Genomic DNA, 144179 nt, shown 5'->3' with positions numbered 1-144179 from the left:
AGTGCTAGCTCTCTACCTCCCTGTAGATACCCCAGAGCCTACGGGACATAGATTGATACATTTAATCCTTATCCCAAATCCAAAATTACCCTTGCCATACCTGACATTGATTGAGTAAATAGATTAGCAAAGAAATACAGAAGAGAGACCTGAGAATCTTCTTGAACTTTGTTTAAAGGCACCCCGAAATTAGAGCTTCTTGGGAGCATTGGTTTCAAACCATTTCCTAAACCGAAATTTCATTCCACCTTCCTAAGACTGCAGCCTTTTACTAAGGCAGGATTATTGGGACTCTGAACTATCTAAGCAGAAGGTATGTGTCTGAGAATAACACCGAAATGAACAAATCTATAAAAGGTGGTACGATAACAGCAACAAAGACAGCATGATTCATATTGCAAATGACAGGAAGAAAAAGTAAACAAGGGGGCATTAACCTTAGAAAGTACAAAACACGATGACAATGGTGAGGCTTAATATGACAGAAATGGAAAGACAACCAACCCCTTTAAAAATAAAGCCCTTTTCAGATCAGGTTTTTTAAATCTAGCTGTATCATGTTTCCAGGAGACAAGCCTCATGTAAAGTGAATCAAAAGTGTTTAAGGAGAATAGAGAGGATGTTCTAAAATATATCAGAATTACGAACATAAGGACAGAAAACAGTAATATTAATTTTAGAGGAAAGCATTTTGGGCAGAGTATTATTTCATGGTAGATAATAAAATCTCTCTGAAAGATTATCACATTTATGAATGTCTATGAGGTAAAAAGCAAAGCACTGAAAGACAGAAAAAAAAATAGATATTATCAAAGAAAGTGAGATTCTGCTTTGTATTTTTAAACTATTTGCACTATAATCACCATTTATTTCTATTACATGACTTAGGTAGGGAGAAAAGTCTTTCAAGAGCTATTCCTGACCCCAAGAGAATATATCTGGTTTATATGCTGGCTGAGTTCATTATAACTAGATCAGTAAGAAAAATTAGACTCCCATGACAAATATAGCTTACAACATTGAGGAAACATGCAAATCTCTGCAACACTCTAACAGATGCCATTTCCTGTACTGAATATTTACAGTTTTAAGCTTGGTACTATTAAAACCAATCTCTGAATTTAAGAAAGTTCGTTCCCTTTCTTCGTTATCAGACTTAGACAAAAACCATTTTATGATAACAGGAATTCATAAAAGTATATATTTAACTTAACTTTATAATAACTGTTATGCAAATATTTTTATAACATGTTTTTTGAAAGAAATCTATTTAGATAAAAGTCCATGTTTTTCATTCTTAAGATAGTTGGAATCAACAGCTTTTTAACTCAGCAAGTGCCATTAAATTTATTACCTCAAATCTAAAGCAAGGCTGAGTCAAAGAATGTAGGGATTAAAAGTAATTAATTCTGTAGAAATATAAAGAATATTGACAAAATGAAAATTGAGCAAGAGAGTAACTATTCTCACTCTGATAAAGCAAAATACAAAAAAAAACCTCAGAATTTAAATAATGAAATGAATGTTAAATAGATACATATCAAAAAACATATGCTTTTTCAAAAATATATAGAACATATGTAAAAATGATAATATATCTGACCAAATGAAAATAAATTCCGAAGACAGAAATGGTACAAGTCAAGTTATATGACAAAAACATGGTGAAAAGGGGACATTAAATCTACAGTTTCTGTTTATGTCCTCTCAAAGAACAAAATTACAACAAATTTAGTTAAAGATCACTGATGGCTTTATTGCAATTCTGGAATCAGACAATATATTATTCCATAAAATAGAATAAATGTTCCAATGAGCCAAGCAGAAGAGATTGTTTTTATAGACAGAAAAAGGCTGAAGAAAACAGAAACAAAGAAAAAGTGGATTGGTCATTTCAAAGTTACTTTCCTTGTAAGGTGGATAGAGGCATACAGAACAATAGAAACATGATTATTTAACATCAAGGTTATTCAGGCTATCACTTTTGTGTAAGAATTTTTTTCTTGCACAGAAGAAAAAATTAAAGCAGAGGGAACCTCATTATCATACCTATTGAAGATTTAAATTGGCCTTTTTGGGAAATTGGCTGTTAGCACTTTCTCCTCACTTCGAAGGTCAGACCACAACCTAAGTGACGTGGTACTTAGCAGCAGTGACTCCATTTTGTTTCTAGTCTGGTTTTGGGGGGCCTAGTTCAGTAACCTACTTCAGAACAATAGCTTCTGATAATTTTTATTTAACGGTACAAAATGACAAAAAGAACACTACGTTTTAAAACAAGATGTACGAGATGTAGACAACACTGTAATTAGAGGTAAAATAGTAATTTTATATGTTTTTGTTAAGAATGAAAAGAAATGAAATAATTTTCTGATAAAGAGGTATAAAAAATAACTAATTGAACTAAAATAGCAGGTAGATGGAATCAGTCATGATAAAAGCAGACATTACTGAATTAAACAATAGAGAGAAACATGTTAAATAAAACTATGATCTACGTCTTTGATAAGAGCAATAAAATAAAACTCTAGAGAGACTTATCAAGGGAAATAGAGCACATATTTAAAAATTTGGAAGTAAAAAAGGGGGTTTAGTCAGAAATAAAGTGAATTTTATAAAGCTATAACAGAATATTTTGTCAGTTCTATGCTAATAACATTAATATTTTGAGATGATTCTATAGTACTTTTTTTTTTTTGGTGGCTGGCTGGCATGGGGATCTGAACCCTTGCCCTTGGTGTTACAAGGCTGTGCTCCAACCAGCTGAGCTAACCAGCCAGCCCCCAAATGTTATATTTAATTTTTTTATTTTTGCCAGCTGGCCAGTGTGGGGATCTGAACCGTTGACCTTGGTATTTTAAGGCCATGCTCTAACCAACTGAGCTAAGCAGCCAGCCCCTCCAGTGCCTTTTAAAAACTAAGATATATAATGAATGATGCTTATTAATAGATTTCCTAATACTGAGCATTTCCTACATTCCTGAAATATGTTAGGTTTTCTCTGGTAATATCTTATTTAATGTTCATAAGTGAGTCTGGCATATAGTTGTTCTTTACGACATGATTTTTAGGTTTTGATGTGGCTTTCACAAAAAATGCGAACACCCTTTACTTCTCTGGGCTATGATACAATTTATAGTCCCTCTTTTTTTGTTTATTTGTTTGGTTGGTTGTTTTGGCAGCTGGCCGGCTCTGGGATCCAAACCCCTGACTTTGGTATTATAACATCGTACTCTTACTGAGTGAGCTAACAGGACAGCCCCTGATACAATTTATATAGAAGTAAAATTGTTTATTTCTTGGCTATTTGAAAGAATTTTTCTAAGGAAAAAGTTGTGGGTCTGATGGATTTTGGGTGGGGAGCTGGTTAACATTCTTAGTTTTGTTGCTGCTTATTGTTTTATTTAAGATTTCTAAAATTGTGTTTATTTTGCTAGTTATTTATATTTTCCTAGAAAAATATCTATGCATTCAGATTTTCAAATTTAATTGCATAGAGTTTTGCAGGGTACAAAGTCTTTTCATTTCCTCTGTATTATATTTTCCACTCCTTATTTCTTCTTATTATTATTTATACATATTTATGGGGTACAGAGTTGACTATCAGTATTTGTGCACAGTATGTGATGATCAAATCAATATTATTAGCATGTTCATCATTACAAATCGTAATTACTTTTTGTGTCCCTTACCCAATTAATCCCTAACACCCCTTCCCCTCCCCCTTTCCCAACTCTAGTAACTATAAGTCTGTTCTCTCCTTCTGAAAATTCAACATTTTATTATGGTCTTTGTTTCTTAGCTCCCACTTATGAGTGAGGACATGTGGTATCTCTCGTTCTGTGCCTGGCTTATTTCACTTAACATAATTTTCTCCAAGCTTGTCCATGTTGCTGCAAATGGCAGAATTTCATTCTTTTTTATGGCTGAGTAGTATTCCATTGTGTATATATACCACATCTTCCTGATTATCCAGTCATCTGTTGCTATCCATATCTTGGCTGTTGTAAATAGAGCTGTGATGAACATGAGATGGTACATGCAGGTGTCCCTTTGACATGATGATTTCCATTCCTTTGGGTATGCACCCAGCAGTGGGATTGCTGGGTCATATGGTAGTTCTACATAGTTGTTTGAGAAACCTCCACACTGTCTTCTATAGTGGCTGTACTAATTTACAGTCCCACCAACAGGGTGGAAGCCACTCCTTATTTCTAATGTGTTTTTGAGCTTTCTCCCCTTTTTTCTGATTAGCCAACTCAGTAGTTTATCTAAAAAAGGGGGTTTCCAAAAAAGAGGGCTTAGCCAGAAATAGTGAAAATTTAGAAAGCTGTAAAAGAATATTTTGTCAACTCTAATCTAACAACATTAAAATTTTGAGATTATTTTATAGTGCCTTTTTAAAAACCATGATATATAGTGAAGGATGCTTATTAATATATTTCTTAATAATAAAACACACTTTTCTGTGTTTTCTAAAATTTGACACAAGCACCATGTTTCCTTTGTTTTGCAAACCCTTGACCAACCTCATCCCAAAGATTCAGCTCTTACATTCATTCATTCTTTCTTATTTGTTTCATTTTCTAATTCACTGATTTATTAGTATTTTCTTCCTTTTTATTTCTTAGCATTTAATTTGTGGTTTTTCTAACTTCTTTGATTGAATACTAAATTCGTTTGTTTTCTTTGTCCTTCTTTACTTATGCATTTGTTTAGAGCTATGTATTTTCCTCGTAGCAACCCAGCTTTAGTCATACGACAGAAGTTTTGATCTGTATTGACTTCAGTTCACCATTCAACGTATTGAGAAATTTTGGTTTAAAAATTTTGGGGGTCTCTCTCTTTCCCTCTCTTTCTCTCTATTTCTCTCTCTCTGGCTCTTTCTCCCCAAGCCCCCACCCCCACCCCCTTACCAGGGGAAAACCTTCTAATTTTTTTGCTAATTTCTAGTTTTCTTGTACTGTGGTAGGAAAATGGTCTGTACTGTTTCTACTTTTTGAATTTTATTAATATTTTCTTTTCTGCCTGATATATCATCCGCGGCTGTAAAAATTCCACAGACACAACAGATGTATCCTCTAAAAAACTGTAAAGTCAGCCTTATTTAATATACATCAGATCCCCTAACTTTATTTTTAATCTCCTTATCTACCCCGGACTGAGAGAGGTGAGCCACGGCTGTGTGTCAGTCCTTGCTATCTGCTGGCAGGTGATGCTCTGATCATTTGACTCTGTCCTCTATGGTGTTCTCCTGTCACTGAAGTTTTAGCCTAACTGTAGTGCGTGTGCCTTTGTCATCATAAAATGGACCCTTTGTCTTGGTTGCCTCATTTAACCTTGGATTGAGCTTTGTCTAATGTTAATATTGTGAACCCAGCTTTTTTTTTTTTTTTTTTTTTTTATAAATTGGTGGCTGGCAGGTATGGGGATCCAAACCCTTGACCTTGGCGTTGTAACACAGCTCTCTAACCACTGAGCTAACCCCAGCTTATTTTTTTAAACCTTTATCTGGTATGTCTTTGTTTATTTTTATTTTTATTTTTGTCGTTTTTTCGTGACCGGCACTCAGCCAGTGAGTGCACCGGTCATTCCTATATAGGATCCGAACCCGCGGCGGGAGCGTCGCCGCGCTCCCAGCGCAGCACTCTACCCAGTGCGCCACGGGCTCGGCCCTGTTTATACTCTTAATTTCAATCTTCCTGGGAAACTTCGTTTGGCATATTCTTTTGTTTTTAACCAATCGTCAGGTTTTGCTTTTTTGACCTAATCTAAAAGTCTTTCTCTTTAAATTGCTTCTTTAAAAAATACTTAAAAAACTCACATTTACTGAAATAAATATTATGTCTTCATTCTTTCCCTTTATATTTCCTGTTTTCTTTAATTTGACACAAACTCTATGTTTCTTTGCTTTGCCTTGCGTATTTCTGCTCATTTTTAGCTTTATACTTTTAGGTTGTCTTTATACGTTTAGATATTTTAAACCTCTATTTTCAAATCTGTCAACTTTGGAAACTATCTATTGACTTGCTAAAATAAAAGAAAACGGCTGGCCCGTTTCTCAGTAGGTTAGAGCGTGGTTAATAATACCAAGGTCAAGGGTTCGGATCCCGGACCTGCCAGCTGCTGCCCCCCCCCCAAAAAAAAACACCAAAACCACACACACACTCAAAACAAAACGGTGCACTTGCTGGATTTCCGTCTTGTCTAATTTTGCCTCGAGGGTAGGGTAGGGCAGGCAGCGAAGGAAAAGAGCTCAATAAGCCTCGGAACGACGGTGGCTGCTGGCTGCTGCTTTCTGCTTTCCGCAGTTGCGTTCACCGTCCCATCCCAGGGGCCGCGGCACCTGCGTTATTCCCTCACCCAACTTGCCCCCGCCGTTCCTGCCACCCTCCTCTTAGCCAGAAGTATCGGGGAAGAGCCCGGGCGCTGCACCTCCAGCTGCTGCACATGTGCTCAGTAGACCTTATCTGATTCACTTTCTTCATTGTCTTCTCTTCTGTACAATCCCTTTCGTGGCAGGCAGGCGATGGTGAGAGTGTTTGTTAAGATCCATCTACTACTTTCCTGCCATGTGGGAAAAACAGTGCAGGGACCTAGCTGTTTTTCAGATCTCTGGTAGGACAAGAGAGGGGCTGCTCCTCTAGGGCCAGGGAATCTTTGCCCCAGGCTGCTAGCTCAGCCCCTCAGATTGGGGGATATTGCTAAGATTTTCAGAATTTTTGCCCTTACCTTGGGGTCCAGGGTAGTAGCTGCCTGTTGACTGCTTGAAGCTTCTGTATTTGTTTTTCTTCCGTTGACACTTTAAAGCTGTAACGTGGGATCATAAACATTCCCTTCCTCCTCTAAATAAATACTCATGGTGGCTTTTTTTTTTTTAATCTGAATTTTGTCAATTTTCTGTTCATTTCACCATATTGGGGTAGGAAAAGTATGTCTTTTTGCTTGTCTCCACCTTTATATTCCAGAAACTTTCCTTATTCTCTATAGCATAATATCTGTAGTATAATTATCCCATAATTTATCTAACCATGCTCTTATTGGTGGAGCCATTCATTAATTAATGGAGCAAGTAATTAATGCGCAGCGTGGGAAGAAAGCAGAGAAATAACCATGTTTATACAGAACTGGTGGAATTTTTAATTGATACAGTCCCCGAAAGATATAATCTACCAAAGATCTTAAAAATATCTGTACTCTTTCATTCAGAAATTCCACATGTAGACATTTATCTTAAAATGATAATGATAGGAAAGCCTAATGATTTCTATGCAAGAATCACTATTCGTTCTTTATTTGGAAGAGCAGAAAGTTGGAAACAAGTACCAACAATAGAGGGCTGGTTGAGAAAATTATGGTACATTTATGCAGTGGAACCTACCAGGCCATTAGCAGTATGAGGGCGTGGTTAAGGGACCTTTGCCCTATGTTTTAGTCCGTTTTGTGTTGCTATAACAGAAATGCCTGAGACTGGGTAATTTATAAAGAAGAGAGGTTTATTTGGCTTATGATTCTGGAACAGCTGCATCTGGTGCAGGCCTCAGGCTGCTTCTACTCATGGTGGAAAATGGCAGCCAGTGGCAGGTACAAGCAGATCACACAGCGAGAGGAAGCAAGAGAGAAAGAGGAGGTGCCAGGGTCTTTTAAACAATTAGCTCTTGCAGGAACTAATAGAGTGAGATCTCATTCATTAATCTCCTCACCTAGGGAGCGCATTAATCCATTCATGAGGGATCCGCCCTCATGACTCAATCAGTTTCCAACACTGCCACATTGGAGATCAGATTTCCACATGAGTTCTGGGAGGAAAATACATCCAAACTCCATCACCCTATTTGCAGAGAGTCCACATATAGGCATGTTGCCAGTTGTGTTTTTCATTCTGCTTTCATTGGCTTTACAACATGTGGAAATGATTCGTAGATTTTAACAATAAAGTCACTCCTAGTCCTGGTTCTGGCAAAGGCAGTGATGAGCATGAGTGCGTGTGTGTGCGTGTGTGTGTGTGTGTGTGTGTGTGTGTGTCTGCGCACTCACACATACATGCTTACATAGGAGTATTTTAAAAAGTATGTAATATAGTGGAGAAAATAATTTTTACTCACATCACCTCCATGGAGAATACTAAATTTATTTGAAAGAAATTTCATGATGAACTACTTAGAAGAAGGTATGAGATCACACATGATCTGAGTATGGCCTTGTGAGAGACAAGGAGAAGAATCTTTTAGCTTACCTCAGAGGAATGAAAAGACAGTGGAGGGAGTGAGATGTATCGGGGATTCCCAAGACACCCTCAAATATGAGAATTTCTTAGGAAGACTCTCAGAACTCAGAAAAGCTGATATACTCACAGGTACAGTTTATAACAGTGAAAGGATACAGATTAAAATGGGCAAAGAAAAAAGGTGCATAGGGCAGAGATCAGGCACGGGCTTCCAGTTGTACCCTTCTAGTAGAGTCATACAGACAATGCTTAATTCTCCCAGCAACGATGTGTGACAGCACACAGAGATTACTGACAACCAGGGAAGCTCACCTGAGCCTTAGTGTCCATGGTTTTTATTGGGAATCAGTTACCCAGCCTCCTTTGTCAAGTTTCTCATTCTGCTCCTGGATTGTTTTCCATATATTATTTAATTTTCTATCTGTATTTTCTTGTGACTCCCTGAACAACCTTAAGAGGATTATTCTGAATTCTCTCTCAGACATTTCATAGACCTGCTATTCCCTCTAGGTCCATTGCTGGTGCTTGGTTTGTTTCCTTTGGTGTGTCATATTTCTCTGTTCTTTCTCAATCTTTGTGTCTTTACATTGATGCCTGGGCATTTGAGGAGACTGCTACCTCCTCTAGATTTTATGGGTGTTCTTTGTTGGTAGTAGACCTTTACTGGTTAATATTGCAGCTTTGTCTCTGATCTGTGGGGTTTGTTTGTTTTGTTTTGTTTTTCTTCAGTTTTGTGTTGGATTATTACCTGCCACCCACCACTTAAACTCTGCACTGCAACTAATTTGTTGTCCTTTGGTTAATTCCAAAATTAGGGAACTTCCTGTGGGGACCAGCACATGAATACTGCGGTTGAGCTAAATTGCTGCTTCATGGCTGACTCTCTGGGAAAGGCTTTTTGTGTGGATCAGGTTTTAACTGTTGGCCTTTTCATCATTTCCAGGTCTTGTAGAGTCAGATACACCTGGGCTATGTGGAAATTCTGGCCTGGGCTGAGTCATCCCAGCAAACAGTGCCCCCTGCAATCCTACTGCCTTGATGAGTCTCCACAGAGTGGGCCTGCCAATCAGACAGCAGACCAGCTGCCTGCTGTGCCCCAATGTTCCCCTAGTGGGCCAGCCTCCCCGACATTCCAAATACTTCCCATGGGGCAGGCCATGTACTTGTCCCTTGTGGTGATTCTTGCAGGCCTCTGGGTGGTTCCTATCTTTGATCAGTTGGCTGCAGCCCTCACTCCTCTGTGGGTACATGGGAACCCCATCAGCAGTCTTGCTGGCCTGGGGGCTGGTATGCTGTGTACGAAGGCCCTCTTCTCCCCTGCAGACTCCAAGCAACTTCATGCAAAGGGCACAGCTCGGCTTTTATCAGCCTCTGCACCGCATGCTGCAGCTTCTTCCCACCCCTCACCGGGCCAGCCTTGATACAACCAAGGCTTGAAATGGTCAGAGTGGTCCCTTTTTTCTCTCTCCTTGGCTTTTCCTGCCCTCATGAACTCTGTGGTTCTCTCCTCCTCTTCCCATGAGCTCCAGTGGTCCCTTGTTGGCAGTCTTTGCTTTTTAATAGGTTGTAAATTGATCAGTTGTGGGAGATAGTGATGCTGGGGAACATCTATTTTGCTATCTTAATGATGTCTCTCCCAAAGTAATGGTTTTCAACCCTTGTTGTACATTACAACCACCTGGAAAGAATTATTTATTTATTTATTTATTTATTTATTTATTTATTGGTGGCTGGCTGGTATAGGAATCTGAACCCTTGACCTTGCTGTTACCAGCACCACACTCTCCCAAGTGAGCTAACTGGCCAGCCCTGGAAAGAATTTTTTAAATGGCCCCACTCCAATGGAATCAGAGTCTCAGGGAATCAGGGCTGGGCATTAGTATTTTTTTTTTTTTTAGTTCCTTAGTTGAATCTAATGTGTAGCCAAGGTTGAGATTCAATGCTCAAAGGTGTTTTCGTCAGTCATAACGATGGTCCTGTTTACATATTACTTTAGAATAGAGTTTCTCAGCCTTGGCACTATGGACATTTGGGGTCAGATAGTTGTTTGTTGTGGGGAGCTGTCCTGTGCATTGTAGGATGCTTATTTAGCTGTATCCCTAGTCTCTACCCACTATAGGCCAGTAGCACCCCCTCCCCAGTTGTGACAATAAAAAAATATCTCCAGACATTACCAATGTCCCCTAGTAGGTTGACATCGCCTCTGGTTGAGAACTAGTGCCTTAAAAGAATTACTGAAGGTGCCACTTGCAGAAAATTTTCTTGCAAGGACAAATCTTCCCCTGCAACCTTTCTATCTGTGTTCTGCTAGTGTATCGATCAAATCTTTGTGAGGTGGTAGAGCAGGGCAGCTGACTGTGGTTTGCTTCGAGTGGAAAGTTGTGAGTGATTGTACTGAAAAATTAATACATACCAACATAAATTGGAAACCTTCTGAGTATTCCTGTGAAATGGTGTTTAAGAGCATAGCCAAAAAAAAGGCACAGTTGGGACAAATCCCAACTGCAACATTTACTCACTGGCTTATCTTGGTTTTTCAGTTAGCTTTTAGTAACCAAAGCCACTCCAAAACTTAATGGCTTAGAATAACACCTCTCTTTCTTCTCTTTATTGCTCATGGGTCTGTGGGTCAGCAGATGGTTTTTCTGGTCTTGTGTGGGCTTACTCACTTATTTGTGGTCAGCTGCAGGTGCAGAAGTGGCTCTGTTAATCTTGGCTGGGCTCTGTCACAGGCCTGGGCTCTCATCATGCAGAATGGCAATGATAAGGATTCCAAAAGAACGAGTGGAAAAGCATGAGGCTTCTTGAGGCCTAGGCTTGGAACTGGCCCATCATCCCATCCCCTGCATTCTTTTGGGCCAAACAGATCACAAGTCCAGTGGGTGGGAAAACAGATTCCTCTCTTAATGGGAGGAGCTGCAAAGTCACTTTGCAAAGTGACCGCGATGTGACAGACATGGAGGGATGGAGAGTTGTGGTCAGTCTACCACATTTGGGCAAGGTGTTGAACCTCATGAAGCCTCAGTTTTCTCATCTGTAAGATGGGGATAATGCCCCCTACCTCAGTCATGAAGATTCAGTGTGTAGTCAGTGCTTCCAAGTGACAGCTGCTATTCCTATTCCACTCTTTAATATATTTCAATGGTTGCATTTCACTCGGTGAGTGAAGTCAGAATTCCTAAGTGCAACTAAGAAAGCCTGAAGGTAGCATCATGCGTGCCCCCATTTTTGTCACTAATGCCGTGTCTTCCCCCTGGGATGCTCACCTGTCTCCTTGGCCACCTGGACAATTAGATGCAGATGAAATACAGTCTGCTCTAGGGCCTTCTTCTTCCCTGCCTCCCCTCCTCCTGAGAAGAGATCATTATTCCTTCTTAATGAAGATCACCAGTGATTCCGGAGATGACACGCATAGAGCATTAGGTATCACTGAATCCTACAGGGAGAAAGTCATTCCTGCTTCGGTTGTTTATCAGCCACTTCTGGTTACTCAAGAAAGTTTCATTCCAATGCTTATGTGTCTTTAACACCTCTCTACAACTTGCCAGCCTCCCTTTCTAACAGACAGAGCCCAAGTCTCAGAACTTCCAACAGGAAAAAATTCAATGACACGAGATTGCTTTCATCGTTTTTATTTTTATAGTTTCTTTCATGGCAGGTGATACTAGTTTCACATTTATCATGGCACTATCTAGTTTTCTTCAAAATCACATGTATTTGACCGATAAAAAAGAAATCATTTAAAAGAAGAAATAACTTAAGGAAATAACAACATGGGTGGTATGCAGGACAGAAATAGACAGGGGGTACCAGAGTGACAAGTTGGGAAAACTCCTGAAATAGATCAGCTGTACTCTAGCTCTTACAGGATTCCCTGGTTGAGTCATGACTTTGTCTAACACCAGATTCTACTACATGAGGAAAGTGACCGGGTCTGCCCAGCCTTCAATCCCAGCTCCGTGCAAAAGTGCTGGCAAATGTAAGCACTCCGTTACCAGTGTGGGAGAGGACCGAGCTGCCGATGATTCATGCTCCTGTACTCAGCTGAGTTGTGTTGTCTCCGTGGTGCTGGCAGGAGGACGAGGAGGAGTAACAGTAGCAGCTGTTGCAGTGGTAGTAAGAGTCGTAACAATAACAGTAGCAGTCCCAGTAGTAGGAGTAGCTGCTGTAGTAACAGTAGAAACTCATAGTAGTAATAGTAGCATCTGTTTATGGAGCCTCTAACGTGGGCCAAGCGTTGGGCTTGACTATGCATCTGCTCTAAAGACTCAATGACCCATTTTACAGATGAGGACATTGAGGCTTAATAAGGTAAAATAGTTTCCCCAAAGCCACTTAGGGAAGTAGAAGAGCTGGGAGTCAGGTCAGCGTGATCTCCAGGTTCGTGTTCTTCACCATGGGGACAGCCTCTCCCACAAGGGTCTCCAGAACTCAATGCTTTGCACATCTCCGAAGACAACGGGAATGCTGCTTCAGCAATTTATGTATAATTTAAGAGAATTCTGAAGCAGCTTGAATGTTTAAATTATGTCTTAGCAATGAAAAAAAAAAAATCTGCTTCTCTTCAGTCTATGTTCCCCAGAAATTCAGTAGACTATCTGAGAACTCTTGGGTCTGTTCTCCATCTCCAAACACCCCAGCCCCACTGTGCTATCCCCAGCCTCTGGTTTTTCTCATTTTCCTGAAGAAATGAGATTCAGATGGAAAAATACTGGCACAAGCTTGAGCGAGATTCTCTAATAAAGACACTGTGCATCACGCATGGGCTGCTACTGTTGCTATGGTGACAGCCACACTTTCTCCCAGACAGCTTGGATCTGAAGGGAGGGTGGACCCTAGGGGAACAAGTGGATTTCTCCAAACTGTCATTCCCTCTCACCTTTCCAGTTTCTCTCACCTCCCCCTCTCCCACCAGCCCCCACACTTCCTTCGATAGCGCTGACAGGGGGTACCAGCACCCCCCTCCCCGCCATCATAATTAGCATCTGGCTGTGAGCCCAGTCTCCTGCAGCACATTCCTCACCTTCCTTGCCAGCCAATCTCCTTTCCCCAGCATCCCTCCACCAGCACTGCCGCAGCTGCGGCACCAGCAAGGTCACCACCAACGCCAGCAATGACGAAGCACCCCTTTCCTCCATGGGTAGATGTGACACCAGTGAATGCCTGACTATCATCTGAGCCATTTGGGGTCATAAGATTGTGATTCTGAAAAAAGAGGTTGTCCCCTAAGAGGATGGGTACGGCTAAACTCCAGTTCTTGGAGGGGCTAAGAGACTCATTTGGCATAGGAGTCATCAGTTAGGTTCTCCAGGACAGAGAGAACATAGCAAGGTGGCCATAAGACATCACAGAAGGGTGAAGAAAGAATCAGAAAAGTGTGTGTCCATGCGTCCTGGAGCCTGGGGTACTGAAGACAGTGATGGCACTGATAAGAATGATTGAGGTCATAAGCACAGTGACAACAGCACCATTTATTGAGCATTTCACTGTGTGCCAGACACGATGATAAGCACATAACAGGCAACAGTGCGTGTAATCCTCACACTGACTATGCAGTGGTATGTGGTGGCCACGTGGTAGCTACTGCCACTACACCCATTTCACAGATGGGAATGTAAGGCCTGGAAAAGTTTAGTATCACACCCTGAGGAGACAATCACACAAATCCAAAATGTGGGACATCCTGCAAGACAACTGGCCTGCACCCTTCAAAAATATCAGTGTCACTTACAAAAAGGTAGAAATCTTTTCTAGAAAAAAAGAGTTAAGAGACAGGACCAAATGCAATTTCTGATCCTGGATTGGATCCTGACCAGAAAAATAAAAACAGCCATGAAGGACTTTTGAGGCATTTAGACTGCACAGGCTGAGTACTTAGGGGAGAAGTGTCATGATGCCTGTAACTTACTTATACATATACCCCCCACACACATATGTAGCAAATACAGCAAAATATTAACAACTGTTGAATCGAAATGGTTCATCACTGAGTCATCATGCACTATTTCTTCAACTTTTCTGTTTATATGGAAACTTTCATAATAAAAATCAAGGCTCAAGGTCACACAGCAATGACATTTCAGAAGTGAACTCAGATCTGGGCCATCTTGCTTCAAAGTTATGTTCTGGAACAGGGCTCCACAGAGGGAGAGGGCTTTGCTCACCTAGAGATGCAGGAGGGTCCCCTTTGCAAGTGGCCACATCCCAGGCAAAGATAAGGAAGCAGGTCTGGCAGAGTGTGAGAATCCCACCACTTAAAGCAGTGAACCAACCTTCCAACTGTTGATGCAGGGAATATTTTGGGGGAGACAACTATGCGACTGTCACCAGCAGAAGGAACACAGCTGTGCATGAACACAGAAAAGTCCTCGCCCCGTGGAGCTTACCACGTATCCACCTTAGCTACCGTTCTCAGCAGCAGAGCCTGTTATCAGATACCGCCTGAAACGCATTTCTGGGTGCAGCCTGGGAAGGGAGTTGCAATAATAGTCCATGATCGTTTTTGTTGCATTAAGAAAATATCGGCGATATCAGTAACAACATCAACCATCATGACATCGTCAGGGCCAACCCATGGCTCACTTGGGAGAGCATGGTGCTGACAACACCAAGTCAAGGGTTAAGATCTCCTTACCAGTCACCTTAAAAAAAAAAACAAACCGTGGTGACATTGTCAAGAGTATTTCTTAAAAGCACTATGTCCAAAAATTTCTTTCAAAACTAAATTTAACAAGCCTTAAAGGCTCTTGCTGAGACTGGTCATTTTCTCATTTTAAGAAAATAGGGCTGGCCGGTTAGCTCAACTAATTAGCACACAGCCTTCTTAAGACCGAGGTCTAAGGGTTCAGTTCCCCGCACCCACCAGCTGCAAAAGAAAGAAAAGAAAATTATTCCAACTTGGGTGGTAATTGGAAAGAAAGAAAATAAAATTATAAAAGACTTGAACTTAATAAATGTCTTTGTTGTTTTATCTGTGCTTTGCTCAAAATTTAGTACCACATTGCTAGCTTTGCTGGATAGTCTTAGTTTCTAATTGATTCTTAATATGCCAGGAGCTAAGCAGTGGTTCTAATCCTGGTTGCATTTTAGAATCACCCGGGAATTTTTGGCACCTGCTGATCCCCAAGCACAGTCATACCGGGGTCTCTGAATGAAATGAGATAGGGTCTAGTCTGAAATATGCTGTAAAAACAGGGTTAGTGACCTGTACCGATTGCCTTTCTGCCCTCTTCCTCCAAATATTGGTTGGTTGTTTTTTGGCAGCTGGCCCACATAAGGGGATCTGAACCCTTGACCTTGCGGTTACAACACCACACTCTAAGCAACTGCGACAACTGGCCAGCCCTCCACATATTGGCTGAAGCATCTGCTGAACTTTAACTACATTCTGGCAACACATAAGTAGATCAACAAATGAAATTATTAGATTATCAGTTAATAAAAAAACAAAACCATGGGACTTATAAAAATATTTAATAGCATGAGATGAATTACAGAGAAGAGCTCAGAAGAGAATGTTTCTCGTGAAACAAAGATTGGTTGCAAAGAAGGCAGTGTGTTCTAAAAAATGGTCTATGCTCAATGAAATAAAAGCGTAGCTAATAGGCCAAGAGTGAAAATAAAAAAGTGGATCCAAAGGAAAACACGTTAACTTTATAAAAATTCCATTGGAAGCAGGAAAAGCAGAAATAACACAGGAGAAAGTTGTATAAATGCAACAACGTTGGGAAAGGCAGAGGAAATAACTCAAGAAATGAAACAAATAATAGAAGAAAATGATTGTGGAGCTTCTGAGCTCAGTGCAGTTGGAAAGAACCGGCAGTGAAACTTGTTTTTCCCTGCTGAATAAACTAATGAATCTTTTTTTTATTTATTTACTAGATATGCTTTTTCTTTTTTTTTTTTAATTGACACATAATACTTGTACACATTTATGGGGTACAGTGTAATGTTTCCACACATGTATACATTGTGTAATAATCAAATCAGGGCATTTAGCATATCCATCACCTCATACATTTATCATTTATTTGTGGTGATAAATTCAAAATCCTCTCTTCTGCCTATTTCAAAACATGCAATACAGCATTGTGAACACCAGAACGTTTTCTCCCTGTCTAACTGTAACTTTGTACCCATTAACCAATCTCTCGCTATTCCCCACCCACCCACCCTTCCCAGCCTCTGGTAACCACTACTCTATTCTCTAACTCTACAAGATCAACTTCTTTAGATTCTACCTATGAGTGTGGTCTTGTGGTATTTGTCTTTCTATGCTGGCTTATTTCACTTAACATAATGTCCTCCAGGTTCATTTGTGTTGCCACAAGTGACAAGATTTTAGGTTTTTCTGGCTGAATAGTATTCCATTGTGTATGTATATCACAGTTTCTTTATCCGTTTGTCTGTTGATGGACACCTAGGTTGATTCCATACCTTGGCTATTGTGAATAGTGCTGCAATAAATATGGGAGTGCAGATACCTCTTTGACATACTGATTTTATTTCTTCAGGGCATATACCCAGCAGTGGGATTGCTGGATCATACTGTAGTTCTATCTGTAGTTGTTTGAGGAACCTCCATACTGTTTTCCATAATGGCTGTACTAATTTATAGTCCCACCAGCAGTGGATAAGAGTTTCCCCTTTCTTCAAATCCATGCCAACATTTTGTTATTTCTTGTCTTTTTGAAAATAGCCATTCTAATTGAGGCCTCATGGTGGTTTTGATTTGCATTTCCCTGATGATTAGTGATGTTGATCATTTTTTCATATACCTATTGGCCATTTGCATGTCTTCTTTTAAGAAATGACTTTTGCCCATTTTTAAATCAGATTATTTGGGGGTTTTTGCTATTGAGTTGTTTGAGTTCCTTATGTACTCTGGATATTAATCCCTTATCAGATGCATAGTTTGCAAATATTTTCTCTCATTCTGCAGACTGTCTCTTTATTCTATCGATTATTTACTTTGTTGTGCAGAAGATTTTTAGTTGATGTAACCCCATTGGCCTATTTTTGCTTTTGTTACCTGTGCTTTTGGGGTCTTATCCAAAAAATTCTTGGCCAGACCAATGTTATGAAACATTTTCCCTATGTTTTCTTCCAGTAGTTGTATTGTTTGAGGTCTTACATGTAGGTCTTTAATCCATTTTGAGTTGATTTTGGTATATGGTGAGAGATAGGGGTCTGGCTTCATTCTTCTGCATGTGGATATCCAGTTTTCCCAGAACCATTTATTGATGAGACTGTCCTTTCTGCAATGTGTGTTCTTGGCGCGTTTGTCAAAAATCAGTTGGCTGTAAGTGCGTGGATTTATTTCTGTGTTCTCTATTCTGTTCCATTGGTCTATGTGTCTATTTTTATGCCAGTTGACAGTGAATCTTAAAGCTGAAATTAATGATATAACACAGCAAACACAGCAATGGTTCATTCTTCAGAATCATTATCACAGGGGTGGGCGAGTACACAAACCGTCCTAGGGGGCACACAGTCATAGATGATAAAAGTCTGGTTGAGGAACCATCACATCAGACCTGAAAGCATCATGAACCCCCTTAATGACTAGAACAAAGAAGCTCAGCCCTATTATGAGTCTCTCTCAAGGACTAAAGACTGCAGGTTACAAATAATTTTTATTTACAACAACATGTTGCAAACTTACCTGTTTTCTTAAATGCAAGTCAATCTCTGGACATGTATTAATAAAATGAATAAAAGGGGGGATGGGAGTTGGGAGTTGGTTTAAAATAAAAACAAAACAGCTGTTTGGATATGGTTAGTCTACAGGCAAGTAAAGCAAAAATACCAGTGGCAAATTAGTTCAAAAAATCTTGAGTTCTGAGTACCTCTTTTCTAAATGCCTAATTCCCAATATAAGGCCAATTCAGGTCAAATGCTAACGTTTATAAATGGTCTACTTTTTAATTTCCGTCTTGCGATTCCAAAATAAAATAGTATTAAATGATTTGGAGGGCCCACAGAGGGTGAGTTACCAGTTTGCCAGGGTGGCATTAATAATCTGGGACTAACTGGAAAGGGACTTTGCAAGTAACAGAGCAACCTGGATTTTAGATGCACGTGGGACATACTTCCCTCTCCATTGCAACAGAGCTACACATAAAAGCAGGGAAATTCTTCAATGTATTGCAACAGAAGGTGAGGCCCTGTAAAGTGATCCTTTTAAGCATTATTTATGCTTTTCAACTCTCCCCTCCCCAACACGCACACATCAGTCCAAATCTGAACGATCCTATGGAGCGATCTTTTTTTAAAAGGATCACAAGGAAGATTTTGGAAAGGCTGCTAAAGTAACCATCTCATTCAAGCCACCCAAATTCTCCAACCAACACCCCCAATTTCATGTAGTTTTCTGATCCCAAGGGGGGGAAAATTTTTTTTAAACAGCACAAGGCCCATGGTGGACAGAGAGAATGCACTGGACTTGCAATAGTTTAGGAAAGTTATTTTGCATGAGAAAAGCTCTGATACTTCCTACTCAGCTAGTAAATTTCCTAAGATTTCAGATTGCTAAGGGACATGGATGCATTTTAGCTTTAAAAGAGGATATCTCATATCTTTGAGAGGATTCATTTTATATATGGAATAGTGAGTACCCACATGGGGTCTAGAAATTCACACCAACTCGCCCTTCGTGCTCCTGGAGACCTCTGCTTCTGTGCCTACCGGAGGGTGTGCAACTTCACAATCACAGGGTCCAGGAGGATGTGCCACCCGTGGCTTTTCTTCCCACTCTTTCTCCCACTTACCACAAGCAATTCTTTTCATCTCACCTGATGGAACTACTCCCAACCAATGCATTAGGTCTGAATGAAAAAGGAAAGCCTGGCAGTCTGTCAGACACTACAATAACTTCAAGGATGGACATTTAATTCAGATAATGCCTCAGAATTCTTCTATGTGCCAATAGGATAAAAAGAGTCAAGAATGATTTACCCCGCCTGTCTTCACCTCTGCATCACTCCTCAGCCTTCTCCTTGCCCCACTCCCCACCTCTGAAGCTGTTCTCAGTAGTGTCACCAGTGATCTCCTTTTTGCATCATAGATATTTCTTGACTTCTTGACCATGTTTGACATAGCTGATCACTCTTTTTCTTTCAGTTCTCTTCTCCTGAAGAATCCATTACATCCCCTCCTGTCTCTGACTGCTCTTTTATTTTTTCTCTTCTCTTTTTCTTTTTACCTTCTCTTTCCTTTTGCCCATCCTTTAGATGTTCCTATTCCTCAGGGTTCCACTAGTCTTTTTTTTTTAAGACTAGTCAAGTGCAGTAGTAAGAAGGGGAAAGAGTAGAACAAGGAGTTTGATCTGTAACTGACTGTGAACGATCAATTGAAACATCTCACTACCTTCGGACCAGGCTCCACTAGCCTTCTTTTCTCTGTACAGCACTGGTGTGGCTTTAAAGATCACCACCCTGCCACTGACTTCTCGTCATCTGTCTCCTGTTCAGGCATCACTCCTGAATTCCTCAACTTGTGTCCAGTTACCTCCTGAACATCGCCTGGTTGTCCCACAGATTCCTTAAATCCGACGTGTCCAACACTAGGCTTCTTATCCTTCCCTAAATCTAATCCCCCTCCAGTTTTCTTGCTGTCAGGGAAAGGCACCAGCATCCACCCATTACCCAAACTTAAAACACAGGAGTCATCCTGAGCTGCTCCACCGCTTTCATTACCACATACAATCCGTCACAGACCATGGTGAGTCCACCAGTAAAGCAGCTCGAGAGCCACGTGGCCACTCTCTTGTTCCTATGCGCATCTTCTCTCTAGCTGCCTTCTCTCTGCTGTGCTGTAAACTCCACCAGGGCTGAGCTTTGTCTGTTCTGTTCACCCTTTTACCCTAGTACCTACAATGATGGCTGAGCACAACATAGGTGCTCAGTGCACACTTGTTGAATTGATGAGCGACTCTTCCATCAGCACCCACCTCGATCTGCTTAGACTTCCTCTGTTTTCTCTCTTCCTGTTCATCATTCATGCAGTTGCTGGTTATCTTTCCCATGGTGGGTCTCCTCCAAGAGGGCCCCTGGTGATTCTTCTGATACTCATGCCCTCGTGTAATCCCCTCCCCTTGAGTGTGGGCTGGATGTAGTGAATCACTTCTACTGAATAAAGTATAGTAAAGTGATGGGATGTCACTTCCAAGAGGAGGGGACAAAAAGACTCTGGCTTCCATCTCGTGTACCCTCTCTTGCTTGCCCTCTCTGAAGACAGATAGCTACTATGTTGTGAGCTGTCCTAGGGATGGGCTCACATGGCGAGGAACTGACAAAGAACCACCAGCCAACAGCCAGCAAGGAGGTCTGCCAACAGCCATGTGGATTCTCCCCGACTTGAGTCACCAGATGAGACCATAGTCCTGGCCAATACCTTGATTACAGCCTTGTGAGAAACTGTGAGATAATAAATGTTGTGGTATTAAGCTGCTAGATTCTGGGGAAATTTGTTATAGATAACCAATATATGACCTAAGGCTCAGTTTCAAACTCCAAGCTCTAAACCCTCTAACAGCCTAAATTAACCATAGTATATCCACACCATGAAATACTACAGAGTGGTTAAGAGAGACTGTCAATCTTTAAATACTAATGTGAAATGACCTTTAAGACATTGGATTTTAAAAAGCAAGGTGCAGAAAAATATTTATTGTAGGATGTCATTCACCATAAAGAAAAGATATAATGTAACACATGATAGATTAAATATTTTCTATAGCTACCCATGAATGTATGTAAATGAATAGAAATAAGTTTGGAGGTAAACATATCAGATGATAACAGTGGTTTCCTTGGGGTGCTTTAGAAGGACTTAAACTTTGTCTACAGGTTTAGAAATTTTCACATAAAGAAAATATACACAACTTTTGTAATAAAAAGATAAATATTATTTTTAAAGGAAGGAGGTGGGCATAAAGGTTTTACTGCTCAAAATGGAAATTTTCTTTTATTTAGTAAAGTTCATTCCAATACAACTGAAACAATACAAGGCTGTATCAAATAGAAAGTAAGAGTCTGTAATAGTCCCATCTTCTTAATTAATCATTATTAACAGTGTGTTTTATATTCCTCCATACTTTTTTCTAAATCTAATAAATAACAATGGGATCTTATTTTACTTACTATTCTGCAAACTGATTTTTTTCTGTTAATGATATACATTTTCTTTCTTTTTTTTTTTTTTTTTTGGTAGCTGACTGGTATGAGGATTAGAACCCTTGACCCTGGTGTTGTAACACTGTGCTCTAACCAACTGAGCTAACTGGCCAGCCATATTAGTGAAATATTTTGGACATCTTTCTATAATTATACATTTGGAGCTACTTTTTTTTTGCATAGCTGCATATCGTTCCATCACATACACGTGTTGTTAGTTCAGCTGCTAAAACGTAAGCTCCAGGAGAACAGAACTTCATCAGGCTTGTTTACTGTTCTTCCTTGGAGGCTACAACAGTGCATGAAGCTTAATAGGTACTCGGAAAATACCAGCTGAGTGAATTAATTTAACTAGTCAACTATTGATAGACATCTGATTTGACTCCACAACAGTAGATTGCTATTTTCACATTAATGTGATTATTTCCTTGAGATGCATTCCTAATGATTAAATTACTAGGTCAAAAGGGATGCATGTTTAAAAATCTCAAAACAAGTTGCCAAATTCCTCTTCATCCAGCTTGTAGTATATTGCAATCCTACCCATCAGTATATAAAAGGACATATATGCCCAACACCCCCACCAGTGTAGGATAAAGTTCATCTCTGACATCAGTCATGATGGGGTACTCAACTACAAATACGGTGTAGAGAAATAGACAGCAGCTGTTTCATGAAACTGAGCAGAATGCACTGAGTCTATCAGGTATGCTTGGGAAATTAATTTAAATGAAGAGTGCATCAGTCAGGGTCCTAGCAGGAAAGACACGGCATGCTCAAATTAGGTCATTTAAGGACGATTTAATAGAGGGACTCCATGCAAAGGGAGGACAGGTTGACAGAAAATCACAAGGATCCACAGGGACTGATTACAATGGGCTCCGTTACCACCCCTAGGCCTAAGGAGTGGTAAATCACCACTAAGTCACCACTAAGGGGAATGGTGACTCCTGGATCCTGGAGACTGAGAAGCCTACGTAGAGAGGGGCACCTGGACAGGAGCTGGGACCTTAAGGCAGCCTGCATCCAGAGTCAGCACAGAGAAGCTGGAGAATAAACACCCAACCCCACTCTCCTCCCTCCCCCAATCACCTTCTGGAGCTCCCTATTGATCATAACCAATGGTAAGCCAGAAGGCAAGGGAGCCCCTTGAACAGTCCAGACACTCAGCCTCCCAAGGCACAGGGCATTGAGCACGCACTAAGTGTTCAATAAATGTGTCATTGAACTTAACCCTCACAATAATCCTTCAAGATATTCGCTTACATTCCAGTGGGAAACTGAGGCTGAGAGGATTAATTAACTTGCCTAAGGGCACATAGCTAGTTTTGGAGGCTCCAAAGCCCAGTGCTCTCGAGTGCTCTGGAGCATGGATCTGCAGACAAGGAGTTGACATGACTTGCACAAACACATTATCAAATATTGAAATCTCCCAACACAGTTCTGGTTGCAGGAAAAGACGCTCCTGCAGTTTTTATGACCTGCGAGGTGGTGGTAACTCAGGTAAGGCTCAGCGGAAGAGTCACAGTTCTCAGCATCTCCAATAACATCACCTACTAGCTGTGGGCAATTCCTTAGCTCTTACCTCTGTCCTCAGTTTCCTCGCCTGTAAAGTGAGGATAATCATAGTCTTTACCTCAAAAGGGTGGTTGTAAGGACTCAGTGAGTTAAAACCTGTGGAGTGCCCAGCACATATGTAGTCAAACGCTCTAGCACAGAGCTATAATAGCCCCTACGGCAAGTACATATGCACCGTATTAGGTATAAAGGTGTTATCACCTGTGTCAACGCTAACTCACAGGGAACTGCTGCTTCCTGGCCTTAGTTCTCCTTCAAAGGTCCTGATGTATAATCTTAATTAGATTCTGCACCCCAAAGCCAGGAGCATCTTGTCCAGGCCTCATTGACCTTCTGTACAGAGCCAGACAGTAAATATTCTCAGCTTTCTGGGCCATACATCTCTGCTGCAGCTCTTCAAAACTGCCATCATAGCACAGGAGCAGCCATAAACAACCTGTTAATAAATGGGTGTGTCCATGTGTCAATAAAACTTTATTCATAAGCACTGAGATTTGAATGATACATGTCACAACATAGTATTCATCTTTTGATTCATCTTCAATGATTTAAAAATGTAAAACCACTTTTGATTCAAGGGCCATACAAAAACAGGCAGTGGGCCCGTTTAGCCCTCAGTTTGTAGTTGGCCAACACCTAGTCTAGGCCCCTTCAGACACGGCAGACCCCCTAACAGTGCACATAAAATTTGGCTTTCTTCTGTACTCACTCTGAGTCAGGCCTGGGAGCAAACCGCACTGCTTCCAATTAGAGATTAATCTCCCTGGTCCCTATGTGATCCAGACTCTGGCACCTGCCTTCATGCTTCTGGGAACTTCAGTCCCTCTGGCCTTCTTCCACTTCTTCCAAGGGTCCAATTCCTTCCCAACTCAGGGCTTCCAGAGGAGCCATCCCTCTGCCCTGGAAGCACCTGCCTGTCCACAAGCTGCATGATTTGGGGATTGCTGTTGCCTTCTTTCCCATTGTACTTCTGGGAACCAACATAATGCCTAGCATACAGTAAGTGCTCAGTAAATGTCCATCAAATTTAACCCCACTACAATCTTTCAAGGTCGTGGCTTATAGACCAGTGGGGAAATGGAAGCTCAGAGAGATTAATTAATGTGCCCAAGGTCATACTGCATTTTATTTTTTAGGTGGAACCATGTGGGGTTTTTTGTTTGTTTTGGGGAGTTTTTGGTGGCTGGCCAGTACAGTGATATCAGTTTTACCAACACCACACTGTAATCAATGGAGCTCACCGGCCAGCCCCTCGTACTGCATTCTTAAGTGCACTGATCTGTTTCCCAAGTACTCTCAAAGTGCCGTAGATTCTGGTGCCACTATCAACCATTTGGTGACCTTGAGCAAGTGACTTCACCTCTGTGCCTCAGTTTCTTCTTCAGTAAAATTGTATAGTAAGAATTTCTTCCTGGGTCGTTGTGAGGATTGAATGAGTTAATGGATCTAAAGTTCATAGGAACATGCCTGGCATGCAGCAAGTGCAATATAAGCGTTAGTTTGGTCGTGTTGTCAGCGTTCAGCCCCCAGCTGTGACAGAATCAGAGGGGATCTTAGATCTGGACACAGAATGTCTTCTCCTTCAGCCCTGGGTTGACACTACCCCTGGGACTGCATGACTGGAGTTGCCACTCAAGCCATGGTGCTGAGGGCCCTTGGAGGAACGTTCCTAATGAAAACCAGGACCTCTCAGACTAGGACGTGAGGCTACCCTGGCTTCGTGGGGGTTAAGTCCAACCAGAACGTGTTTATTTTCCCCTGTGTCTGGAAGGGCCTCCCTGGTCTCCATGGCAACCCGACTTCCTGTCCTGGTTTTCCCTTGGATGAGATACCTACTGAATGCAGAGGCGTCTGGACTAAAGCGTGGGGTGGAGGCCAGTGTTGGGGCAGTTTCCTTCAAGTGCCTCCCCCACACAGGCTGAGTGGCCAGCCTGGCTGGGGCCCGTGTCACAAGAACCTTTGTTTACCAGTCTGGACATCCAACTTAGGGTGAAGTCGTGGAATCCTGCCTGGAATCCTCCTTACGCATCATTTTCTTTTCTTCTCCATTTTTGAGGGTTTTTTTTCCCTCCTGAGGCTGAGGAAACAGAGGGTCATGCACATCTCCAATTTGCTAAGAATATATCTAAACCCTGTTAATCACAGGCCATACCCCATGTCTGGGCACTTCACTAATAATTATTTATTTGTTCATTCATTCATTGGTCATTTGATTCATTCAGCAAACATTTGCATCGTAGATTAAACGCCAAAATGGTGCTGGAGCTGAAGAAACAAAGAGGAATAGATCCAGTCTTTTCTCTCAAGAAGCCTCTCTACTTGGTGAGTGGAGACAGGCGTGTAAATAACTAAACACTAGACAATATGATCGGCGCCTTGGCAGAGGCCTCCAGGGGTGGTGTGCGATCATGATGGCAAGCACAGTCTCTGCTATCTGCCTGTATTCAGATTCTGCTCCTAAACTCTGTGGCCTCAGGCAAATCCTACCCTGAGCCTCAGTCTTCTCATCTGTAAAGTGGGGATAATGATGGTATTCACGTGGGAGCATATACAGAGGGGTGGTTAGGAGTCTGCATTCTGGAGTGGGACTGACTGGTTCAGATCTCAGCTCAATCACTTACTAGCTCTGTGTCCTTGGGAAAGTTACTTATCCTCTCTGTTAAATGGAGACTGTCCTAGGGCCTACTTCACAGAGCTGTTTGAGGATTAAACAAGCAAATGTGTGCACTTAGAACAGAGATCTTCAACCTGTCTGTATCACTACCACTACCTCAAGGGACCCTGAGAGCTCACAGGAGGGAGACATTGGATCTCCCAGGAAAATTGAGAATTGGGGTGGGGTGGTTGGGCGGTGAGGGAGGCCTTACCAGAGGAGGTGATATCTAGATAATTAGCTATTTATATAACTATCTGTTCAATGTCTATATCTCTCCTACCTCCTTGATGTTGAGATCATTTCTGTCTCATTTCACTGTCTTATCTCCACCTCCTGGCACAGCCCATGGAGCTGGAGATCAATGAATGGATGAATGACCGAATGACTAAAAGACGAAGTCTAACCTCTGTCATGGCATTCAAGGTCTTTTACAATTTGACTAAGACTTAGTCTAATTTCTGGAAATTCTTTCTGAACCTACCACCCCAGGCTCTAGTTGTAACAAATCTTCGGAAGTCGTGGCTTAGTAATATTGTATTGTATATTTCAAGATAGCCGGAAAAGAATATCTTGAGTGTTATAACCTCAAAGAAATGATAAATGTTTAGGTGATAGATATGCTCACTATTCTAAATAGGTCATTACATAATACATGCATTATTGAATCAACAAACTATACCCTATAAATACGTACAATAAAAAAATTAAAATTTTTAAAAACTTAAATTAAAAAAAAAGTCATGCTTTGATAGGTTGTTCCAACTTTCTGGGACATCCTTCTTTTCTTCCCTAGCAGGTGAAACCCTGCTCATTCGTTTATTCCTCTACTTGCATTTATCCAAAATAACTGTTGTGATCACTGTTTGAAGGAATTGCGCTCAGGACACGATGAGATACATTGTGAAGGACAGTGTGTTACCTCCTCGACACCCTTTTCTGGCTCTCCACCGTTCTGGAGCCTCTTGAGGCATTGCTCCTCAGCTCCAGGGCAGCAGAAAAAGTATGAGACTGATTGACTAATCATATTTCATCCTCTGTGTCAGCAATTGATTGAGAAATCCAGAACTAGGTCAATCAGAATATGGCATTCTCTTAGAGACAAAGGTTGGTTTAAGACTGGGCAATGACCCAGGTCAGTCCGGTGAGTCCCAGAGGGAGGTGAGACAAGTGTTCATGACCCTTAAGAGAGAGCCTCGAGATGCACTGGTCTCTCCTGGACATCATCAAGTGAAAACATGAGGCTTTCTCTCTACAAGCCTTTGAAAGAAACCTATGTAGGACGGAACCAAGGCAAATGGATTAGGAGCCACTGGGTCAAATCAAACTTGAAGTCTATTCTGAATCTGGACTCTTTATGGAATTCAACTGTTTCCACATTGTTTAAGCCAATTGAAGGTATGTTTTCTGGTTTTTTAAAAAAAATGCCAGGAGCATCCCAACCGGTATAAATATGTAACATGGGAATCTCACCTGGACAGGGTTGGCATTGAGCCAAGTCCTAGAAATATTAACCATAAAGAGGCAGCGTAGGCTCTTGCAGAGGAGAGTGATGTGACCAGATCCAATGCTTTAAACACAGCCCTCTGCTTTTTTCTGCTGGGCTTGGAAATGTGCAGATGGAAGCCTAGGAGAGATGAGGTCAAGGGAAATCGAGTTATGATGATGCAGGCCACAGGGACGAGTTCCTAGGAGAGGAGCACACCTGGCATGAGAAAAAGCAAGGCCTGTGCAGCAGAGTGAATGAGGAGGAGAGAAGCAAGGGTGAGTTCAGGGGGGCAGGCAGAGGCCAGACCTTGAGGGGCCTGCTGGGCCACAGGGAGGGGCTTGAGTTTTCCTCTCAGAAGCTATGGGGAGGTTTTGAGCAGAGAGTCATATGATCTGATTCACACTTTTAGAAGATCACTCTGTGGAGATGAGACTGGGAGTGAGGGACTGGGCTGGAGGCAGAAGTAAAATGAGTTAGGAGGGCACTGCAGTCATCAAGGTAGAGAAGACGGTGGTTGGGACCAGGGTCGTAGCTGTGGTAAGAAAATATTTGGCATGGCCTGTTTGAGAATGGGGCCAGAGCGAAAGAAACAGTGTCTAGGGAGTTGCTTCTGATGACATCATTTGAGCCCCTGGATCCAGCTATGCCTGAAGCTATTTCCCCCAACCTTTAAAATGATGTCAGCCAATACATTCTATTTTATGCTTTAAAAAGAAAAAAAGAAAGAGGGCTGGCTGGTTAACTCGGTTGGCTAGAGCATGGTATTATAACACCAAGGTCATGGGTTTGGATCTCCCTACCAGCCAGCCACCAAATAAAGAAAAACAGCCCTCTTGTGGCAACGAGGAAGGTGGTCAGGATATGAGACTGGAGGCAGGACCATGGTGCAAGGGCACATGTGGTGTAGTTATGGACCAAGGAGAAATGATTGAAGGAAACACCTAGGACCGGAGACTAAAGTGTACACATTGATAAGGATTCTTCCTCATATGAGTGTTCTTAGATGTAGCACCACATGACAGGCCTAGAGAAAAGTTAGGAATATTCATTCATTCAACACATTTTTATTGAGCTATTAGGTGCCAGTACTGTGCTAGCCACTGGGGATATAGCTGTGAACAAGACAGACATAGATTGCTGCGTTTAGAGAGCTTACATTTTAGTGGAGGGACAGACAATAAGCAAAATGAATAAGAACACATGTAAAGATGATTACAAAAAGAATTTTTTTTTTTTTTTGATGGCTGGCTGGTATGGGGATCCGAACCTGTGACCTTGGTTTTAGAAGGCTGTGTTCTAACCAAAGGAAAAAAAATTTAAAGGGAAAATAAATAGGAAGTATCAGGGAAGGGAGATTATTTAGCCAGAAGTTCCCACTCCATGGTCTTCAAAAGTAGTTTTTACCTCAACAAAAAGCTTCAAGAAATGGTACGTTTCTGTATTCTGCGGCTGACCAGGTACAGAAAAGTAACTACTACTGTGATAAAATAATCCTAATATTCATCAGGTGCCTACTCTATGAAAACCAAAAGTGTTGTTTGAATCTGTTCACAAATATTATTTTACCCAATCTCCATTTTTAGATCACAGAAGCAAGTCAGCGATGTAAAGTAAGCTGCCCAAAATAGCGCAGTGGAAACAGTTCTGAACCCAGATCTGTTCAGCACTAAGTCCTTTGCTCTGCTTTCTGACTGTATAGTGCCAACTTGTAGAGTAACTCCTCTTAATTCCAAATTCATGTCCTTCGGCAACTATGATCAGTAATATTAGATAAGACAACTAAAGAGAGAATGAATTCCCTCGAAGGCTATGTTTGGTTAGATAAATGAAACCTTCAAATGTCTTCCACGAGAGGAAATATAAAGGTCTCAGGAGGTACTGCTCTCAAGACCTGGCTAGCCTTTCCACTGATCAGTATTCTGGATTACCTTTCTCTCCATTGCCCACGTTTCTCCCCTTTTTGATTCCAGAGTCACCGTCTCAGCGGGGCTGCCTGGAGTTTGTTGGAGGACTGCAACAGACCCAGCAAGGTAATGATCTTTGGTACTTGGAGCTGTGACTCGACCATATTTCAGAGAAAGGACTCCCTGTCTCTTTCTTGTACAAAAGAAACCACGTAGCTATAGTAACCTCATGTTAAAGACCCTAGAGTCAAAAAGCAAAGCAGGGCTGTCCAATTAGTTCACTGGATTTGAACGTAGTGTTGATAACACAAAGGTCAAGGGTTCGATTCCTTGCCAAAAAAAAAAAAAAAAAAAAGCGTGCTTTGTGGACACCCTTACTTGGGCTGCTTGTGTCTTCTCCCATTCATTTTTTCTTTTTTTCAATTGTAAATTAACTTGATAGAAAATTATTTTGATTGTGTACATAGTATTTGAATATATTCTCCATTTAAAAAGTGAAAACATAACAGAAAAGACTAAAGCCCCCTCTATCTGCCACCACCAATCCTGGGTTTCCCTTCTGTATTAGCCCATTTCCTGTTGCTTATAACAGAATACCTGAAATTGGGTAATGTATAAAGAAATGGAATTTATTTCTCAACAGTTTTGGAGTCTGGGAAGTCCAAGGTCCAGGGAGCATATTTGGTGAAGGCCTTCTTCCTTCCGGACTCTCTGCAGAGTCCCGGTGAGGTGCACGGTGTCACATGGCAACAGGGCAAGAGTGCGTGTTGATGTGCTCACTTGCTCTCCTTGTAAAGCCACCAGTGCCCCTCTTGTGGTCACCCACTCATCTATTAACCCATTAACCCGTTAATCCATAAATAGATTAATCCATTCATGAGGGTTTAGCTCTCATGATCCAATCACCTTTCAAAGGCCCCGTCTCTCAACACTGCCACACTGGGGATAGAGCTTCCACGTGAGCATTGGAGGGGACAAACATGTAGACCATAGCATCTTCCCTGCCCCTGTTCAGTAAGTTTAATGTGTGTCCTTCCAGATGATTTCCTAAGCATTTTCTTTTTCTGTAAAATCTATGAGGGCACCTCAAAAAGTTTGTGGAAAATGGAATTAAAAGATAATATGAGGGCTGACCGGTTAGCTCAGTTGGTTAGAGCATGGTGTTATAATACCAATGGTTCAGATCCCCATACCAGCCAGCTGCCAAAAACAAACAAACAAAAAAAGATAATACAAATCTTTCCATGGACTTTGTAAAGACCCCTCATATGTGCTTAATGCATTCTTTTTTTTTTTTACATAAATAGTGTTACGCTATACTTGTAGTTCTGAAATGTACACTCTTTGTTTAAAAGATAGTCAACCCTAGGTATGTAACACCTCACCAGGAGCTGTTTTTAGTGAAAACTCAGGGAGAAAAACTAATATTTATCATGTTCCAGTAGGTGCCAGTTACTGCACTAAATCATTTATCACAAATCTTAGAGGTCTCAGATTTGAGTCAAACCTGTATTTACCCTTGGGTAATTTATAATAATTTAATAATAATAATACTATGAAAAGGAATAATAATAAACACATTCATACTGTGGCAAGATAGTTTAGTGAAATATTAATTTATGTTTTGTTTCCTGTGGATTCTTCCCTCCCTTACTCCAAGAAGGAAACTAGATTTTGTATTCTCTCACCAGGAGGGGATTGGTTAACAGGGGATTGGAAAAAAGCAGAATAATCCCAAAACAACTCCCATTTCTGGCTTTGTCTTTCAAAATATTATTTATTATGGGTTATGTGTTGTGTCATCTCTAAGGACAAGGGAGAGACTCAAGCATCTCTGATGGAGGGAGGCGGAGCAGTACAAGTGGGGAGTGCAGAGGGGCCCCCAGAACCAGAAATGGGCCAGAGACTGGTAGATCACCTAAGAACAGAGGACACATGTCCCATCTCTTACAACACCCTGGGAAAGTGGCAGTGCTTTGGAGGAAAATAACTTCTTGGTGGATGTCTGGACTGTTGCCTTGGGCTCCCGGCTTAGCTAAGGCCCCTGGTCCTGAGCCCGACACAATAGCAGCCAAGCCACCCATCTTCAAAAACCCAACATGTGGATTCAGATAATGACCCTGACTGCAGTGATCCAAGTGTAAGAGCTGAGAGCCCTCCCAAGACCATTGCCCACTAACGACAGAATCGAAACTCCCAGCAGGTCCAGGGAGCTGTTGGGACCCTGATTAAAAATGAAAAAGAAAATACAAAAACTGTTTTTCTCTGTTCTCACACCACAATCAACATGGAATACTACTGTGACCAAATGTATGGGGTTTATCCCCACACACCAAGCAAACAATCAGTTCTGTACTAGACACCAGCTGGGTGTCCTCCAATTCAATTCCAACACTGTCTACCTGGAGATAGTGTCGGATCCCACAGATTGAGGGTTCAGTGCCCAAGACCATCCATGCTTCAAATGCTGGTTGCAAGTCCAGGCCTCTGGAAATTCTGACCGATCAGCTATAAGTCAGGGTTCCCATGACCCCCTCCATGGGTTCGATTAATTTGCTAGAGCAACTCACACAACTCAGGGAAACACCTACCTAAATTTAAAAGTTTATTTCAAAGGGTATTTTAAAGGATACAAATAAACAGCCAGATGAAGAGATACACAGGGCAAGGTCTGGAAGGGTCCCAAGTGTAGGAGCTCTGCCCCCATGGAGTTGGGGTGCACCAACCTCCTGGCGAGTGAATGCGTAAGCCCTTGCCTGTTCACTGTCCCCAAGTTTCTCGAACCCAGTCCTTTGGGTTTTTATGGAGGCTTCATTACATAGCATGTTTGACCAAATCATTGGCCATTAGTGACCAACTTAACCTTCAGCTCCTCTCCCCTCCAGGAGGTGGGAGAGTCCCAACCCTCTAATCCCGCCTTGGTCTTTCAGATGACCAGCCCCCATCCTGATACTAGCTAGGAGCTTCCAGCCCTCCATCAACTCAGCATACAAAAAGTCATCACTTTGGAGATTCTAAAGCTTTTAGGAGTTGTATGCAGGAAATACATATCACAGGCCCCCATGGATTTAATTTGATTTAGGAAAAAAACACAAACTAATGTGACATCCCTTGTACCTGTGTGTGCTGGGCTCCATGCAAAGCACTTCTCACACTGTCTCATCTAATCCCATAATGAAGGCATCTCTGTTTTCCCTCCTTTGTAGCGGATAAAATTGAGGCTCTTGGAAGTGAGGTCAAGCACTTAGCAAGTGGTGGGAAGTGAATTCAACCCCAAGGGTGCCTGATGCTGAAGCCCATACAACCATCCCAAGTTATGATGTCTACCTATATCAGCAATGGTGCTTTTCAGCTGCAAGTCAAGAAGCCCAATGCAAACTGGCTGAATTTAAGTAAGGAAATTTATTATGTTACAAAACTATGTGGTTCCAGCATGGTTTACGTCAGTCACAAATGTTGTGACCTTTTGCTTTCTCCATTTCTCCATCCATTCATGGTTGGCTGTGTTTTCAGTTAAGTTCACCTCTTTGTGATTTCAAGAGGGCTTCCAGAAGCTTCTGAAGCTATGGCCGTCCTTGGGGACATTCAGCATGGAAAAGCAAGCCCGCTTCTCCTGTATTTCAAGCAAAAACATGAGACTGAGTCTTTCTAGCCCTGCTGGTTGATTTGGCTATGTCATCATCCCTGAACCAATCACTAGTTGCCTAAGGAGGAATGCACTGATTGGCTCGGCCTCAGTCATAGGCTCCACCCCCTTAAATCTGGAGTTAGTTAGTTTCACCCAAGCACCTGGCTGAGAGTAGGCTAGAGGACCTCTCTCCAGGGCAAGATCATTACCCTATCAAGAAGGGTGAGGGGGTGGAATTCCCCTGCTCTCTTTCTGTGTGTACAGTTTGAGAAACTTCCTGGGAAAGAATTCATGTCAAAGGTACTTGTTCAGCTCAAAGATGACGGGTCAGAAGTGAGAGGTCATTCTGAGACCAGCCCTCAGATTACTCTCCTCCCATCCCCCATGGACACAGGCCTGAGCCCTAGAGATAGGGCGATACTATTTTACAGCCCCATAATCTTTTTATTTTATTTTATTTTTTTAAAGATGATCGGTAAGGGGATCTTAACCCTTGACTTGGTGTCAGCACCACGTTCTCCCAAGTGAGCCACAGGCCAGCCCCAGCCCCATAATCTTTTCTTTCTTTTGTTACCTTTTTCTTTTTCCTTTCTTTTTTTTTTTTTTGTGTGTGTGTGGCTGCTATCTGGTAAGGGCATCTGAACCTTTGACCTTGGTGTTATAAGACTGTGTTCTAACCAACCCATAATCTTTTAAGAGTGACAGAAAGTGGTGTGTCCATGACCCTGGGCATCAGCACAGATTGTGGCTGATACTGATAGTTGCTTATCTAATATCCCTTCTTCTCATTCTTCACTATTTGGTTTTGGGCAGATCTGTGCCCACTTAAACAGTCACCTTCCCAGCCTTCCTTGAGGCTAGAGGTGGCCGTGTGAAAACATTCTTGACGATGAGATGTAAGCAAAACTTTGCTGGAGGTATCTGGAATGGCTCTTGCTTTCATATTGAAAGGGCACACTTAGAACCGGCTCTGCCCGGTACTCACCCCCTTCTTTCTGCCTTGGTCATAGACTTGATCACTGGAGCTGAAGCAGTCATTTTGAGGTCAAGAAAATCATAGACACAGGCCCTGTTAACATTAAAATGCTAAAATACTGGGATAAACACCTATATTTGTGTATCTTTTGATTTTTCTTTCTAATTCTCTTTTGAATCTTTATTTATGTGCTTGTTTCTCTCTTTACCTTAGTACACAAGCTTTTTTAAAAAAAAAAAAAAAAAGATGACTGGTAAGGGAATCTTAACCTGTGACTTGGTGTTATCAGCACTCTCCCAAGTGAGCCACGGGCTGGCCCATCAGTACACAGGTTTGTGAGAAAAACAAATCCTATCGTTAAGGTCCTTGTTAGGTAAAGTCTGGTCCATGGACCTCCAACGTTAGCATTCCAAGTGAACATCTTAGAAATTCAGAATGTCAGGCCTGCCCAGATTCCAAATCACAATCTACAAGATCCTCAGTGGACTCACAAGTACATTTAAGTGTGAGTTGGAATCTAGTAGAGAACTTAAGAAAAAGAAGTGCAAGAAGCTATGGTTTTGGCAATTGTAGGAGTGTGGCTGAATGCAATCCCAACCAATACACAGAGGTTGCCTGGACCCCACGAGATTGGGTGCCATTTCTGGCATCAGTGGTAATGGGAGATCATCACAGACAGCTGGAGCAGGACGGAAGAAACATGGTAGGGCAGCCAGGAGGACCAGGGTGTGGAGCATCTGTGACATATTTATTAAATACTCAGATGGTGTTTACTATGTTCCAGGCATGGTTACAAGCATTATGCAGATATTAGCTTATTTAATCCCCATGGCAACCTTATGAATCATTCCATGGCTAAGTAAACTGAAGCATAGATAGGGTAAGTCATAGAGCTGGTAAGTGGCAAAGCCAAGATTGGAACTCAGGTGGTGTGTTTCCAGAATCTGTGCTCTCTTCCCAGAGGTTTTCCTGTAGTCTTTGGGAAGAATTTTAAGGGAGCCAAAGAAACTGCAGAGAGGGTATAGGGTGGATAAGTGTTCTTTCATGTTCCTATTTTTACCCCCTAACCAGTGTGGTTTGGGAAGGATGGGTTAAACTTTCATTATCTAATTTAATCTTCGAAACTTCATTCTAGCAACACATATTTATTGAGCACCTGGTAAGTATGTGCCATGAATTGGTGGTACAATGATGAACAAGATCCTACTCCTGCCTCTGCAGACTTAGTGGGGACACGGGCAGGTAAAGAGTTCCGATGTGGTGCAATTAGTCCTATGAAGGACCTAAGCAATGTGGACAGCACTATAGGAGCACTGAAAAGGGACACCTAATTCAGACTGGTGGAGATGCCTAATCCAGGAGGGCTTCTAGGAGGAAGAAAAAAGCCAGGGTGACCAAGAGATACTCAGGCAAATCTGGGTTGTATAAATGTGCTTCTGAGGCAATAACAAATACAAGGCACAGAGATGGGCAAGCAAGCACCGTGTTGGAGGGCCACTGACACTATTTCTTCAACAGCCAGCTCTGAGGGGTAAGTATGATTAATTCCCATTTTAGAGTTGTGGAAACTGAGGCCCTAAGAGGCTAAGCAATGTGCCATATGTTAGTGTTACACAGCAAATACGTAGCAGAGACAGGTTCTAAATCAAGATCTAAATCGAGATCTAAGGGATAGCCAGTTAGCTCAGTTAGTTAGAGTGCAGTGTTATAACACCAAGGTCAAGGATTTGGTTCCCCATTGGCCAGATGCAAAGAAAAAAAAAAAATCAAGGTCTGACACCAAAGACTATATTCCTTCCTCTGCACTTTATCCTGCCCCCTCAGAACCAGGGCCCCTGTGCTTTGTGGTGCCTAGAGACTTTGACCTGTAGTAACCCCTGTAACTAGTGTTTAGAGTCAAAAGGAGCCCCAGAGGCTTCCCTCACACTCTTGTTTTTCTCTGGCTACACCCCTGAACCCTAATGGGCTATGGATCTTCTGGGGGTGGGTGGGGGTTGTTTTATTGGTGTGCTCTGTAACTAGGTTCCATGTGACTAAGTGCTGTGCCTGGCTGGCTGGCCTTAGCTGATGAGAGGCTGTCCCAGGGGAATGTTCTACGTGTTTTTCCAGCCCTGATCCCTGACCCCACACCTCTAGACATTCTCCATTAGCCAGCACATTAAACATCTTTTTCTAGCTTCTTTAACAAACTGCTGGTCTCCTCCCACCCCATGTCCTCCCCATGCCTAACTTGGGGGCTGACACATTATCACACAGATTTCTTCCTGCGCCTTGGATTTCTCTGTCACTGACCCAATGCAGTGAGGCTGCCAAACGTGCTGTGGTCATCCCAGGCTGAATTAATGGAAGCATAGGTTCCAGACCAGGGAGGTGGACTTGGGTCAGCCCTCACCGGAGAAGAACATTCAGTTCTGAGAGGAAGTTTGCCAAAACGCAGCGAGTTCAGAGGAGACGGCTCAGAGAGTGAAGGGCTCCAAGCCAAAACGTATGAGTAACATTGAAAGAATTGGGGCTGTCTGGCTTGAAGCAGAGATGACTCAGGAGCAGTTCACTCTCAAACGAGGCTGCAGGGGACTGCAGGGGAAACTTCAGGATCCACTCTCACTGCCACTTAGAATTCATTCCTCTGCTGGCCACTGGGCAGTCAGTGCTCCTGTGTCCCCTCCCAGTTCCCTCTCTCATTCCTCTTACCAAGTCTTCCAACTTCCCCCTCTTCTGAAACCCACAGCCCCACTATCTTTCTCTCATTTTCACAAAGTGTTGTTGCTTTCTTTGCTGAGAAAATGGAGGCCAGTGAGAAAAAAATCCCTGCACGATCAACTAAACAGTATCTGAACCAAACCTTTCTTCCTTGTTTCTGATCCTATGGAAGAGAGACTGGACTCCTTCCAAAGTCACTCCTTCTACCTGAACTTTGGAGTCCATCTGTCAACTTTGTTCTTATTTCTCCATTTCCCACTATGCTGGGGTTCTTCTCCCCCTCCTATAAAGAATGGCTCAACCTAATATAGAGAGATAAAAACATGTTTAAGTTAAACAACAGTATCATGTTTAATGCTGAACACTAGAAATATTTTCCATTAAAGTCAGGAACAAGATAAGAGAAATAATATTGCCACTATTATTTAACATTGTTCTAGGTAAACCAAGATAAAAATAAGAATTTTAAGAATTACAAAGTGGAGACAACATGAGTATTTGCTGGTAATATGATTTTATATCTACATAATCCAAGAGTACCATTGGAAAAATCTCTTACAAACAATAAATTAAGTCAGTAAAGTAGTTGATTACAAAACTATTATCCGAAATCAACAGCATATTACATTTCTGAAAAAAAAGCTAGAAAACTAGATGGAAGAAAATGTTGTACTTAAAATAGCACCAACACCAACTATTACAACATCAGCAACAACAAAAAATGAATAAAAATGAAAGAAGAAACTAAAAAAACCTACCCTACTTATCAATTAGAAGATTTACTGATGTAAAGGTGCATATTCTTTCTAAATTAAACTTTACTTTTAATTTTTATATCAATAAAGATATATTATGAGGTTTTTTGGAAGTAGACTCACTGAGTCTAAAGTTCAAGTGAAAAAAATGAACAAGCGAGGCTAGCCAGGAAAATTCTGGAAATGGGAAGTAATAAAGAAAGATTAACCTTAGGAAGTACTGGAGCATACTATAAAGCTGCATTTATGAAAAAAGCTTGGTATTGGTGCATGAAGAAAAAGGCAGATTAACAAAACAGTTTAGAAGGTAGAAATAGACCCAAATACATTTGATAAGCAAGTATATATTAAAGCTGTATTTCAAATCAGGAATAAAATAATAAAATTAGACAGTGTAATAATTGGTGCTGGAGTAATTGGCTAGCCATTTGGAAATGCTTAAGGTAAAGGTGGATGCCTGATTCCTTACACCAAGTAAATTCTAGACAGGTAATTTGAATGTAAGTAAATGACATGGGGAGGGGGGACGTGGCAGTACACATACACAAACACACACAGAGACACACAGACAATCTTGAATTGGAGAAGATCTTTTAAAAGAAGACCCCAAACTCAGATGCCAAGAAGGAAACCTTGTCTACATAAGATTTAAAATAGCTGCACCATGTAAAAATACTACAGACTAAGTTAAAAGGTAGGTAACAGGGTTTTAAAAAAAGTTTTTACAATCCAGATGATAAAAAAGAACCAATTTCCTTAATATATAAAGAGCTCTCATAATTAAAAAGAAAAATATAAATAGCTTTTAAATTGGACAAAAAATGTGAAGATACAGCTCATTCTAAAAAAAAGAAATAAAAATTTCTCATAAACACATAAAAACACAGAAAAAATTTCTTAACCTCACTAGTGACTGAAGATATACAAATTAAAGTGAGATAACAGATTGGCAAAGATAACAGTGCCTAATCATGCCCACAATAAGTAAGACGAAACAGGTCCTTTCATAAACTGCTGGTGAGGATGTAAACTGGCACAATCTCTTTGAAAGGCAAATTTGTAATATTTATCATTATTTTAAAATAATGCTTATATCCTTTGACCCAGAAATTCGACTTCTATGAATCTCTACTACATCTCAAATATATGAACAAATGTGTAAATAGAAGAATTAAAAAAAAAATCACAAATAGAAAAGTTCAAAGTACAGAAAAAGAAGTTTTTCCTCCAAACCAATTGTTGAGTAAATTGCTGATACAGTCTAGAAATAGACCCAAATATCAGGGTAGTTCAAAAATTTATGGAAATTTTGAATGAAAAAATAACACAAATCTTTCTGTGAACTTTTTGAAGACCCTTGTACAAGTCACATTATTCTGGAATAAATTATTGTATATTTCCTACAGGCTAGGAAATTCTCCTACATAACCTCAATTCAACCATTGAAATCAGGAAATTAACACTGATACCATCTAATCCTTACAGCCTATTCAGGCCCGTAATTATAATAACACTGTTTTTTTAGCAAAGGAACCCAGTTCAGAATCAAGCATTGCTTTTAGTTGTCATAGCTCTTTAGTCTCCTTCAACCAGAAACACTTCCTTAGCTTTCCGTGACTTTCATAATTTTGATGGTTTAAAAAATTATAGGCCAGCGGTTTTGAAGAATGTCCCACAATTAAGTCTGTGTGAAGTTTCCTTATGATCAGATTCAAGTTGTGCATCTTGGACGGGAACAGCACAGGGTGATGCTACATCTTTCTCATTGCATCCTATCACGTGGTGCTAGATCTTTTTTTCCTTCCACCCTGGAGAAGAAATAGATTTTGTTTTGTCCCAGTCCTGATGGTGTTTACTCTGGTCACTTGATAAAGGTGGCTGTTTTCTTCCTTGCAATTTATAAGCATTTTGTGGGAGGTGTTTTGAAATTATGTAAATATACTGTATCTCATCAAACTATTTTTTTGAAACAGCTTTTATTGACTCGTATTTAAAGTGCAGAATTTGATAAGTTTTGACATATGTATATAGTTGTGAAACCATCACCGTAATGAGGATAACATATCCATCATTCTCAAAAGTTTTCTTCTGCCTTTTCTAATCTTTCCCTCTTACCTTTCCCTACATCTTTCCTAATCCTGGGCAATCAATGACCTTCTTTCTATTACTATAGAATAATTTGCATTTTCTAGAATTTTATATAAACTGAATCATACAGTTTGTTTTCCCCAACCCCTTTTTTTCTGGTCTGTGTTCTTTTGTGGTTTTGGGTTTTGTTTGTTTGTTTGTTTGTTTGTTTGTTTGTTTGTTTGTTTGGCAGCTGACTGGTATGGTGTTCCAAATCCTTGACCTTGGTCCATGGTGTGATAACACAGTACTCTAGCCAATTGACCTAACGGGCTAGCCCAGGTCTACATTCTTTCTATCAGCATAATTATTTTGAAATCCATCCATGCTGTGTATTTAAGTAGTTCATTCCTTTATATTGATGAATAGTATTGTATTACATGGAACTCAAATTTGATGTGACTTGGTTGATTTTATTTTATTTACTGTTATTATTATTTTTTGGTGACTGGCCAGTACAGAGAACCAAACCCTTTACGTTGGTATTACAAGGCTGTGCTCTAACCATCTGAGCCAACCGGCCAGCTCTTGGTTGACTTTAAAGTTACATTTTGACTATTTGTTTTCTATTTGTCCCATTTGTTCTTTGTTTCCATTTTCCTTTTTTCCCCTGCATACTTTTGATTGAGTAATTTTTATGACTCTATTTTATTCCTTTGAAGAGTCCCAAGACCATTCAATGGTAAAAGGACAATCTTTCAACAAATGGTGCTGGGAAAGCTAGATACCTACATGCAAAAGAATGATGTTGGACCCTTACCTAGCCCAATCTTATTCCTTTGTTAGCTTATTAACTCTTTCTGTGTTATGTTAGTGGTCGGTGCATAGTTTACATATACATTCTTAGCTTATCACAGTCTACCTTTAAGCAATAGTATATATCTTTGTTAATAGACCTTATGACAGTACGTCTATTTCTCCTCTTCTAGTTTCTGTGCTGTTATTTTCTTACATTTTACTTCTATATCTGTTGTAAACCTCTCAGTACCTTCTTTTAATGACATTTAAATAATAAGAAAATTACCTTTTATGTTTATCTATGTAGGTACTATTTTTAGTGGTCTTTATTCTTTTTAGTATATTTAGATTTCCATCTCATATTCTTTTCCTTCTGTCTAAAAGGCTTCATTTGTACCAGCCAGTCAATCACAATCAATCAGTCAATCAGTGAATGAAATAAAGGGCTTCATTTTACTTTCTTTTTTTGTAGGACACATCTGCTGGTGACAATTCCTTTAGATTTTCTATGCCTGAAAAGGCTTTATTTCATCTTTGATTTTGAAAGTATTTTTACAGGTCATAGAAATCTAGACTGACCGTTTTTTTTCTTTCAATGGCTTGAAATATGTTGCTCCACTGTCTTCTTGCTTGAATTGTTTTCAGTGAGAAGTCTGCTATCATCCTTATCTTTACTCTTCAGTATATATCATGTCTTTTTCTCTGGATGTGTTTAAGATTTTCTCTTAATCCTTGTTTTTGAACATTATTTGATTATGATGTGATTTGGTGTCATTTTCTTCATGTTGTGTGTCTGTGTGTGCATGTGTGTTTGGGGCTTGTTGACATTTTTGGATTTGTGGTTTATAGTTTTCATCAAATTTGGAAAATTTTTTACTATTATTTCTTCAAATATTTCTTCTATTCCCTTGTTCTTTCCTTCAGGAATTCCAGTAACATGTATATTAGACCATTCAAGTTTTTCCACAGCTCACTGAGATCTATTCCTTTTATTTTTAGTTTTTTTCATATTTGTTTTATTTTATATAGATTTTATTGCTATTTCTCCAATCTCACTGATGTTTTCTTTTGCAATGTCTGATCTGCTGTTAATCCCATCCAGTTTTTTTCTTCTCAAATATTGTAGTTTTCACCTTCAGAAGTTTGATTTGGGTCTTTTTTTTAAGAAACATAGTACTCCAGATCTGTACTTAACATTTAGAACGTATGGAATACAAGTATAATAACCATTTTAATATTATTTTTTTCTAATTGTAGCATCTATGTCATTTCTGGGTCAATTTCATTTGACAAATTTTTCTCCCCATTTCGAGTATATTTTCCTACTTTTTTTGCTTATCTGGTAATTTTTTACTGGATGCCAGACATTGTGAATTTTACTTTGTTGGGTATTGCATATTTTTGTATTCATATAAAATATTCTTGAGATTTGTTCTAGGGTATAGTTAAATTACTTGAGAACAGTTTGAACCTTTTAGGGATTTCTTTCGAACTTTGTTGTGTATTACTAGAGCAGTGTTTGTTTAGAGCTAACTTTGTTGTACTACTTATGCAAAACTCCCCTGAGTATTCCACCGTATGCCCCATGAATTATATGAGCTAATCTGGCTGATGGGAACAGGAACTTTCCCATCACGAGCTCCAGATATTGTTTCTTCTAATCCTTTTGGGTGGCTCTTTCCCAATCTTGAACAGTTTCATGACATGCATGCACTGTTTAATTCTTAGCTAAAACTCCATGCATGACCTTCTGCAGATCTCTGGAGCTCTCAATCTGTGTGGTTCTCTACTCACTGGTACTTTGACCTGCAAACTCTAACCACCTTGACCTCTATGGACTCAGCAGCATTGCCTCAAATCAGGGAGATCACTCTGCTTGGATTTTCCTTCCTGTACACTGTACCATGGCCTGAAAACTCAACTCAAGCAGTAACTAGGGCAATCATAGGATTCACCTCATTTGTTTCCCATCCCTCATGGATCACTGTCCTTCACTGCTGAAGTCTGATGTTTTGAAAACTGTTGTTTTTCAAGTTTGCTGTATTTACAGTTGTTTCAGGAGAGAGGGTAAATACAATTCCAGTTAGTACATCTTGCTCGGAAGCAGAAGTCCTTGTTCCTCATTAAACTTTTAATCAATCATTAATTAATTAAATGAATAAATACATTTATTTATATCTATATAGACACAAGATTCTTATTTTATCGAGTGTTATAATCCCTTACTATTATTATTTATTTTAATGTTCAAATTATCCTCATTTTGGTCAATACGTGTAGGAATCATTAAACAAAGAATGCTTAATGGAGCATTTCTCCTCCAAAATTCATGAACTGAGAGTGAAGGAGGGTAGCCCCTAAGGAAAAAGCAGGGTGTCATTATCAGAAAAAGTAGGGAAGCAGCAACTGATTATTTTAGCAGTGAATATCTGAGGGACCTAGTAAGAGGGGAAGTACACCCTATATCTCCAGCAAAACAATGAAGGTGCCTGGTGGGTCTGGTGGCAAGCCAGAGCATTATAGAAAGAATGTTGTTTGCATTGTGAGATAAAGCAAAACCCAGCAGATCTAAGAGATGGAACACAAGTCTAGGAGAATCTAGTTCCTGCTGGCAGTCATCACAGTAACAAACGGGTACCTGGGAGAACAGTGGTGTTCCTGACACACATTATGGAATTACTTGGAAGAGAGATAACATTCATTCTTCATCACTCAACGACTATTAATTCAGTATTTAGTACCTCACAGTCACTGCTCTAGATACAGGGGAATACAACACTGAACACAACAGACAAGTCCCCACTCTCAGAGGCCTTACATGCCAGCAGTGCTTGGATAAAATGAGTTATCTCATGAGAACATGTGAGACTCATGCCCTAAATGCTCAAGAGATTCTTTTCAGAAGGCTGGGTTTCCACCTGAGGAGGGGACAAGAATGATATCTAAGTTAGTATTGATACTTGACTCACCACAGTAGTCTAATAAAATCCAGAGACTCTCAACGAAGGCTTATCAAAGGAGGAAGCATTTGAACTGGGCTTTGAAGTAGGAGTTTTTTAGGTAGACATAATAAGAGAGGTCTCCCATTCAGAGGAAATAACATGTTCAAGTCAGGGGCATCAAAAACCATGACAAATTAACAATAATTCAATATCACTGGAACACAAATAGGAATTCTGAGAAATAGGGCAGGGTAGGTAGTAAGAGTTTTTGAAGAACATTTTATGCTATGCAAGTGGTTTCAGAGTATTCTATAGAATATAGTCATTCAAGAATTTTTAGCAGCATCAGGACCTGATCAGATTTACTTGTTAGAAAGACCACGTTGGTGGGAATGTGAATATTTGGGAGATAAGAAGGAGATAAGCCAAGTGTGAAAGAGTCATCTCTTCATTTCATAGGTTTTATCGTGGGCCTATTATGTACTAGGTATTATGCTAGATGTAGAGACATGCAGATGAACAAGGGAGACATTATCCTTGCTGTCTCGGAGCTTACAAAGAATCAGGAGAATCAACGATTAAACAACTGACAGAAATATTTCATTACAAATGTGATTAATGCTATGGAGAAGTAGAGGATGCTTTTAGAATATGTGATTGACAGGGAGACCTAAAAGAGTCAAGGCACATGGTGGTCAGAAGAGTCTTTCCTGAGGAAATTACAGGTGGGGTGAGAACTGAAGGATGGTGAGGAGCAGGCTGGGTCAAGGAACTGGGCACCTTTCAGAAAATGAAAGTCGGGCCGGCCCCGTGGCGCACTCGGGAGAGTGCAGCGCTTGGGAGCGCAGCGGTGCTCCCACCACGGGTTCAGATCCTATATAGGAATGGCCGGTGCGCTCACTGGCTGAGTGCGGTGCGAACGACCCCACCCCAAGGGTTGGACAATGGGGAGCGACTGGAGATAACACTGCTGAGACAGTATAGACCATGTTAAAGATATTAGGCTTTGAATCAAGAGCCCTGGAAAGCCTTTGAATTATTTTAAGCTGGAGAGTAAGATGATCAAGTTTTCATTTTAAGAATAATTACCAGGGCTGCTGTATGGAGAATGGTTTCAACAGGCTTAGAGTGAACATGTGTGATGCTGGCGAGGAGGTGCAGCACTCAGACTTTTCATGCAGTTGGAATGCAACCAGGTACAATCATTTTAGAAACATTTCAGCATTTCTTATATAGGTAAATATACACTTATCCTGTGATACAGTAATTTTATTCCTAGGTATTTATGCAGGAGAAATAAAAAGGGCAAGGGTTTGGATTCCCAGACTTGCCAGCTGATGAAAAAAGGAAATAAAAACATATGTCTACTGTCCACAAAGAAAGACTTGATAAGAATGTTAATAGCAGCTTAATTCATAATAGCCCCAAACTGGAAACAACCCAAATGTCAATCATCAAGAGGATGGGTAAACAAACTGTGGTATCCATTCAATACAATACTTCTCAGCAACAAAAAAGAATTAACTTGATACATGCAACAATCTGAATGACTGTCACAGGCATGTTCAGCAAGAGAAGCCAGGCACAAAAGGGTGTATATGTGGTATGGGTTCTAGAACAGATGGTACTAATTTATGGTGATATAAACCAGAAAAGTGGTTTCCTCCTGGCAGGTATGAGAGAGAGAGAGTGTGTGTGTGTGTGTGTGTGTGTGTGTGTGTGTGTGTGTGTGTGTGTGTGTGTGTGTGTGTGTGTGTTGTAGGGGGATGGGAGGGGCAGGTGAGTGTCTGAGAAGAGGCACAAGGGAATTTCCTGGGGGTAATGGACGTGTTCTTTATATTTACTGTGGTAGTGGTTAAGTGGGTGTTTTGGTCAAAATGCATCAAATTTTTCACTTTAAATGTGTGGATTTTATTATACGTAAACTATACCACAATAACAAAATTTTAAAAAGGAAAAAGGAGCATCTGTGGGGCTTTCAGGGTGTATTGGGGGGGTGGCAGTGGAGAAACAGGAAGGAAAGACTAAGAAAGCAGGTTAGAGACAAAATAGCTGCTGCATTGGATGATGGGAAGGGAAAAGTCTAAGCTGACTCTTAGGTTTCTGGCTGGGGTTTAGTGACTGCTAGTGTTATTACTGAACTGGAGAAAACTGGGAAAGAGACAGTTCTGTATGTGGTGGTGGTGGTTGGTTGGGAGAAAGAATGAGGAAGCTAAATTTTGACATCAGCTGAGATACAGCATGTGCAGTAGTGACACTGCCTATAGGTGCTGACACCTGCCAACTTCACTGACTCTTCCAGTGTGGACAATCCCAAGCATTTATGTAGTAAAAGACATTTTATCTTATTATAGTTACTTTTCTTTTATTTCTTCTTTATATGAGACATAAGTCATTATATATGTATTTTGAAATTATGTCTTATAATAGATTATATTATCTGTGATTACCATTTTGGGATAGTAGGGGTGGTGTTACGAAATATTTGTTATCAAAAGGGGGTGCAGAGTCTAATATGACTGAGAAACAGAGATCTACAATGTACTGTTAGTGATGTGGGTTCAGAAGCCAAATCACTTGTTTTTTTTTTACCACTTATTATTTATGTGACTTTGGGCAAGTTAATTACCCTCATCTGAAAAGTGGGGACTATATTCCTACCTCATAGGGCTGTGTGAGGACACCAATTAGTGATTAGTTAACATTTGTAAAGCACTTAGAACAGTGCCTGACTGGCCCATGTTAAGTATCAAATAAATTTTAGTTAAATAAAAGAAATACACTCTTTTCAGGAAATCTTATCCACATCCATATCTTCAATTTCCATTTATACATTATTGTGGAAAGATTTTTAAATTTAAAAATATTATGGTGAAGCTTGCCTAAAAAATACACATACATGTCTTACGATGGTATTTGGTAAAGCCTTGGGAGAAAAAATCCTTTTCTTTCAAGTACATTCATTTCTGAATTATTAGACTAGTCATTTCCCTTTCTCAGTAAGATAAGGAAAGGAGGTTGGAGAACATTTATGTTCTGGTAACCTCAGGAACCCAAGGAACAAAGACAAGTGGCGGAAAGGTCTTATTTAAATTTAAATTTGTATAGCTTCTGTTTCTTTATGTAGGAGCTTGTTTCTGATTTTGTTCTTAATGGATTATGCAAGGAAAATTAAAACGGTGGCTCCAGTGGATTTAAAGCCAGACACAATATGAAGCCTGTTTTCGTCCACAAGGATGACCCACAAATGTAAATCTCCATTCTGAGACCCTTCCTCTATTGTGTCCAGTTCCTGGCTTAAGTGTCCCTCATCCTTGAGTTCTCAAGTGAAGCTTTACATTTTCAAAGAAACCTTCTTTGCTCACACAATCTATGTTATGCTCCTTTCTGTTACACTTTCTTAGCGCAACATTTCTTTCTTTCTGTGCACTTGCTGTGGTTGTAATTATATACTTTATAGTTTGCTTTTTTTAAAAAAAAAATCTGTCTGCCCTGCTGTATTTAATCCACCAGAATAGATCCTCACAAGTGCCAGAGAACCAGGCACAGTACCTGGCACAAAGTCGGTGCTCAATAAATATTTTTTGTGGCACAAAGTCGGTGCTCAATAAATATTTTTTGTGGGGGTGAATTGTCATTCTGGCATTCTGGGGCACACAGGTAAGATATGGGCTAAAGATATGAATTTGTGAGTCATCTGCATTTAGATAGTACTAAAATACAAGAGAATAGATGAGATTACCTAAGCCAAAGAGAAAGTGGAGAGAGAGGGAAAAGTCTGGAACAGAGCCTTGGGGGTGGATCTCCAACACTTATTTGGTATAAAGCAGATGCTCGCAAAGGATACAAAAAAGGAATGCCTACAGAGGTAAAAAGAAATGCAGAATATGCTGTCAAGATGGCCAAGATAAAAGACTCCCTTGAAAAGGAGAGAGTGATCAGTTGGGGCAAATACAGCTTAGAAGTAAATCAACATGAGGACAGAAATGTTTTCATTGAGTTTGGCAAGGTCAAGGTCATTTGTGACCTCGATAAGAGCAGTTTGGGGGAATGGGTGGGGTTGTAGGTTGGGAAAAGGTGAGCAAGTAGGAGCAGCTTGTGTAGAACACTTTTCCAATAAGCGTTGCTGGGAAGAAGAGCTGCAAAATGGAACTGGGAAGGAATGAGGCATCAAAAGAGTTTTTGGTTTTTTTTTGTTTTTTTTAAACAGAAGTTACTAGAGTTTGTACAGTGATGGGAAATAGTAGAAAGAGAGACTGATTACTTAGTGAAGAGAAAGGATAATAAAAGGAGAATTTCCCTTAGTAGGTCCCCATAAGGAATCAGTGCTGGTTTCATATTATCACTCGTCTTTATCCCACCTCTATGTAACAAGTTTAAGCAAGCGGTAATTAAAAAGTGACTAACTAGCATGACCTCACATAGTACACTCTATATTGCAGCCCAGGAGGCGTCATATGGGACATGTCAAACCACTCTGCATAGACCTTTAAGAAATCACGTCTTCTTAGCTTCTCTGGGGCTGGGAAATAGTTCCAGGGTTTCTCATCCTTGGTACTGTTGGTATTTTGGTTCAGATACCCTTGTGTTGTAGGGGACTGTCCTGTACATTGTATGATGCTTAGCAGAATCCCTGGTCTCTACCCACTAGATAACAGAAGCACCCATTGTGACAACCAAAATCCAAATATTGCTAAATGTCCCTGGGGTTGGGGTGAGGGGCACCAATTGGGAAATACTGAGTTATTCAAACCTAAGGAAGTCTAATAAAAAATATCAGCTAATGTTAACAGCTGTGCAAATGTTGATAAATATTACTGTTTTCATTGCCTTATGCTGTTGTGGAAAAATTATTTATAAACCTGGTATGGAAACATATCGTGCTGTACATATATGTTTATAATTTTTAACTCCTAAAGAAATACTGTAATATAATTTTTAACATTTTAAGCAGAAAGGATCATGAAAGAAAAACAAATATGTGTATGGGTGAATCAGCCTTAGGGATGATAGCAGGAAAAAAAAAGTCACTAGCATTTAGTCAGTGCCCCCTACATTTTACAGTATGTAAACCTGATCTTTGTCTTCAAAAAAGTGATGTTTTATATGCTTTTTTATATGCTTATTGTATAAAAACAAAACAGATATTCTAAAAGAAGAAAATACAAACTTTTATCAGTTAACATTTTGGTGCATATACCTTATGATTTTCTGTACATCTGCTCATTTGCTTATTTACTATACATCTCTCTCAGAGAGGATAGGAACTCGACAGTCTAGAGAGATTTTGCTTTTAACAGGAGAGATTCGAGCACGTTTTAAAGCCAGTTGAAGGACTTAGGTTAGGGGGGAAAATGGCATGATCCATAGAATGAGGTTTCTGATAAGGTAAGAGGGAATGAATTTTAAGCACAGAGGATAAAGCGTTGTGAGGATGGAAAGAACACACGGATATATGTACCTTATATGTATCTATATTGTTGTATCTACCTGTAGGTATGTGTGTGTATTATTGTATCTGCATGTATGTATCTCATTGTATCTACATATATGTATGTATCTTAGTGTATCTATATGTATATACTTTAGTGTGTCTACATGTTTCCTACTGTGTAGCTACTCTGGAACACACTTTTTCACTTATTCTATTGTAACCATTTCCCCCATGCCGGTGTACTTCCTCCACATCATTTTCACAGTATCCTAATACATGCCAGTAGCTCACTTTTTAAGGCCATCTCGTAATGTTGGACATTTTGGTCATTGGCAATTTTTCACCGTCATCAATGGCACGACTTAATATCTTGATGGTGAAATATGTGTAGATCCCCAGGATTATTTCCTGAGCAGAAGTTCGTGCAAGTGTGATTACTGAGTCAAAGGGTCTGTAAGATTCGGTGGATAAAAATCTCATCTGCACCTCACCATCCGCCTCAGGTCTGCATCTTTTACCTGAAGAGGAAACAGAGAACCGAGAGGGTAAATGCCTGGCCCAAGGTCAAAAATAATAAGAAGTGGCCGAATTCAAAAGCTGCGCGGGCTCGTCAAGCTTTGGCAGGGATAGAATTTGAGATTTCGGCGATTTTTTTCTTTTTCTTTTTGGCTTGTCTCGGTGGGGGAGGGGCAGAGCGGCGGCGAAGGAAACTTGTGTCGCAGCAAAGGAGGAGGAGGGGAGGCGCCCATGTCAGCCCACAGCCGGCGGCGGCGAGTAAGGCTGGGCTCAGGGTTCGGCGGGGCCCCCAGCTGCTTTGCGGGGCGCCTCGGGAGCTGTGACCTCTAGGGCGATCCTACCGGGTGGCCGCGCGCCCCGCTGGGGCGGTTGCCAAGGGCCTACACCTGAGGCTGATCGAGTTGCTAGGGCCTACATCTTGGGGCCGCTGGCCGCGGCGCCCCCGGAAGGGGTTGCCGACGCGGGGCATTCACTTCCGGTCTGGAGCCTGCGGCGGCGGCGGCGGCGGCGGCGGCGGCGGCGGTAGTGGCGGCGGCGGCGGGTCGGTGTAGAAAATGGCGCTGGTGCAGCGGATCGAGCCTCTTCCCGCGGCGCTGCGGAGTGCTTGAGGCTAGTGAGCCTCACTCACCGCGCCCCACTTGTCGTGCACTTTACACACATGAGGTGAGCCGAGCGGGGCCTCCCTTCGGGCGGGAGGAGCCTCGGGCGCTGCCGCAGGGCCCGCGCTTGCGGGCGGCGGCGCCGGGCGTCCCCGAGACCTCGGGCCTCGGCGAGAGGGCGCCGGCTGCGCCGCCGGGGCTGGGCCGGGGGCTGCGCCTCGGCCGCGCCGCCGGACCGCAGTCCGGGCTGCAGCCCCGCGGCTCGGGGCGCCCCCTCCCCCGACCCCTTCCCTCCCCCGCCGCCCGGCGCGAGCCTCTGCCGCAGCAGCCCGGTGTTCACACGCATCTCGGTTTTTTTTTTTGTTTGTTTTTTGTTTTTGTTTTCTGTTTCAGAGAATTGGAAGCTAAAGCTACCAAAGACGTAGAAAGAAATCTTAGCAGGTAAGACGGGGAGCTTTCCGTCTCCCGCCCCTTTATAATCGTGTAATTCCACTCTGGCTCGCCCTTTCTGGGTGTAGAAGTTCCCCCGTGTCATTTTCTTTCGCACGCAGGGGACCGAGCTTCGGGAGCAGTGGCCCGAGGGAATCCTGGATGCAGGGATTGCGGGGAGATGCGTAATGACGCGTGTGTGTGTTTCTTTAAAAAAAATCGAAAGGCAATTCTTGTAAACTTAGTTAAAGCATTCTCACCCTTTTAGAATTTAATTAGGGGACTTGTGCATTAATTACTATTGTAAATGGTTGCAGGCATTGTGTGAGTCATGATTGAGGCGGCCCTTATGGCGGGCTGTCAAACTGTTTTGGCTTCCCCGTTATTACTTTGTAGTTCAAATTGTTGCCTTTATAAAAAGATACTATGTGTTCGCATTTTTTGTTTTTTTTTCCTCCAACACATTGTAGTCGGGCGGATTCTGTTGCACTGGAAACAGGTTTGCCCTTGAACTTAAGCTTAAACTGCGTTTTGTTTTTCTTTGAAACTGCGTTTGTGTCTATGTTTAGTGTGTGCTCTTTTTATCAGCTGGTAAAATAATTAAAAATATGTCCCCAATATCTGGTTATCATTCCTTTTGGGCCTGAGTGCTTTTGCACCGTTAACTTAAAGCATCACGGCAAAGGGAGGGTTTTTTGGTCTTTTTTTTTTTTTTTTTTAAAGATCACCAGTAAGGGGATCTTAACCCTTGACTTGGTGTTGTCAGCACCACGCTCACCCAGTGAGCTAACCGGCCATCCCTATATGGGATCTGAACCCATGGCCTTGGAGTGTTATCAGCACCACACTCTCCCGAGTGAGCCACGGGCCTGTCCCCCGACCCCCCGCCTTTTTTTAAAAAAATGGCTCCTTTATGGAAATGTTTAGCTTTATTGAGTTGTAATTGCTTAAGCTTCAGGGAGTTGCAGTGTATTTGACTCCTTTTCATATTCATTTTCTGCCTTACAGTCTTTTCCTTTCTTATTCACCTTTTACTTTTGCATCATATTGGGACAGTCAGAGAAAGTTCCAGATTAATCAAATCAGTGAACAGCTTTTTTTTTAACTTGGACAGAATAAAATGAAATTTCTCCTATCTCGGGTCTTAACATACAATCTCTTGATGATTGTAAGTTTTAGGTTTATGTTGGGGTTATTAACAGTTCACAATCTGAATATTTTTCACCATATAGAATTGTTCCAAATTTCTGGCTTTTTGAGTTTATAGATATTAATCTGTTCAGGTGATGGTTGACAAAGGATGGTCATCATTGTTTATCCAATAAGATTTTCTGTTCTGTTACTCAAAATAATTATGGGATCATTTAAAGGAAAATAAGCCTGACATCCTTGACCAAATAACTGTTTGTTGAACATTTAAATAAGTTTTGTTGTCAGAAGCTGTTGAAGCTATGTTGAGATATGGAACCGTTTAAGGAAACAGGCTTAGATACTAAAGTGTAATACCTGCCCCAGAAAAGAGCTTAGGGCTTGGGTCTATTTCTCTTCGCAGTTTTGTTCTGTCAGGTAATAACTATATCAGCATAATTCCTATGAAGGTGTTCTAGGATTTAATTAAAAATTGTCTGTACCATGGGTGCAATTTTCATATGGTATTATGTTTGGGTAGATCTTGGAGTTTCTTTATTGGCTGTGTATCACAGTTTGAATTCCAGCTCTGCCACTTACGATGACCTTGACTCTTGGCAAGTCACTTAGCTTCTCTGTCTAATCTATAAAATGAGAGGGTTGGGCCAGCCAGTTGCTAAAGTTGTTTAGTTTCCTTGAGTATAAAAAGGAGTCCAGTGCTGTTCCATGCCTACACAGGGCGTGCACAATCTAGTAGGAAGACTGTAACAAGTATGTACATTAATAGAAGGCAGATGATGTAGGGGTCAAAAGAAGATACCGTCCCATTCATGTGCTTGAGGATCTGCAGTTGGTCAGAAGGCGTGGAAAGGAAAAACATGTCAAGGAGATTATAAAGCAGTGTGTACGGAGGATCCATTGAGAGGGGAACATTTCTAACAGAATAAGAGTGTTCTGAGTAGAGAGAGATGTATGACTAGGTGGGGAAATGCTTCTTTTCAGCTCATCTCTAGCTCTATGCTTTCTTTTTCCAAAACAAGAATATACCTGTCTGTACCCATTTGTGCTCTCCCCAGGAAGTCAAGCCATGTATTCATGTAGTAAACATTTATTGAGCATTTCTGTATTTCAAATGTGGGACTAGGTTCTAGGGAGGAGAAGAATGTAAGTAGCTAAATGTATTGAACGCTTACTATCTGTCTGGCCCACTTTTACAAAGACTGTGCAGAACTCATTTGATCCTTGAAAAATCCTTTGAGGGTAGGTACTGTTATTATCTCTCTTTTACAGATGAATTTGAGGCACAAAGAGGTTAAATAACTCACAGGAGGCCATACCACTGGTAATTGGAGGAGTGGTCAGGCTTCACACTATATTATATTGTCTCTTATTAAGAGGTATGGTTGGTTCTTTGCCTTGAAAAATTTGAAAATTTCTTTTGGGAGGTAGAACCCACAGATGCCTGCAATACCTGCAGATCAGAGTTTCTCATCCTGGGCACTGTTAAACATTTTGGACCAGATAATTCATCATTGTAAGGGCTGTCCTGTGCATTGTAGGTTGTTCAGCATCTGCCAGTAGTGCTCCGTACCCAGTTGTGATGACCAAAGTGCTTCCAGATATTGCCAGATGTCCCTGGGGATGGGGGTGGGGCAAAATCAACCCTGGTTGAGAACCACTGTTCTAGATCTTCATTTGGAATTTTAATGTGAAAGCCCCAAACCTTTAAACATTGGATTAATTTTTTTTTTTTCTTTTTAAAAAGATGACCAGTAAGGGGATCTTAACCCTTGGCTTGGTGTTGTCAGCACCAAGCTCAACCATTGAGCTAACCGGCCGTCCCTATGTAGGATCCGAACCTGTGACCTTGGTGTTATCAGCACTGCGCTCTCCCAAGTGAGCCATGGGCCGGCCCAAAGCATTGGATTAATTTAAACGTCTAAGCCCCCCATTATGTGGACCCCCAGTTTGGAAGCTCTGGTCTTTGAATGTCAAAGGTGTGTTGCCATCCATCCTTTCCTCTGCTAAGCTGTAAATCCTCAAGACAGTGTGCAAGGTAGTCAGTGCCAGTTAAACAAAATTGGCACAGGGGATAAATTTAGTTTACTATTCTAGATAAAATGTCTTATAAAATTCACAGTTGGCCATTAAAATTGTCACCTTATGTCAATATTGTGGGCGTTCAAAAGAGGGATCTATAATGTCTAGAGATGATGATCACCACTGGAATTGAGCTTTAAAGAATGGAATCAATTTCGAAAGGCAGAGAAAAGGGCATTGTAAGAACAACAGCAGAAGTAAAGCCTCGAAATCCAGAAAGTACAGTGGATTTCGACATAGCAATGGGTGGTTTAGTTCGGTTGTCATAAAAGGCATTTGTAGTAAATGGGTTGGGGCCAGGTGTGGATGTTCTTGAATGTCAGGCTCAGGAGTTTGTGCATAAATCTTTAGGTATGGGGAGCTATTCCATGCTTTCAGGTAGAGTACTGCTGTGCTAGAATAATCTTCTAGGCTGGGGTTAGTGATCAGGTGTATTGATGGGAAGTAACTAGTGATCTAGGCAAGAGGTGATGAAGACTCGAATTAAAGTGGAGGTAGAAAAGACATGAGAGTCTCAGATAAAGAGGAAGTGGAATTTGGGATTTGACAGCTGATTAGCTGTGAGAAGAGTCAAAATTCATAGGTCTTCATCTTGGGCGAATGGGAGATTGACCCAGCCTATGAACAGAATAGAGGTCAGAGCAGAAATAGGAGTTTGGGAAGAGATGGTAAGTTATGTTTTCCAGTTGTAAAAAATATCTCCTTTAATACAACACAACTGTTCTAATTTTTAAAAATATTTTGGAGGCCACAGTCATAGAATCATTGAATATTTAGAGCTGGACCTTAAATAGAGATCAGCCAGTATTGAGTCCTTCATTTTTCAAATGAGAAAGCTGTGGTTGAGACAGATCCAGAAACTTAACGGAAGGTTATATTCTCTCACAAGTGACAGAGCTGTGGTTCAGATAGGCCTTTTGACTCCAACTCTAGCGTTCTTCCCACTGGGGGAATATTTTGTATTGCACAAGAGATGAAATGTAATTTTGGTTTTTCTTTTTTTTCTTGAAAAAGTAACAACCATTATCTCAATGTGTTTTATGCTAATTATGATGATGAGTTTACTATAATGTAGGGTATGTTGTCTAAAGTTGAAGTTAACGTGCTTCATGTTATACTGATTTCCACCCCCAAACCAACTGTTAAATGCCATCGAACAGCAAAAGTTGTTAAAGGTGCTATATACCGTATAATGTAGCATCTAAACTAGGACACTTTCGTCTGAGACACTTTTGCCTGGGACAAATGCCACATCAGAAGACTAGGACAGTAGGAGAAAAACCAGGGCATTAAGTCTCCCTAGCTAAGGTGAATCCTATGCCAGAAATTCATCAACTTTTATGTGGGGGGACAAAAAATTACCTTCTGATTTTGTTAAGCTTTGCTGTGATAGGGTTTGGAGGCCAGCAAATTCATATTGGTAGGTTTCTTTCTAGATTAATTTGGTAATTATGTGGCATATCAATTGATAGAATAAATGAATCACAAACTGTAAGCTTAATTTAACAACCCTCTGAGGAAAATTTGAATATAAACATCATAAAAAGAATGCTATTCTGTAGCCTTTTTTTTTTTTCTTTTCTGAAAGATGACTGGTAAGGTGATCTTAACCCTTGACTTGGTGTTGTCAGCACCACACTCTCCCTAGTGAGCTAACCGGCCATCCCTATATAGGGATCCAAACCTGTGGCCTTGGTGTTATCAGCACCACACTCTCCCAAGTGAGCCACGGGCCGGCCCTCTGTAGCTTCTTTTGAATTTTGGCATCTGAAATATGTCTGAAAGTATAAATTGGAAAGACGTAACAGTCTTTTACAATTCTGTTTTATGAAAACCTCAATGAGCCCATGATTGGAAAGACTCAAGTGGTATACGTAATATGTGTTCTGTTCAGACTGACTGATAAGTCTCACTCAAAATCAAGAGAAAGTTTCCCTCCCATTTTACATTTTTTAAAAAAATAAATCTAACCTTAAGCAAAGAAGCAAAAATAATGCAATGAACAACTGTATCTCTTTACTTATGTTTACCGATTGTTATTTTGCCACATTTGTTTGGTCATGACATTTCACTCCAAAATATGGCAATATGTGTCTCACAAGAATAAGGGCATTCTACATAACAATAGTCAAATGATTGAACATGGGAAATTTAACTTTATAATACTATTCCATCCGTAGTCAGATTTTCCTAATTGTCGTAATAATGTTCAAGATAAGTTTGTTCTAGTTGTCTTGCCTTTGAAGTTTCCTTGCATAAGGAGTTCTTTATCCTTTTTTGTCCCCTTCATGACAATGACATTTTGGAATAGTCCAGGCTAGTTGTTGCAGACTTCAGTTTGAATTGGATCATTTCTGTATGATTGGGTTCATGTTAGACCTTTTTGTCAGGAATACTCTGTAGGTGGTGATGTGTGTGTTCTCAGTGTATCACATTAGGCTCCTCACTCAGTATTTTTACGTAAATTAACTGAAAGGTAATCCAATAATTTTATCTTTACACTCAGTGTTTCCTTCTTTTTAAGAAATGCCAAAAAATTAGTTTAAAGTGAGATCTAGTTTTAAATGCTTGAGGTTACAATAATTACAGGTCTTCATGATTAAATAGACTGCTTTTATGAAAGGTTATTCTAAAGGTAGCTCCTTTATTGTTGGACATAAAAGTTGCTTATTTTCAGCTTTGACTAGTGATAAAATGATAACCCTGGTAAAATAATGAAACACTGGGGCTTATAATATGCATTCTTAAAAGAATGCTTCATTGAAGTTAGGGTGGCATCATGCCACCAATACAAGGGTTCTCATCCTGGATTTCACAGAGCGACGGACCGCCGATGGTGTGAAGTAGTTTTGAAAAATTGAATGTATGCTTTAAGAAAAAACAGATATCGTCTTTAGCATTTATCAGATTGCAAAGATTCATTACTCCTCAAAGAGACATTGCATTATAGGGAGGTTGTTAGAGGAGCTGAATATAGTATCAGTAAAAGGGAGATTTTTGAGATTCAAAAGAAAGAAAGTAATATTTGACTAAGACATAGTTTCAATCTTAAAAGAAACCATGAAAATAAATATAGTTTAAATTTCTTATTTAAGATGTCTTATTTTAAAAATGATTTGCATACTCTGTATGTTTGAGTTGGCTATGAAGCAGAAATCCTAGCATTTACACTGTTACAACTAGGGAAAAGCATTCTGAATTTTCAGCAGTAGTATATTATGGGATGATGACTCAGCTGACTTCTGTCTCAAATGGAATGTTCAAAACCGATTGAAACCTGGCTGAAGAATTTTATACTTTGAACCTTACAAGATATATTCTGCAAACAGTGATTGATTGGATTTTATGTAACAACAAATAATAACCAACTCTCTTGTTCTTTCTAGTGGTTTTCGTCAGCAAGTGTTTATTGAACAGTTTGCTACAGTCGTATTGAATATTTTTATAGTTATGACATCAGTGTTTTGTTGATCTTGGTCCCTTCTTTCTCCTAGTCTTTCAAAGTATCCCTCTAAAATGCGTGTATGCACAAACGGGAGGAAATGGTGCTGTATGGTGCTTCAATATGCACTGATTTTAAATGTGTTTTTAAGTATTCCTTTACTCTTGTTAATTGGCTATACAAAGGATGTCAGAGAAATGTTTTATATATTATTCTACTTGTGAATCACTAGGCAAGGTGAGGCATATAAGCTCAAATCTTACCTTGTAAAGATAGAAGGTATATAGTGTTGCATTCCCTACACTGCAGGTTAATCATCCTCACCCCTGTCAATCACTGTTTCTTAGAAACCTTTTTTGGGTCCTCGGTGGCTCTGGAATTAAAACCCAAACTCTTGCTCTGTGCTCAGCTCATCTGTTTAGCACTAACTCTTCCACCTCTTGTCCTATCCTCAAATTCCTCCTTCTCCAAATGTACCCTTCAATTTCTCTCTCAATTTTTTTATAACAGCTTTATTGAGACAAATTCACATACCATAAAATTCACTCTTTTAAAGTATGCAAAGTATGATTCAGTGGTTTTTAGTGAATACAGAGTTGTAATAATCACCAGTGTCTAATTTCAGAATATTTTCACTCCCCCACACCTAATTGCGGTCATTCCCCTTTTGGTTGTCTCTCCTTTCAGCCCCTGGCAACCACTAATCTACTTTCTAACTATGGATTTGCCTATTCTGGACATTTCACATAAATGGGATCATAAAATATGATTCTCTTGTGTCTGGCTTGTTTCATTTAGCATAATATTTTCAGGGTTCATCCATGTTATAGCATATATCAGTACTTTACTCCTTTTTATTTTTTATTTTTTTAAAAGATGTCTGGTAAGGGGATCTTAACCCTTGACTTGGTGTTGTCAGCACCACACTCTCCCAAGTGAGCAAACCGGCCATCCCTATATAGTGATCCAAACCCATGGCCTTGGTGTTATCAGCACCACACTCTCCCAAGTGAGCCACGGGCCGGCCCTTGTTCCTTTTTGTGGGTGAAAAATATTGCATTATATGGCATATCACATTTTGTGTGTCCATTTTGTTGATGGGTATCTGGGTTGTTTTCACTTTGGGGCTGTTATGTGTAGTGATGCAGTGAACATTCACATACAAGTGTTTGTGTGGACATGTTTTCAGTTCTACTGGGTATAAAACTAGGAGTGGAATTGCTGGGTCATATGGTAACTCTTTTTAACTTTTTGAGGAACTGCGGGACTGTTTCTACAGTAGCTGCCCCATTTTGCACTCTCACCAGCAATGTGTGAGGGTTCCAGATTCTCCACTTCCTTGTCAACACTTGTTATTGTCCTTTTTGATTATAGTGGATGTAAAGTGGTATCTCATTGTGGTTTTGATTTGCATTTCCCTAATGACTAATGAGCATCTTTTCATGCCCTTATTGGCCATTTGTGTGTCTGATTTGGAGAAATGTCCATTCAAATTCTTTGTCCACTTTTAAATTAGGTCATACTTTTTGTTGTTGAGTTGTAAGAGTTCTTTATGTAGTTTAGATACCAGTCCCATATTAGATATATGATTTACAAATTTTTTTCTTATTCAGTGGCTTCTCCTTTCACTTTCTTTGTGGTGTCCCTTGAAGCACAATAGTTTACAATTTTGTATGTTGAATTTATCTGTTTTTCTTCTGTCCCTCGTGCTGTTGGTACCCGATCCAAGGCCACAAAGATTCACTCCTGTTTTCTTCTAACAGTTTTATAGTTTTAGCTCTTACATTTAGGTCCACTTGGAATTAATTTTTGTATATGGCATGAGGGCTCCAATTTCATTCTTTTCATGTGACTCTCCAGTTGTTCCAGCACCATTTGTTGAGAAGACTGTTCATCCTGGCACCCTTGTTGAAGATCAGTTCATCATAATGTAAGAAATGATCTTTGGACTCTCAGTTCTATTTCATTGATACTGTTTGCCCATCATTGTGCCAGTTCCACACTGTCTGGATTACTGTAGCTGTGTAGTATGTTTGAAATCAGGAAGTGTGAGTCCTCCAATTTTTTTCTTTTTCAGGATTGCATTGGCTATTATGCTTGTATTCCTGTATGAATTTTAGGGTCAGCTTGTCAATTTCAGCAAAAAAGGCACCTGGGACTTTGGTAGGAACTGTGTTGAATCTGTGGACCAATTTGGACAGTCTTGCCATTTTAACAATATTAAGTATTCCAGTTCATGAACATGGAATCTTTTTCCATTTATTTAGATCTTTAATTTTTTTTCAAAGAAGTCATGCAGTAGTGTACAATTGTGCTTCTTTTGTGGAATTTATTCCTAAGTATTATATTATTTTTGATAGTATCATAAATGGTATTGTTTTCTTGATTTAATTCTTGGATTATTTATTGCTATAGAAATCCAATAGATTTTTTTAAAGCTTTTTTTAAGTTGTGGTGAAATACACATAAAATTTACCATCTTAGTCATTTTGAAGTGTGTAATTCAGTGGCATTAAGTACATTCACATTGTTGTGCAACTATCACCACCATCTATTTCTGAAACTCATCTTGCAAAACTCAAAGTCTGTACCCATTAAACAATAACTGTTCATTCTCCCCTCATCCCCTGGCAACCACCATTCTGCTCTCTCTCTATGAATTTATTTACTGTAGATAACTCATCAGTGGAATCATACAGTATTTGTCCTTTTGGACAAATTTGAAATAACTGGCTTATTTCACTTACAATACTGTCCTCAAGGTTCATCCCTATTGTAGCATGTGTTAGCTACAAAAAAATTGATTTTTGTATTTTGATCCTGTATCCTTCAGCTGTGCTGAACTCATTTGTTAGTTCTAGTAATGTTCACGTGTGTGGCTTTATTAGGACTTTCTGTGTAAAGATCATGTCATACGTGAATAAAGATAGTTTTACATCTTCCTTCCCAGTCTTGGTGCCTTCCCTCTCTTTTTTTGCCTGATTTTTCTGACTAGAACCTCCAGTACAATGTTGAATAGGAGGTGGCAAGATTGGATATCCTTGTCTTTTTCCTGTCTTGGAAGAAAAGCATTTAATCTTTAACAATAAGTATGATATGAGGACTTTTTGTAGATGGTCTTTATCAGGTGAAAGAAGTTTTCTTCTATTCCTAGTTTGAGTGTTTTTGTCTTGTCATGAAAGGGTATCATCATGTAGTTTTTGTCTTTCATTCTGTTAACATGTTGAATTGCATTGATTGATTTTCATATGTTAAATAAACCTTGCATTCCTGGAATAAATCCTGCTTCGTATAGGCCTTTTTATATGTTGGTAGATTTGATTTGTTAGTCATTTTTTTTTTTTTTTTTTTTTTTTGCAACTGGCTGATGTGGGATCAGGGATCAGGATCGAACCCTTGACCTTGGTGTAACCAACATTGCGCTCTAAGCAAGTGAGCTAACTGGCGAGCCTGACTCGTCAGTCTTTTGTTGAGGATTTTTGTGTTTGTATTCATAAAGGTTATTGATTTATAGTTTTCTCTTCTTGTGATATCTTTGTCTGCTTTTGGTGTTTGGTACCTGATTTGGTCTGGCTTAGAATTTGGTGCCTTTAGCTGTTAGTTTTGGCATCTTTTTCCTTTCGTATTGTGCTATAATAATTGTTCTTATATCTCCAATTCCATTTTCTACTGTGTGCTTTTCCTCCTTTGGTTGCAGCCTTCTTTGTATCCTAACCTTAGTCTCGTGCAGTGTTTTGTACCTAGTCTCTTGTAACTAACAGTTAGTGTACACTTATGTGCATCTGTTAAGCACTTCATCTGCATTACCTAATTTAGTCTTCACAATGCTCCTTTGAGGGAGGTACAACTTGAGGCCTCTTGCAAATTAGGGATGGAGGCTTTAGCGAAATTAAACATGTTGCTTAGGGTTACACAAGCAGGCAATGGAACTGTGGTTTATGTCTGCTTCTCTTTGGCATTGGACCTGGAGCTCTTCATTGCGTGCTGTGTGGCCTCGGAAGTGCTTGTTTGAATGCAGCGGAGTCAAACTGGTCCTTGAAGGAGTACAATGTGGGTAAGGTAACAGTGAGAAGAGTACATTCTTGGTGGTGGTGATGGAGTTGTTGTGTTAGTAGAGGCAAGGAAACCAGAATTGTCGTCTAATTAGAGTGCCTGATGCCAGGGATTACAATGCAAGTATAAGAACTGGTTTTTGTCCCCAGACCAGGAATTAGTCCTATTTGAAAGAATGAGATTAGCATCTAAAGTAATTAGAAAATGACTGTTGTTTAATTAGAGGTTAAGGGTGAGGTTTGTATGGGTTGGAAAGAATCATGAAATAACTAGTAATTAAGTTAAGCCTCAAAAGAGGAGAAGGATTTAGGTGGGTAGATTTAACGAACTGGGTTTTGGGTCAGCCTTCCCATACAGCTGTGTACCATCTGACAAGTCATTTAGACTTTCTGATCCTAAGTTTCCTTAACTGTCAAATGGGAATAATATGAGTTCTGTGTTTCAGGATTATGTGTTCAAAATGAATATCTCAGAGCAGTTTGTAGACTGTAGAGTGCTTCTGTTGTTATGGTGGGGTTTCTATTATTTTCTCAATTCTAATCTCACTAGCTTTCCTCAACCTGTGCTTTTTATTTTGAAGTAATTTTAGATGTAGATAAATGCTGCAAAAATAGAACAAAGAATTCCCAAATATCCTTTTCCTTTATTCTTCAAATGTTAACATTTAATCACATTTGCTTTATTAGTCTCTCTCTTGTATGCATACTATTTTTACCATTTGAGAATAATTTACAGACATAATGCTCCTTTACCTGTGAACACTTAAGTATGTATTTTCTAAAATCGAAGACATTTTCTTAGTAACTATGACACCATTATCAGAATTGGGAAAGTAACATTGGTACAGTCTTAATAGCTGATCTATAGGCCTTATTCAAATTTTGCCATTGTCTCATTGATGCCCTTTAGAGAGTAATTAAAATTTTTTCTTCTGGTCAGGGATTCAATCCAAGATCACAGGTTGCATTTAGCCTTCCTGTTTGTTTAGTTGTCTGCATTCTGGAACAGTTTGTCTTTGTTCTTCAGGACCTTGATATTTTACAGGGTGCTAGACTGGCTTTGGTGATTAATTTAGGTAGGAAGGTAAAAAGGAGAAGAAAAAAAAAATGAGGAAGGAGTGGTGATCAGATAGAAGAACGTGAAACAGGAAGGCTGGGGGGAAATAGAATAAAGTGAGATCCATAAGGGAAAAAGGAGAACACAGTATTTTTTGGCAGAAGATGTGAAATGTATTTTTATACCTACCTTGTAAAGTACAACTGATTTCTTTGTGAGGATGTGCTGGCTAATGGTGAGTTGCTGACTGATAGGCTAGTTGAGCCCTCTGGAAAGTTGCTTCCTGTTTTTTCTTTCCTAAAGTAAAATAGAAACATCTAACCCCGTGTCCCATTATTTTCATTTCTGACAGCAGAACCACCCTTTTAATTTTTGATTTTTAAAATCCAGGGTTGTTGTTAAATCTCTTTTGTCATTCTTATTAATATTGCCAACTATTCCGATTTGTTTTGAATATCTTGAGTTTATTCTTTGCTTTTCTTTTCCACTGTCACCGTTGTGGTTCAGGGCATTACACATTCACTTGGATTACTGCAACAGGCTCACCTTATTGCCTATTATTACCCATCACTTCTCCTACCTGTTTCTGTTGTAGTCAGTATTAGTCCTTGAAATTTTCATGCTAACAAGTCTCCATGCTTTGCTGGAGGCCAGGCTTTTCTCTGCTCCCTTGCCTGAAAAGGCTTACCTCTATTCTGTCTGTAGAAATCCTACCTCTTCTGAAAGATCCAGATCAACTTCTTACTGTTCCACGAAGCCTTTCATAGCTGCAGCTCGTATGCATGTCTTGTTTTCCTGAACTTGCTTACAACCTGTACCAAATGTTTGCTTCTTATTTTAAATGTGTTCACTTGATCCTACAAAATTGTAGTTTGCAGTCATGTTTTCTACATGGGTTCTCCCAGTGCACAGCAGACTGCTTGGCATGTAGGAATCCCTAAGCATATTCTCGTTGGCTGAGTGATTAAACATTGTATAGGTTATAATTAAATAATTTTAGATGTGGAGAGTAACTCGTTTAGATACCTTGAGCTCTGCTTCTCTGCCTCCAATACTGTACTGTGGAAAATGTATACTTTTTAAATGGGATATTCTTTTTGTTTTTCTAACAAATGATACAGTGACTGGACCTTGACTTGTTTTGACCCAACAGTGTGTCCTTGTTTTGTAAAGCCATGTTTGTTGGAGCTCCCAAGACCACCTTCAGGTTTTACAATTTACTAGGAAGACTCACAGGACTCAGCATCTAAGGAAGAAGGCATAGAGGGCAGTGTCCGGGGAAAACTAGATGCAAGCTTCCAAGAGTTCTCTCTCTGTGGAGTCACACAGGACCTACTTAATTTATCCAGCGTCAAATTGTGACAACATGTGTAAAATGTTTTCCAGAGGAGCTTATTATATAAATTCATTGCTCAATGTTTCTGTTGGGTCCTGTAGGTGGCCTCTGCCTGCATGTACCAAAATTCCATACTACCCAGAAGAAATGCTGTTGTTCAGCACAAACCATGTTATTTGTACAGTTTAGGCACGGTAAACTATTCTTACCAGTTAGGGAGTGGTGTGAACCTTCCTGAAATGCAAGTTCCCTGACACAGGCCAAGGGCCAACTAATATAGTCTCAGACCTACTGTGTTAACTTTATTAACTCTTTACCATGGAAATCTACCTCCCCCCAATCTTTTTAAAATTACTATGTAGTATCCCATGGTATGACTATATTATAGTTTGTTTAACTTTCCCCTGTCAATTGGCTTTTAGTCTATTTTGCATCATCCACCTTTGTACAATTCCTTTAATAGAGGCTGAGATAGGAATTGGTGGGTCACAAGATAGTGACATGTAAAGATTCTGTGAATAGATATGTACTTTGAAATTGCTCACCAGAGGACTTAGTGCTAGCCCATACTTCCAATAGCAGCGTACAAGAGTACCCTTTGGAAGGGATTATTTTAGTAATATTCCTGATAGAAATGCAGAAAAAACTGACCATCAAGCATCAGGAAGTACAAGAGTGGGAGGTACCTGCCAGGCATTCTAGCTCTGAGGTTTATCCTGCTGCCATTATGGGCCCTTGCCTTCAATAGTCTCTTCCTGCCTCCCAGAACTCTTGGTTCTCACCCTAGTCTACTTCAAATCCCAAATCTCCCTATTGATGGCCTCTCTTGTTGCTTTTAATCATTGGTATGGAGGCTTGTGGTTTTTCAGGTCTTTTATTATGGAACATTTCAGACATACACAAAGATAGAACATAATAAGGAGCTTGCATGTACCCATTACTCAGTTTCAGCAGTTGCCAACATTTTGTCAATCTCATGTGGTTTTTTTCTTTTCTTTTTCTGGGGGGGGTGCAGTGAGGCCTGGAGTAATGAAAATAAATTCTAGATAATACAGTGTTTTAAAAAACAGGTTTTTTAGTAAATTGCAAAAGTAATGCATGCTTACCATATCACTTCAAATCAGAAATGTACTTTTTAAAAAGAGTTTTCCTAAATACTCCAATTGTGAGGTTACTCTGATGTTTCTATTTCTGGTTCAGTAGGGTATTTCCTAGGATTTATAAAATTACACAAACATAGACACACAACTTTAAAAAACAACATGTTCACATTTCTGCAGCTAGCTTTTTTTCTTAAACAGTATGTTAGGGGCATTTTTTTAAGATCAATTAACAGATCAGCTCCTTTTCAATATGCTAGGATATGCTATGCTATGTCACAGCCATATCATTATTGATGGACATACAGTTTTTCTGCTTTTCAACCCTTGTGAACCTTGCAGTGAACTTCCATATGTTCATGGCCTCTTGTACTAGAGCCTTATTACTGTAAGATACATTCTCAAGAATGGGGTGGCTGGTAGAATATGTATACTTTTAATTGTTAAAACTATTGCCATTAAACGTTCCGAAAGGTTTTAGTAATTTTTATTCCCACCAACAATATAAAAGTTCTCTCTTAATTTTCATTCTTGCCAGCACTGGGTATTCTTACTCTTGAACATTTGTTGCCAATAAAATAAGTAAAGAATGGCATATCATTATGGTTTTAATTTGCCCTTTAATTTTCCTTTATTAGAAAACAAAATCCAGCAATTTATCAAAAACAAAAAAAATATCGAGTTGGGTTTATACTACCAAATGCAAGCTTTCTTCATCATTAGAAAATCCATTGATGCAATTCATCATTATCAATCAGCAGATCAAGACAAAAGTCATATAACCATTTTAAGAGTCTCATGCTCTACCGACTGAGCTAGCCGGGCGCTCATATAACCATTTTAATAGATACAGCAAATGCATCTAACAAAATATACTGTACACCCACGACAGAATCTCCAGCAAACGGAAATATGAGAACAGCCTTTTACTTTTTGTGTATTAAAATTGACTCATTTGATATTAATTTTTTTAATTAAAATTTTTTTGAATATTTACCATTCACATGGTTCAAAAATTAAAATGTATCAGAAGGTTTATACGGAAAGAGATTTCCTCTCTTGTCCCTGATCTGCCCAGTTCCTACCACCCCCCTGCCTTGTAGCCACTATTAGTTCCTTAGGTGTTCTTTTAGAGTCATTTTTTACATATACAGGCAGATATGAGTACATATCCTCTCTTTCACATGTTACACAAATGATAACATAGTATCATAGCTCTGTCATTCATCTTGCATTTTTCATGATGGTCTTTTTCTAAGGATAGAAAATTTTGCTCATTTCTGATAGCTTTCTAGCTACCTTCCTGTTCTTTTCTCTTTTTTTAAACTGTCGAACTCCTCAAATGTGGGACCTTACAGCTATTCGCTAGTTGTGGTCTAGTTTCTCTCTCATCACCCTCCCACAAACATTCACAGGGTAAGAAATACTGAAATTGCTCTCTTAAAGATCACCAGTGTCTGTGTTCCTCTTATTATAACCCAGGGCTGTTTTTATCTTTGTCTTTCTTGATACTTTTGCTGTTCTTGGTCCTAATTACATGCCCATGTTTCTTGGAAGTCTAACACTTTGTGTTTTCTTCAGTACATTCAGTTTAAAGGGTTCTTCCAAAAGGTGGTAGAAAATAAGAAAAGGATTGTGGAGGCATAGAGTCTGAAGGAAATATATTCTACTAATAAGATTTATCACTTAACCAATCTAAAGGAAAAGGATTTATTCTCTGTGGCTCTTGAAAAGAGAGCTAGTACTTTGGGAGGTGCTATGATGTAGGGGAAAGGAAAGACCATGAATTTGAGAACCCACATTTGAATACTGACTCCACCCTGTACTAGCTCTGTGACCTTGAACGGGTCACATAACCTTTCTGAACTTTAGTTTCTTCCTCTATAAAAGGTGATATAAAAAGGTGCTAATTAAATGAAAAAATATATATAAAGTGCGCAGTGTAGTCACTGCAACATTTTAATCACTAGAGGTTTGTTCTCATTCCTGGGCTTATAGGACCAGTGAGTGGGAGTTACAGGGAAGTAGATTTTGGCATAATGAAGGGAGAATTTCCTAAAAATTAGGGCTTACTGTTGAACAGGCTGTATCTAACACAGATAAATCTGTCATTGCTTGCTGTTGAGGAAACTCATTCCTGGACAGTGTAAGTAAATAATCTGTATTGGTTACTGGAAAATAAAGGCAAATTTGGAAGCTTAGTTTGAATAATTGTGTGAGATATACCATCCTAATCTTGATCTGTTTATTTTCTCTAAACCAAATATTGCATTTCACCTTATTCTGTGTATTAAAATCAACTTTGAGATACCATTTATATACAGTAAAATTCACACATGAGTGTATAGGTGAGTGACACCCATGTAAATACCACTCCAACCAAGTTAGAGAACATTTGATTCTTATAAGTCACCTCAAAGGCTTTATACATGAGGTACAGGGCACAAGTACGAGTAAATAAAAATATCAAATTTTGATAAAAGGAAGCCCAGTTTTTATAGAGCAACAAGATAGATTCACAGAATTTATAGATTGGAGGTATCCTGCTACTAGTCTTCATGGGATGGCTGGTTGCTGGCAGGAAAGTTATCTTTGTGGAGCACGTATCAAACATGATGGACTATTTAGGCCTATCAAATCCATCAACCTTTATTCCTTTTGATAAGTGATATAGTCAAATGATATAATGATATAATCAGATGCGGTAAAGGATACAGTCACATGACTTAAATGAATATCCACTAGCACTTAAATCCTGGAAGCCTGTGCCTGGGCATGTGTTTTTTTTCCAGGTGGCTTTTTTGAAGGAGGAGATGTGGGGAAAGCATGGCTACGAAGCTGTGACAATGGTGTTGAAGAACAGAGCTTTCCCCTGTGTTCACAGTATCCTTGAGAGGAAATGGGGTATATCTTTTAGGTGCTAAAGAAAGTATTTTTGACACTTGCTGACTTCATCAAAAAGCCTTTAAAATGAAGTTTGAGAAAGGAGAAAAAATTCCAGATGAATACTTAGGGAACATCCCACGGAGTAAAATGATAGTGACATAGGAGATGATCAGAAAAGGACATGTCTGTAACTCACAGGAGAACAGGAGGAACAGCTGCTGAAGATGCCAGATGTTTCTGAATAATAAGTACCCGTTGTATCTTGACACAAGTAGGGTAAAGATAGTCTTTTGTGTGCCACTGAGAATTGGTGAGGTAGGTTCATGACTAGGCATTTGCTTACTAGAAGCATTGTAGTAAGTAAGCACTGCTCATCTAATCCTTGTAAAAATATTATGAAGTAGACATAAGTGGTCATTTATCCCCAGTTTGAAAATGAAACTGAGGCTGAAGAAGGTCGAGTATTTGGAGTCAATAGTCAGCTTTTGCTGTTGAGTTCTACATGTCTCAAGACCAGTGACGTGACAGTGGTATAACTTAATTGCTTTTGCTTACTAATTTTGCTTACTAATTTACTCTCCCACTCTCCTATGCTGTCTTGATTCTCGACTTTCCCAGGATCGCAGTGTAAGCTTGTTCACTTTTACTACCTAGTTCCCTCACACAGAATACAAAAGAGAGTGTGAGTCATGGTTACAGTTGGCATGAATCTGTTGTGATACTCCATTAGGTACATGACAGTTCTACTTGTAAAGAAAAATGACAGTGAGGTATAGCAACAGTTATCGTACTCTTCCAACTTTTTTTTTTTTTTTTTTAAAAGATGACCGGTAAGGGGATCTTAACCCTTGACTTGGTGTTGTGAGCACCACGCTCAGCCAGTGAGCGAACCGGCCATCCGTATATGGGATCCGAACCCGAGGCCTTGGTGTTCTTAGCACCGTACTCTCCCGAGTGAGCCACGGGCCGGCCCAACTCTTCCAACTTTTAAATGATATTAGCAGCCATATACTTTACTAAATTATCATCATTTATGCATAATGTCACTCATTTTGTTTTTCACTGTCTGCTTCATTTCCTCTCAGTCTCTTTCATCAGCAAAGCCAACTTAAATTTTGCTTGATCTCGTTTCAGTGTACATATAGCACCCCTTCCAGTTTCCTATGTACTTGCTTGTCTTTTTCATTTTATCTTACACTACATCCCCACTGTCATATGCCTTCCAGCCTTGATAAATGACTTGTGATGTCCCAGATGTCTTTTTTATATCTTGGAACCTCTCCTTGTCTGCCTGATTTCGTAGTGTCACCTGTGGAAAGCTTCCTTAGGGCAAAGTATTTTCTTTTTGTGTGATGGTTTTCTTCACGTACCTGGTGATTTTTGATGAAGGTTTAGGTTCTAGACTCGGGTGATTAATGTAGGTAGCTGGAGTAAGTTTCCTCCACCTTTGCAGAGATTTCTTTACTCAGTAGACTCCTGCCTTGAATGGGAGGGCTGATGCAGAGTTCTGGGAGTGTGAAGGGTGTTGATTGGCAGGCTTCACTTTAGGGTGTGATGGAGGCAGCGGCAGTAGTCACCAATATGAGGGGTTTTGGGGGCAACCAAACTCATTGCAGGAATCTGCTAGCCTTCTGTGGAAGGTTTTGTTTCTTTAGAGGGTATTTCTTTCATTTTAGGCTAGACTAAAAGCAGCCGCTATCTGTGGCCTTGTGGCACAGGGATGGGAAGTGGGTGCGTCGGTTGCATAGCTATGCTTTTTCTGTTGCTTAGGCAGTCTTTTCCCCGCATGCCTTTTTCTGATCCTTCCTGCTCTGATCTTGAAGCCTCACCAGAAAGGACAGCACATACATCCATTTAAGACTTCTCACGTTTCCTCTTGGGTGTGGCTCTTTTTGCTCTTGTTAATTCCTCAGCTCTGAATAGAATTATTAACTTCTTTCCTGAGTTTTTGGGGGGGGGGGGGGCGGCTAGAAGGGGCAAACACATCTGCCTAGTCTGAGTCTGTCATTTTGAAATCCTGAACCAGAGGTTCTGTTGACAACTTTGAGCATTTGAAATTTTAAAAATTTAAGCAAACTTATATAAAGAGTACATTATTGATTGTTTCCCAAGAATCGATAGAACAGTTTGGAATGTTTATAGAATGTGAAAGTACTGTAATGTCGAAATACATCACCTATTTATGAATAACTTGTGTTCTACAAATATTTTTAAAGCTGTTTAGAGGGAGGAAAGCCAAAGGTACCCCTAGATACCTGGCAGGAGAGGATTGTGGGGAGGTCTCAGGCATTGCCATTGGCTACTAATTGACCACTGGAGCCAGTAGCAAGGTCATTCCAACTTACACGATGTTGTTTACATTCTAGAGTTGGAGGGAATTGCTCATTTCCCAGTGTAAAATTTGCTAATTTTAGGTTGTTTTCCTTGATATGACATTAAGATAAAACCCTATGACTACTTGTGCTTTATTTTTTTAAAAAAGTGAATTGTACTGCATAGTGGCTGTGTATTGTTAGATTTAGGTTGCGAGTTATGTTTTATTTCAGTGAATGATAAAAGAGTAATTTGCCATGTCTTCTAATAAGAGTGAAAATGAACCTGTATGCAACATTATTTCTTATTTCTTAATACCTTTTGGGAAAGTTAATTGCAACTGTGTGGTTCAGGGATTTAGTGCAAGAAGAAGAACATTTGATGGAAGAAAAGAAAAAGAAAAAAGACGACAAGAAAAAGAAGGAAGCTGCTCAAAAGAAGGTAGTATATGTATAAACTATTTATATTAAGCAGTTTAAACATAGACTGAAAAAAGTTACTCATCAGATTTTTTAAAAGCATTTGATTTGATGTTTTAACTTCAATGGAGATTAATTTAATATTTAATGTCTTTGAATATGCATATAAAGTAGTTTGCCAAGCTTGTGCAATTTAATGCATACTTATTTAATCTTGCCTATAGTTTCTTAAAGGTAAGTACATTATATAGTTCTTTATCTTTCAATTAGCCATCCCTAGGTGTTTTATAATACATCATTTTATAAGCAGGCAGAACATGGAATTTGTAGCTATGTAGAGAAGATTTGAAACGTCATTTTCCTACATAGCACATAGAATGGTGTTGCCTTAAATTTATTTAGCCTCTCTGGGCCTTAGTTTCCTTATGTTTTGCAAAATGAAAGTTGAGGTGAAATAACAGTACATATACACAATAATGCACATACTAGGGGAATGCAGTATTAAAGGAAATAGTAATGGACATAAGGAAATAACGTGTCAGTTTCATTTTCCTTTTTTATTTAGTACCTGAGCTGATTTTAAAAATTGCAGTTAATATTAAGATACTTTAAAGTAAGCCTGAGACATTCCATAAGAGGCAAAAATAGAAGACTGTGTCCATAATTATAAAGATTTTTACAAATTATTAATACTAAAGACTGATGACAGTTAACTGGGCACTCATTTCCTACTGTATCAACATTTTAAGGACCTTAAAATGTGCTAAAAGACCCACTGAAATTACTGTTTAATTTCTCTACTGTAATGAAAAATTATTACCTTAATTTTAAATACTCGTTTGTACCTCTTTTGTGCCGGGCACTGTGCTAGGAACTGGATATAGACTATAGCAGCATTCTTATCTCCACATTATTTAATAGGGAAAAACTACTTAATAGTTTTTAGTTAATGTAAATATTTAATAGGATACAAAACTATGGTAGATGAGGCATTTATTTATGGGGAGCTGTTGAAGCACAGAGAGAGGTGCATAACTAAGCCTAAGATGGGATGGAGGGACAGGGAAATTCTCATAAGATAGAAATTAGGTGAATAAGGAGCAGAATAGAAAATCATTCCAAGTAGAGTAAACTTAGAAGCAAGCATCTGTATGTGTTAAAGTATGGGTTTTGATTGGGGGGTGGGGTGTGCAGAGGGAGGCAGAGGTAGAAATATCAGGATACAGGAAAAGTTGGTGATAACTGTAGGCTCTTCTTGAGGCTTTGACCATTGGGGCAGATGCTGAAGATGTTTTGGTAGCATGACATAGAAGTTTGTGTTTTAGAATGTTTACCTTGGAAGCTGTGGAACTGGGCTGGAAGGGGTAGATACTGAGATTGGAATACTGTGAAGGAACTGTTAAAATAATCCACAGAATTTGTTTCAAGGATATGAAGGGACAATGACTTAAGTTGACTCTTAGGATCCAGTTTGAGTGACTAAGTACATTTTGGGAGCAGTTAATCAGGTTAGGGAATATAAAGAAAGGAAAAATGATGAATTCATTTTTGGAGGTGCAGAGCTTAGGATCTTGTCAGCAGGTCTTACGGGAAGAGTTAAGTATGAGATCAGAGGAGGTGATAGGACACCCTGGTTGTCTGCCTTTTGGCTGTTCTTAGGGTCACTGGGAAGGGATGTGTAGGTATGGGTTGTAGTTAGGGTTTGGGTAAGTTTTTTAATGTGGGGTTTTGGCATTGACTGATGCTGTGGGCCTCTTGTCAGAGGTCTGTTTACGTAGGACAGTCTTTGCAGTCTGGTGAGTCTTTGGTCAGGATTTGTTATGAAAAACTTGTGTCCTGTAAGTCTAAGGTTGGAGGAAAGGTTATCAGACTTTTGTTCCATGGTGTCAAGGCCATTTGCCCAATGGCTTCTAAGAAACATAAGAGGTTTATTGAGGAGGATGCTTGTGTATTCTGTACTTAGAATCAGTAGTTTGGCAAGCATCCAAGTGTTGGATTAGGTGGGCCCTGTGTCTAAGGAGTTCAAGATTGAGCTGCTAAGTCAGAATGTATGTGAAATGGCTAGAAAAGAGGCCTAAGTCAATATAAGTGTATTTCTCTGGAATTTACTCTATATACTGAGGAAATTCTCAGAAAGGGAGGGGTGACTTAGAATGATTTCTTTAAATATTGTATTTTTCTTAGTATACTTTTTAACATATACAAATAATGGCTCTAATTGTTAAAGTTCATCTTTACATTCTTTCATGATTAAATCTTTAAGTCACCAAGTCAGTATAGGAGGTCCCATATGTGTATCCAGCATACATTTGCCTCTAACACATGAAGGTGTTTATCGTGCCATTTGGCTTCTCACTAAATCTGAAGTGACATCTTTTCATACTCTTTCTCTCTTCATCCCTGCCTCACCCCATAGTTCCAGTCTCTCACCCCAATCATATCCTACTAGAATCATCATCAGAGGCTTATAGATATAAGGAGTTCTTTTTTTCTTTTGCCAAGTCTTTAGTACTGATAGGGTATTCTTGTGTATCCCATAGACACATAGTAATATCTACACTATGAATGCAATGTAAAGGAAAGTTTAATACCTCTAATGTTAAGTTTAATAGGCTAGGCTGCTGCTGTAAATAAGACTGTTGTCCAGATTTCAAATAACAAACTCATAGCTGAATTTGAATACAACCTGTTGGTGAAGTGAGGACAGCTGGTATTTCCATAGACTGTTACCAAATAGCTCTTAAAAAAAAGAAGAGGAACTCCCAAATTGGCACACTTATAACCCATATGAAAGATTGTGAGTCACAGGAGTTTAAAGACAAGTTTCCTGGAGCTTATCTTTTGTCTGTAGTAGAAGCCAGCAGGTATATTCAGGCAGGTGACAGACATCTACATGAGCCAGATGGGCAGGCCCATTTATATAAATGTTGGAACGTAAACTTACTATGGTAAAAAGTCGGCTTGCTTTATGTAATCGATATACTTTCATTCCTGAGAAAGACTTCAGATATTATGTGTTCTAATCCATTCATTTTCAATGTAAGGAAGCCTACGCATCAGAATGAGTTAAGTAGCTAACCTTGGTTTCATCATGGTGACAGAGGTAGGAATAAAATTGAAATCTTCTAACTCGTCCAGCTGGTGCTTTTCCTAAACTTGTGCTGTGGCTTTATCCTTTTGATTCAGAACATTATCTTATACTTTTGCTTTATTTTACACCATCTAAAGGTGAACTTTAAAATTGGAAAATAATATATTATGCTAATTTTTATAATAGGGCATAAAATAGGTCCTTATGCCATGAATACAGAAAATATATAGATTGTATATATTGTATATCAGTCCCCACCAGCCATTGTGGTCTTTTAAAGAAATTCAGATTCAGAGATGGGTTATCTTCTATTTTAAATAAAAACCAGAAAACACAACTTCTTATGTAAACAATTAAACACCAGCAGTGCTTATCATAATATTTTTACTATGGTAGTTTTTCTTTTCCTATCATTTAAATATAAATTTAAATGTTAAGATTCTCCTTTAAAAAATTTATGTAAAAATTAGCCCCAATACATTTCAGCTGCAATTCGTTTCTAATTAATATAGAGATCAGTGACTGGGTACCTCTGATAATCTTTTTTGAAAAATCTTTTAATAAAAGGCTATGTATAACACACTTTTCCACTACACATCTGAGAATCAGGCTATTTACTTATCTTCTGATTCTCAGGCTTAGAAAATAATGTGACAGAGCATGGGAAAGTAGTTTCCATACTTTAAAAAAGGGGGCAACAATAGTGGAAATAAGTTCCCATGGATTTCTCCCCCAGGTTCTGTTTTTAGAAAAAATTTCTCAACAGTATCTTAGGGGAAATGTAATGAGGAGGAAAAAGGAGGTTAAGAAATAGGTTAATTATAGAGGGATAATTGAATATAACCTTTGCTTTTAAGCACGTAATTGTAGTTCCTAGAAAGCATATAATGGTTGAGGGCTGGGAAATAAGCAACAATACAAATTGGGATCTTTTGGTGTTGAGAGTGTTCCAGCACACGTGGGTTTTTTGTTGTTACTGTGTTAAGAGCTGAAGGGATTTTTATAGGCTCTGTTGATTTAAATGTACTAAGTTCAAGTTTAAATGAGATTTAGGTTGTAAAAAATTTCCAACTTCATTTCCCTTTTTGGGGATCATATTCAGCAGTCTAATTACTAAATTTTCTCAGTAACCTCAGTGGTGACATGACCAGGCCTGGAGCTGTGCACTCGTCTAGGGCAGTTAGCTGTTAGCTTACGGTCCTGCCCTGTATTTCACCTTCCTTGTCTCTTTTCCTCAGTTTTCAAAAGCTCATTTCATTTAGCAGACCTGGGTTCTAGACTGGGTGCTTCTTGCTAAACCATAGGAAAGCTCTGTGAACATGAATTATCTCATTTAAAATAAATGGGTTGAACTAGGTTAATTTTTTATTCCTAATGTTAAGTTATGATACCTGGCACTAAGACATTGCAGATGATTAGAAAAAGAGAAAAACAAACTTGGCAACAGGGAATAAGTGTAGAGTCAGCTTATTTCCAAATGTGAGAGAAGAGGCTGAGCCAGCACACGGGCAGATGGGGCTGATGAAGCAACAGCTAATACCTGCTGAATGCTTCCTACATGCTAAGTGCTGTCCTACGTGCTTTATGTGAGTTAAATCTCTTTAACCTCACAATTCTGAAGTGGGTATTTTTGCCCTGTTTTATAGATAAGGAAACTAAGCTGGGTAACGTTAACTAATTTGACCAAGTATAAGTGGTAGAGCCAAGATGCAAAGCCCGAGCTCTTTTTTTTTTTTTTTTAAAGATGACCGGTAAGGGGATCTTAGCCCTTGGCTTGGTGTTGTCAGCACCATGCTCAGCCAGTGAGCGAACCGTCCATCCCTATATAGGATCTGAGCCCATGGTCTTGGTGTTATCAGCACCGCACTCTCCCGAGTGAGCCATGGGCTGGCCCTAAAGCCTGAGCTCTTAACCACTGATGTGTGCTGGGGGAACTTGGAGCTGAGATGAGCAGTGCAGAGTCTGACAGAAACAGAGCACCCAGCGTGCTGTGTCTGCCACTTTCTGATGCTTCATTAATGAGTTGAGACAATTTTGATAATTACTTGTAGAATCACAGCTCATTTTTTTAAGGAAAAAAACCATGAAAAATGGAAATCATTTTGCTTCTAGTTTGCCAGAATCTTTTCGTTCTCTTGTGCAAGAGGATCTACAATGATATATAGCATTTGAATAGTGTTGTATAGTTTTTCCAGAAAAGTTCTTTCATATTTTATTTGATCCTCATAATAGCCCTGAAAGGTAAGCAGGACAATTATTTTCTCTGTTGAGGGATTAGGAAACAGACCCAGAGGGGTTAAATAACAAGGTCATTTAAAAGTGAAAATAAGTAGTTGACGTTAATGTTAATATAATTTTATGTAACCTAGTGTAGCCAAAATATTACTATTGTAACATGTAATCAGTGTAAAATATTAATGAGATAGTTTGCATTCTTTTAAATACTAGAAATCTGGTATGTGTTTTGCACATTTCAATTTAGACTGTTCACGTTTCAGTGGTTAGTAGTAGCCACATGTGGCTAGTGGGTATTGTTTTGGACAGTGCAGACAATTACTCTTTTTTTTTTTGGCCTCTGGCCGATACGGGGATCCGAACCTGTGACCTTGGTGTTATAAGGCTGCACTCCAACCAGCTGAGCTAACTGGCCAGTTCCCAGTGCAAACAATTACTCTTAAAATCACTGACTCCACTTGGAAAATAATTTTCAGTAATTTGAATAATGTACCAGCTTCCCAGACCAACCTACAAAAACCATTTTAAAGAAGTGGAACTCTATCAGTTCTACTTCCTCTTACTCGGTTAGGAGCTCTTGATTTCTATTATTTACATTTCTTCACTATATTAGGACAGTGTTCTGAGGGGCAGGCACCTTGGAGTATCTCTTTGTTGCCATTCTCTGTAGGTGACAGTGCTGAATGAGGTTACCGTTCTGAAGCAACATGGAGTTGTTTTTTCAAAGAAGTTGCATAGCAGATATCCTTTATGTTGTAAGGCCTAGAAGAATCAGCACTGTATACCTTGAGTTTTGTTAATGTGGTCATGGTTTCTGTGTACTGAAACTTAAGTTTCCGTTTTGAGTAAACTGTGAAAGAGACCAGGAGAGTTAAGGGGGGGAAAAAGGCTTCTAACATGCAAAATAATTTTTGTACTAATTCTTTGGCTTCAGAAAATTATGTATCTGATTGTTTGACATGAGCACTAGTACATAAGTGTTCATATACTGAGTTCTCTCTAGTAAGACTAATATTTTTCTACACTCAGATTTAAAAAATGATTTCTCCCAGAAATAGATTAAGTGTTGTAAGGCTAGTTGGCTGGTCTTTTTGCATTGTCCTTCCTTTTTTTTTTTTTTCTTTTACACTTTGATCCATAGAGTAAAAGATGGGCCTCCGTTATTTTGTGTGTCACTAGTGCTCTACAGCTTGGTAAAGCACTTCAGTGCCTGGATCAACTCTCTGGCTCTCCAGGGAAAGATTAATGTTTGGTGTGGCTTCAATATTCGAGTAATTATTATAGTTTTTACCATGTATATAGTTATGGTGATAGAATTAAAAATGGTATTTTTGGTAACTAATAATTTAATATGACTAAGCAAAATGAATTATCATTGCCCCATGGCAGTTAAGAAAAGCTTTATCTTTGTTTAGGAACAATTCCTGGTTATTTAGTTACTAATTTTTCAGTCTTTCTTCACCTACCCGCATATTCTTGTATCTTTTATTTTCAGGATTCCCATACAATTGGTCTTAGTTTAAAGGTTGATTTGTATTTTTGCTTGGGGTCTGTTTGTGGCTCTTTTTGAGGCCTTGGAAGTTTGAATTAGTCACCTTGAGGTACTACTCTTACTGTCCTCAAGCCCCTGTCTTCAGTGTGGTGTCAGGAAACAGTAGGAGCAGGCATTGGAAGGCAGTGAAAGCAGAGTTCATGTCAGTTTAGCTTCTGATCATAGTAATTTTAATTGTCAGATGTGTCAGAAGTGACAAATTAGTTTGAAAATTTTTCCACTCACAAATTACTTGAAAGTTGGCTATGTTTAACTGTAATAGCAGCGTAACTGCCAAGAGTTAAATTTATTACTAATTTGGCCAAAGTGATTATATGCAGCTTTTCTTACAGAAAATTTACTTCATCTTTTATTTATTGTAACAATTTTTGAAGCCGTTTAAATATATGCAAAACTTATCAAGTGTAAAAGTGACAGTTATATAAAAAATCATTTTAAAATTAGATTATAAGAGAAATACAGCTCCCATTTTTAAAATTATGTACTGTCATACAGTGATGTATTCTATGCTTTGTGTCTAAGGAAACATTATAAAGCTTTTTTTATTAATAAACATAGTATCAAGGACAATGGGGCACATCTATGGGAAAAGCATGCTTTCTTTGCATATCTTTTCCTATGCAGTTCATCTAAATGGCAAATTCCTTATTTAATAAAACTGTATATGTCTTATACAATAGTAATGTTATGAGCATTTTATCATAACAATCCATTTCTTTCAGTTTCATATTTACATTGTTTTTTGTTTGTTTGTTTTTATTTTAGGCCACTGAACAAAAAATCAAAGGTACGTTGTTTAAAGCTACTTTTTATTATTTTTTTCATTAAAGCAAGGTTGTTTATATGCGTTTTTATTTGCCTCCAGGATGGAGAAAGAAGAGCATGAAAGAAACAGAGGGGTGGGAACATATTTCTTCAGAGAGATCGCCTTGGAGTCATCCTATGGGGTTTTATGGTTTACTGTGGTATGTTACCACATTTAGAATATATGGCCTCCTTATAACCTACCTTAAAACAGTCTCCTAGGATGAACACAACTTCCTAACATACTCCCTTGTTTTGAGTCTTTGGGCACATACAACTTTTATGCAGTCTTCCACCTAAGTCTTCTTGTGGTGGGGCTATCTTGAGGACCCCACTCCATTTCTTGGTGGGTCCTGCCTGCTCTATTCTTTGTTTTCTGTATACTGCTGTCCCCCACTCCTTGTAGGCAGATAGTGTCATCAATTTCTATATTATCTCTTAGAGTAGTAGATTGCTAACCTATGGTCATTGCACCAGGTTGAACAGCACCCAGAACACCCCAAGTGAAAGACTTCAGGGTGATAAGGAAACAGGAGTATAATTCCTCTCCGATCTCAAATTAGTAGTCCTTCACCCTCCCAGGAATTGACTCCTTGGTAATGAACTGTGTAAGGCTCTCCCATGCTGAACTTGTCAAGCATCAAGATTCTGCATTTTGATTTTTAGCTATTTCAAAAGTATGACCTCTGCATTTGGTTGGTATATGTAGTCACTCACAATACTGCCTGTCTTTATTTGAGGTCACCGTTAGTTAAGGTAACATTTATTAGGTGCAGTTGTATAAGAGTGAATAAGAACAATTGTAGCTTATATTTTACTGGAGAAAGAGTTGAAATAGGAGTATGCACCCAAGCACAGTATAGTATAATATGATTTGGCTACAGTGAAGAGTCAGTCATAAAGTTGTCCTGGAGCACACAAGCATCATAGCCTAACACAGGGAGTTAAGGAAGATCTCCTTGAGATTATGAATCTTAAAAGATGAAATGGACAAAGAAAGAATGAAATGGCAAAGGGATGAGCATGATTCAAGGCACAGAGAAAAGAAATAATGTGATTATATGCAGTGGTGGTATGCCTAGAGCATTAAATACCCAGTGATAAATGGGCAGAGTTGTGGCTGAAGAAACAGATAGGGGTCAGGCCAAAGACGGCCTTTTGTGCTATATGTGCCAAGGATCTTGTAGGCAGTTAGCCACTGAAGAGCTTAAACAGAGGACTGACATGGTTTGCTTTTTCTTTCTTTTTTTAAAGCTGTTAACCACTGTTCACAGAAAGTGTTGGCTGAAAGATGGGTAGGGATTTGAAAGGTGAGCTAAGAGAAGAAAAGCACTCCGGGCAGAGGCGGCAGGTGGACAAGAGCAGGGAGTATGAGTATGCAGCTTTTATCTCTGGCACAGGGGGCGGGAGAAGTGACAGAATATACGCCAGCAGGTAGGGGAACCATAGGGCTTTGTGCTGCTTAGGGAATGGAGAGGCAGCAGAGATGTTTGCATTTAAAGTGTCATGGTCGTGGGCCGAGCCCGTGGCGCACTCGGTAGAGTGCTGCGCTGGGAGCGCGGCGACGCTCCCGCAGCGGGTTCGGATCCTATATAAGAATGACCAGTGCACTCACTGGCTGAGTGCCGGTCACGAAAAAACGACAAAAAAAAAAAAAAAAAAAAAAAGTGTCATGGTTGTAAGCTGTGCTTTAGAAACATATGAGTATCTTTGTCAGTAGTGTCTAGTTTCACCAGTGGAAGTAAGATCAGAGCAGGGAGAGAAGGAATAGAGGGTAATGCGGGTTTGGACTGAGGGCTTGGCGGTAGGTGTAAAGGGTGGATGACAGGTATGTGAAGTATAGCTTGACATGATTGGCAACTGGTGAGATCAGAAAAGGAAGTGAGGGGCTGGGCCAGTTTGGTTAGAGCACAGCCTTGTAATACCAAGGTCAAGGGTTTGGATCCCTATACCTGCCAACTGCTGGGGAAAAAAAAAAAAAGATGAAGAGGAATTGAAGGTGATATTGAGGCTTTGAACCCCGATGTCTGAGACAGTTCGTTACATGGATGTGGAACACAGGGAGGAGCACTGCCAAATTAATTTTTCCAAAATTCCACCTTCCTCACACCACTCCCCTGTATAGGAATGTTAAGTTACTGTCCCGAGTTGTTTCTCCTTCAAGACCAAACTCTTCTGAGCTTTCCAGGCTCTCTTTAATCTGACCTCCTGTGATCTAACCAACCGTTTCTCATCACTTCTTTATACTTTTTATAGCATTTTTATCTCTTCCATGCTCATTCTTGTTTTTCTTCAGTCCAGTTTCCCAGCCAAGGCTGTCTTTATCATGCCTTTCAGCTTTTCTAAAACTCTCAGAGTTTGTCTTCTAATGGGTTGCTCCAGCTTCCGTTGATCTCTCCTTTTCCAGGTTTTCAGTATGTTATGATGGATCTTAAATTTCAGCACTTGATCCGAAGTGCCAGTGTATTCTGTCTAAGATTTTTGACTGACCCATGGATATTTATTTCTTCAACATGATCTTTGAGTACCTACTGTTTATATCCTTTCCAAATGTAAATCATTCTTTTATATTCTTACATAAAATGTGAACATATCTGGGTCTTCTTGATTTTGGATTTTCCACTACTCTGAGAGTGTTGAGTATATGAAAGTCACTTCAAAATGCATTCTGTTGTTTTGCTGCTGATCACCTACTTCATCCTGCTTTTGATGGTGGCTCCCTTCATAATTGGTCATACTTTTCTGATCCATGAAAATGTACCTTTTTATTTTTGTGCCATGTATATGTCTCTATGGTGCTCATGGTTTTGGGTTCACAGTGATTAGAGATTACAAACTGGAGAGTTGAGGGGCAGGTTTGGCCCACACAGTGGTAGTGGTATTTGCTGCTAAATGTTTTGTTTTGGGTTAATTTTAGATTTGCAGAAAAGTTGAAAAGGTAGTACTGATAGTTCCCATATACACTTCAGTTAGTTTCCTCCATTAGTAACATCTTACATTACCATGATACATTTGTCAGAACTAAGAAACTGACCTTAGTACTCACTAAACTCCACACTTTCACCAGTTTTTCCATTAGCTACTTTTTGTTCTAGGATCCACTGTAAGATGCCACAATGCATTTAGGTGTCAGGTCTCCCCAGTCTTCTCTGTTCTCCACAGTGTTTGTTTTTATTATTATTCTTTAAATATTTAATTGATAGCTACCATTTAAAAGTCAGGAGAGTCTATTTTAGAGTTCCAGCTTCTCTTGCAGTACATACCGTCAACATCATTTTTTCTCTATGTTATAGAATCTTTGTAAAGACCAAGTTTAGCCACATGTGGTTGGCAAATACTTTGAAATGTGGCTAATGTGACTGAGGAACTGAATTTTTACTGTTACTGAATAACATTCCTAGAGCCTTCTTGATGGTCATAATACAGATTTTAGTGCTCAGACCGAGTTTAAGTATTTAGGCTGGCTGCAGCACCTCCTCTGGTATTATGTGTTAAGCTTGTTTCTTTCTATGACAATTGCCCTTTCCAGTTAAATAATGTTGTTGCCACTCAGTGGTAAAACTTTTTTTATAAAAGTTAGGTGTTTGTCAAATAGCATAAATTAAATTAAGTTCTTGATCACTTTTCTTACGAATGCAGTTAGGTGGTTATTTCTTGGTGGCAGTGGATTCATGAGTGATCTAATAAAAATGTGGACCAGTATAATGAGAGACATAGTGAAATTCTTGAAAGTTTTATTTTTACCTTGTGACTTGAACTTTGAAGAACTCTAAAGAGCGTGAATATTTGAATGTTCAAATGTTTTAAAATGTCTTAAAAATATGTATATTATTAGTATCTCCTTGAAACAGCAGAGGAGTGAAGTGCCGAAAAATTTATGGTGAGGTATAGGGATGGATGGATAAATTGTAAGATGCCTTGTGGTGTATATAATGTAAAGGCAGGGAAGAAGTTAATGGCCCTTCTTCAGAATGTCCTTGGGGACTTAAGAATAAAAGTAATTTTTTTTCTTTAAAACAGCTTTTCAGCTCTGACACCAGCTTCTTGGAAACGTACAGATTATACATTGCTTGGAAAAGAATAAGCACTGTTTATTGGACAGTTTTCTCTCTCTCTCTTTCACTCAGTCACTAGTGCTTTCTTTAGGTGATTTCGTAAGTAGACTGTATTCCAAAGAACAGCAAACTCCTGAGATCCTAAGGGAGATGTGGGGAGCCTGGGGGGATCTTGATGGGAAGAAGGAATAGAGAGAAAAAGGGTAAAGATTGTCTTTTACTTTCTGGTGATCAAATAGGATAGCACAGTTTGTTACTGCTGTTCTCTTTCTGGATTAATTAAAAACTTATATGAAACTGAATCAACATTTAAAACACATTTTTTTCCTTACACAATTGGAAACCATTATTATTCAGTTCTAGCCATAATATTTGTTTTTCTTTCAAACACAGTTTTATTACTTAAATTTGTTGATCTAGGGGGTGATCAAAATATTCAAGAACTATTAAGTCAGCTGCATGTCATGTTGTAGACATTGTTATAGCTGAGTACGTACTATGTACCAGGCACTGTGCTTTATATTTATTTCATTTAATCCAGGAAAATATTCTAAATATTTAATGACTACTAATAGGCACCAGCAATTCAGAATCATACTGAAGCAGGGTCCAGAAATCTTCTTAATGTGCTAAGAGTAACTCTTTAGTTTCTGAATTTTGGGAATCTGTGGGTCCGAGGGAAGGGCCTAGGGCAGCAGGCTGAACACTCTGGGACTTCATGCAATGGATTTTTAAAAACTGGTATGGGAGTAGGGCTTCGTCAGTGTGTACTAGCACGATACAAGTCTGAGTTTAAACCCCTCAACAGCCCTGTGAAAGTAGATGGTATTATCACCATTTATGGGTGAAACTGAGGCTAAGTAAAGTTTAGTAGCTTGCCAATTGGTTATGCAGCTAATGGACTGCCTGAGCCACGATTTGACTGCTGACTGCTGGGCTCTGCTGCCTCAATTTCTTTGAAGACAGCCCTGCAGTTACATGGAAGACAGAATGGGAAGGGGACAACATTGCCCATGCTGCAGTAATAGTCATTGATTGAACTGAAACAGTTCATCTTTTAGAAGCAATACAGAAAGGTCTTACAGTATGTTTTATGGTATTTCCATGTTGATTGAGCACAGAGATTTAAATAAAAAACTGTAGGACAAGCATATTTTTGTGAATCAGGTGAGTTTGACAGCTTTGTGGTGAGTGAGGCATTGGCTCTCAATTTATTACATCTTTGGGTGTTGATGAAAATTAGCATGAGTTTGGAGGACCAAGCAATTAGGTGATTCTAAAAGCTTTCTCCATGCTTTGACCTCCATGCAGTGAAAACTAATCCAGTTGTGGACCAAAACCTCAGTGCTGGATTAGGTTCATAGTGTTTTTGCTCTGATTCTAAGAGGTATAAAGAGTTTTTACTAAAAAATCACATAGCCTCCATCTCATGCATTCTTCAAAAGGGTGGAGAAAGCCCCTTCTGAAGGGCTTAAGCAATAGTAAAGTCCCTTTCCAGGATGCTTATTGACTTGATAGAGTTGTAGCATACAGTTTAACTTTCACAGTATGTTTGACATGACTCAGTTTGTGTTGAAGGACGAAAAAAGAATCCCCAGATAAGGGAGGACTTCTGTATACCGAGAGGAAACATTGCTGGGTCACATGGTAGTTCTCTTTTTAATTTTCCAAGAATCTGTAAGATCTTACATTTCTCAATGACAAGGCCTCCTGTTATAATGAATTTAAGGAAATTTGGTTGCTTGGCAGAGATTACGGTACTGCATAGATTTTCAGAGGAAAAAACTGAGGCCCAGATAGATTGTGACTTCAAGCATAATGTAGCGTCAACATAATGGTATACATAGAAAATGGTATTTGTGGAGCTATGAGGGTAAAAAGAAAAGGACACTTACAGGTGAAGATGACAATCCCGTAGAGTCTGGTCACCCCAGACTCTGAGGTGCTCCTCTCTTCAGTACATCTATAACCCATTTCTGTCACACAGATTGGGAGGTTCTGCTTTTAGAATTTGAGCTTAGTTCAGTATTTTCTTGCACAATTTACATAGTAGAAATTGTGACTTGTATTATAGGCCAATATTAAGTTATGTTAGAAGGGCCAGGTTGTGATTTCACATGTGCTGTGAAATCATAACATTTGCTCAATGAGATGTTGTGAAGGCAAATGGGCGCTGATCTCTTTGTTGTGAAGGCAAATGTGTGCTGATCTCTTTGAATTAGAAGCAGAGTAAATTCTTACTGGTTAAGAATCTTACATCTTACTGGAAGATGTCTTTGAGCTATCTAAGATGAGATTTGTAGCTCTGCACTAACAGGATGAAAAAAAGGGTCTCCTTTCATGGGAAATAGTCAATAAAATGATTATTTTTAGATTTCAGAGTCACCATTTTTCCTTTCCTCCTTTCGAGAAAGAAAAATGATTTATATAGATTTACATGTATAAGTCTAGTTTTATGTAGTCAGCAAGGTTGTGAAGAATGCTAAGGACCCCTTTTTGCTTTAGGCAAGAATCATTTTATTGCTAGCAAATGTAGATGTGTTTGCTTATAAATATTTAATAAATTATTAAAATTATTAGGAATGAAAGATTTTGTACCTTCAGATGTTTGTGATGAGACTAAGCAGGACAAAGGAGACAGGAAATAGGTATGAGAAAAGCAGAGATTGGTGAGGTTAGCAAAGTGAGCTTTTGTTAAGGCTAGGTTTAAGGACTAAGGAAAAAGAATCCATAGTAGTTGGAGGTTTATGGGAGCATCTGAAGAGTTGTTTCCTGAGCCCTGAGGTTCTACAGTCTTTTGTTTCAAAGAAAACATAGCAGGGACCTTCTGGTTTAAATTTTGGAGTAGAATTAAGGATGGATTAGCAAAAGTAGCTTTACGAGAGTTATAACGAGTTAAAAGAAATCTGCAGATTAGGAGAAAACAATATGTATACCATAATTTGTTATCTGTGTTTAATTTGCTCTTTTATTCTTTTAATTGTCTTGAGAGTAGTATCTGTCGCTCAGAATGCATACCGAGAGTGAGAGCTTTTATCTCAGTGCTGTAGCCTTAAGGAAAATGTACCTAATGAAATAGTGTTTATAGGCAGCAGATTTGGCCAGGAGCAAAAAGCATTGAATCACCTACTAAAGATAATCCTGGAATTTTGGCACAAACAGCATAGTGGTTAAAAGTCTAGGATTCTGAGTCAGATGCACTTGGTTGGACTTGATTATTGCCTTTGCAGTTCTTATTTCTGTGACCTTGGGCAAGTTTCTTAACTTCTAAACTCAGTTTGTCTCTATAAAGGAGATAATCCAGACTACTAAAACGTTGTGGGAATGAAATGATATATAGAACATAAATCACAGGGCCTGGAGCCGAGTATGTAATAGATATCTCATTCTCATATTTACTGATTAGAAATCGATGATTTGCACCTTTCAGAGAACAGCAATTTGTGGTAAAATCTACAACTGCAGCTATCCCAGTAGGAAATGAATGCAGAGACCTTGTTTGCAATCCGTTCTGCTCTTTTTCCGCTAATGTTAATTCATTGAGCGTAACGTTCATGTTTTAGTATTAATAAATCAGTTTTAATGGCTATGAAATAATTTTTAAAATGGTTAATCCTTTATTAGCCATTCGCCTATCTTTAGAGAGTTTATTTTTGTTCTTACAATGAAGATGAAACTTAAGGTATACCAGAATGAACATTTGGGTACCAAATTTGGTTGTAAATTTCAGCTCTGCCATTTACTACATGTTTGAGCTGAGCAGTCTTCTTCTGAGCCTTAGTTGCCTCATCTGTAAAATGGGAGTAATATTTCAAATTTATGGAATCATGATGAGGATAAAAAGATGGCAGATATAGTACTTGGTAAACAGCTGATACTTGGTAAATTTTAATTTCTACCGCTGTGTTTTGCAGTATCCTAGCAACCTTTTAGTCTCTTGAAACAATGTGCTAGCAGTTTTTCCAGTCACTTCGGGGTTCCTCCCATTTGCTTTTTTCTCCCATTAAAGTAGAACCCAACCCAGCAAGGGTGAATCACAGTGGAGTGTCTCTAGTGTAGTGCAAGGAATATGTCTTACAATATGAGAATGGGATATGTATATTTTTAGATCTGTCAGGCCCAAATCGGTATTGAATTGTTTTGGCTTATATTTATTTCTTTACTGATAAAATGCAATGCCCTGTTTAATCGCGTACACTTTTTTCTTTGTGTAAATTGTCTATTCTTGTTTGCCCAGTTAGCTCTTGGGCCTAGAGTTTTTGTTAGCAATTTACATGAGCTCTTTGTATAATAAGCTCATTAACATTTCATCTGATGTATTTGATGCAGATATTTCTAACATTATGGACTATTTCATATGTCTGAAGTCATTCTGTGGATGGGATACCAGGAAGGATTATCTAAATTTTGCCCAATACCAGGCCCCATTGATGATACATACACAGAAGATGCAAATACATGTTCAGGAGGAAAGCAAAGTTAAATACTGTTTATACTATTAGCTTGGACTCTAGTCCTAAATTCTAGTGACTTATGTTGAGTGCTTCCCTGTGCTAGGCCTAGTATCCTTAAACTAAAACAGTACCTCTTTTCCTTAGATTAGGATAGTGAAGGCTGGGGAGAGAATGGATCCCTTCAATTTGTTCCAAAGGGCAGATATTTTTCAGTTTGCCTTTTAACTTGAAATAGAATATGCATCAATATATATAGCATAATTTTATTTGGTCAAGGTTATCAATTTTTTACTTTTTGATTTCTTGACTTTTTTTATGCTGAGAAAACCTACCATTTATCTAGAATTAGAAAAATTTTTGCCTGTGTTTTGTAAAAGCTTTAAAAAAAACTTTAGTGTTATATATTATTAATTGTTTGATGTAGCTGAACTGATTAGTAAATCTGTGAGACTGAAGAATCTGTTGCTCCTAAACAGTCCTAGTAAAGCAAATTGGGGCGATCACTGTTCTAGAATTGTAAGGGAAAAGAGACTAGGGGCAAAATTTTTTCTTCTAAAGGGTGCATCTATACCTGAGAAATAGAACTTTGAGCATCTCACTTTTTTGAATTTTATGTTTTTGGACAAGGTTTGGTGGATAGATTATTCAAAAATATTGGAAATACTATATTGTGAATATTGCTTGTGGGTATCCTTCATATCTAAAAGAAGATCTTGTTTTTAGAACAGATGTAACTTGTTCATTTTATAGAAAAGCAGAATTTGGTAGTAGGATGATTTCATCCTGATTTTCATTAATGAAGGAGGTCACAGAAATATCTTACTCAGTGATCTAGACCTGGAGGATTATATCAAGGCAAATCAGCTGTGTTTCTTCGTGTGTTGGTAATTTAAGGTGGGAGATGTTTGGGTAGGAAGATAGAGTCTCTTGAGGGAGCAGAGCTAGGTGCTTCCCTAAGACCACAGGAAACTGTATACTTCCATTTCTTTATTTGTGAAGTGAATTAAAACTAAGTAAGTTCAATGTAATATTTATTTTAAATTAATATCTAATTTTGAACTAATTGTTCATTATATCTTGATATTTGGTATTTTTCCTTAGGTACTTTCAACGGAAATACATTCATGTGTTGCTTAATGACAGGGATCATATGTTCTGAGAAAAAGGCATTATTAGGCTATTTCCTTGTGCAAATATCATAGAGTGTACTTATGCAAACCTAGACGGTATAGCCTACTACACACCTAGGCTATACGGTATAGCCTATTGTTTGGACCACTGTTGTATATGTGGTCCACTGTTGACCAAGAGGTTGTTAGGCAGTGCATGACTATATTAAGAGTGGCTTGTACCTTTAAAAAATATGAAAACAGGGCTGGCCCGTGGCTCACTTGGGAGAGTGTGGTGCGGATAACACCAAGGCCACGGGTTTGGATCCTATATAGGGATGGCCAGTTAGCTCACTGGGTGAGCATGGTGCTGACAACACCAGGCCAAGGGTTAAGATCCCCTTACCGGTCATCTTTTAGGGAAAAAAAAAAAAAGAAAATAGTTTATGTTTCGTGTTAGTTTTTAAGTCTTAATTTTCAAGTTTTTAGCCAGCCATTCAGTTCAAACTACTTGCTAAACTTAGCAGAAGTTAATGGATTGACAAATATTTCGTGTTTTCCAGATTGGCTACTGGCACTTAAAACTGCATCAACATATCCACAACAAAAATTCTAGCACTGCGTACGTGTATCTGCTTAAAGGCCAGACTTTCCCTCTTTGCCCTTCAGCATTCAGAACTGGCTGAAGTTGGTACAGGGCAAGAAATGTATATTATACAGGGGAAGTATATTATAAATCATCTTATGTACTTATTAATGAGTAAAAAGAGGATTTTTATAATAGTACAGTGTTTGGCCGTGTTTTACATGAATTTGATTTATAAACTCATTTTAATTGAATAGAAGTGCTCTTTGCATTGTTCCACTAGCTGGCTTCCCCACTCCCACCCCCCCACCTTCACCCCTACCCTCCCTTAAAATACGAATTCAAATTATTGGGCCTCAAATGCAGGGGAAGCTTGCAAACAGTACTTCTATATCAGTAAAATGACACTGCTTTTCCTTCATTTTCTACTAAAAGCTGCAGAGTGGGAAAGCAATGGAAGTTGGAAATACTTTTCTTTGGAATTTCTTGTTTTAGAGAATTTTGAGTCTACTTTGAAGTTCTCATCAGGTTTGTGCCTTTTGAAAATCTGTGCCCCAGTGTGATAATGCTGCTGCTGCTGGAAGAGTTGAGTTCAGCCAAACTTAATTGTTCTTCCTCTGATCATCAGGCAGATTCTTTAATGTGTATGTTATTGAAAGCTACCTTATTTTAGGAGAGTAGCTAGAATAATTGATTTCAGAGTTTAGGATTGAAGAGAATACAACTACATATTAGAAATATTAACAATAAATAGAGAAGAAAAATACTATATGTGGTGTTGCTTGATAAACAGTTAAGTTTTGAATATGCTGGTTCGTTACATGTTAATTTTTCTTCTATCTAAGGATTTTATTTTGTGGCTCTTAAAAGCATAAATTGTCTGTAATAAAGATTTTAAAGAATTTTTATCTGTAGATGACACTTTTAAATATAACATTTGAACAATTGTACTTTAAGGATTTTTTTAAGCATCAAGTAATCAGAGTTTAATATAATTATTTGACAGATAGAAATTTTGTCTTGTAATTTTTAAAAACACAACTTCTTGATTTGTTAGTGAATTGCTTTTTATCTTACTGATAATGCCTAATCTCATTCGTTTGAGAAGGTAGAAAACTTTTTCTTAATAAAAATAAAAGATAAATACTTAGGAAAATCCTGTGTTCATATTGTTGCTGTTATGCAAGAGTGACACATTTTCTAACTGAGGAGCTTTCATTGGTGCACACCATCTTGTTTCCAAAGAGCTTACCTGGTCGTTTTGTTTTTCATTTGTAACAACACATACTTAGATTAGAAATAGTACAGTTTTAACCTTTTCAGTCTTTTTTTTTTTTTTTTTTGTGGCTGGCCGGTATGGGGATCTGAACCCATGACCTTGGTGTTGTAAGGCTGTACTCTAACCAGTTGAGCAACTGGCCAGATCTTTAGTACTTTTTGTTAATTCAAGTGCAAATCTATATGTTGTTTTTATTTTCTGGAGATCATCTTAACCCTACATTCTGTTAAAGTGACATGTACTAAAATGGCATTTGTATACTGTGCCTATCATTTCTGCTCGTATTTTAGAAGATTTGCAGTGTACTCAATAAGAAAACTATTACACAAAGCTAAGTTATAGACTTTGGAAGGATAGGCATAATTTAAGAGCTTGAGGTATTAAGGCATGGGAATTGGTATTTTGGGAATTGGTAGTAATCAAAGCTTATTGATGGCTGGTTCACATTCATATTTGGATTGTTGTTTCTATTAAATTTGTAGATAGTCTAAGTCAAGTTCATTTATTAAATACAGATGCTCCTCTAATAATAATAAACCCATCTTAAGTTGAAAATATCATTAACTCAAAAATGCATTTTATACACCTAACCTACCAAACTTCATAACTTAGCCTAGCCTACTTTAAACATGTCAGAACACTTACATTTGGGCAAAATCAATCTGGCAATACAGTACACTATAGAGTATCAGTAGTTTACCCTAGCGGACACTGGCTGACTGGGAGCTGTGGCTTGCTACCACTGTCTAGCATTGCGAGAGTGTGTCATACCTGGGAAAAGATCAAAATTCAAAGTATGGTTTCTGCTGAATGCATATAGCTTTTGAACTGTCATAAAATAGAAAAATCTTAAGTCAAACCATCTTAAATTGGGGACAGTCTGTATTTTCTGAAATAAATTTATTAGCATGACATTTAAAAATATTATTTTAAAGATTTAAAGAAGTAAATGTTAATTAAAATGTTTTTATAAATTTAGAACTTGGTATATTTAGGACTTTGTGTGTTAAATTGTCTATTTTCTACTCTTGGTTTTTCACTTGATTATAAGAAAATTGCTGTGCATTTTTTCAAAAAATAGACTTTATTTTTTAGAACAGTTTAGGTTTACAGAATATGTTTTCACATAAATATTAGAAAACATATGAAGTAGCAAAACTTAGCAAAAATTGATAATTTAATTTTATTATTGGGCCATTTCATTGTTTCACTATGTGGGAAGTCCTGATTTGGAGCACAGTTTAGGAATATGTTGCTTTAAATTTTATTCTAAATGAGTAATTTTTCCATTATTTAAAATTAAAATATTTTATTTCTAGGCCATTTCCAATTTTGCCCATCTCCTTTCAGTTGTGAAATAGATGAGCTGGGTCACAGTATGGCAAAAATATGAAAGTGTAACTTTTTACTGGGCATGTACTAGCTGAATGTATGTACTAGCTAAATGAAATTCTTTTCCTTTAAAATATTGTTCTGATGCTATGGAAAATATGTTAGGGCTAATTAGGGAATCTTTTCACATTAATGATCATATTGACTGAGCTTGTCTTGTTCTCTGCATGCTGGCTCTAGATTTTCTTTACAGCAGAGATTTATTTAAAACTACTGATTTATACTGGTGGCATACTAACCAGTAACCATCATTGTCCTTACTCTTTCTCTTGATCTTTCATTCTGTTTCCTCTTTACTGGTTCTTGATTATTCCACCTCTTGAATGTTGGTATTCCATAATATCTGTGGATTCACTCATTTCCGGTGTGCTGACAATACTTGAATTGTTCATTCTACCCATAGTTCTTGAGCATTTGAGCATGTGTTTTTCTTGATAATGGGAGTACCAGTGATAAAGTGAAGGAGAAATATGAAACCAGTACTTACACAGTACATCCACAGCAGTGTAAAGGATTTGTAAGTTTTATTGGAATGAAAGAGGGCAAGTTGGTTGTCATAAGATGCTTATAAGATTAGCAGAATCTGGAAGGGGGGCGATTAGTTGTTTTCCTATGCAAGATGGACAGAAAGATTTTCAAGAAAGGTATCAAGGCATTTTGGATAAAAGCAATAGAACCAAAGAACATAATACTCTTTGGGGGTAAACTGCAAGTATTTGGTGTGGTGGAAGAGACAGAAATGGACATGGACATACCAGGATATGAATCTGGAACACTGGTAGAGAGGGGCCATCCTGAGGAGTTTAGATCTGTTCTGAACATGGTTTTATGATATAGATAACTGTAGGGTAGATGACAGATTTGGGGAGGCATGAGAGTGGCTGGGGCAGGGATCAATACTTGAGTCAGGAAGACCCCTTAGGAAGTTTTTGCAAGAGTAAACTGATGAGGGCCTAAATCACAGTGGTGGCATTGGAGGCACCAGAATGCATTCGAGCAAGGAAGTAATCACTTGGGCCTCTTGACTGACTAGATCTACAGGGATGGGGCGAAACTGAGGAAGAAGATACTCCTTCTTGAGTAACTAAATAGATAGATAGGCCATTTGCTAAAATGACCAGCTCCTTCTCTTCCACCTCTCTGGCAGTTATGACTTATTCTTACCTCCATTTCCCTCCTGTCTGCTGCAGTTTCTTCTCATTCTGCACCTCTCATGACTTCTTCCACCTGGATGTTGAATCCTAAGTCCATATTTTTATCCAAACTTTTTTTGAACTCTGTAACCGTATGTTCAATTGCATTCTATGCATGGATGTCCTACAGTGATGGTTCTCAAAGTTGATCTGAGGCCAGGACCTCTGGGAACTCTTTCATAAGAGCCACAAGTTCAAAACTGTTTTCATGAAAGCAGGGAGACTATTTGCCCTTTTCACTCTTATTCTCTCATGAGTATGTAGTAGAGTTTTCCAGAGGCTGCATAACGTGGGATGTCATAACAAATGGGATGCAGAAGTGTATGTGAGAATCTGCCTGCCTTCTGTTAAGCTGGGTGTTAAAGAGACTTGCAAAAATGTAAAACAGTATTTCATTCGTTTTTATAGCTGAGTAGTATTCCATTGTGTAGATATACCACATTTTCCGTATCCACTCATCCGATGATGGACATTTGGGCTGGTTCCAACTCTTGGCTATTGTAAAGAGTGCTGCGATGAACATTGGGGAACAGGTATACCTTCGACTTGATGATTTCCATTCCTCTGGGTATATTCCCAACAGTGGGATAGCTGGGTCGTATGGTAGATCTATCTGCAATTGTCTGAGGAACCTCCATACCATTTTCCATAGAGGCTGCACCATTTTGCAGTCCCACCAACAATGTATGAGAGTTCCTTTTTCTCCGCAACCTCGCCAGCATTTATCGTTCAGAGTCTTTTGGATTATAGCCATCCTAACTGGGGTAAGATGGTATCTCATTGTGGTTTTGATTTGCATTTCCCGGATGCTGAGTGATGTTGAGCATTTTTTCATATGTCTGTTGGCCATTTGTATATCTTCCTTAGAGAAATGCCTGCTTAGCTCTTTTGCCCATTTTTTAATTGGGTTGCTTGTTTTTTTCTTGTAAAGTTGTTTGAGTTCCTTGTAAATTCTGGGTATTAATCCTTTGTCAGATGTATATTTTGCAAATATTTTCTCCCACTCTGTTGGTTGTCTTTTAACTCTGTTAATTGTTTCTTTTGCTGTGCAGAAGCTTTTTAGTTTGATATAATCCCGTTTGTTTATTTTTCCTTTGGTTGCCCGTGCTTTTGGGGTTGTATTCATGAAGTCTGTGTCCAGTCCTATTTCCTGAAGTATTTCTCCTATGTTTTCTTTAAGAAGTTTTATTGTTTCAGGGTGTATATTTAAATCCTTAATCCATTTTGAGTTGATTTTAGTATATGGTGAGAGGTATGGGTCTAGTTTCATTCTCCATTTGCAACAACATGGATGGACCTTGAGAGAATTATATTAAGTGAAACGAGTCAGGCACAGAAAGAGAAATACCACATGTTCTCACTTATTGGTGGGAGCTAAAAATTAATATATGAATTCACACACACACACACAAAAACCGGGGGGTGGGGGAGAAGATATAAATTCTCACACACACACACACCGGGGGGTGGGGGAGAAGATATAAATTCACACACACACACACACACACACACACACACACACACACACACCCGGGGGGGGGGGAGAAGATATAACAACCACAGTTACAACCACAATTACTTGAAGTTGATATGACAAGCAAACAGAAAGGACATTGTTGAGGGGGAGGGAGGAGTGGGAGGAGGGAGGGAGGTTTTGGTAAGGGGCAACAATAATCAACCACAATGTATATCGACAAAGTAAAAGTTAAAAAAAAAATAAAATAAATAAAATAAAATAAAAATGTAAAACAGTGCCATGCTTCTTACTAATTTTGTTTTGGAAAATACAGTTACTTATCAAAAAATATATTTATGTTAATATGTAATGGGTTTATTTTGTAAATAGATTAATATTTTTAAATTTCTCTGTTTAAATTTCTAATATGATAAATATCTGTAAATATTTACCCACATAAATATCTATAAATATAACCCACATAAACAAAACTGTTTGGAGTTCTTAATTTTTAAGAGTGTAAAGGAATCTTGAGACCAAAATGTTTGAGAATTGCTATCCATTATTACCAACAAACCTAATAATACCTGAAACTAAACTCATTCCCTCTCACTTTCCAAACTTGGTTTTTGTCTTCCATTTCATACATTGTTGAATAGTATGCTGTCTACCCAGATTCCAGGCCAGAAACTTGGGGGTCATCCTTTTTTCCCTCCTTTTCTTACCTAGAAGCTACTGGTAATCTCTGACATTTATTAAGTACTTACCATATGCTAGGTACTGTTCTTAGTTCTTTACATCCATTATCTTGTTAAAGCTTCACAGCAACCCTACTTATCCCTGTTTCACAGATGGGAAAACGGAGGCATAGAGTGGTTAAGTATCTTGCTATGATCATACAGCTCTTAAGTTGCAGAGTTGAGATTTGAATCCAGCCAGTCTTTTGAACCTGCAGTTTATTCTGGAACAGTGTATGTAAGATTAATATTACATGTTTCTCGAGGGTATAAACACCCATTCACTCTTCCTGAAAAAAGAAAGCTTTGGTGCTTTTTAGAGATAAATCTTAGTGGATCTTTTTGTCTTCTGCTCTACTATAGGACCTTCTTCTCTTTGTGATCAGGCCAAATCTGACCCACTGCCTGTTTGTGAATATGAGATTTTTTTTTTTTTTTTTTTTTAAAGAGGACCGGTAAGGGGATCTCAACCCTTGGCTTGGTGTTGTCAGCACCACGCTCAGCCAGTGAGCAAACCAGCCATCCCTATATAGGATCCGAACCCGGGGCCTTGGTGTTCTCAGCACCGCACTCTCCAGAGTGAGCCACGGGCTGGCCCTGTATATGAGATTTTATTGGAACACAGTCACATCATTCATTTACCTGTTGTCTCTGGCTGCTTTTGTGCTACACTGGCAGGATTGAGCAGTTAACCACAGAGAGTGTGTGGTCTGCACAGCCTAAAATTTTTGCTATCTTGCCCTTTACAGAAAGATTGCCAACCTGTTCTATAGAACATCGTTCAACTCAGCTGGGTTTTCTGTTTTATTGGTGTAGATTGCAAATAGTATTTTCATGTCTTTCCAGAAGCTTTACATTTACTCCCAGTACTATTTATATCTCTTCTTTTTATTCCCGTTGTTTGGTATTATTAAAATTTTGCCTGACTTATTGGTAACAGTGTTATGTTGGTGTTCCATCTTTTGCTGTGCTCTGCAACAATTTAAATACCAGCAGACTTATACATGTTTCTTCAAAGTACACTAGTAAAAAGCAAAAAAGAAAAAAGTATGATAGTGTTGATCATTGAAACTATCTGGTCCTGATTAGTGCCTTCATAAATTTCTTTATTTCTCTTATGCTAAATAGTTAATCTATTTAGATTTCTGGCTTCCTCTGCCATCTGTGTTAAATAAACTATTCTCTCCTCCAGCTTTTCAAACTGTTTATAGAGTTGAACCTAAAGAAATATCTTAACTTTAGAAAATAATTTCTTATGTTTTTCCATTTTCATTTAAAAAAAAAATTTAACTAGTAGTTTATTTTTTTCACTTAACCATGCCTTGAATTTATTTATAGGTTCACTTTTAAAGTCATTGAATTCTTTTATCTTTACTAATTACTTCTTTCTGCTTCCTTTAGTTCTTTTTTTTACCTTCTTGAATTGGATGCTTTCTTGTTTGTTGAAAATAATTAAGGCTGTGAATTTTTGTTTGAGCACTGGTGTAGCAGTATCTTGAAACTGAATATACGTAGCATTTTCACTATTATTTTATTGATATCCCTGCAGTTTTGATGTTTATTTCCTCTTCAACTTGAAGTTTATTTAAGGCAGTTTTATTTGCTAGTTTTGTGTTTTCTAGTGACATTGTTTTGTAATCCATAAATATCATCTGTATTGTATTCTGCGCAATTTATTGATGTTTTCTTTAGTATCGTATGGTGTGTGTATGTGTGAACTTTTTATGACTGTTTTGTGGGTGCTTGTCAAAAAACGTTGTGTTACCTGTTTCCACGGTATATAGTTTTGCCCTTTTTCAGTTTTTTTCCCCTCTGTCTGCATTTGGTTTACATATATGAAGTTTGGTATATAAAAGTTCATGACTGTTTATGTCTGTTTGTTTCTTTTATCAATATGGAATATCTCTTATCATTTATAATGCTCTTCTTGAATTTTTTTGTCTGATGTTAATATTGCTTTCATTTTAATTTTCATAGGATTTCTTAGTGGTTTATCTTTCTTTATACTCCCCTCCCTCCTCAACTTTGCTGCACCGTTTTGTTTCAGGAGTGCTTTTTACAAAGTGTATTCCTTAAGTTTGGGTTTGTTTGTTTTTTTCTTAATCTAGTTTAAGAGGCTTTATTTTTTAACTAGTGAATTTAATCCATCCACATTTATTGTGATTACAGAAATATGGGGGCTTATTCTTGGCATCTTATTTTATATTTTGTATTGACCACAATTTTGAAAAATTTTAAAATTCCATTTCTGTGTCTGTTGAATGGATCAAGTTTTTAAATTTTCGTTTTTTCCCTTTCCAGTGGTTTGGTTGCTTACCAACATTTAACTTACATTTCTAACTACACATACACAGTAACCAAAGTTATTCAGTATTTATATCTGTTACCCAGCAACTCTTCCCACCCACCCACCCCCACCTATACCCATTACTACCAGACCCCATTTTATATCTGAGATTCTACTTCAGATTATTTATTTTGATTTTATAATCAATAGTTACATTGTCTTAATATCTTTACTGGTTCTAGTGAAGTTTTCTGGCTTTAGAAATGAGTACGTATCTCAGCCTTGTTTTCCACATGGCACTTTACCAATCAGAAATGCAGCAGTTATTTGAGTTTGAGGAAGGAAGGGGTGGGATTGCTGGATGACAGATGTAGGTACTGCTTCTGAACTCCTGGTCACTTTTGATTTAGTGTTAGGGTTCTTATACATGTCTTCATGTAAGTCATTGTTTGCATAGAGGTTATTTTCTGATTCCTTAAATATATAAAGACTATTTTCTTGTTGCTTTCTCACTTTAATAGCTACCTTGTTTGGGTATAAAATTGTTGTCAGACAATGCTTTTTTTTTTTTTAGTAATAAAATGGCAAAGAAGCTTGTATTATAGTATCTTGTAGCCATCTTAAGCTTACATTGCCAAATACCATGCTAAGTCCAATACTGAGCATGTAAAAGCCCTGTAATTTCATGGCTACATATACTTTATCTTCCTTTGGTTAGGAGGTACTTTTAGCAAGGCGGTGGGTGGGGAGGGGATGGCTGGCTGCTGCAGGGATGGAACCCTGGACCTTGATGTTGTCAGCACCATGCTCTAACCAGCTGAGTTCACCGACCAGCCGTAAGAGGTACTTTACAGTGTTCTAATGCCTCATTGTCCTCATGAAGTAAGTATTTTTAATAGCTAATATTTGCTTATTACTGTGTGAGGCATGCAAATAAATATACATTTGCCCTACCTATTGAGAGCGTTAAATTGTTTGGGAGACAAATATTTCTCATATAAAGTAATTAGACTTAGAAAGCACTTGGCTCAAATTATTAATAAGAGGCTTGTCAGTGAACATTAAGAAGAATGGAAAGGATTCCAAGTAGTAAATAGAATACTTGTCATTTGTTTATATTACTTTATAAAAATTGAAGTCACTTTGAATAAAATAAGAGGTCAATATAATAGTACTGGTATGAATGATATAGACTACATCCACCCACGTTTCAGAGAAGAAAGACAATAGTGAGGCTATATTGTTAAGTGAGGGGAGGTCGTAGAACTGAGAGTGGTTAAGAAGAAGTTGGGTGACTATTGTAACTAACTCAGGTAACCAAGGCTTTAATCACAGCTTCATGTACATTGTAGGCATTTGATAAGTATTTGTTTATTAAAGCCACAAAAACAGCTTCTGTTTACTGAATGGTTGCAATATGCTAGGCACTTGACCAAGACTATTCCTACTTTATAGAGGGGGAAGACACAGAGATAACCAAGGTAGTGAGTGGCAGGGCTGTTTTAATTCCTGGACTGGAGTTCTGAACCCTTGAACAGAGAGTTTTCTCTGAGTGGCTTTACCAGTAACATGGAGGTGTTTCACTTCACTTATCTGACAGTGGTATCTGTGAAGATGTATCAAAATTTCACACAAACATTAAAGTGCTACCAAAGTATAAGGTGATACTGTGCCAGTCACTGAATAATAATAGCTGCAAAAGTATTAAGGTAGTATTATGCCATTCATTGAAGAATAGCCACTGTTTATGTGGCCTTATATTCTCTGTTTTAGAAAATTAGCACATTTAACCATAGGATATATGGAAAGTATAGGTATTATCCTCATTTTACAGAGGAGACAGCTGGCTCAGTTAGGATTATACAACTTGCCCAAAGACTCAGAGCCTAGTAAAGGCAGAGCTGGGATTGAAGCCTCGGTCCACACGGCACCAAAAGCTCATATACCATGCCATCTCTAGTTTTAGAGATTGGGTGTATTTTCACTATTTTAAGGCCTTTCATCAGGTTTTTTTTTTTTTTAACTTATTTTATATCTTTTAGGAGTCGAAAAATGTACTATTTACAATTCCTGGTTGTTCATACAATAGACAAGTAGTTATTTCTCAGATTTGTTTAAGACAAATTATTTTTCCAATTTCGATTAATCTCATAGGTTCATTCTATTATCTTTTTATTTACTTTCATATTGAGTTTGTCTCATTTGATTCAGACTTTATATTTTAACAGTGAAAAACAGTGTTAACTTTGCCTTTTTGTAAGGAAGCTGTCAGATTGTTTTCTACCCCCTTGTTCTTACGTTGCCTTCCAAAGATGAAAAATAGCAACCAGACATATTAAAACTGAAGCAGAATAAGAACAGTTACCAGGAAATTGGGAATTCTTTTAGGGCTACCAAAATTGATTTACCACATTTGTTCTTTTAGTCATTGAGAGCTCCATGGTTAGGTAATGTGCACGTGTTCTTTGCTCAGAAACTAATGTGGGAGAAGAGATGGTGAGCACGAGTTGTCATTCTGGCAAAGGAAAGCCAAGGGTCTCCACACCTTTATCAGACAGGTAGTTAGCAGAAGCAAATTTGTGTCTTGGCAATGATGTTTCCTAAGAAAACTTAAGCCTGTGAATGAGGATATCCCTCCCTGCGCACTTAAAGCTTCTGTTCCATTGGGATTATTTTTCTTAGTGCCTTTGAATTTAGATGGCTTACTATGGAGGTACACTTTACTGGCTAATCTTTTCCACCCCTTTTCTTCTGTTGGGATTAGTGCCAGAACAGATAAAGCCCAGTGTAAGCCAGCCTCAGCCTGCCAACTCTAATAACGGCACTTCCACAGCAACCAGCACTAATAATAATGCCAAGCGAGCTACAGCCAACAATCAGCAGCAGCAGCAGCCGCAACAGCCGCAGCAGCAGCAGCCACCACAGCAGCCGCAGCAGCCGCAGCAGCAGCAGCAGCAGCAGCCGCCACAGCAGCCACAGGCCTTGCCTCGGTATCCTCGTGAAGTACCTCCACGATTTCGCCACCAGGAACATAAACAGCTTCTAAAGAGGGGTCAGCATTTTCCTGTCATAGCAGCAAACCTGGGATCTGCTGTTAAAGTATTAAACAGCCAGTCAGAAAGCAGTGCTTTAACAAATCAGCAGCCACAAAATAACGGAGAGGTGCAGAACAGCAAAAACCAGTCAGGTGAGAGAAGGCATTTCTTACAAGACTAAAACTTTATCATTATTAGCAGTGTAGCAAGTTTATGAATTCATATGTGTTGGTATTCATCAGTATTTTATGAATATGAGAATTCTCTGTACAGGGAGTTATGAATCTTAAAATATTTCCTGTAAGGTGCCTGCCCATCCTACCTTAAAAATTATTATTTTATAATCACTTACTCTCCCTTCAGGTTCTGCCCACTTTAATAAAGGAGCTTTTAGCTGAAATTGAGCACTTTTCCACCCCCGGTCATTTGCTAAGCAATTATAGATATTATTGCATTTAATCCTGACCACCTCTGTGAGATGTAGTTGTTGTTACCTCCACTATTCTGTAGAGGAGCTGAGGCACCAAGACATTAAATACCTTGCCCAAGGCCACTCAGTTACCACATGCCATAAAAAGACAGCCACTCATGAAAATTGTATCCCTACAGAGCCAGTGCGCCCAGTTGTTTGGCTTTTGTCTGCTCAGTAGTGATTATGAGGCAGAGAATAAGTCTAGTGTGTGATGACAAGTTTTCTGAAAGCCCACTCTGTTTTAACATGTTCTCATAGGTTTGGATGCTTAGTATGTCCATCTGTTCATTTATCCAGCCGTTTTAAAACTTTACCACGAGCCAGATAGAGAATTAGGTGCTAGAACGTCACCTAGTACATGAAAACACTTATACAGGGAATATAATATACTAATAAAGAATGATGTCTCTAGGGCCAAACGGACCTTGTTTTTAAGTTCCAGTTCCATCATATCTGAGCAGGTGTGACCTTGGGCAAGTTATTTAATTGCTCCATGTGTCTGAGCCTTGTCCAAACAGCCTTTCGTAACTGTCCCAGGTAGGGTTATTCCGTTTCTACCTCTACATGCTCTCTTATTTATACCAAGAACTACTCTGTACATTATAATATATTATGGTATTTCACAGCTAATAAGTAGCAGATCCTGGACTCACATCAAGATCTGTCTGACTCCAAAGCTATGCTTGTAACCACAGTGCTGTGCTTTGGCAACATACTGGATGTGATAGGTAAGGAGGAAGAGGACACAAATGTGAGTTTCCTAGCATAGGTACTTAGAATAGCACATTATTATTATTGGAAAAGATACAAATGTAAGTTATCATCCTGAGTTTGTACTTAATCCCTACTCCCTTAGCCACTTACTGCCTCTGTGAGCTTGGCCAGATAACAACTCATCTGATCCTCTTTCCTGATTTGTAAAGTGTGGACAGTGGTACACAACCCTATAAGATTGTTTTGAGGACTGAATTACATGACATGTTAAAGCAAATAGTTTAGCACCTAATATTTAGGTGCCAAATAAATTATCTTCCCCTTAACTTTCATGGAAGGACCTACACTTTTTAAGCAGAGGAGTTTGGTTTAGACATGTTACATTCAATGCCAAGTAGTGGGATATTAGTGATTTGAATTTTATCTGGGAAGTCAGGTTGGAAGCAGATGTATTGATCATCAGCATAAAAAAAATGCAGTTAAAATCTTGGGAAAGGTTATTTATACAACAAATGCATGAATACCTATTGTGACCTAAACAAGGTGGAATGATAATTAACAAAACAGAGTGAGGTGGGTTATATTTAGAAAATATGTTAAATATGCTTTTTCAGTTTGGGAAATGGTAGAACAAAGCTGTTTTTGCAATGGAAACAACAGGAGTATAAGAATCTTGTTTCTGAAAAATGGGTATGGGTCAAAAAAACCAAGAGTGTTAACACGTGTGCATTCAGATGAGAAGAAGGCCTAAGATGTAGGCATGGGAAGAAGTCTTCAAAAAAGGCTGAGAAGGAAACATACCCTGCCTGTTTCTAAAAGAACTTTACAAGGGTGGATGCACTAAAGAGGAGGTTAAGACGGAAGTCAGAGGGCGCAGCAATCTGACTGAGGCCTGGAATTAAATCCTCAAGCAACTAGAGAATGCAGATGATGAAACCAAAACATTACAAAGGAGAACCAGATTTATACTTTTGTCTTCTTGAAAACATTTGTGAATCCCTACTTACCAGCGTATTTCAGATACTTACATTAAAATATCTTTGTAGGTGCTACTAGGGATGGTAATGGAAACTTTTTAGCCACAAAATAGACCATTGGGAGTCAGTGAATCAGAGAAGGCTTCTTAGGAGTTAGATCTGTCCTGGCTCCAAAAGAGTTATTAACAATAATAATAATGATATAGTGACTAACCCTTATGGGGTGCTTACCATGACACACTGTATTAACTCATTTAATTCTCATTTTACATATTAGATAGTATCATCTTCATTCTACAGATTAGAGGATATCCTAGTGCAGCAAAAAACAGTGTAGTAGACAGTATAAACAGCATGAGCAGTAGCCCAGAAAAACAAAAATTATGTGTTGTGAACTACAGATAGTTCAGAATTATGGGAATATAATCTTAACTTTTTATTTTTGTCTATTCGTATTTGGTTTTTTTGAACAGAGATAGTTAATGGAGTAGGTTTGGCATTTAAATTAACGAATGTGATACGTTAGAAATTCACCTATAGTTTTTATGCTAATAGGAAGTGCTACATTTCTCATTTATTCCGTCAGAAAGCAGGTATAGTAACTAGATGAGATTAGGTATTTTATAAATCAGAAGCCACAAATTAAATGCCTTCAGGGGCCAGCAGGTAAGTGAAGTAAATGATGGAAAGCAGTGATAAGAACTGTGGTAAATGCGTTGATTTTGTACCCTTTCTAAGTACCTTTACATTCTCATTTTTATTTTATTTTTTTTTTAGAACCCCATGCTTGTCAAACGAGACAATTCTGCAGGCTGAGTCCCTGGGCTGCGAGTTTGTGGCTGTGCTTATTGATGATTTTAACTGAGACTTTAGATGTCTTTTTTGAAGTTGATTTCTTAGAGCCCTAAGGGATCAGGCCCTGCTGCTGCCCAAATAACTCTTGGATTTGGGGGCTACACACGCCATGTAGTGAAGGATTTGGGAGGACTAATATGGTCAGTAGGGCTGGCAGCAATATTGTACCTGTGGGCTGAAGTATTCTATCCCACTTTTGATTATTCAACTGACTTATCTATACAGAAAAGTTAAGACCAGGACAGTGAACGTTCATATACCCTCCACCCAAATCCAACAGTTGTTGACATTGTCCATCTTGACTTCACACATGCCTTTCTGTCTTTTTCATACGAGTATGTACATATATGTGCACATAAATGTTCATTACGGTGGAACCAGTTGAGAGTAAGTTGCAAACATTATGATGTCACCTTTAATTAGGTAATTATCCTAAGAATAAGGAAAGTCTTCTATACAAGCACAATACCATTATCACCCCTAAGCAAAAAAAGATTAACAGTTCAACAATGTCTTCTAACAGTTCATGTTCACATTTCCTCTGGCTGTCCCAAGAATGTCAACTGTACTTCGAAAAGTTCATGGAAAAATAGAGTTGAAAGATATGAATCTTTCCATTAACTTTTTGAAGTACTCTTTTTTTGTTGTTTTTTAACAATATGATATCATTTATATAAACTATAAAGCATGCAAAACAACATTATATATTGTGAAGGGATGAATTCAAATACAGCAAAATATAAAGATTTACATGAGTGATTACCTCTGGGTTACTCACTAGGGAAGGAAGGAAGATGTAATCAGAGAATGGAAGCACAGGAGATTTTTTTCTGCTATATTAGTAATATATTTCTTAAATGTGGGGATACATGGGTATTTTTTACATTACTCTCTGTAGCCTTTCCTATATTTGAAATATTTTTCTTTCTTATTTTCATTTTTTTCTTTAGAGGCTCAAGGACATTTGAGGTATAGTGGAATACTGTCAACCCACTTGTGCTCTTGCATTGATTGGTCTTTTCAGTTCAGTGTACATCTTTGCCATCTTGTAACTTCTCCTTCTTGCTCTCAACTTGCATCTTCTCCTTGGTCTGTAGACATACGCAAGTCTGTACTATTCTTGAGAAAAAATTCCTTGGAACCCCCGTACTGTTGAGGTTATTACAGAATTTCTCTCCTCCCCTTTTCTTTCAGAGTTCTTGAAGGAATAGTCTATCCTTGAAATTTCTAATGCATTCCATCAGTCCTCCATAATCTGGCTCCTGCTCACTTGACTAAAATAGATCTTACTAAAGCCACTGATCTTCTGAGTGTCAAATCCGGACTTTTTTTTTTCCAATTGTGGTTGGAAAAAAAAAAAGACTTTTCCATTTTTATCTTTATAGATATCTACATCTTTTACTGTTGATCACTTACTCTTTCTTAATGCTCTTTCATGTCTTGGTCTCTGTGTCGCCGTATACCCCTTGTTTTTCTCATACCTCTCTCTGTGTTTTGCATAGTTTTTCTCTGACTGTCTTTCAAACTTTACTCCCTCCCATGGCTTTTTTTCACATCTCAAGTTTTAGATTCGTGTCTCCTGGATGTCTTCAGCTGATGTTGGGCCCCTCCAACTCAACATGTTCAAACTTGAACTCATTATATCGCCTCCACTTCTTCCTTCTGGATTCCTTGCTCAACAGGTTGGTACCTCCATTCATCAGTTACCCATCAAGAAACCTTGAATTCATGCTTGGTGCTTGCCTCTCCTTCATGTCTCACAGGGCACGGGTTTACCATGCCCTGCTGATTTTAACTCCAAAATACCTCGCAGTTTTTCTGTCTCCCCTGGTTGAGGGGCTCACCATCTGGTCTAGTGCACCTCCCAAAGAATGTCTTCTATTGCTGTCTCCACCCACCCAGCCTCACCCTATCTCTCAAACCACGCTTTGCATTTGGGTGTAGTATTGCTTTTGTCATCTTTAATCTTGGACAGAGGTTGGTTTGCAACCTATCTCAGTCCTGTTTTATTGGAAGACAGCCACACCCATTCATTTACACGTTCTCTGTGGCTGCTTTCAAGCTGCACTGGTAGAGATGAGTAGTTGCCACACACCCTCTGGCCACAGAACCTAAAACATTTATTCACTGGACCTTTACCAAGAAAGTCTGCTGACCCATGGACCAAAGGCTGGAATAACTCAAAGAGACATTTTGAACTTTCTTTCTTAAGAGCTATTTGAAATTGTGCATCTAAGGTTCTCTCATATTCCCAGCGGTACCATCTCATTCATACTCCTTGGAAATACCATAAAACCTAACTATCATTTATTTCTGAAGCTCTTCCCCTTCTGGTGAGATTGAAAGTCTTTAAGGCAGAAGCAAATATTTAACTGTTCCGTTTGTGACATGCTGTATATTTCATAAGAAAAATAAATTTCCATGAATCTAAATTCTTCTTGAATAAATTATGCTGTTTCTTTATAAATTCCTTGGATTATCATTAGTCTTTCCTCTACCCCCCCATAACCTCTTTGATCTTTTTGAATAGATGCACTATTAAATTCTTTTTGAGGTGTAGTACTAGAACTGCCCCCAATTCTCCTGTAGTAATTTTGTATGAGAGTAGGATGCTGATGATATTTTGGATTCACATGCTTCTAAGTAATGTGCAGTCTTCCAAATCTTAATTTGCCTACGGCATTATAGTGTATAAAAATCTGCATTTTGCTTTACACTCAGAACTCAACTGCCCCATTTTCTCCCACTAGCACAGGGATTTTAAGTCTTACATTTTCTCACTATTTCTTGGGAAAGCTTAGTGATAATCTGCTTAATGATGTTCCTGTCCATTTTCCTCCAGATCATTTAGAACAGTGGGTTTTAGCTTCTTTGTCTGTAAGGGAAGTACATTATTTGATTTTTTCCAACTCTGAGATAGTCTCTACTCTGAAGCATTTTAGTTGTGATTACTGAGGAGCTTTGTTCTTTCCACTCCTTCAGTTAGAATAGCGTCTTCTACCCCCTTCAGTGCTTTTTTAGTCTTTCTTTCTAAACTATAACGTTTTTCATAACCACAAATGCTTTTTGACTCACCCTTCATAACCCAGGTTTTGAAATAGTCTTTAATTTAGGCTTTATTGAAAGTATCAAGTAGGCTCCAGATTGAAAATATAATTTTGGCTAATAATTACTGATGGTACCTCTCCGCATTTTCCTAAAATACATAGGAAGATGTAGCAAAAGACAAACTTAGACCAACACCACCTCCAAACTAGGTCACGACTAGAATCTGAGAACATTTTCCACTAACATTAAAGGTGACAGAGGATGATTGGCTGGATTAGCTTATTTGGTTAGAGTGAGGTGTTGTAACACCAAGGTCAGGGGTTCAGATTCCCATACTGGCCTTCTGCCAACTTGGCTTTTTATGTATTCTGACATTATGTATTTTCTTTTAATATGTAGTCAAATCTGTCATTTTTAAAAATGGTTTCTTCCTTTGCTTTTATGTATAAAAATTCTTATTCACTGATAACTTTATGGTTTCATCTTTTACTATTAATACTTTAATCATTGAAATAATTTTTGATATGTTGTCTCAATTAAAAAATATTTTAATTGTATTGAATATTTCTTTCTCCCCACTGATTTTTTTTTTTTTTTTTTTTTTTTTTTTTGGTGGGTGGCTGGCTGGTATGGGGATTCGAACCCTTGACCTTGGTGTTATAACACCTCTCTAACCAACCGAGCTAACCGGGCAGCCCTTCCCCCACTGATTTAAAATGCCTACCTTTGATGTATTATCTTGGACATATACTTGGATCTGTTTCTGGGTTACTTTTTATTTTCAATTGAAGTACTTATATACTCTGGCAGTACAATGCTGTATAACTGTCGCATGATAATGTAGATTCTCTACCTTCTAAACTGTTTCTTGAGATTTGGGGGGGGAGGGGTTTCTCCCATTTATTCTACATGAATTTTAAAATCACTTCTAATTGTATTTCAGACAACAATTTTTTAATAATTGAATTAAACTTAGAGCATTGCTACATTTTTCTGTCTAAGAACAAGTTTCTATACTTAATCAGGTTGTCTTCTGTGGCCTGCAGTAAAATTTAATCATATAGGACTTTAAGTATTTTTGTTAGCTTTATTCCAAGATGCTTTGTGGCTGTTGATGATTCAAATCTTTTTTCCATCACATTTTCTAATTTACTGTTCCTGGTATATAGGAAAACTGTTATTTTTTACATGTTGGTCTTTTTTGTCTCTCTTCCATTATCTTTACCTCAGTTTTAGTTCGTATTTCATCGGTTAGTACTTGGGTTGAATAGTGATGTTGATGACAATTATTCCTGTTTTTTCCTGTCATTATGGGAATGCTTCTGGTGTTTTGCTGTTAAATTCTGGGTCCATTTCTTTATTTTCAACTTGGATGGTTTTGGTTAGATGCCCAATCTTATGTTCTTACTCCTGACTTATAGAAGTGGAAACACACACACACACACACATGCACGCACGCACGCACACGCGCGCGCGCACACAAGCAAATAATGGCAGCCGAAATACTTTTGCATTAGTCCAGGAAAGGAAGATGATGATGATGATGATGGCTGACTGCTTTTTTTTTTTTTAAAAGATGACTGGTAAGGGGATGTTAACTCTTGACTTGGTGTTGTCAGCACCATGCTCTCTGAAGTCAGCTAACCGGCCATCCCTATATAGGGATCCAAACCCGTGGCCTTAGCGTTATCAGCACCACACTCTCCCAAGTAAGCCACAGGCCGGCCCAGGACTGTTTTAGATTTGGATAAAAGTGTATGGATTTGGGACTTGGTGATGTCTTGGATTTGCTGTGCACAGGGAAGAGTAAAGAATAAATCATAGGGGTTCAGATCCCTGTACTGGCCAGCTGCGTGTCTCCCCAATCCCCCCAAAACAAAAAAAGAGTAAATCTTAGGTTTGAGGAAACGTACTGAGATGAAGAAGATCAGCAAAGAAGCAAAACTTTTCCCCTTTTGGTAGGAGGTGTCTGTGGGTATGTACATCTAGTAGTTAACATTCTGTTTGAGATAGGTAGAGATTTTTAAGTAGGTGGTTACATGATTACTCATTTTGTTCTTCATGGTGGAGACATGGTGGAGAGAAAAACTTGTGCTTTGTAGATAGCACTGAACAATAACAATAATCATTAGCATGCATTAATGGTGATAGTGTCCCTCCTTTATTAACACCTTATCTGGACTAGATATGATTCAAAGCACTTTTAATTATTAATCATTTATTCAGATCTGTGTACCAGCCAGTGCCAAAAAAATTACTAATCATTTAATCTTCACAGCAATTGTATGAGATTGGTAATATTGTTCCTACATTATTGATGAGGAAACTAAGGCACAAAGATTGAGGATCTTTCCTGTGGTCACTTAGCTAGTAAATGGTAGAGTGTCTCTTAAACCTAAGCAGTCTGGCTCTAGAGTCTGTACTTTTAATCTCTACATAAAATCGCCTCTTATGGAGCACTTATTTGCAGCCAGCACTGAGCTAAATGTTTTATATATGAGAGTACGGTTAACAAAACAACCAGGTTAAGGAGTACTGTCTGTTTCCTCGTTTTGCAGATTTAGTCATACTGTTAACTACATTGAGTCTAGACTTGAATTTAGGTGTCTCTAGAGTCCCAGCCATGTTCTTAGCCATGTTGCTTTATCAAGGATCGTGATGAATCCTTCCTTTTTCACTTGATTTTCTACAAGTTAACCTCTGAACCTTGATTTCCTCATCTGCAAAGTGAAGGTAATACCTGTGTTCCAGGGTTGTTCCAAAGACTCAGTGATAAAAACATGTATAAAGCTCATGATATGTGTGGCTGAATGCTGAACATTAGTTGACATTGCTGATGGTGCTGTTGTGTTGATTTGTTTTTACCCAGTGAGACTGACTTTGTGATATCCTTTATTTCATGAGAAATCCTCCTCTTGGGCACTGGAAGAGGACAAACTTTATTTGCTGGTTTAAAGAAATGATTCTTAAACAAGGAACAGAAATCAGAGCCACTTATGGAACTTTATATATTTGGTGAATTGTATATACATGTCTGGTCTCTCTCTAGTCCCTCTTGCTGCCATTCTTTCCAGCTCATAAACCTTTGATTCTTAACAATTGTGCTTTGAAAGAAAGTGATGCAAGTTGAATCTGATTTTCCATATTAGCAAATAACCCTGATAGTGACTTACATTTATTTCCTAGGCATACAGCCCCTGGAGGTTGGTTCATTAGGTCTGGGCCATGACTTGAGCATGTGTATTTGAAAGTACTGCATGTGATTCTGGTTCCTACTCTAGTAGAGAACTACAGTATAAGCACCCCCCCCACACCCCACCCCACCCCTGCTCCCAAGACAGTCTAAATGCAAACATGTTATGCATGTTAGTATCTCTGGGGAATGTCTATCTATCAGATCCTTAAATCGAATGACAGTGAAGAATCTGGGGAACTAGCAGAAGCCCTAAAACTGCCCTCCCTGCTTGTGTTGAAATAACTAGATAATAATATATAGCAAGTCTAAGATTGTAGGATTATATGACTGGTCATCAGTGGCCGTCAATGTAAGCAGTTGATTTTTTTGATCGTAATTTTGTGATTTTTAACATATCAATTAACCATTATTTTTCTGTTGTTTCTTTTAATAAACATGGCTGTGAAGGTAAATAAAAATATTAAGGGGAGTTGAACTAAAAGTATTCTTACTTGTGTGCCATATTTCAGGTTGAACATGGACACTAGTGAAATGGAAATAGAATGGAAAAGGCTTTGGAATTCTTATAAACTTGTTATAATACCCAAAACAGTTGTGGAAAAGCTGTTCTAGGAAACAGGATGCAAACAGATTCTTGATACTTTTCATCAAGTTTGGGCTATTTACTTATCCTTACCCGCTACAACCTAGCCTCTTCTCTCCCAAGTCAAGCCCTTGAACTGGGTTGTCCCATTATCCTAATATGTCACTACCACCCAGTTGCCTTCTGATTCCAAAATTCTTTTACTTGCTGATATGTTAACTTTTTCATTCAGCAAATATTTATTTAGGGGCTGTTATGTTCCAGGCACTGCTCTAGAGTCTTAGGATAACCTCCGTGAACAAAGCAGCAGAATTCCCTGCCTGTGTGGAATGACTGGATATTGAAAGTTGGTGGCTGGAAGAAAACCAGTGCCCTTGTAACCATACTGCCAAGTGTCATACGCTGTTAGAGCTGATAGAGTTGAGGAGCCACATATATTTATAATATATTCACTGTTTTTCTTAGATTATTGTCATTTCGAAAATGGCTAACACTTTATAAATAGTTGTTCTCCTTTGTTCTAGATATAAACCACAATACTTCAGGGTCCCATTATGAAAATTCCCAGCGGGGACCTGCATCTTCTACGACTGACTCTAGCACAAACTGTAAGAATGCTATTGTAAACAATTTGTCTGAAAAAGAAGCATGGCCCTCAGTCCCTGGCAGTGATCCAGAGTTGGCTTCAGAATGTATGGATGCTGATTCTGCCTCCAGTTCTGAATCAGAGAAAAACATCACTATCATGGCTTCAGGGAGCACAGGTGGTGAAAAAGATGGCCTTCGGAGTAGCACTGGACTTGGTTCCCAAAACAAGTTTGTGGTTGGTAGTAGCAGCAATAATGTGGGCCATGGAAGTAGTACTGGGCCATGGGCTTTTTCCCATGGAGCCATAATAAGCACATGTCAGGTCTCTGCGGATGCTCCTGAAAGCAAGTCAGAAAGTAGCAACAATAGAACGAATGCTTGGGGCACTGTAAGTTCTTCATCAAATGGAGGGTTAAATCCAAGCACTTTGAATTCAGCTAGCAACCATGGTGCCTGGCCAGTATTAGAGAACAATGGACTCACCCTAAAAGGGCCTGTAGGGAGTGGTAGTTCTGGCATCAATATTCAGTGCAGTACCATAGGCCAGATGCCTAACAATCAGAGTATTAACTCTAAAGCAAGTGGTTCTTCTACCCATGGTACCTGGGGAAGCCTTCAGGAAACTTGTGAATCTGAAGTAAGTGGTACACAGAAGGTTTCATTCAGTGGTCAACCTCAGAATATTACCACTGAAATGACTGGACCAAATAACACTACTAACTTTATGACCTCTAGTTTACCAAACTCTGGTTCAATACAGAATAACGAACTGCCTAGTAGTAATTCAGGGGCCTGGCGTGTGAGCACAATGAATCATCCTCAGATACAGGCTCCATCAGTTATGAATGGCACCTCCCTTTCTCATCTTAGCAATGGAGAGTCAAAAAGTGGAGGCTCTTATGGTACTACATGGGGTGCCTATGGTTCTAATTACTCTGGAGACAAATGTTCAGGCCCTAACGGCCAAGCTAATGGTGACACTGTGAATGCAACTCTAATGCAGCCTGGTGTAAATGGGCCTTTGGGCACTAACTTTCAAGTTAATACAAACAAAGGAGGAGGTGTGTGGGAGTCTGGGGTAGCAAATTCCCAGAGTACATCATGGGGAAGTGGAAATGGTGCGAATTCTGGAGGAAGTCGAAGAGGATGGGGAGCCCCTGCACAAAACACTGGCACTAATCTACCCAGCATTGAGTGGAACAAACTGCCTAGCAATCAGCATTCCAATGACAGTGCAAATGGCAATGGTAAGAAGTTTACAAATGGATGGAAATCTACTGAGGAAGAGGATCAGGGTTCTGCCGCATCTCAGACAAATGAGCAAAACAGTGTGTGGGCCAAAACAGGAGGTACAGTGGAGAGTGATGGTAGTACAGAAAGCACTGGATGCCTTGAGGAAAAAGGAACTGGGGAAGGTCAGAGTAGAGACAGAAGAAAAATTGATCAGCACACGTTACTCCAAAGCATTGTAAACAGAACTGACTTAGATCCACGTGTCCTATCTAACTCTGGTTGGGGACAGACTCCTATTAAGCAGAATACTGCCTGGGATACAGAAACATCACCTAGAGGGGAGAGAAAGACTGACAATGGGACAGAGGCCTGGGGAAGCTCTGCAACACAGACTTTTAACTCAGGGGCATGTATAGATAAGACTAGCCCTAACAGTAATGATACCTCATCTGTATCGGGGTGGGGTGATCCCAAACCTACTCTGAGGTGGGGAGATTCCAAAGGCTCAAACTGCCAGGGGGGGTGGGAAGATGATTCTGCTGCTACAGGAATGATCAAGAGCAATCAGTGGGGGAGTTGCAAAGAAGAGAAGTCGGCATGGAATGATTCGCAAAAGAGCAAACAGGGATGGGGTGACGGGCAAAAATCAAACCCAGGCTGGTCTGCTTCTGCCAGTGATAACTGGGGAGAAACTTCACGGAGTAACCATTGGGGTGAAGCCAATAAGAAATCCAGCTCAGGAGGTAGTGACAGTGACAGATCTGTTTCTGGTTGGAATGAACTTGGTAAAACTAGTTCTTTTACTTGGGGAAATAACATAAATCCAAATAATTCATCAGGATGGGATGAATCTTCTAAACCTAATCCTTCCCAGGGATGGGGAGACCCTCCAAAGTCTAATCAGTCTCTAGGTTGGGGAGATTCTTCGTCAAAGCCAGTCAGTTCTCCAGACTGGAATAAGCAACAAGACATTGTTGGATCTTGGGGAATCCCACCAGTTACAGGCAAACCTCCTGGTACAGGCTGGCTGGGGGGACCTATACCAGCCCCAACAAAGGAAGAAGAACCCACAGGCTGGGAGGAACCATCCCCAGAATCTATACGTCGCAAAATGGAGATTGATGATGGAACTTCAGCTTGGGGAGATCCAAGCAAATACAACTACAAAAATGTGAACATGTGGAACAAAAACATCCCAAATGGCAGCAGCCGTTCCGACCAGCAGGCACAGGTGCATCAGCTGCTCCCATCTGCAAGTGCCATCTCAAACAAGGAGGCAGGCGGTGGCTCTGGTAAGTTCTTACTTCACGGAGTCTAATGGTATGACAAAATACTTCACAATGTTCTGAAAGCAAGCCTTGTTTCAACTTACTTCTTTATAAGATTTGTTTAACAATGTATTTGGATGTGCGTACAAAGGCCTTTTTTACTCTAATCCACAAGAAGCCTAAGGAAGATTATAGGGGCAATGTCTGCAAGGGCAACGTTTACCATCAGAGTGGTATTATTTGTGACCATGCATGTACCATTCTCTATTAGGAATGCGGCAGAAGGCAGAATTGGAAAAGTGGGGTCAAGTGGGAATGCTTACACTTAGCTCTCAGTTGTTCCAAGTCAGGCCTTAACTTTTTGCTTTTATTATTTCACTAAAATATCCCCAGAGATAAAACAAGTATCTAAGTACAGTACTCTCTAAACATTAGACACTATATTTGGCCTTGGAAGGGATTTTTTACATAGGCAACAGATAAATCCAATTCCACTTAGATACAGTGTGTGTGTGTGTGTGTGTGTGTGTGTGTGTGTGTGTGTGTGTGTGTAAAACATTTGACAATACCTCCTATGGTATTCCCATTTCCCTCTCTTATAGTGAACTAATTTCTATCTCTGCAAAGTATCTTGACACAACATTTTCGTTAAGTGTGATTGGCATGTATTGCCTTTGTTAATTGAGGTTTTATTGAATAATAGTCTCATTGGACATAGAGACAGGAGTGTTGTCCTGCACTAACTTTTCAACACCTAATTTTTTTTATTGTATTAATTTAGATTTAATTCTTAGAAGAAAGAGGTATATATCTAAGAAGAAGCCTGTTTGTTTTGGTTCTTTTAAACAAGATATGTTTATGGCTTTGTTTGTCTTTGCTTTGGACAGCCTCAACCTGATACTTCAGATTTTTTATAAGCATTACCCAGCATGTGTAAAAGTAGGATGCTTACCCATTGTTAGTCTTCTAATTAATTGTTTCTCCAGTACAGTGATGTGGAAAGGTTATACTTTTGCTAAAAATTTTATATACACACTGTTATCCAGCTTCCTCACCTGCTTCAATTCACTAGATTTGGTTCAGAATGACTTGACTTATCCAGGAATTAAATTCATTCTCTAAGAGGATGATTTGCCATAATTAAGGTTATTCAAAATAATTTGTTATAGCCCCAGAGGGCAATTTTGAAAGAAGCAATTGAAAAAATACTCACAGCATGTAGTTAAATTATATTAATAAGCAATGGTTTGTCTTCTTAAAATAGATGCCATCTTTTTTGCCTGTCACAGCACCACCATTCAGTACATAAACCTAAAGTTCTTCGTTCTTGGTTCCCTAAGTGTTCTTTATTGTCCCTTATTCCTCTGCACCTCCTTACCGTCTATGCTGATGACTTCTTTTCCCACACTTTCTAAAGGCTGGGGTGAGCCCTGGGGGGAGCCTTCTACTCCAGCCACAACTGTGGATAATGGTACTTCAGCATGGGGTAAACCCATAGACAGTGGTCCCAGCTGGGGGGAACCCATTGCTGCGGCTTCCAACACATCCACGTGGGGCTCCAGCTCTGTTGGTCCACAAGCGTTAAGCAAATCTGGTAAGTTATTGATTATCCCTGGTAGCTGTTTTGTAGCAGTGGTGATTACTCACTGACCATAATTAAATAATTAGATAATGTCTCTGTTATTGGTAATGTATCCATATAATTTGACATACTACATGATATTCACTATTTGACAATGAATTTTTAGCAGGGTTTGCTCTTTTATCTTTCTGAATTTTCCTTTTTTTCTCATTATTCTTAGAACTGCAGCTATTAATGATTTGCATATACTTCACCAAATCTAAATTATATTTTACTAAATCAGATTATCTGGAAATAGTCTAGCAACTTTCATGCCATCAAACCTGAGAGACTGAATAGCTTAACATGGCAACACATATCTGGACTGTCAGATGATTCCCTAAAAAATATACAGGATAATTAGCATAGTTCAGAAAGGACCCTGCGATTCAGACCAACACTGTCACTAACCCGTAGGTTGTGTATAGGATACTCCACAGGAATCCCAAAGGCTGTGTGTGGAGATACAGTGCTTTCTGTTTATGACTTCCAATGCTCTTTGGCTGCTCTTCTGGAAAATATATATCAAAATTGATTATTTCAAATTCCATCCATCTTCTTTGTCTTGTGCCTCATTTATTCAAATTGTTAAGTGGGTATGAACAAGAGTGCTACCATTGTCCGTGTTTAGGAACCGTCTGATTTGTAAAGGCATGGGAGACATTTCACTGAATTTTTTAATAAAAATAAATTCTTTTCTAATGGAACTTTTAACTCACTATAAAACATGTATTCCTACTATGCACATTTGGGAAGGGAAATCAAAGTGTGTTTTGTTTCTCTAGGTCTCCTTCCCTGCTTTTTAATGTATGCTTGCCTCCAGAAAGAATTGTTTTATTTAAAGTATGTTTCTCTTTGTATCATAAATCCACAATCAGGGCCAAAATCTATGCAAGATGGCTGGTGTGGTGATGACATGCCGTTGCCTGGAAATCGCCCCACTGGCTGGGAAGAGGAGGAGGATGTAGAGATTGGAATGTGGAATAGTAATTCATCTCAAGAGCTTAACTCATCTTTAAATTGGCCACCATATACAAAGAAAATGTCATCGAAGGTAAACATTTCAAGGGCAAAGCCCTTGAAACTTTAAATTCCAAAGGTAGTTTACCCACAGAAAATTAATCTTCTGCCTGCCCATTTATGGCAATCAGTACAGTCCAGGCAGTCCCCAACTTAGTTATAGCCTCTTGTATGGGCAGCCACCTAGAAGAACGTGAGACCACAGGAACTTCCTTTCTCCCCACTGCTACAGCTTGGGATTTCTCTCCTCCTCCCCCTCCACCAGTGCTGCCTGGGACAGCCCCTCGCCCCCGGGGTGGCGTCTGCAGTGGTGAGGATGAAGAGAAGGGCAAATCTCCATGTTGACTCTTTCCATCCCACTGCCAGTTCATCTCCCATCCCACCTCCTCACCTGGAGCCCCAACCCCCTTTACTTAGAGTCACCATCCTCCTTACTCATCTGCCATCTTTGTCCTTCCCCATCCCAAAGGGTCCTGTGACAAAAATCCCTAGGAATGGGCCATACTTGATTTTGCTTGTATATACAGTCAAATAGTATTCCCAAACCTGGTTATACATCAGAATCATGTGGCATTTGTTAAAAATACAGCTTCCTGTACCCCAGGTCTACTGAAGTTTTGGAAATTGGACCAAGTTTCTTGTCCTAAGCAAGCTCCCCAAGTGTCTCTGATGCAGAGCCACTTTGGGGAGGGTTTAGAGCTGGTATTGGGGTCTGGTGTCTCATTCTCCTGGGGACTGTTTTCCAAATATGTGCCCAGTCCCCCAAGTGATTCTAATATGTCCTCCCCACCTTATTTAAGAATGATTACCTTTTGAGGGACCTTAGAAGACAAGATGCAGTGGGAGCTGGACTGCCAAGGGATTCTAAGTCTAGGACCTGCCATTTTCATTAAAAATTTTTTTCATTTGGCTGAATTTGCCTGTTGCCTCACCATATAGTTTATGAAGTGCTTTTACATGTTTTACATAAATCATTTGATCCTCATAACCCTCTAAGATAGGATACAGATGAGGAATTTGAGACTGGAAAAGGTGGTGACTTGCCCAAAGTTGCATAACTAGTAAGTGACAGAGCAAGGATTTAAGTTTAGGTCTTCCAATTCCAAACCCTGTGTTCTTCCCACTGGACCATGCTGTTTTGTGACTTTGTCTTTCCTTACAGGGTCTGAGTGGCAAAAAAAGGAGAAGGGAAAGGGTGTGTAGCCTTTTTACTCTTTCTCCTTTGTTTCTACTAGTAAAAATCTTTAGAAAGCAACTGCAAACATTTATTTAGCCTCTGCTGTGTGCCAGGTACTGTGCTTGGTGCTGGGGATTCAAATACACTAAGATATGAGCTAGACCTTTAAGGAGCTCCTAGTCTAATATGGGACATTAGGAGAACTTTATAAGAGTGTCAGCTTGAGTCTGGAAGATGTGTGGGGGTGGAATGTTCTAAGGAAAATAGTAGCCTGACATAATTAAATGTGGAATTTCTAGAAGTGACAAGAGATCTGGCTCTGTAGTTAGATTAAGGACGGACTGTAAACTGTTTTCAGTACGGTGCCAAAGAATTTGAACTTTATTTTGTGTAAAATATGGAGCCAATGAAGGCAACATCAGTGGAGTTTTTTAAATTATTTATATTTTTAAAGAAAGCTAACCAATTGTAATATGAAACATAAATTGGAGCAGAGGAATGTTCAGAGTTAGGGATCTCAATTAGGGATCGCATTCAAGTTAGAAAGGAGGGCTTGAGTTGGGAAACAGTGAATATCATTCATATAGTGGCAAGGACTAATTTGAAAGACATTTCAGAATAAAAGGGACAGAAGGACTTGTCAACAGGGTAGATATGGGGGTGGGGATGAAGGAGGAAAAGTAGTCAAAGGCGACTTCAGAAACCTCAGAGAGGGTTAGGCGCTTGCTTCAGAGACCTGCATTTGGGGGAGATTATGAAGCTGTGTTCTCTTCCACAGTCAGAAGGAACAGGTGGTAGCAGTGGGAAAGGGAAATTAAGGCAACAGACTGAGAATGGTCCTGTGATCTTCACGTAAATGGGAGACCTAGGGCGCTACGGCTTCCAGCCCCCTGCTTACCGCACTGCTGATCACGGACCCTTTATTCTCACAACTCACACATCAGTGTAGTTTTTGAACCATACCTCAGCCAGCCACAGAAAGCCAACGCTACTAAGCGGGAGGCTATCCAGCGTCAACCACTGCTGGGTGTGTTGGGTTCTTGGCAACACAAATTGAAATTTTAAAATGCTTTTCATGTGGAAACACATGGTATTTTTTCAGTACAGTGCACATTGCATAGTCAAATTATGGGTTAAATTGGCTTCTTTGGACTAACCTGAGAACCTAATCACTAATTTTTACTTTGGTTTGGTGTGAGAATTCCAAAAATCCAAATTATAATTAATTTTATACAATACAGTGCATTTGTAAGTTGTGAACTGCTTGATAGTTCACCATTATTCGGAGGCCACTTTTTTCTTTTTCTTGGTCACTGATGCCTTTGCTTCTGTCTTTTCCTTCTGACTGCTTGCCTTAGAGATTTCTCTGTGCATTACAGCTATACCAGAGGACTGGAGCAAAGGAAGTTGAAAAATCAAATCAGCTGATTTTTAATTGTTAACAACTCTGATAAGAGTTGGTTGGAGGAGAAATGATTGGCTAAAAATGAGAGTTGGGAATTGTCTTGAAGTTTTATTAATCCATCACTATACCCAGATAAATAGAGATGGCCATGGCATCTTTTCTACTCTTTTATTTTACAAAGGGAATGATGAAAGGTGGAAACAAACAAGAAGAAGCGTGGATAAATCCGTTTGTTAAGCAGTTTTCAAATATCAGTTTTTCGGTAAGTATGTTTTCTTAGCAGCCCCCTCCCATTTTAATGGTGGTGCATAATTTATCCCGATTCCATTTTTTTTGTTTTCCTCAAAATTCTACTTTGTTTTTGAGATCTTATGAATATGCCTGAAGTTAGAGTAAAATTGGCTTTCAGACCTTTACTGTTATGATTTCAGCTAAAAATGTGATTACATGCCTTACTTAAAAACATTAGGCAATGAAAATGCCTTATGATGCACTTGAATTTCACAGATAATGAAACCCCGTAAAATTCTTCCTTTTGATCAGTTGAGATCAAATTGATTGATCAGTTAAGATCTGTTAACATGCTGTTTTTTCTTCAGAGAGACTCACCAGAGGAAAATGTACAGAGCAATAAGATGGACCTTTCTGGAGGTAAGAGAAAAAAATTTTTTTCTATTTATTTGTTTATAAGAGAAAATAAGTTTCATCCTAAATTCATCACTGATGGATTCACATGTTTGTGACATGATCTTACTGAAAGAGCCCTGACCTAGACCAGGAGAGGGGAGACCTGGCTCCTAACTGCAGTATTCCTCCAATGCATGTTAACATGTTGGGATTGAATGAATTGATGTGCCTTTAAAGTGCAGACTACTGTGCAAAGCTTAGGTAGTGGTGATATTAGTCTACAATGCCCTCAAACACAGTCCTGTTAGGAGTGAGTTATACAGGTTGGGAGGGGATATAGACTTCTTGATCAGGGAACATGTGAATGAAGGTCTAGAAACATGACAGAGACATCTTAAACCATTCTGGAGAAATGGCAAGTGGTTCCATAGAATGAGACAAGAAGTACAAAATTGGTGGTGTGGGGGTGGTGGGGAGGTGGTATGGTGGTGAAACTTCACCAAGGTGAAGATACTGGAAGACTAGGTAGTTGCTAAATCATGAGGAGCTTGGGGGTCTGAACTTAATTCTGAAAGTATGGATTTAAGAGTTTTAAGCAGGGGAATGACATGATTTGGATTTATGTTTTAGAAAAATAATCTGGGATATAGATTGAAAATCTCTTAGGACAGAAAACATTGGCATCAGAGGACAAACAAGTGATATTAAAGATAGTAAAACCAGTTGGAGATTTGTTGTAATAATTGGGGGTTGTTTTCAAAGCTCCAAACTAAGGCAGTAGATGGGTAGAATCCAATTCAGTGGGGACTTAGGAATTAGAATCAACAAAAGTCGATAACCAGTTTGAACTAACTTGTTACGCAGGGTGAGGGAGAGAGTGTGGTGGAAGATGACTCCCCGCTTTCTTGCCTGGATCATTCAGTAGATGGTAGTGCTGTTGTAGTAACATGAGTGCAGTCAGGAGACAGAAGCTGCACGGTAATTTGAACAGAGAAAGTTTAATATAAATATATGGAATTGCTGACTCTAACAAAGAATTAGAGTAGCGAGGGATTGGCTAGTAAGAGGTCAAGAGAACTCTAAAAAGTATATAAATAGCAGATATAAGGAGAAATCACTAAACTTAGGATTGAGAGAATGTGCCTGAGGAATGGCCCTACCTCTGCTGCAAGGCTGAGATCCAGACTTGGGCATGGCTGTGACTCACTGCATGGCAGAGAAGTCACTATGGTGCCACCCCAGTGGAATTGGAGGAAATCTACCTATTCTAAGATACTTTTGGAAGCAGTTCACAAGAGAGGTGTCTGCCTAGAGGCACTGTGCTACAGAACTGCCAGAGGGGATGTGGGTGGGGAGCTGCTGGCCACTGGTGAGGAGCACAGCAGAAGCCTGGTGCTGGAAAAGCTCCCTGTGCTATGGGAGAGAACACACCAGAACTAGGAAACCAAACCTTTCCTTTTGCAGTGTCTCTTCTGCACCTTCTACCGACAAAGTCTCGGTGCCAATTTGCAAAGGAAAAAAAATACGTAAGGGGCCCAGATCCATTTTTTTTTCCTCAGAGGAGTCAAAAAGGGTGCATATGGAGCTGAGAAGTAATAAGTCAGTAATCTGCATAGTTCACCCCAACCCTTTGACCGCTCACCTTCCACGTGCACTCTTCTACACACATTTAAACTCCAGTACAACGGCAAAACATCTCTATGTTCTATTTGACACGATACAGCTTGCTTTCTTACTAGTGAGGAAGTTTTCACCTTCTTACCAAGGTGAGGGGATGCACAGTCTGGGTAGCCATTATGTTCATCACTGGCCATATTAATTACCCCTCACATTCAGTCACAGGTTGTGAGACTAAATTGTAAAGTTAACTTTCAGTAACTCAGGAATAAAGTAAAAATGGGAGAGAGAGAAGAAGAAAATCATGCGCCTGTGTGAATTAATACATACCTATAATGAGCAGTAGAAAACACGCAAAGCCACTGCCACCCTTCTGTGTTTGGTCACAGCCATCGTTGGTGTCCGTGGCTTCCTTTTTTCACTTCCTAGTCCACGCTTACCTCACTGGCAGGTTGAACCTCAGCTTCTCTGGGTTCTCTACCTGATAGAGTGACCCAGCCTTCGTTCCCAAAGGATCTGAACCCTCAGTTGTCCTGCCCTTTTTTGGTTGCTGTAGTTTTTCATTAACCTTCACGACAGGGTATGGAAGCACTAGGAGGCACCCCACAGAATCCCCTCAGTTTCAGATAGAGTCTTCACTGCCTTTATTTTGTATCGGGAAACCAATTTCCCCTTGATAGTCAGAACCAATCACTCCAGCCAGTAGAGTAGCCCCTTTTTTGCGTGCTAGTTTATGTCATAAGGAGTGCAGAATGTCCAGGTTGCGGAGTCTTTGTCTTCCAGTGGAACCATGATTATGCCTGTTACAGGAAGTATTTTCTCTGCCAAGGACTAAGTTCTCTAAACCAGGAGAGTTGTCAGAACAGGAAGCAAGAATTTTGCAAGTGGCTTATTAGGTGTAATTCACCTTTTGATTCCCAGACCTGCGAATTCTGGTAATGGGGGAGATACATAGACACATACTACATCCTGAAAGACAGAAGCCCATCCTTTTAGGATGTTGTCTCCCAACTTGCTTTGTAGCTGTGTCCTCTGTAAGCCATTCTACCTGTCAAGTTGGGTAGCTACTCTCAGGTAATGGCATAAGATATGAGTTTCTTGATCAGACACAATGCTGTGAGGAGTACCATGACAGTGGACAAGGTGTTGTGTGAGACCCTGGATGGCAGAAGCTTTACAGATGAGAAAAATCCCTATCCAGAAAATTCTTTGCCTCCTCCATGGCTCACTGAATGGTGGGGAAGTTGTGTGATCTCATGCTAGAAGTATGCTCTCTACGGTGCTGGGAAAGCTGCTCATGGAGAAGTGCCTCCCCTGACACACTGCTGCAAAACTGTGTGGAGGTATAGGGGAATGCTGGGAGATGCTGGCCACCGAGTGCTGCTGGCAAAGTGGGCGGCACTGGAGAAGCTGCAGGTGCTACCGAATCCTGCCAGGTGGGCACACTCCTGAGCACACTGGACAAGGAAGCAAACTCTCCCTCTGGTGCTGTCTCTAGTGCCCTCTACTGACAAAGCCTCAGTGCCAGCTGACAAAGGGAAAGACATAAAGGGTTCATATATATTTGCACAGAGCTGTCAAAAAGGGTGAATTTGGAGCTGAGAGACAATAAGTAAGTGGCTATTGTTTGAGATAAGAAATATAGTGGGAATAGCAGGTTCGATGGATAAGATATTGAGATTGAAGTTTCTATGAAAACCCTTTGGCAGTGCCCACTAAGCAATAGAAAATCTAAATATGGGGCCGACTGCGTGGCGTACTCGGGAGAGTTTGGTGCTGGGAGCGCAGCGGCGCTCCCACCGCGCAGGTTCGGATCCTACATAGGGGTGACTGGTGCGCTCACTGGCTGGGCGCGGTGTGGACAACACCAAGCCAAGGGTTGCGATCCCCTTACCGGTCACAAAAAAGGACAAAAAAAAAAAAAAAGAAAAAAGAAAATCTAAATATGGATTTCAGAATAGGTAGGGCTGGAGATAACACATGATTAATTAGACAGGGATGGCAGTAAAAGCCATGAGAATAGTTTGACCAGAGTTGTAGACTAATGGACCAAAGACAGACTCCTGGAGAATGATGACATTTAAGGAATGATCCTGAGTTGCACAAGGGAATTCCTGTGTGTTGCCATCCATTTGACTATCACAGTTCAGTTCAGCCACCAGAAAAGAGAGGGGAATTAAGAATTTCTTTTTACACCTTGTTACCAAATAAACCATTTGTCTTTACTCTTAAAAAAAAAAAAAAGAAAGAAAGAAAGAAATCCTGAGGAGAAGTAGGACAAATTAGAGTAGAATAGTTTTTCGGAAGCCAGGTGAGCATAGAGTTTTGGAGAGGAGCATAGTTGTCAGGGAGTGCGTTTGACAGTGGGCTTGAGGTGAGTCATTGGTAACTAAAGGGCCTATAAGAGGACTGGCAGACTTGGGAGAGTGCCACGTTTGGCACTCAGTCGGTTTCTCAAGGAGTGCAGAGTGTTGGGGTATGGTTTGTGGAGAAGATATACATGCTACTCTTTTTTTCCCCCACCCAGACATGCTACTCTTTTAAAAGATATCATTTGCATATGGAAAAATAACCTGTGTTATTAGGAAGGAAAAGCTTGGAGAGAGACTTAGGAGAAGAGTTGGTTGCATTTGGTTACAGGATTAGAGGTACAGAGTGAGGGACACAGCTCAAGATAGCTAGCTCGGGTGCATCAGTGATGGTGATGCCATTAATGGAGAGAGAAATCAGAGGAGGATGTTGTTGACAAAGATTATTGACATTCAAGGGAATTCAAGGGAGGACTCTTACAAGTGCTTAAAGGTGGATTATTCAGATTGCTGATCCATGTTTGGAACAGTATTTCAAGAAATAAAATGGCATTTTTAAAATGTACCTATTTTAAGAATTTTTTCCTTGTGTTAAATTTTTTTTTCCCACTTGCTTGGAATGAGGATATTAAGGGTAACTATTGTGGTGATGGCAGGCATCTCAGTAAACAACAATTGCAAAGAAACAACGGATGAGATTTGAGGATTGAGAATCAACGGATGAGATTTGAGGATTGAGAATATGTGGGGAATGAGGAGTGGGAAGATGAAAACACGTTAGAAGTGACAAGGGGACATCGAAGTGGATATGCTTAGCAGGCAGTTAAAGATGTGGGACTGAGCTCAAGTGTGAAGTCGAAGCTGGGCATCTGTATTTGGGGGTCACCTGAACGGGTGTGACTATTGATACTTTGATGGTGAATAAAATCCAAGGGAAGCAAGTGTATACAGAGGCAGTCAGAAGACTCATACTGAGCGCCCCAAGTAAGCTTCGGTGTACACCAGCGTTGAGGAAGCACAAGGAGGTGGACTCAGCTGTGGGCAGAGCAGTAGAAACCAGAATGGGCTCAGGGTGAGGGCAGGAGGCAGACAGCATTATCCACTTGTAAAAGAAAAGGGTTGTTGCAGTAGGATGGCAGCTTACAGGCTGGCTGCACGCAGCCGAGAAGACTTGACCAGAAGAGGAGTTTCCATGAGAGAAGGTCATACTGCAGAGCAGCCAGAGAGAAGAGAGCAAAGGACAGAGCAAGGCCTTAGGGAGGGGGAGACGTTATGCTGTCCAGTCTCTGCTTTCCTGTCTGCTAAGTAGGTGTGGTAATAGTAGAGTTACAGGCATTGAATCAGTACATATAAAGCTCTTAGAATGGTTCCTAACACATAGTAAGCATTTATTAAGTGGTGGATTGTCATGGTGGGTGCTGGTTGTTGTTTTTGTCACTTGTTAATGGAAATTAAGTAGGTTAGAGATGACTAAAGATGTCTTATGTTGCTTAAGATGTCTTTTTTAAATGAAGTTATTAGCCACTTGTTTACAAATCTATTTTCAAGTTAATTGGTTCAATAAAGTAACAGTATCTGCCAAAGCCAACTTCACTTGTGAGGGATGCGAGATCTGTGAAGTGCAAGTGCATTTTTTACATGTCCTTGTCAAGGCAGAAGTCATTTCAGTTTGGAAAGTGAGTACTTTTTCTATTGTAAATTTATCTGGAACCAATTAGGTTGTATTTCTATTTGATAACATAGTCTTCTGCATTTATTAGGAATGTTACAAGATAAACGAATGGAGATAGATAAACATAGCCTAAATATTGGTGATTACAATCGAGCGGTCGGGAAAGGCCCTGGTTCTCGGCCTCAGATTTCCAAAGAGTCTTCCATGGAGCGCAGTCCTTATTTTGATAAGGTAATAAGATTTTTTTTCTCTTATCTCTGTGACTAATACACCAGTACGCATAATAGCGCAATTTTCACATTAATGTTTTAGAATATTTTATGCAGTAAAAAGTGTTATAATCGAGTGCCAAGTCCTATTATTGTTCGTTGTCCTTTTATGTCTCAGTTTAGCATAGGAGTTGCACTTATATTTTCTTCTTAATCCCATAAAATATGTTTGGCTCTTTTTGTGTACTCTAGAATCAACACTAATCTGATCTCTTCTGTTTTCTGCCTGTTTCCTGTTGGTGCTGGAATGTCGTGTGACTGCTCTTCTGCTCCTGCAATGATTTCTCCCTTCCGCTTGTTTGCTTGGCTGGTGTTGCACACCTTTCTGTCTGTCCAATCAGGATGGCATTGTAGCAGATGAATCCCAAAACTTGCAGTTTATGTCCAGTCAAAGCATGAAGCTTCCCCCTTCAAATAGTGCACTACCTAACCAGGCCCTTGGCTCCATAGCAGGGCTGGGTATGCAAAACTTGAATTCTGTTAGACAGGTAAGTCCAGATGTGTATTTTAGGCTCTCTGTTGAATGATTTGTATCAGTAATAAGATCTCTCTTACATGTTAGTAACTGTGTTTAAATCAGTCATACCATGTGTAATGGGATGATTGTCCCTAAAGTCACTGTTACTTTGTGGTTGGTTTTTGTAGAACGGCAATCCCAGTATGTTTGGTGTTGGAAACACAGCAGCACAACCCCGGGGCATGCAGCAGCCTCCAGCACAACCTCTTAGTTCATCTCAGCCTAATCTCCGTGCTCAAGTGCCTCCTCCATTACTCTCCCCTCAGGTAAATAAGCTTTAATTAGTGAGGCAAAGACAGGCAGAAAGACCATAAATACCCTCCCCACAAATTCATTTGCTCAGTTGATAATTTAAAGTACACAGCACACTTTAGCTAGCTTGAGTTATTTCATCAGCATTATTAACTTACCATTGTGATCCTAAGGTTCCAGTTTCATTGCTGAAGTATGCACCAAACAACGGTGGCCTGAATCCGCTCTTTGGCCCTCAACAGGTAGCCATGCTGAACCAGCTATCCCAACTAAACCAGCTTTCTCAGATCTCCCAGTTACAGGTGAGTAGAATAGTCTTATTTAGTACGCATTTATTGAGTGCTGTGTGCTAACCACGACTCTGTGCGGGAAGTATGCAGTAAGCAAAAGAAGCATAGTCAGAGCTCTTCCAGAGCTTCCAGTCTTATCAGGAAAGATGGATGGTGAATGAACACGTGTGAGTAGTGTTTCGAAGCGCAGGATGCCGCTGAAAGCTCACCTCCCGTAGGTCTTTCAGCAGCCTACTAATATTTTACGTATAACAGTGACCACCTTTTTCCCATCTTCCCTCCAGCGATTGTTAGCGCAGCAGCAAAGGGCGCAGAGTCAGAGAAGTGTGCCTTCTGGTAACCGGCAGCAGCAAGACCAGCAGGTACATCAGATCCTTCCACTTGTTATGCCACCCTTCACTTTGTTAAATGCAACTTACGTCGTTTCTGTTGTAACAAGAGATTTGAAATGTCTTTATTAAAATAAAATTTTTAATGTATAATGAAGTATCTTGTTTATTAAGTCTGTTGTTTGCTCATGAGTCACTTTAACTACTATACTGTGGTGGTTCACTTTCCTGCTGGGAAGGAAGTGAATTCAGAAACGCAGAGGAATATGTTGGCATCTGTAAAGACTTCTTTCCCACAGTTTTTCTCAATCACTTGGTTGTTTTAAGGGTCGACCTCTTAGTGTGCAGCAGCAAATGATGCAGCAATCGCGTCAACTTGATCCAAACCTGTTGGTGAAGCAGCAGACTCCGCCTTCTCAGCAGCAGCCACTCCATCAGCCAGCCATGAAGTCTTTCCTTGATAATGTCATACCCCACACTACACCTGAGCTGCAAAAAGGGCCATCACCAATAAATGCTTTCAGCAACTTTCCTATAGGTGGGTTTCTCCCGGCCAGAGCATTCAGCTGATGCTTGGTTTTCACAAGCATGCATCCTTCTCTCTTACCTTCACAAGTCTAGTCCTTCACAAAAGCTACATTAGTTTCTCCGCTGTGCGCTTTCAGAGTTGCCACACCCTTTTCTAGGTTTAGACCATCTTCACGATTCAGAGAAAGTCTCTCTCCATTGAAGAGAATCACACTATTTTAGGAATTCCACACTCATTTAAAGTGGGTTAGAATAAAGGAAACATTTATTTTTAAGAACCAGACAGCTTAGTTGTAGGATATGAAGGGATGAGGAAAGCTGATGTTATTGTTATTAGAAAGAACACACCAGGGAATATTTTTAGCAGTGTGGCTTTGGGGAAACAACTAGGAATGGTCACAGTCACATTTGCTGGTTTTCAGAACTTGAAAAGTGAATTATTTTCTAAATATTTATAAATGATTACTGATTTAAATAAGAAAATGAGGGTAAGAGAAGGAACTGCCTTTATCACATAGGCAGTAGCTTCCTCCCTTCCTTTTTTTTTCTTTATCTCCATGCTTTTATTCACTGTGGAAACTTGAGGCTTGTATGTTTTCTCCTTCCTAGGTCCCTTTTTTTCTTGAGCCCTTGGTTATGTTTTTACCCCTGATTGTTCATACCATGTTCATTTTGCTTTTTCTTTCTCTCTTTTCCCATGTGATGGCTTCTTGTAAACCAGCTTTGTTGGTTGCTAGCCCAATTGTGTTGAAGACCATTAGTGAACAAGCATGTTCTGGCATGTGGGCAGAGGCTGGGGCATGCTCTTGCCCCTGCTGCTGCTTCTCTTTGTGGCTGAACTGATACGTTATTGGCTCTCCCAGGTATTAGCATGGACTCTGAGCTAGGACATAAATTGCACTTTGAGCAATCTCTGTATGTTTCCAGAAACAGTTCCCTTGTCAGTTATCACTGGGTGAATACTGTAGATGCCATTGGGTGGTGACCAGGTGATCCCAGAGACAACAGTATAGTGGTAAAAGAATACCCAAGAACAGTGAGAGATTTTGATCTCATGAGTGAAGCGAAGTGGCTCTCACTGTTTGACTGTTCACTTGACATAAAAATTGGACCAGTGAGGAGAGAAGTTCTAAATATGAGATTTCCTATCCTGGCCGGCTTTTCAGTGAGGGATACTTTTTAATTAAGCAAGTCTGCTTAATCCGTGCAAACACCATTATCTAAATCAGGCATGGGCAAACTATAGCCTGTTTACCAAATTTGGCCCACTGCCTGATTTTGTAAAGTTTTATTGGAACACGACAACACTCTTTAACAATATCTATAGCTGCTTTCATGCTATAACAGCAGAGTTGCATAGAGACACAGACCATGTGGCCCACAAAGCCTGAGATACTGTCTGAACCTTTACAGAAAAACTTGCCAACTCTTGATCTAATTGATGGGCCCAAGAGCAGCAAATTTGATTGCTCTTCTCAAAAATGGAGATGATATTAGAGAATTTATATTATTAAAGTTTTAAAGTTTGATAGAGTGATATCATGTGGACTCTCATCAGACCAAATAAAATTATTTAATTTGAAACTTCAGAATAAGAAGCACATGGGAGCATGTGAAACAAAGATTCTGGCTCCCACTAGAAAGTCTTCATTTTTAACAAGCATTTTTTGGTGATTCTGATGTTAGTGGTCCATGTATCACACTTTAAGAAACATTGGCTTATTGGTCAGTTTTCTGACCACAGTATCTAAGGTTGAAATTTATGTCTTTGTTCCAAGAGAGTAAGTCTAAGTCTGACATGGCACATCAGCAAAGTTCAAGTAAATTTTGCTTTACAATGTGAGAGTCTACCCCTTAGGTGTAATAGCTAGAGCAGGTCTTTTTTACTTTTAAATGACAACATCCTTTGGCTAGTCAGCCAGCTGAAAATTGTTCAGTTTGCAAGCAAAAGATAGCAACTGAGAGTTGGTCACACATTTTTCACATGTGGTATTCTTGAGAAATAGCTAAACAGGTACATTTTATTAGAGGTATGTTTACAAACTTCATAATTCAGCCTCCTTAAAACTGTTTTTGTCTCTTATTTTGCCAAGGAGTTTTAAAATAATCAAAATTATATGAAGAAATAGTTTTCCACAAATAACAATTATAGTATTAACAGTTCTGTGTTAATTTGTGAATGTTACACTGTTGAGTGTTAGAATAGCTATTTAGGACTTGCATGTGTTGCTGTCTTCTGTAACCTAGCCGAGGCTCTTTCTCCCAACAGTATTTCTGCATGACCTTGGCCAGGAGCCCTGGGTGTCTGTCCTGCCTGCCTTGTCTTCATCATCATTTGGCTGTGCTGCATTGGCAGGATGATATTTATTTAGGACCATTAAACAGCATTGAAAATATTAGATTAGTTACATATATTTTTCTGGAAAGAGAAGTTGTGGTACTAGAAGGAAAATGTGCTGTTATTTTATAAGATTTTTTTTGTTTTTTTTTAATTTTAAGGCTTGAACTCAAACTTGAATGTAAATATGGATATGAACAGTATTAAAGAGCCACAGTCGAGACTAAGGAAGTGGACTACAGTGGACAGCATTTCTGTGAACACATCTTTGGATCAAAACTCCAGCAAACATGGTATAAAATACATTCTTACATTTACCCTTTAAAAAAAAAAAAAACAACCAACGTGTAGAGTACTAAATTTAGGCCTTTATTTTAAATACCAAAGTATTTTCAAAGCCAAATTATATTAGAACTTTTTCTTCATTTAAAAAGTGCTTTGTTAATTATTAAATCTTAGAACAGGAGATTTAAAAAAAAATTTCACCTTTATTTTCCTGTTTTACAAAGGAGAGATCAGATGATGCATCTTAAAAAGTTATGCCCTTTTGATGGTCATTTAGGTTTTTGTTTTTGTTTTTGTTTTTTTGTGGTGGCTGGTCTGAACCCTTGACCTTGGTGTTATCAGCACCATGCTCTAACCAAGTGAGCTAACTAGCCAGTGTGGGTTTTTTCCCTAAGTGATTTTATTGTTCTTATGTTCTGCTTATTAACATTTACTGAATTTAATCTGATACATTCACAGTAGGGTATTAAAAACTACTGTAATTTTATTTCTATCGGTTTTTTGTTTATTGACACATTTTCTTTATGTATTTTGTTGCTGTGTGTAAGTCATATAGATGTAATATTGTCTTTTCAGCAGTTCATTAAATCTTTTTTAGAAACACCATTTTCATCTTATTTAATATATTCATTCAGCACATGTTAACGGAATACCTTCTGCTTTTCAAGTACTGTGCAAGGCACCTAGAATGCATAGATAAGTATGTACATACATACACACAGTTGAGTTTATGTATGTAAAAATATATATATGTACATATGTAAAATTACTTGCCCTGGAGGAGCTCATTGTTGGCAAAAGTAAACATGTAAATAGCTTTAATACAATGTAATAGGTACTATAAAAGTTAATATGTGTAATAGTACTAATAGTACTGTAATACAGAGTTCCATAAGAGCACTGAATCAAATAACAGGGGGGGGGTCTCGAAAGTCTTTATAGAAAGACTTGTCTTGAAATGAGTCTTCAGATTTACCAAACAAGCAAACTGGAAGAACAACCAAGAGAGAAGAGTGCATATGGAGCTCAAAGAGAACAGCCTGAACTCTGTGTCTGGGTGTGTCTGGAGGTGGAAGTGCAAGTGAGAGAAAGGAGGCAGGAGAGGTGGAATGGTAGTGGGTATGGGGCAAATCATGGGACACTTCTATGGCGTAAATGATTTTAAATATGAAAATGGTGGACATCTATAGGCAGGTAACAAAGTACTCTAGGTGAGAGAAAGAACGGGCAGTAAACAGAAGGGAGTGCATTGAAGACAGTTTTAGAATTAAGGGCAAAAGGGCTGGGTAACTAACTGAACTCATTCTTTCATTCAGCAAGTATCTGGTTACCTGTGACGTTCCCCCGTGCCCTTAGTCTTCTTCAGTCCTCCCCTTGACGTTTAAGTCTTGGCTCAAGAATCATTTCCAAGAAGCATTCTCCAGGCTTTGTGCTCCCGTAGGACCCTTTATATGTCTCTGTCTTGTAGGCCTGTCTTCATCACAGGACCATAGACTCCTGGAGGACAGTAATAACACTTTGCTTCCTTTGTAGTCCCATTGAGCACATGGAAGCACTTGCTTAGTGAGCATCTGCTCGGTGAAGGGGTGAGTGGACAGGAATGCAAGTAACAATGCAGTAAATGCAGGAATCGAAGCAGGTGATGAATCAGTTTTAGATTTGTTCAGTGTGGTATTTGGGCATAACTCAAAATGTGGAAATCCCCAGTAAGAAATTAGAAATAGAGGTCTAGCACTCAGGAGACAAATCTGGGCTAGAGTAAGATTTGGTATTCATCTGAATTTTGAAGACATGGACATCGATGAAGTTGCCCAGTGGAAGAGAGCATGGAGAAAAGAGCAAGGACAGAATCCTGGAGCCAGCAGTAGTAAACCAGGGCAGGAATGGCTAGAGAGATACAATGTGGAGACCTACAAAAATGTTTCTACTGTGCAGTGTTCTGTCTTTTCAGATTAAAATGAATTTTTTCATTTCTGTTTTGCATATCTGATCTTCACTTTCCTTATAAAAATGAAGTATTGCCTTCCTGTCTTTCACTGCTGTTGTGAGTGTAATATATATCATATTTTCTTAAGTACTCTGCCCTTACATAGGATATACCAGTATACAGTATGCATTATGTATGTAAATGGGGTATCATATCATGGCAGCATGTGTTTTGAAGTCGTTAAGCCTCAGTGTTTGCAGGTGTAAGATAGAGATGATAGGACTGTTGAGAATTGAGTAAGAGTATTTGTTACGCTCTTACCTCATTGCCCAGCATTGACATGCAGGCAGTGGGTGGTGGTGTCTTCTTAACCTATCATAACTTTGTTTTTTATTTAATTTATTTAGTAAAGTAATTTGAATGGCTTATATTATTATTTTATCTTATCTCCTTTTTTTTTTTAAAGAACTTAGTATCTATTTCTTTATCTTTTTTCCCCCACCATGCCTTTTATTGCGCGAACTGTTTTCTCCTACATAAATCTGGAATGTGAGCAAAGCATATTTTAAGTTTTTTAGTGATACCTTAAACACTAAATATTTTTATTCCTATATATATAGCAACCTAATAAATATATTTTAGTAATGTTCTCTTCAGAATAAGAAGGGGGAGGTTGGTGCTTTTTTTTTTTTTTTTTTAACTTCAGTCTAGATTCCTACCATTCTTTATTTACTTAACTTGATGTCTTGAAACTGTTTCTTTTGTCATTTCTCCTTTTTGTTTTTTAAAATTATTTTTCTGTTAGTAATACAAATTGCTTATTTTTAGTCTCCAAAACATTCTCATTTTCTTCTCTTTACCTGCTTATATACCTAATCTTAACCAGTCGAAGGCCAGTAGTCCTTTTTTCAGGAATATTATTTTAATACCTTCAGGCTTTTATTTCTTGAAAACTCAGTAATGCTTGATAGGATTTCCTCTCTTTGGTTGCTTATATTCAGTCTTCATTGTTGTATTTTTTTTTTTTTTTCTCCTTGTAAAAATCTTGTGTAAAGATGACTTCAAAAATATGCCTTGATCAGGTCATAGCCTGTTCTTCAACTCTAGAAAAAAAGACAATTTAGATTCATATATGTCTGTAAGAGCCCTCTAAATTTCGAGTTTCCAAATTTTTTTTTTTAAGTTTTCAATCTGTTTTAAAGAAAAATTTTTTTTCTTACCATCATAACAAACTTCCTGTTGTTTATTCTTTCATTTTCTCCCAGGACTCCTCATTTTTGCTCTTTTAGCTCTTTTCCTTCTCTCCCTCTCTGTGTCTCTGTCTCTCAGCTTAGAGTCATCTTCTCAGACATATTCTTGTTTGCTTTGTTTTCCTTTTTCCTTATATTAAAAAACTACAGAAATTTTAATCTTTTCTCTCCATTATTAATATTTTGGTATAGTCCTCCCCCTTTTATTGAAGATTACAATTATTTTTATTTGCCCAAATGACTGACTAGTAGACATTTATGTAAAATATTAACATGAATCTAGGAAACACCTTTAGTGAGCCTAAAGCCCCATCAAACAGGAATGATTTTACCATGAGGGCAGGGTGTAAAGCTCAGGAAAAGGGCAGCCTTTTTCCTGAAGGGTTGTTTTTACTTAAATTTGAGAAAAACTTATTTTTACTAGAGTGTGGTACCCTATCAGACCTTAGACATTTTTTCTTTGGTGGCAGTAGCAAACAGCTGCTTGCCACACATGTGGAGCTGAATCCCTGTGGAGGTTTTGGAGGTGTTCTTATTTATGTGTTTTTGTGGGTAGTGTTTTTGTCTCAGTAAATACCTAGAAGTGAAATATAAGGTCCACAGGGTACATGTATGTTTAACTCTGTTTTTTAAAAAGTTGATAATAAAAATTGTAGATTTCTGTTGTGTCCAATGTGTTTTGATATATGTGTACATTGTGGAACGGCCTCCCTTTTTTAAAAAAGTAAAATTGGCGTCTTACTGAGTACTCAAGAGGGATCCCAAACTACCAACCCACATGTTGTGTTTTGTTAGATCCTCTCTATACTGAGATTTTTTTGGAACCAATCTATTTAAATGTTCAGGAGGTTTTATTTAAAATTCAAATTTCAGGCATCTGTTTGGAAAGAGGAGGATCTGGTGGCCCCGCGCCTGCCACCCTGCCAAGCTGAGTGTTTACGGCTGCCCCATTGCTGTCTCCTGCGTGGCGTGTCTACTGCTTGTCTTAGCGTTGGCTTTTCTCCCCACGCCTCCCTCTGCGGCCTCCCTCTTGCGCTCTCCCTCCCAGGGATGGGAGAGTCCCCTAGACTCATGCTTCCCCCTGCAGGACTGTGGGATTGTCCCTGTAGCCACCCTGCTTCACTTGCTTATGCAACGGAAACCCTCACTGATATTCGTGTGTCCCCGAGGTGGAACGTGGGTGCCGTTCTGTAGTAGTAGCAGTGTGGAGATAGTTTGTAAGGAGGGACGGGCAGTATTTGGGCCCACATCAGAGAATGGCCAAGCCTGGGGAAGAGAGAGGTTTGATTGGAGGCAGCAGCCATCATCCAGGCCTGACAGTCTTTAAAATGCATTGTATCAGACAGTTTGCAACACAGTCTTAGCTGGGTTTTAATTTTAATCCCCATTTTACTGAAGCTTTAGACACCTAATAAATTACGGCAAATCTGAGAGACCTTCTGTGTCACAGGTCCTCAAGACCACCCTCAGGTTAACTGATTTGCTGAAACTCATAGAACTCAATAAAAAGCTTTAATACTCATGGTTATAGTTTATTACCGCTAAGTAACCTAGATTAAAGTCAGCAAACATATTGGACTAATACCATAAATTAAAGGTAAAATTGTCATGTAATAGAGGGAAGGTTGAGCCACAAATCAAACAGACTTGGATTCTAAGTTGGTCTGCCACTCTGGGGAACGTCATGTTGGAATTTTTCTTAAGGGTGAGCATGGGGAGTTGAGATCATGGGGAAATGGCAAAATAAACATAGACCCTGGGTTTCAGACCGAGTTCTGCTATAAATTGGCTGTGTCTCATTAATAGATTAAGTTACCTGCCTGTAGCTGTCTGACTTTGAGGCGCATCGTCTGCAGAATGGGAGTGATGATGATAGTGGTAACAGTGCCTTTCAGGGTGCTCCAGCTTAGCTCTCTCTGTCCAGCACTGGGCACACCCGTGGGCACCTCCCATCGCCGTTTGCCGCTGGTAGTAAAGTGTTAGTCACTTTAAGGTGTGTTCAAAGACGGGTATGGAGAATAAATCACAAGAAAGCAAATGATCATTTCTAAGTGAGGTTAAGTTGTGTTTTTTTGGGATTTCACACTCACTTTGGTAACATCTTTACCATGCTGTGTAGTCAGAAGAGGGTGGAGTACAGGGTAGAAGTATAAATATCCTGGTAGAAAAGGATATTGATTGTTTTTTCGTTGCACATAGATTATCTTATGGGCTCAGCAGTCTCCTGGATTTTCGGTAACACTTCTGTCACTGAAAATATTCCTCACATTTCCTTCTTTATCACAGTTCTTTTTCCTCCCTCCTCTCTGTTTTTCATTTCACCCAAAAACCATGACTTTCCCTAACAGAGTGTGCTGTACTTGTTCTCAATTTAGGCCAAAATGCAAGTATTCTAATGATTTGGAAATAGTTTTGTACTCCTGTTCTATTTACTTATTGATGGTTATGGCCTTCATATCCTTCTTGAAATGAAATCCACTGTGGTCATTTTGAGACATTCTTCAAATGAGACGTTAGAGTCACAATATATGAGAGAGGTAAACATGGTTGAAGTCTGGAAGAGAGCACAGGACTCTTTTCTCCTCGAACCTTTACATAATGTATAGAACTGTTGGGAACCCATAATCTAGTATAAAGTTTTATTTTATTTGAGAAATTATAAGAAATAAATGTGATAGTATATTTCACTCACATTTCACTATCGTTTTTCTCTGTAGGTGCTATTTCAAGTGGTTTCAGGCTGGAAGAGTCTCCATTTGTTCCCTACGACTTTATGAACAGCAGTACTTCACCAGCCAGTCCTCCAGGTTCAATAGGAGATGGCTGGCCACGTGCCAAATCGCCTAATGGCTCTAGCAGTGTTAACTGGCCACCAGGTAAAATGCTGACAGCTTATCTCATGAGACTTACGTTTCTGTTAAGGTTTTGTTACATCTGAACTTACTGATGATTTAGCCTGATTATGCGTGAATGGACTGATCTGTGCTGATAAGAAATACAGAAATGATGAAGGAAAAGCTGAGCAAAAACTCTCGGGCAGATGAGTGTTTCCACCTGTTACTACCAGTGCCTTTGTGCTTCAGACTGTGAAGGGACAGTGAATCCCCTAGACCAGCCTGAAGGGTCATATAAAACCTTAATTCATTGTTCCTTTCAACTGTGTCAGGGGATTAATTTGACACTATTTTCAGTTGTGCTGAGGAATTATCAGAAATCCATCTGTGGCCTGCTTTGTCCTGCTTGAGTTGCTGTGGCTTTGTGATTTGTCATAAAGCACTTAAAAATGCTACTGTTTAAAAATATATAAACCCAGAGAAATGATTTCAGTTGTAAAAACTCATAAGCTATTCATAAAAAACAGCTTATATTGGGCCAGCTAGTTAGATCAGTTGGTGAAGGTCAAGGATTCAGATCCCCATACCAGCCAGCCACCAAAAAAAAAAAAAAGAAAAAGAAAAGAATATATTACACTAATTGTATATTACTGATTAACTTCTTAGGCTATTAGTATAAATTGGAAAATATTTGAGAATTGCATAGAATTTAGGAATAAAAGTTTTGGATATCTAATAGTAATGATTAAGCCTTGAACTAACTTTAAATTTCCATTTCCAGAATTTCGCCCTGGTGAACCATGGAAAGGTTATCCAAACATTGACCCCGAAACTGACCCTTACGTCACTCCTGGCAGTGTCATAAACAATCTTTCAATTAATACTGTGCGGGAAGTTGACCACCTCAGGGACAGGAACAGTGGTACGTAGGGGGGCTTCACAGTGTGATTGCAGGATTGTTGTTATTACGAGATGGGTGTTTCTTGTAAAAGATGTGGTTACATGTTTACACTCTGAATATTGAAGGACTTTGGTCTGGAAGACCAAATTAGGCTTTCTTTGTTGTGTCTCAGAGAGTAAAAATAAGACCAGTTTAAGGATCCCTGCAGTCCAGATGAACTTTTTAATGGTCTGTCAAATAAAATTATCCTGCTATTTACCAGATGCTTGTTTTTCATCGCAGGGAATTTACATGTATTCTACTCATGATTTTGCACTAGAAGAAAGGTGAATGAAGTAAATTTTTGTAATATTGGAAATATTTCCATCAATACATACTGAAAATATCATTTTTTTCTATTATTGTAAAATGTATTTTCCTATCTATCCCTTTAAACCGTTTATAAAGAAAGTGTAAAACAGCCAACATTTTACAGTAAATATGTAGTTTGTTAACACATCTTTACCATATCACAGTTGTAAGAAAATTCTCATAAAAGAATCTTCATTGTTCTAAAATGGCTGAGTTTAGCAGACAACTATGTAGAATCGGTTAAATCTGTTTTCACAAGAAAGAGTTGGGGCACAGAGTCAAATATAAAACCTCACAGCATGCTGGTTAATAGAAGAGTCTGATGACTTACAGAAACAGGAGCTTTTTCTTGGTTGCTTGTAGAAGGTTCTGAAAATTGGGAAAGGAGTTTAGATTTGATATCAAAGGAAATACACCATGGAGGGTTTTAAGGGGAAGAATCAATATTTGTGATGGGGTGAGCAGAGTGGATTGAGTGGGGAGACCAGTTAGGGAACTGTCGTAGTTATCTACATGATGGGCAAGTCTAGAGCTAATCCAGAGGTCAAGGGGATTTTTAAAAACCAGAAAGACTAGGTTTTGGAGCTGGCATGTGGGGCATGAAGAAGGCTGCAGGCCTGGCTCCCTGGCAGTGCCAGTGACAGGGTGCCTCAGTGAACTGGCTGGCCAGTAAGAGGTCACTGGAGGTCAGAGTGTCTTCTCACAGTGAGAAAATGGGCTAGGAGGGAAAATACCTGTTCTGAGCCAAGGTAAGAACCATGAGCAAGCCTCTTAGCGTGCTGTGCTAGAAGAAAGAGGGAGACGAGTCTCCCCTGCTGTCTGTCAGCCACCGCGTATCCGCCTACTTTCATGTGGCATGCTTTGCTTCCTCTGCATGCTTCTGCTTATACTTCAACACCCCATCCCTTGCTCTGCTAACTGGCTGATTGGACTCTTTCCTCATGTAGGGTCATCCTCATCCTTGAACACCACGCTGCCTTCAACTAGTGCCTGGTCATCCATTCGTGCCTCCAACTACAGCGTTCCCCTCAGCAGTACAGCACAAAGCACTTCAGGTGAGCCTGGGCCTCAGCAGGGCTGTGCTACTAGCCTGCACCTGGTGCCCTTGTTTTTAATACTCTCTTTTATTTGGGGAGTTAGGAGACTATACTTGTGTGCCTGGGAAAATCATTTTAACATTATCTGTCCCTTTTCAAAGGGACTGTGCCCAGCAGTCACCTACTAAAATAATCAGCTTTGACAGACCAGCTCTCACTCTCACCTGAGACCACCTCAGCTCTGTAATTAAATGTAATTTCATCCAAAGCAGTTCTCAAGGGTCGAGCCCGTGGCGCACTCGGGAGAGTGCGGCGCTGGGAACGTGGCGACGCTCCTGCCGCGGGTTTGGATCCTATATGGGACTGGCCAGTGTACTCACTGGCTGAGTGCCGGTCACGAAAAAGACAAAAAAAAAAGCAGTTCTCAAACTACTTGCAGTGAAAGACCTTTTAGTTTATTTCCAATCCTTCGTAGACTGATACTTTTGTAAAACATAGTAAACAGGAATTTTGAATTACTAGAAAAATGATTACACACTTGAGAGTTATGGCAATGTCACATTGCTGTCAGAGTTTATAAATGCTCACTCTGAATTTCTGTACTCATTCTGTTGCAGACCAGGAATAAACTGTTGTGGACAGTTTCTGAGCACATTTTGAGTAGCTCTGGCTTAATGGACATGCACTTTGTAAGTCAAGGTGAAAAAGTTGACAGTGATGGAAGATATAAAATTGCCCATTTCTTTCTGTCTTCCTCATGTTTTTTAGCATAATAGTGTACTGTGTACCTGATCCCTGCACACCCCCGTAACACCTCTATTGCTATAAGGCAGCGTGCATCAGGAATTGAGCTTTCTTTTCGTTTCTTCTTCTTTTTTTTAAAAGCCAGACAGGCTTAGGTTTGAATCCTGGCTCTGCATTGGACCCATGGGCCAATTACTTAACTTCTCTGATCCTCAGTAGAGTGTGTGTCAGGATTGGAGATAGTATGTGCTCAGTGCTTGGCATAGAGGCAGGCACCCAGTGAATATCTGCTGTGATGACTCCCTGAGTGGGGATACTTTTGTGGTCTGTTTTCCCATGAGTAAAGAAAAAAGTTCTAAAATTTATTTAATAGCCTATGTGACCATCTTGGATGATTCAGTTATGGTTATTAAGATCAGAAGTTTACAAATGCAATTTTAGAGCAATTCAAAAGCAATGTTTTGTTTTGATTTCAATTATAGTACAGTTTTGTACACTAGTCTAAGAATCTTATAGATCTTAAAACTATTAATAACAGGTAAATGATCTGAGTGTTTTGAGAGGAGCAGGCAGTTTCTTTTGGGCTTTTTGTTTTTCTTTGGTAGTTTAGTTTGATTTGGGAGTTTTTAAATAGATTTTCTCTTTGAGTTCCTTTTCTTGGGCTAATAGATGCTATCTTTATTTAAATTATCTCTTTTCTTAAACATTATTCCACCCCTCCTCACTTTTTCTTTTTCCTCTTTGTGTAGCCAGAAATAGTGATTCCAAATTGACATGGTCTCCTGGTTCAGTTACAAACACCTCTCTGGCTCATGAGCTGTGGAAGGTCCCTTTGCCACCTAAAAACATCACTGCTCCGTCCCGCCCACCTCCGGGACTGACTGGTCAGAAGCCACCCTTGTCTACGTGGGATAATTCTCCCCTTCGTGTAGGTGGAGGATGGGGAAATTCTGACGCCAGATACACCCCAGGTAAGATTAACTCAGAGCTGTCTAGCAGTTCTACAAGTACAGTCTTATCCTTCATTCTACCATGCCCCTAAGCTGTACCAAACTTTCTGCTCTCCAAGCTGAAAATGAGTAATAAAACTTTACTGATAGTCTCTGATCTAATTGTCGTTTCTGATCTTTAGACAGGAAATTGACTGCAATAAAACTTACAGTGTTTCCTTTGGGGGAAGTTGTAATTACATGACAAGAACACTTGAGTCCCTTTCAAGCTGCTAAATGCAAATTAATGTAATTGGTGTGGTGCAACTGGTTTCTTCAAGTCACAGACATCTTCTGGGTGCAAGCTACATGGCTGACAGTACATTGTGAGGGGAGATAATACAAGTGACCTGGGAACCCACCCTAAGGAGGGGTGTGGAGTCAAGTGGGCTCAGGAATCCTTTAAGAGTAAGCCGAGCACAGGGAGCGCCTGTGCCAGGGCTTAGAGACCCAAGAAGGCACAAAGGTTTCCCATTGGAGTTAGGACTGAGAATGGAGGGGTGGGAGGGGGCAAGGTTCAGTGAGAAGTGACTAGGCCTGTCCTTTGTCATGGAACAGTCTTCCTAAGCCACACTTAGGTTTGTGAGGTGGCCTGTAGGGGCTTCATCAAGTTTTTAAAAGCTCTGTTACTGGAAAGAGAGTGGATGCTGTAGAGCCGAGCAGGAAGGCCAGATGGGGGACTCCTGCTATGACCCAGGCAACGTTGAGGCATGCCTGGACTATTGCAAGCCCTAAAATCCCCTTAAAGTGTCACGCCCTGAGGGCTTCACACCCTAAGGGATACACATGGAGGGTTGTCAAGCGACATCTCTCCAACTGAAGCTTCCCCAGATGGTACCATTTTGAGACAGGTTTTGCTTTATAAATGAAAAGATACCAGAGGGATGTGGTCTTTGTGGCTCACTACCCTCCTCCAGGCACTGGGAGAGGTCTTGAGCCCACCCCAGAGGTGGAGCCACCTGCCCCAGAGGTTAGCACCTAGGCAATGCTGGCATGAGCACACATTCTGGGCCTTAGGGAGACAGTCCAAGGAAGGAATTGGGGGAGACGGAAGCCAGAAGTCCAGAAGGCCTATGAGCAACTGTGCTTTGAGTGGGGTGCCTTGGTCCTGAACAGTCATTCAGGCCATGGTCTTCAAAACTAACTTGTTTTCTTCTTTTTTTTCTCCATGTTTAGGTTCCAGCTGGGGTGAGAGCAGCTCAGGGAGAATAACAAATTGGCTTGTTCTAAAAAACCTTACACCTCAGGTAAGGATACCAGATACCTTGGTTTCTATTGCTATGCCTGGGAGCATGGGAACAAAGGCTTCCAGTCGTGTTAAGTTTGAGACGAGGGCGACCAAGTGGTAGTCAAGGCCAGGCAGAGGAAATAGCAGAGGACTGGTCTTTAGCTGCCTCAGGCAAGCTGTAGTCTGCTCTAGTGGTTCTCACATTGTAATGTGCATGGCTGCTGACCAAAAATACAGATTCATAGGCCCGAGACTGATTCGGTAGGTCTGAGCCAGGATCTGGGGATCTGCATTCTCATGAGGGCGTTCAGATGGATTTGAGGCCCTTGCATTGCACTCTGAGAAACCCTGGTCTCTTTTAGGTCAGAGCATCTTCTTAGCCTTCAGGCCACTCCCTCCCCCCCCCCCCCCCCCCCCCCCCAGGGAGCAGGGCCTTGATGGATCCTGTCCTCAGGGCAGAGGAGAGAGAAGATGGGAAGCCCTGGTAGGGGCAGTGTCTCACTAAGGAATTGGGGATCTGGGGAGTGTCCAGGAGTAGAGGCCACAGGGATAATGGCTGTGGGACCAGTGAAGGTGGGAGGGCCCACCTAACCCCATCATAGCAGCAAGGGCTGGTGAAGAGTTGTGCCAGAAACAGAGAACCTTGGGGAGGAAGGAAAACCCCAGAGCCGACTCCCTGAGTGGCCCTGTGATGCCACGCCTAATGGGCGGTTCTCACCCCTGCTTCCCAGATTGATGGCTCAACTCTGCGTACTCTGTGCATGCAGCATGGCCCACTGATAACATTCCACCTGAACCTCCCACATGGAAATGCTTTGGTCCGTTACAGTTCAAAAGAAGAGGTAGTGAAGGCACAAAAGTCTCTGCACATGTAAGTTGGCCATCCCGCCCATGACTGGGAGAGCTGGGGAGGCACATGAGGGAGAGCACAGTTCCCTAGCACAGGGCCCCAGGACGCTCCTGACTGCAGCTTCCCTGGACCCTGGGTTCTAAGGTCGGTACTCCTCAGGGAGGGAACAGACCTGCTCAGAAGGGAGGGCCCTAGAAGATGCCTTATATTGCCCATAGGAGGTGGAGACACCTGATCTTGCCACACCATGGCAGTGCCCATGAAGGGAGGGCTGCGCCCCGCCCTGGCCTGCCAGAGGGCCCAGACAATCAACAAGTGTGCTCTCACTCTCACTTTTGAATTAATCCAACATGTCAAATCCTCACGTGCCCGCTGTGCCTCTCTCCTCTAGGTGTGTACTGGGGAACACTACTATTCTTGCTGAGTTTGCCAGTGAAGAGGAGATCAGTCGTTTCTTTGCACAAAGTCAGTCTCTGGCCCCTTCTCCTGGCTGGCAGTCTCTTGGGTCCAGCCAGAGCCGGCTGGGCTCCCTTGACTGTTCCCACTCCTTCTCCAGCCGGACCGATCTCAATCACTGGAATGGTGCTGGGCTGTCGGGAACTAACTGTGGAGACCTTCACGGCACTTCACTCTGGGGAACCCCACATTATTCCACAAGCCTGTGGGGGCCTCCAAGCAGCAGTGACCCCCGGGGAATTAGCAGCCCATCCCCCATTAATGCTTTTCTTTCTGTTGACCACCTGGGTGGGGGTGGAGAGTCCATGTAACTGTGTAGACGTAGACTCACAAACTGTGACCTCAAGATGCGAAAGAAAGGAGCACTAAGCTGGGCTCGCTGCCTGCAGCCAGGGGCCACCTGTGGGAACAGCTATTCTCTGCACATTTTCCACTTTGTTTTCCCCAAAACATATCAGTTTGAATACTTGAATCATGCAGGCCAATATTATAATGTGAAAGGTATCTATCTATTTACACTCCCAAATAGCGCCATACATGCTAAACCGTATAGAATGAGCTCACTTGTGTATATTCATCATGTTTAGCCTTTGGATTCTTTCTTTCTTTTTTTTTTTTTTTTCTCTACTCCCCCCGCCCCCCTCCCTTTCTTTTAATTTTGCAAAACCATTTTTGGGCTGATAATGTATGAGCTTTTACCTTTGCACTGAGTGATGCTCTCTCCGCCTGATTGGCAGCCGGGGGGTTCAGCTGTTCCAGTGTAAGTGTTTACTCAAGGATGTTCTTAAAAGGTGTGCGCTCTCTACTATGCCTTGATGTTGCCTACCTTATTGTGGTATCGTGGAGTTTAAAAGATCAAGTTATGATACTGACTTAGGATTATTAATGAAAGTATTGCACCAGTTTTTTCATGTTGTAAAACTAAAGAATTACGCTCTGCAGTTTGAAAAACTGTGGCCACAGCTGTGACTTGCAGCCCACCTGCCACCCAGGACGGGCCCTGCACTTTGAATAGGCTTTCCATTTTGTTTTGAAGGTTCCCTTGTTGAACCTTCTTGTTTACAGATTTTTTTGTTTGTTTTTTGAGAAAAAAAAAAAAATGTTTACTCTTCCATCATTTAAAAAAAACTTAAAAGACAAAAAAAAAAAAAAAAAGGAGGATGATTTAAAAGATGCTTTCTATCTCTGGGAAAAAAGGAGCAGCATTTGGCCATGTTCTTTTGTTTTTCTATTCTTGTCCTAAATCAAAGAGCATGGTTCTCAGGAAAACCAGTTCCCCAGTAAAAAAAAAAAAAAAAAAAAAAAAACTCCTCGTAGTTTCTTATAGGAAAAAAAGAAAAACCCCAACTTTTAGCACTGATACTACGTATTGCTCTGTTAAAGAATTTTCTCTGCCAAAAAAAGAAAAAACAAACGCTTAAAGCTGGAGTTTAACATTCTGCTTTCAGATGCTGTCTTTTTATTAGTGAGTGATGATGGTTTGCTAATAATCAATAGGTAATAATTTTTTGTAATCCCATCAAGTGGCTCTATATGTTTCTGCTCTCTTGTGACTGTGTTAATGTTTAACTGTTGTACCTTAAAGCTGAAATCAGTAACTATGCATACTGTAACCAAGGTATTGGGCTTACAGAGTTGTTTGTTGTATAAAGAAAATTTTAAATGTTGTTGCAAACTAACGAGTTATACCATTTTAAAATTTCTTTCCTCCCCCTTTTTCTTTGCCCACAAATGGTATTATAATGCTTGCTTAGTCAAAGAAGACAGACTAAACAAGGGTAAAAATTTTAACAGTACAGAATTTGCCATCATTTCATTGCCTTGATTCTAACTGTTTGTGTCCTAAGATGCAAAAGAAGTCAGTGGCTTTTAACTGTTTACAAATAGAATGTGATTGTAAAATGTACAGTTTGGTTGTGTTTGAATTATGAAATTTCTTCAGATATAATAAACCATGACTTTTTGGCTGCTCAACATTAATTGTCTCTTTTTTGTGAATTTATTTGTAGGCTCTTTTTTATAATGAAAGTTTCAAAGTTGCTGTGTATGAGGGTTCTCATAGAGCAACCGATTAAAAATCTAAGCAAATATTTGAACATTTTATCTGAACTTCTCCACAATTTCACCCTGAAATAATGTGAGAACAATGGGAAACTGTAGCTTGCTCCTTCCTACCCTCTTTGAGCATCTTTGGGATCTCGTTGCTCAAAACTCTTCTGTGACTTCATCTTCCCCACCATTTGTGCCCATCTCAAGCCTCAGCAAGAGACCATTTGGAACATGAAGCTTAATGACTTGACAGCGTACTAGTGTTAACTCTCATACCTCTGTTACAAAATGAGAAATGCCACAACCTGGATCCACTGGCCTTTTCTTCCCCCTCCACGGCCCTCGCTTCTCACTGCAGGAGCTCTGGGGCCAAACCTGTGTATGTTTCAGTGTATGATTTCAGCTCATGCTCCAACTTGCCAGGTGTAAGCTAATGTTGTTGGACATTTTCTATAAGCAAATGTTGTTCAATGCATTCAATGTATATTGACTTCCATACTGGTTTTTCCAAAAACCAAAGGTAGCTTTGAAAAACCACGTTTGGAAATGTTGGGAACATTAAGCTGATTGACCTTTTGGGGCTTTGAGTAGTATATAATTGACTTCATAACTGCGTTAATTGTATCGTTACAGTGTTTGGGAGTTTTTTGCGCTTGTTATGTGGAAATAAAGTGTTTGATTTAAAAAATTTAAAACTGGTTCTGATTTTTACCCAGTCCTTAAATAGTACAGCTCTGTCCCTAAGTGACTGTGACTCCTAAGTCTTTCTTAATCTGTCCCAACTGCCAGGGCCTTAGTCCAGGCCTTCACCTCCCACAGACCTGCATCTGACTGTGCCGTTCCCCTGGCTTAGTGACCTCAAGTCACTCACAGGCTACAAGAGTGAACCTTTGAACACAGCCACTTGGTCATTTTCAAACGCCTCACAGCGCTGCTCTTGATGTGTTCTGAGCTCTGGACGTCCCCATCTTCTGTGCACTGCTATGCTGACTCTGCCCCTCTCCCGGTAGGCCTGCCCGAACCTCCCCTCAGAGACTTGAGATGTCATTGAGGACAGCTTACCCTGCACTTTCTTCTCCCCATTAGGAGAGAGCACCTCCTCCCATAGCTGCTTGCTACTAAAGTGTGATCCCATCTCTTGATTATTTCTTGAGGTGCTGTGCTAGGCTACCCAGTGATGAGTAGGCTCTACTCATCTTTGTAATCTACCTCGTCACATGCTAGTTGCTGAATAAATATTGGCAGGAGTTATAGCAGTGCTACCTTTGACGTCTAAGGACAAAAGATTGTGGGAGTGCCATGTCGTTAAGTTGTACAGGTGCATGCAGGGGGCAATACTCATGTTGAGGTGAAGTCCTTGAGAGGTAAGGCCAAGCTCAGATTAAACAGTGCGAAGACAGGGATT

At 39.5% G+C, this 144179-nt stretch overlaps 1 protein-coding gene across 7 annotated transcripts; it reads left to right on the top strand.

Moving 5' to 3' along the window:
• The first annotated feature begins 49330 nt into the window (after window positions 1-49330).
• On the top strand, window positions 49331-142701 carry TNRC6A (trinucleotide repeat containing adaptor 6A). 7 transcript variants are annotated; one of them, XM_063098661.1, is made up of 24 exons: window positions 49331-49505; window positions 49835-49882; window positions 69638-69725; window positions 77347-77368; window positions 98698-99120; window positions 109338-111926; window positions 113320-113496; window positions 114402-114577; window positions 115706-115738; window positions 117307-117387; window positions 117725-117776; window positions 123439-123581; window positions 124265-124402; window positions 124631-124690; window positions 124963-125040; window positions 125335-125545; window positions 128035-128166; window positions 134053-134211; window positions 134951-135091; window positions 136369-136476; window positions 137952-138173; window positions 139368-139438; window positions 140151-140290; window positions 140661-142701. In XM_063098661.1, the coding sequence occupies exons 1-24, from the start codon at window positions 49501-49503 to the stop codon at window positions 141034-141036; spliced, it is 5673 nt and encodes a 1890-aa protein (XP_062954731.1). In that variant the 5' UTR covers window positions 49331-49500; the 3' UTR covers window positions 141037-142701. The 7 variants fall into 7 exon arrangements, with proteins under 7 accessions (XP_062954731.1, XP_062954729.1, XP_062954733.1 ...); XM_063098659.1 differs by having other exon boundaries at window positions 124562-124690; XM_063098663.1 differs by lacking the exon at window positions 98698-99120 and having other exon boundaries at window positions 124562-124690.
• Window positions 142702-144179: the final 1478 nt, after the last annotated feature.

Source organism: Cynocephalus volans, chromosome 6 (genome assembly GCF_027409185.1).
Source record: "Cynocephalus volans isolate mCynVol1 chromosome 6, mCynVol1.pri, whole genome shotgun sequence".
Lineage (NCBI taxonomy): Eukaryota > Metazoa > Chordata > Mammalia > Dermoptera > Cynocephalidae > Cynocephalus > Cynocephalus volans.
The sequence above is the reverse complement of the archived record's forward strand: the minus strand, read 5'-3'. Positions and strand labels throughout refer to the sequence as shown.

Coding starts and splice junctions, on each gene's coding strand:
- TNRC6A (XM_063098659.1), top strand. Junction 117,388..117,724: donor TTTCAAATATCAGTTTTTCG/GTAAGTATGTTT, acceptor TTTTTTCTTCAG/AGAGACTCACCAGAGGAAAA. Junction 138,174..139,367: donor TGACGCCAGATACACCCCAG/GTAAGATTAACT, acceptor CTCCATGTTTAG/GTTCCAGCTGGGGTGAGAGC.